The sequence below is a fragment of the Heterocephalus glaber genome, unplaced genomic scaffold, assembly GCF_053883595.1.
Source record: "Heterocephalus glaber isolate CG9 unplaced genomic scaffold, H.glaber_assembly_v1.0 deba00001060, whole genome shotgun sequence".
Taxonomy (NCBI): domain Eukaryota; kingdom Metazoa; phylum Chordata; class Mammalia; order Rodentia; family Bathyergidae; genus Heterocephalus; species Heterocephalus glaber.
In genome coordinates this window covers 397,371-538,095 of record NW_028258185.1, presented here as the reverse complement: position 1 = coordinate 538,095, position 140,725 = coordinate 397,371, and the positions used below count along the sequence as shown (strand labels likewise).

At 45.9% G+C, this 140,725-nt stretch overlaps 5 protein-coding genes across 17 annotated transcripts; 2 read left to right on the top strand and 3 right to left on the bottom strand.

Annotated features, from left to right (window-relative positions):
- Nucleotides 1-24,738: 24,738 nt before the first annotated feature.
- Cbx5 (chromobox 5) lies at nt 24,739-65,423 on the bottom strand. Of its 4 annotated transcripts, XM_087209703.1 has the most exons (6): nt 48,454-48,487; nt 48,216-48,316; nt 46,474-46,652; nt 39,580-39,766; nt 34,197-34,297; nt 24,739-32,136 (listed from the first exon to the last, which is right to left on the bottom strand). In XM_087209703.1, the coding sequence occupies exons 3-6, from the start codon at nt 46,608-46,610 to the stop codon at nt 31,986-31,988; spliced, it is 576 nt and encodes a 191-aa protein (XP_087065829.1). In that variant the 5' UTR covers nt 46,611-46,652; nt 48,216-48,316; nt 48,454-48,487; the 3' UTR covers nt 24,739-31,985. The 4 variants fall into 4 exon arrangements, with proteins under 4 accessions (XP_087065829.1, XP_004872844.1, XP_004872846.1 ...); XM_004872787.4 differs by lacking the exons at nt 48,216-48,316; nt 48,454-48,487 and adding an exon at nt 65,242-65,423; XM_004872789.4 differs by lacking the exon at nt 48,216-48,316 and having other exon boundaries at nt 48,454-48,578.
- Nucleotides 65,424-65,879: 456 nt separating this feature from the next.
- Nucleotides 65,880-72,602, top strand: Hnrnpa1 (heterogeneous nuclear ribonucleoprotein A1). Of its 4 annotated transcripts, XR_206385.4 has the most exons (12): nt 65,880-66,047; nt 66,567-66,683; nt 66,981-67,127; nt 67,273-67,483; nt 67,574-67,666; nt 67,751-67,843; nt 68,021-68,095; nt 68,300-68,458; nt 69,048-69,203; nt 69,496-69,560; nt 71,903-71,970; nt 72,460-72,602. XR_206385.4 is itself a non-coding variant. In XM_004872790.4 (11 exons), exons 1-10 carry the CDS (start codon nt 66,033-66,035, stop codon nt 69,549-69,551), a joined length of 1,122 nt encoding a protein of 373 aa, XP_004872847.1. In that variant the 5' UTR covers nt 65,880-66,032; the 3' UTR covers nt 69,552-69,560; nt 69,788-70,487. The 4 variants fall into 4 exon arrangements, 2 of the variants coding, with proteins under 2 accessions (XP_004872847.1, XP_004872848.1); XR_015450684.1 differs by lacking the exon at nt 68,300-68,458; XM_004872790.4 differs by lacking the exons at nt 71,903-71,970; nt 72,460-72,602 and adding an exon at nt 69,788-70,487.
- A 2,576-nt stretch (nt 72,603-75,178) lies between these two features.
- Nfe2 (nuclear factor, erythroid 2) lies at nt 75,179-83,917 on the bottom strand. 4 transcript variants are annotated; one of them, XM_004872793.2, is made up of 3 exons: nt 83,622-83,917; nt 78,658-78,826; nt 75,179-77,138 (listed from the first exon to the last, which is right to left on the bottom strand). In XM_004872793.2, exons 2-3 carry the CDS (start codon nt 78,769-78,771, stop codon nt 76,131-76,133), a joined length of 1,122 nt encoding a protein of 373 aa, XP_004872850.1. In that variant the 5' UTR covers nt 78,772-78,826; nt 83,622-83,917; the 3' UTR covers nt 75,179-76,130. The 4 variants fall into 4 exon arrangements, with proteins under 4 accessions (XP_004872850.1, XP_004872849.1, XP_087065827.1 ...); XM_004872792.4 differs by lacking the exon at nt 83,622-83,917 and adding an exon at nt 79,020-83,570; XM_087209701.1 differs by lacking the exon at nt 83,622-83,917 and having other exon boundaries at nt 78,658-83,569.
- Nucleotides 83,918-102,754: 18,837 nt separating this feature from the next.
- On the top strand, nt 102,755-126,041 carry Copz1 (coat protein complex I subunit zeta 1). Its single transcript, XM_004872794.4, has 9 exons — nt 102,755-102,851; nt 115,543-115,611; nt 117,591-117,672; nt 118,277-118,368; nt 120,000-120,055; nt 122,201-122,278; nt 122,424-122,475; nt 123,737-123,775; nt 124,508-126,041. Exons 1-9 carry the CDS (start codon nt 102,834-102,836, stop codon nt 124,553-124,555), a joined length of 534 nt encoding a protein of 177 aa, XP_004872851.1. The 5' UTR covers nt 102,755-102,833; the 3' UTR covers nt 124,556-126,041.
- On the bottom strand, nt 125,829-140,196 carry Gpr84 (G protein-coupled receptor 84). Of its 4 annotated transcripts, none has more exons than XR_002391672.2 (5): nt 138,495-140,196; nt 136,390-137,345; nt 129,616-129,731; nt 127,710-129,514; nt 125,829-126,782 (listed from the first exon to the last, which is right to left on the bottom strand). XR_002391672.2 is itself a non-coding variant. In XM_004872795.4 (2 exons), exon 2 carries the CDS (start codon nt 137,335-137,337, stop codon nt 136,147-136,149), a length of 1,191 nt encoding a protein of 396 aa, XP_004872852.1. In that variant the 5' UTR covers nt 137,338-137,345; nt 138,495-140,194; the 3' UTR covers nt 135,963-136,146. The 4 variants fall into 4 exon arrangements, 1 of the variants encoding a protein (XP_004872852.1); XR_015450683.1 differs by having other exon boundaries at nt 129,452-129,514; XR_015450682.1 differs by lacking the exon at nt 125,829-126,782 and having other exon boundaries at nt 127,514-127,893; nt 129,452-129,514.
- Nucleotides 140,197-140,725: the final 529 nt, after the last annotated feature.

Genomic DNA, 140,725 nt, shown 5'->3' with positions numbered 1-140,725 from the left:
GTGGGACCCATCTTCCTGCTCTGGGCCCTCTCACACAGGGTCTGCCCTGAAGCTCTCCTGCAGCAGAGAGCCGGACCCTTCAAAGTCACACCTGGCAGGCGGGAAACAGGTGGCAAAGAACAGAGATGGGGTGAGATGCCAGGCTTAGAGAGACAGCAAAAAGCACAGAAGATGGGGGAGAAGGAGGGAGAAACCAAGAGTCAGGATGCGGCCAACACAAGGAGGGTAACCTGCCTCCAGGTGCCTCTACATTCCTTTGAAGCACTTGCCCAAACATTCCCCAGTCTCACATGGGAGCCCCCAGCCCTCCCTTTGCCCAATAACCGGGCATAGGTTCTTAGGGTACTCAGGACCTTTCAGGGGTACAGAGCACCTGGTGCAGAGCTAGAAATCTGGGTTCTAGTTCTGTATCTACTGCAATGTGCTGTGTGACTTTGAAAGAGGACCCACACCCACCAGTACCTTAGTTTTTCTCAGCTATTATTAAAAATTGCAAGAGGGCTGGGGATTTAGCTCAGTGGTTTTGCCACCTGCCTTGCAAACGCAAGGGCCCGAGTTCGATCCCCAGTACCAAAAAAAAAAAAAATTATAAGAGCAGTCAGACCTGGCATCTGTAGTTCAGCTACTCAGGAGGCTGAGGCAGGAGGATCACTTAAACCCACAAGTAAGTGTCAGACTGGACAACATAGACCTAATCTCAGGAAAAAAAATAAAATTGGAGACTAGGTCTTTAAGATCATTTCCACCCCTCTACTCTGAGAGACCATGATTCCAAGTGCCTTTAGACCATCATCGAAAGCTGGAGGCAAAGCAGATGAAAAGAGGCAAAACTGACAGCCTGAACTCCTGTGACCTCTTACTTTGCGGAGGAGGATGGTGAGGCCCAGTAAAGCCCGATGCATGAAGGCTGGTAGGTGCTGTCGGTCCTTCATCCTCATTGTATGGGCCACATACCAAGTAGCTTACAGAAATGCAGCACCTCAAGCTCACTGAGACCTGGTGGGGGAGAACCTGCCTTGTAACAGGACTGCAAGGGACGTGAAGCTCCAGAGCAACACACAGGGAAGCCCAAGGACAGGGCTTTGACACACAGCCATGCAGAGCTTGGGAGCCTCTGAGCACTAGAGCCGCCGGAGGTGTCCATCCACTCATCTGCAAAGTGGGCGTAACAAATGCTGTCATGTAGATGAGAGCTGATAGCAAACAAGAAGTGTTTGTCCATAGTGAGCATCCCATCAGCAGGCAGAGGTGGGTATCAGGACTAAGACGGGCACCAATGTATGCCACACACCTTGTGTGGTTGGGACAGCCTGCTTACCTGCCACTGGGTGATCTCGGGAGACCCTTGACCTTTCTGTCGGTCCATTTCTCATGTGCAGCACTGGAGCAGTCAAAATGCCTCCCCTGTAGGGCAGTTGAAGGATTGGGTAATTAAATGATCTGATGCATGTGGCAATAATCAATGCACAAATGTTGGCCACGATTATAGTGATGAGAGTATAATATGATATTACAAGAGCTCCAATCCAGACACTTAATTCTAGAGGAGAAGGCACGTAGCCCCATCAGTGGGATCATGCAGAGGCCAGGGAAGGGCAGGGGAGCCAGTGAAGGGAGGACAGCAGGGCCACCTCTAGGAGCAGCCCCGGTGGTAGAGGGTCCTGCAGGCACTTGTTCTGAGGCCTGAGTCTGAATGGACAGCAGCACACACCCACTTCACTCTGCACCCAGAGCTCTGGCAATGCAGTAAGATCCTGAAAGCTCCACCACACACCCACCGTGCAAGCCCTGGCGCCCCAGCTTCCTTATCTGAAGATAAGGGGTCGGATCATTAGACAATTTCCAAGCCACCCAGGCCATAAGATGCTGATTTGGTGGTTTGGTACATTCGAAAACACAACTACCTGGTACATGTCACAGCATGGATAATGACAGGGCAGGACACTCCCTTTCACCTCTCCTTCCCACACACAGAGGCACGGGGGCCAGCCAGGGCGCCTGGGGATTAACGTGGCCCTGCTACAGACACACAAGCAGGGCGGGCTCTTCTCTTGCTGCCTTGGCCTGTTACCCTCAGGGCCAGGTGAGCGAACGTCGCCGGTGCATTTCAGTCCAGGCATCTGCTGCCCCCTGCTGGCCAAAGGAAGAATTGCTACCTGGCCTACGGAGGACCAGGCAGTCAGTCACCTCACTCAACTGCTTTCTTTCTGCGATCCCAGCGAAGGCCGAAAGAAGGAATTAGTAGAAGAAAGCTCTTCAACTGACCTGGATCCCTTGTATGAGCCAAGTCTTTGTAGACATCACTTCAACCAACCCTCTGTAATGACACTAGCCTGAGTCCCCATTCGTAGATGAGGGGAGCAAGGCAGAGAAGTCCCAGAGTTACACAGACAAGAGCTCAAATGGGGGCTGTATCCGCCCTTTGGGAAAGGGGCTGGGAGAGACCAAGTTGACATAGACACACAGCTAGAGCAACGTGACAGAAGTCTCTAGAACATAGGAGGGAGCCGGGGAGAAGAAGGGGGGGGGCCGGAGGGAGCAGCAGGATGGCTGGGAAGAGGGAGGGATGGGAGGCGGGCTCCCCTTTGACCCCAGGCCCCAAAGATGCTATCAGGCCAGACTGCCGCCGGAAAAATCCTTCCTGGACCCCTCCACATTCCAGCCTCTGCCCGGCTGGTTTTACAGCCTCTAGGTGCAGCCGGGACACTGTTTATGGCAGCGCCATTCTCCAGCCCTTGTCTCCAGGCCCCAAAGGCATCTGGCCAGGCTGAGGGGGGCTCCTGGGGGCAGGGGTCCCCCCCCACCCAGCTTCCCAGCCCCTCCTTTGAACCCTGCTGGGCACCGGAAGGAGGGGGCTGGGTGCCCCACATCAGGGCCCTTCCAGGCTCCTCACTGTGTCTGGGAGGGAAGAGCCAGACCCCCCAGGCAGGGGCCACTCTGTAAGACCTCTGAGTGCCACCTCTGCTGTTCCTGCTGTGTGACCTTGGGCACATGGCTTAACATGAATTAACCTTCCTCAGCCTTAGTGTGTCTTTCCCTAAAATCAAACTAATGGTTCCTGTGGTTATTTTGAGAATTTGACAGGTCAGATATAAAGTGCCTGTCTCAAATTGTAGCTGTTGTGCTTAGCGATTATAGTTTGTAAACAAAACAAAGAAGTAGAGATTCCCACCCCATTTAGTGGTCTAGAAATGTACTTCTGTCGCCAAGGCAGACCCCAAGGCTCAAGCTTCCTCTGTCCCATCTCTCAGCAGGGATTCCCCCCACCCCCACCCCCACCAAGCCCCTCGCCCTCCACGCCCGCCCGTCTGGGTTTGTTGTGTGTTTCCCTCTACTGGCACTGGGTAGAATTACATGCTCCTCTGCCCTATGCAGCTGGAGCTCCAAGGCTTGGGAAGGGGAGAGGAGAGGTCCTCACCACCTCCGCAAAGGTCTGATAAAACCACTAGGGAATCCGGAATCCATAAAAGAGCCATAAACAGTAGGACCCAGAGAGATTTGGAAGTAGTAGTCAGGGACTAGAATGCCTGCGTTCTATGGAAAAGCTTCAGCAGATGAAAGAGAGTGGAACCCGAGTGTGCTGGCACCGCCTATAATCCCAGAAAGGTGGGAAGCTGAGGCAGGAGGATTCCAAATTCAAAACCAGCCTGGGCAATTTAGCAACTTAGTGAGATCCTGTCTCTAAATAGAAAACGAAAGAGGGCTGAGATGAACCTCAGTAGCATCAAAGAAAAAATGCTAGTGGGCTGGGGCCAGGGATTTAGCTTAGTGCCTCTGCACCTGGCTTGCAAACACAAGGCCCTGAGTTCAATCCCTGGTACCAGAAAAAAAAACTTCATGGGGAAGAAAGCAAATGGGTGTGAGACAAAAAGAGCTTGAGGAAGGTGGGCAGGGATGAGTGCAGGGTCACGTTACTCAAGGAAGGGAGGCAGAAGAAGTGGAGGACACTTCCTTTCTGGGGACATCCTAGATTGAGAAAGACCGGGAGGAGGACATGGAGACAAAGGGATGTCTGTGACACCCCGGAGACAAACACATAGGAAAGGAGGCACAGGGACGGGGAGGGTACCCCATGGGGGCGTGGCTTGCCAAGTGTCTGCAGGTGGCTAGGCCTCCTGGGAGCTGCAGTTGGCTGCCTGCAGCATTCTCTGGGTAATGCTGGGAACCTGGGGAAGATTAGGTCCGAAGCAGGAATCCAGAGGCACCCTTGGAGCCTGGGCCCCTCCGCCAGCCACCTTCCTCTCACCCCAGTCCCTTGAGAAGCAGGGTGGGCCTTGGAGGCAGAGCTGGTCACAGGGCTGAGAGCACACCGTGCTGTCCAGCTATTCCTGTCCTCATCTTCTGCACTTCTCACCCATGCCCACCGGGTGCCTGGCCTACTCGGGGGCACTGGGGACTTCCTGAGAGAGTGGGGACTTTGCATGCTAGGCCTTTCTTCAAAGCCATTGGCAACAAGTCCTTGAACAATGTCAAGGGCTGCAGGGCTATGGTCTCCTCTCCCTGCACCCCCAGACCCTCCATTAGGTCTGTTCTTTCCCCCTCCACTCCCTTTCCCACCAACTGCCCAACTGCCCCTCCCCAAATCACCTCCATCCCTAGCCGACAAGAATTCCAAACAAGAGGCCAGTTCCAGGCCCCATGTTTATCTCATGACAGGCCTGTCATGTCAGAAGCTGCCCCTGCTTCTGACCCCCTGCCCTGCCCCAGAGCTCTGCTGAGCAGATACACTGAACAGGATGCCTGGTGGACAGGCCCTCTGGGCTGGGCTCTCAGCTCTGGAGCTTTCCTATTCTCATGGCCACCTGAGCCCAAGCAGGTGGGCTGGACACACACAGCCTCTTCCCTGGCTGACTCCTGAAACCCCTTCTTGGCACTCAGCAGCGACCTTCTCCCTTCCTCTGTGCAGGTTACCCTAGGCCTAGGAGTCAGGGCTGCCCACTGTGCTCAGCCCCTCTTCAGCCCAAGCTTCCGCAGGGCCAGGGTATCAGCCCCAAGCCCTCTCCCTCCCCAGTGCCCTGAGAGTGGAGTCCTGGGGAAGGGTCTGCAAAGAGGAGAGGAATAAACAGTGCCTGAGAGAGGAACAAGAGATTCAAAAATGAAACTGACCTCAAGCAGGTCATAAACAAAGCAGTACCTACTGTAAACAGAGTGAGATTTACCATAAACAGAAAGTAAAGTGGGCTCTGAGCAGGAGGGTCCAGGTGGTGAAGAGCAGTCAGGCCCCTCCCCATGTGAGCAGGCGGCTCAGGAGCACTGGCCCAAAGAGAGGGAAGCCTGGGGACAGGCACCCTGAGGGACAAGAGCTTGCTACTGTCCAACTTCCCACCCTCAGGGGTCTGAGTTGATGGACTCGCCCAACAGCAGGAGGGATGGTGGGCAGACTCGTAGAAGGACTTCCTGTGTCAAGGGCGTGTGTGTTCCGACACCACTTCACCATCTCTTTTTTATCCTCAAATCCCCGCCCTAAATCCCACCAGGCAGTGGGAAGCATCCAGAAAATCAACCAAGGAGAAAGACTCAGAAGCCAGAGTCCATTCCGGGTCCTGAAGGGGTGGCAGTGTGGCTAAGAGGGCACAGCAGGGCATCACCAGCCAGCTCAGTGAGACAAACAGGGACCCAGAGCTGGCAGGTGGAGAATCTCAAGGGAAGAGCCATTCCACCCTCCCCTCTTCTTACTCTCCTCACTGTGCTCTTCCCATCTGTCCTCTGCCTCGGCTACTTTTCCTTGCCTCTGGTGGCATCTACCCTTTCCCAAAGCATCAGTTTCAAAGACAAAAATGTAAGTCAATCCAGAACTGCTCTCATAAATCAAATGACCAGTCAAAGGGAGCTTGTGGAGACATCTGGCACACACAGGATGTGCCTGCGTCTCTTCCCTACCTGGTCCTGCTCTGGTCCTGCCCTGATACACACGGATACACTCCCAAGCCCAAGTCCTCTTCCTGCCTTCTTCCTCTGTGAGTGTCCCTGCCTCCACATCCTCCATCTGTCTCCACTCTGGAAGTCAGAGTGGGAATGGATGCAAGATGTGCTTGCAAAGGGGTCCAGGACCCTGTTTTCCTAATCGAGTTCATGGGTATGAAGGTGAGGGGAGAGATGGGGCTCATAAATCTTCCCAAATCTTCCAAGGACTAGGAGAAGGTGCAGATACTGGCAGACCTTTAGAGCCATGACCCACCTCCCCCACCTCGTAATTACTATTCATAGTGCACAGCTGGGTGATTAATGACCTGATTAATAATTACTCAGGCTAATAAAATAATTAATTAATTTGGCAAGCCATTACTTATCTGCTCATCCTCTGCCTGAAACTGGGCAACTAGGAGTTTGGGGGTCTTCCCTCCAGGCTCTTTTAGAAATGTGATCATTAAGGTGCAGAGGAAAGGGTGGGGTGGGGCTTCTCCATCCCGAGACCCTCCCAAGGTAGGAGAGAAAGGTCCTGAGGGGTGGTGTCTGAGGAAGCAGACTGGAAGCACAGGGACAAGCATCCTGACAACCTAAAGCCCAGGGAAAGAGCTGGCCAAGGAGGCTTTGGACCTGGGGGGCAGGGAGCAGAACTGTGAGCTCAGGGGCAGATGCATCTGAGCACCCAGGTTTGGGGAATTCTTGGATGTGCTCTCTCCAGCAAATGATTGATGACACCATTTTCAACAAATGATCTTTATCTCGCCTCTTGTCTCCCAAATTTATGATTTTGCCCCCAAGCCCCAGGCTCGACAAGTGAGGACTGGGTGAATCCTGGAGTAGGGTGGGCTAACCTGGGGTAGGGTCCAAGAATCAGTGGGAGGCCTTCGGGACACTGAAGTGGGAAGCAGCTTCCTGTTTCGGGGCTCTGTGGTAGATGTAGATTTGGCTCCCCAGAACCAGCCAGAGCGTCTGCAGCACCCTCTTCTCAGCAGGGAGGGGAACGAACAGCAATAAGAAAGAGGGGGCAGCTGCTTCCCAGGAGGAATGAGGCCCGCCCAGGAGCCAGTGAGACAAACAGCCCATCCAGTCAGGTATCTCTGTCACATTCGAGGCTGAAGGACAGACAGGAACCACGACTTCTCCACGTGTGGGGCCAACGTCCCATTGGTGCTTCAATGAGAGAACCTGTGTGGGACTCCCAGTAGGGACCAGAATGGATAAGCCTAGAGAGGCTAAGTTCTAAGGGGAAAGCACACTTGTAAATAGATAATGAGCAGGATAAATGCCATAAAAAATAGATGTGTACAGAAGTCCCTGACTTAGGAACATTTGAGTTTTGAACAAATCTCGGGAGTAGCTCTTGTATCTGCCAGATGTTGTCACAGCTGTGCTGCTGTGTGCTTATGGACAGGGTGACAATGCACAGGAGCGCAGTGCTCAATCCGAGCCAGGATGTCCGGAAGCAAGAGGAAAGAAGTGGTGATGTGGAAGAGACTGTTAGGAAGCACAGAGCAATATACACTATTTGTGTCAAAGGTGTACAACAATCACTTTGTCGGACTTAGGAATGAATCTGACTTATGAACATTCTCCTGGAATGGAACTCCTGTGTAAGTCAGAGACATACTATGCAAGGTTTATAGAGGCACAGAATCATCATTCTGGAGGTGGCAGAAAAAGAAAATCCCCAGAGAAGGCATTTGAAATGGGCCTTGAGTAGCTGGGCATGGTGATACACACCTGTAATCCCAGCACTCAGGAGGCTGAGGCAGGAGGATCACATCGAGTTCCAGGCCAGCCTGGGCTACCTAGTGAGTTGAGAGCCACCCTGAACTACAAAGTGAGACCCTGTCTCTAAATAAATAAATAAATAAATAAATAAATAAAAAGAAATGGGCTTTGAGGAATGAGTAGGAATTTGCCAAGTGAAGACCAAAAACCATTTGCAAAGAGCTGGGAGAATAGGCCAGGCCTAGAGAACTGTGATAGGAGGTGGAGGCAACCTGATGAGACAAAGGCTTGGGCTTGGCCAAAGCATAGGGGATCCAGAGGGCCTGCGTTGCAGTCTGCATCCTTTCTCGTAGACAGTGGGGAGCCACTGAAGGTTAAAGGGGGAGAGAGAGCTGCACTGGTGTGTTTTAGAAAGTCACTTCTGGTGAGTGGAGAGGAGAGATGGTAGGCACGGGGTCCAATGAGAAGCCTGAAACGTCCATCCCTGGCTGAGTCTGAAGGATTAACAGGCTGGGACCAGGCAGTGGCCAGGGAGCCAGGAGCAGACAGGTTGGATTTCAAGCCTCGGTGAGTGGACAGGGAGAACCCCAGTGTTGGGCTGCTGGGATTCTCCTCACCCCCACAGCCCAGTGCGGGTACAGAGGTGGACAGGAAATGTGGTACTGTGATCCACACCCACTACAAGGTGGGGAACAGGTCCCCTACGAAGATGAGGGGTGGGGGGCATTCAGACCCAGGCCTGGCTGCGGGGTCACACTTCTGGGTTCCGTCGAACTTCAGCCTGAGGGCCACCCGCAGAAAAACCTGGATAGGTGGAAACCCGCCCGCCCGTTTCATGCCCACAGAGGATGGGTTGCGAGGCTGTGCCTCCTGCGGCCAAGAGAGGGCGCGAGAGAGACGGCCCACAACCCGGGAACGCTGCAGCGCTGTGGCCTCGTGGGCCTGGGCGCCCTCTGCCGGACACCCGCCCGGCAGCCCGGACTCTCGGCTCGCGAAGTCGGGTCTCTGATTCTGGATTTCTGGGCACAGACTCGCTGAGCTGCACCCAGAGTTCTGGAGCGGGCTGTGGTCCCGCCCTGGAGAATCGGATCCTGTGCCTGGGGCAGCCCGCTGCAGGGAACCCGCGCCGCATGCCGAGGTCCGCTGTCTAGCATCTCTGGAAGTCGGCTCCCCAGGGAGCGGACCGCCCCCCACCTCAGCATGCGTGGCCCGGGCTCCCACGCTCACATTCACACCCGGCAAAACGCTGTCCCTTCCACGTCTCCACACAACCCTTCCCGGTCCAGGGAAGCGGACGGGGAGGAGGGTCTCCCACTGCACAGACGGGCAGGTGGAGGCTGCAAGACTGACACCCAGACCTCCACCCTAAGCTGCATTTGCTGTCCCCACTGTGCCAATCCAAGCGTGGCCCCTGCTCTCCGGGTCACCCAGGAACACCAGCCGGAGGAGTGACAGGACCCGAGCGGCCGGCCGGGAGAGCAGGGCAAAGTCCTCGCCAGGCCGCGGGCGGGGTCTCGGAGGCCGGCGGTCAGGGCTGGGACGTGGGGGGTCTCCGCAGAGGTCTGCGCCGCCCCGGGCTCTCCCCAGACTGCCGGCCGCGTCTGGGCGGGGCGGGGAGCGGGGCCACCCCAGCGGAGTCCCAGGCGGCGGCTTCCGTGGGGGCAGGGCCGAGACCTCACCTGCGCGTCTACCCCACCCCCGCCTCCCGGGACGGCTCCGGCTCCGGGGCCGGGGTTTCGGGTTACTCGTCCTCAGTCGCTAGCCCGTCAGGCCTCCTTCCATCCAGCTCCGATCCCTCGAGGAAGTCTTTCTTGGTGTCTAACCATCTTTCCTCTGTTGCAGCCCCAGCTAAACTCACAAGTTCTGTCCTCACAGGGGACTTGAGCAAGTCAACTTTCTGGTTTCACCCTCACGTCTCGTGTCTCCATCCCGACCCGGCTTCCCTTTACGGTCCGATCTTTCCTTCCCCCTCCTTTGCCAGGACAACCCGAGGCTGCTCTTTTGATCGTCTGTCCCTCCCTTCTAATTTTCCCAGTCACTTCACACCTCCCGGGCTGTATCATATCCAAGTTCCTCGCAGCTGGGGCCACAGACGGCCTCAGTTTCCCTAGTGGGGAGTTGGAGTTGAACCGCATTCTGTGGGCCTCTCCTCCTCTCGGGATCCAGCTGCACCGCATCCAGGTCACTTCTCGCTCCCCTCGCTCCGGACAGGACACCCCCACATTGTTTTGTTTTGTTCTGTTTTGTTGTTTTGAGACACGGCCTCGCTATGTAGTTTCAGGCTGGCCTTGAACTCACTATGTAGCCCAGTCTGGCCTAAAACTCGTGGGGATCCTCCTGCCTCAGCCTTCCGAGCGCTGGGATTACAGGCGTGTGCCACCAAGCCTAGCCTTACCTCACATCTTTTGAATCACCTCACAAACATATACTGAGCGCCTACTGTGCCCAGCCCGGGGGTTTCGCCCCAAATCCAGCCCTCCTGGCGGTCTAGGCTGAAGGACTGGCGGGTCTGGGCATCTTCGGGGTGAGAGCGGAAGGCAGCCGCGGCGGGGCGGGGTCGCCGGGCACCTGCGGGACTGGGCTCTTGGGGACCGCCGAGAGGGAACCGCGCCTGGCTCAGGGCTCCCCATTCCTAACGCAAGGAAGACCCCTTGTGGCCATTCTGGGAAGAGCAGGCGGGGAAGGAGAGTTCCGACGCGAGGTGACAGTCCCCAGCCCAGACTCTCGGTTCTTGACGAGGGTGGAGACGTATTTATTCCCTGGAGGGCTTAGGAGTTAGCTGGGCCCAGGAACCCTTCACCACATTCCCACAGCCTCAATACCCAACATCTGTGATTTCAAGAAGTCTCGCTAAACCACGAAGAAAAATTAAACAGCAAGTGTGATTGTGGTTAGACTGCAGAAGGACTTCTCAAGAATCGGACGTAAGGCAGAGGACAGATCGCAATGCAGTGATCAGAGAAGATGGTTTTAGACCCACTTCTTCCCTGACCTTGGGGAGAGGGCATCCTCTGAGACTGGGCGTGTGTGGGTTTGTCCTGACTTCCTCTGTCGCGCCTTCCCGCTCCTGGGGAAGGAAGAGGGCTAAACCAGCGGGGGGGGGGGGGTGTCAGGTATTCCCGGCGCCAGGGACCCCTCTCCGCCTGCACCTCTCTCAGGGCGGGGTCTCTGCTTGAGAGCCGGGTCACCAGGGGCAGGGAAGGCACCTGTGTTCGCCCCAAGACAGTCACGGTCCTGACGCCGACAAGAAAGACTCGTTTCCCCCACCCCGCCACTCCCACTCCCAGCCCCAGCCCCAAGTCCACCCCCAACCGGGTCTGAACTTTAGGGAGCCTGAGAGCGGTAGGGACGCAGTGCCCGCCCCCCCCACCTCAGCCTTTGCTGGCGCCTGAGCCCGAGCGGGGGCCGCATCATTTGCATATATTTGCATACCCAGCTGCGCACAGCTGGATTCGGCTTTGGGTCATAAATTTGTGGCGGGCGGCTGGGGCGAGCGGCCCGGCGCGGGGCGGGCGCTCTGTCTGCGCGCCGTCGCGGCTGTTCACGCCCCGGGTGCTGGCGGCTTCTCACGCCTTCCTGAGCAGCTGTGGCTGCCGTTCTGCCCCGACCCTCCTCCTCCCGTTCGCGCCACCTCCTGGGCTTCTGTCTGCCTGCACAGCCACAGGTCGAGCCTGAAACCCCAAGATCCCGGTTCCTCTGTCTCTCTTGGAGTCGACCCGGTCAAGGTCGCTTGAGTGTGTTCACCTTTCCCTGACCCTGTGGGCCGGAGGCTTCTGGTCGGATTTTCCTCCCGGGACTGGCGCGTGGACTCCCAGGTGGTAGTCACGCCTCCGGGGTTACCTTGCTAAAAAAGGGGATCTGATCAAGTTCTACTTAAAATTCCGTTCCCTGCCTCAGCTTGCAGAATAAAGCCCATATTGCTCACCCTCTCGCATCCTACTAGCATCCCCCTTTCTAGTTTTAGCTCCTGCATCCGGGCCAGCCTCGGCACCGAAGGGCCTCCAGTTAACACAACAGCTGCCAACTCCCTAAACTCCTGGCTGTTTCCCTCTGCCTGGCCTCCACCTGAACTTTGCTTCCACCAGGACAGACCTTCTGCTTTCTGTCTGCTTTACAAGCATCCCTTGAAAATGAGCACTTGGCCACTTTTTATGGCTGGGCAGACTTCCCTTATTCCCTTCCCTCTGGCGATTGGTAATCTATTAGTTACCACTGCCTAACATTTGATCATCAGATTATGAGCTCTCAATTAAGACCAGGACCATATCTGTTCTTTGCTATGTCACACTTCTAGGCAGGGAGCCTAGAGCTCAGAAGACACAGAAATACTGAACAAAGCGAAGTATGGTGGCACATGCCTGTAATCTCAGAACTTGGGAGGCTGAGGCAGGAGGATCGCTGCAAGTTTGAGGCTAGCCTGGGCTACATATCAAGACCCTGTCTCAGAAACACAAACAAACAAACAAAATACTGAATGAGTCATGGGACATGATGGTACATATCTGTAATCCCAACACTCTGGGAGGCTGAGGCAGGAAGATCTCAAATTTGAGCCCAGCCTGAGCAAGTTAGTGACTTGGTGAGACCAGGCTTCAAAATTTAAAAACAATTTTTTTCAAAGGGCTGGGAACACCAGGCATGGTGGTGCATACCTGCAATCCCAGCACTTGGGAGGCTGAGGCAGGAGGATCACCATGAGTTTGAGGCCAGCCTGGGCTACATAGTGAGTTCAAGGCCAGCCTGAACTATATATAGAGACCCTGTCTCAAAAAAATAAATCAAAGAGGCCAGAGATTTAGCTCAGTGGTTCCACCACCTGCCTCACAGGTGCAAGGACCGGAGTTCGATCTCCGGTTCCAAAAATACATAAAATAAATCAAAGGGCTTGGGACTTAGCTCAGTGTGAAGGTCCTGCGTTAAATACCCAGTACTGAAAAAAAAGAGGGAGAGAGAGGAGGAGGGGGTAGGAAGAAGAGGAGAAAAAGAAAAGAATGATGATGAATGAGGGAACCCCGATTCTTTCAAGAACCCAGAGTCTGATACATACAGAGATACTCAGGGCCCTGCTAGCCCCAAGCAGCATTTATGTAACATCTTCGGTCCCACAGGAAAGTCCCTCCCCAACACCTTCTGGGTCCTCAGGTATCTCTCCAAGCATCCCAAGGATTGAGGGGTACGCAACCTGAGGGACTGACAGGGGAAGGCTCTGCCGCAGAAGAGCCCGAGACCCAGAGTCAAGAGGCTTGGTTCAAACCCTGGCACTGCACGAACTTGGAAAAGTAACTTTCTCCAAAACTTTCTTCAGCTGTAACAAAGAGAGAATACTGGCTACTTAACAGGAACTTTATAAGGACTGTGTGAAAGAGTGCGTGAAATGCTTACTACATTTCCGAAGGTGCTGGATTCCTTGAGATTCCAGGCAGGGACCTGAGCTTCTCCAGAGAGGAGGGTCCTGCACTAACAGTGTGGGCAAGAGGCTCTGGAAATCTCACCGGGACGCTTGGTGCCATCCTGCATGCTGTTTCCACGCTGGCTACCAGGGGGCAGCACAAACCCCCCAATCGCCTCAGCCCGCCTAGCAGGGCTGGAGGCGAGGACCCTTCTGGGCCTTCCTCTGAAGACTGAATCCAGTTGCACGTCCCACTCCCGGCCTCCTGTCTCCGCCTGGGCTTTGTGCTCCTGGTCTGATTCTCAGAGGCATCCTAACCTAACCGCACAGTCGGACCTTCTAGTAACCCCCTGCACTCACAGCGGGCATGTGAGGTTTGCCAGTGGCACAGCCACAGCCTGTGGGAACAGAAACAATGAGGTTCTGGGGAAAACACGTGGGTCCAGGCCTGGCTCCACCAAGTGGCTGAGGCACCCTGGGCAGGTCCCAGCCTCCTTCTGGGCCATGAGGTGGAAATGCTAGTGCTGCACTGAGCCCTGAGCTTGTCTGCTCCAGCACTGTTCTCTCTGGTTCCACCAAGGTGCCTTCCGAGCTCTGCTCAGCCAAGAGCCTCCTGTGCCCACCGTGGAGGGAACAGAAAGGCCCTGCTCCCCCTCAAAGCCCTACAACGTATCTTTTCTAGATGGGACAACAGGCGGTTACCGTGTGTGTGTGTGTGTGTGTGTGTGTGTGTGTGTGTGTGTGTGGTGTGTCCATGACATCGCAGACGCTGAGCACCATTGGAATGCCCAGCCCATCACCTCCATCCCACAGACAGGAGGGCCAGGCGAAGGTGCCCCTGCGGAGACTACCTTTGCTCCATGATGCTGTGCCTGAGAGATACCCGGATGCAGTCCAGGCAGCCTTCCTTCCTGCAGTGCCTCGACCCTTTCTCCCTACTTCATCCTCCCCTCTTCCTTCTCTCTTTCCTTTTCTTTCTTTCTTTCTTTCGCCACCCCCACCCCCGTCCCGCCCCGCCCCCTGTACAGAGGATGGAACTCAGGACCTTGAGTTTGCCAGACAGGCGCGTTGCCACTGAACTACATCCCCTGTCCCTGGGTTTTTGGGGGGTTTTTTGGGTACCGGGGATCGAACCCCATCTTTGCGCTTGTGGGGCAGGCGGCAGAACCACTGAGCTAAATCCCTGGCCCCTTTGTTTTTGTTTTTTGAGACAGGGTCTCAAAATATAGTTCAGGCTGGCCTCTAATTCACAGTGATCCTCCTGCCTCAGCTTCCCAAGTGCTGGGATTACAGGTGTGCACCACCACGCCTGGCTTTACTGAGTTTCTTTTCCTCTCCTTTTATACACCAACCCTTTCTACTTCCATTTCCTCTCCTTTTTCTTCCAGTCTTTGTCGGTCTTATCCTGTCTCATCTTGTTCACTTTCTCACCCTCCTCACCTTCTAGAAATCCTACCCTCTCTCCATCCTAAATGCTTCCTCCCAGAAAAACCACCACTTGCTTTCCATCCTCTCTTCCTTCTCCCCTGTCCTCTGTCCCAACCCCTAGGCCTGAAAGCACCACAAGAGCCCAAGTGATTTATAAGTGATTTTGAGAGACCCCAAACTCAGAAGCCAGCACCTTCTGGTGCTTCAAGAAGCAAATGTGCAGCCTTATTACCAGGATCAGCCTCACTGATAAGGTATCAAGACCAAGACAGACCCATGGAGAAAGCAGGGGGCAGGCCTGGAGTGGTGGTGCACACCACAGCCTGGGAGCCTGAGGTGGGAGGATTGCAGGTTCAAGCCCAGCCTGGGCAACTTAGTGATTTAGTAAGACCCCTTCTCTAAGAAAAACTTCTTTTTTTTTTTGGATCGAACTCGGGTCCTTGCGCTTGGGCAGCAGGCGGCGAAACCACTGAGCTAAATCCCCGGCCCCCAAAGACATTTTTTGAAAGGCTATGGAAGGGCCGGGGATTTAGCTCAGTGGTTTCGCCACCTGCTGCGCAAGCTCAAGGACCAGAGTTTGATCCCTAGTACAAAAAAAAAGGCTGTGGATGTAGCTCAGTTCAAAGGTTCCTGGGTTCAATCCCCAGTATTGCAAAGATAAATAATAAAAAGAAAAAAAAGAGAGACGGGATTTAGCTCAGTGGTGCTGCCACCTGCCTCAAGGTCCTGAGTTCGATCCCTTGTACAAAAAAAAAAAGAGGACAAGGAGGAGGAGGAGGGGGAGGAGGAGGGGGAGGAGGAGGGGGAGGAGAGAAAAGAAAGCAGGGAGGACTGCAAAGATGGCTGAGAGGTGGTCAGCAGCTTGGCAGGGAAGGTCTTATATAACCACTGTTGATGTACTTGGCAGTCTGATGTGTGTTGGAGATGGAGACAAGACCAGCCTCCCCTATACCATAGCACATCATTCTCTAAAGTCTTTCATGCTCCTGTGCACTGACTGCTTCCAGAAAGCCCACAGTGACCAGTCCAGCACCAAATGAGTCTTCAACCAAGCGTGAGCTCCGGAAGACAGGGAAGGCCTGGAGTGCTAGCAGTGGAGCTCTGAAGACAAGTTTTGGGGTTTTTGGTGGTGGTAGTTACTGTCTTTGATGAGAGGGTGTGAGCAGCTGAGTTAATAATGGCAATCATGCTGGGCATTGTGATGCATGCCTATGATCCCAGCACTTGGGAGGCTGAGGCAGGAGAATCGTCACAAGTTCAAAGCCTGTGTGGGCTACATAGTGAGAACCTGTCTCAACTACCACCACCTCCTCAAAAAAGACGAGTTTATTCAGGATTATTATGAGCTCAAGGCCAGCCTGAGCTGCTCCTATCTCAAGATAGAAGACCCTATCCAAAAAAAATTTTTTTTTGGTACTGGGGATCGAACTCCGGACCTTGCACTTGCAAGGCAGGTGGCAGAACCACTGAGCTAAATCACCGGCCATAATATTAAATAAATAAATAAATAAATAAATAAATAAATACGCAATCCTTAAGTCTTGGGTGCACACTTTTGTGTATGTTCATGAGATCAAGCTCATTAATTGTGGGCTTTTTATTTGTGAGATGGATGATGGTCAGCCTCACGGTCCCCACGTGTTTCATTTTCACAAGAGCTCTCTGTACCACCATTCGTCAGCACCATCATTGTTATCACTATTAACTCAATGGTGGTTGGATCCCTTTGTGACTGGCATTATTTTATTTTCATTAATTAATTTATTTATTTTTAGTTTATTTGAGACAGGATCTCACTATGTAGTCCAGGCTTGGATTACAGGCGTGTGCCACACACTTGGGAGGCTGAGGCAGGAGGATCACTGTAAGTTTGGGGCGAGCCTGGGCTATGATGTAGTGAGATCCTGTCTCAAAAAAATGAAAGAGAGAGAGAGAGAAGAAAGAAAGAAAGAAAGAAAGAGAAAGAAAGAAAGAAAGAAGAAAAGAAGAGGAAGCAAGGAAGGGAGGAAGGAGATAGAGAAAGAGAGAGAGAAAGGGCCAATAGATACTGTATATGAAAAAATGGTCAACCCAGTCATTAGGGAAATGCACATTAAACCACAATGAGATCTCACCTCACTCCTGTCAGAGTAGCTATGATGAAAAGATGAAAGATAACAAGTGCTCACAAAGATATGGAGAAAACGGAGCCCCTGTACACTATGGGTAGGAATGTAAATTAATATAGTTATTACAGAAAACTGAATAACAGTGCCTCAAAAAGCTAAAATAAAAGTTGGGCATGCCTATAATCCCAGCATGCTGGGAGGCTGGGGCAGAAAGATTGAAAGTTTGAGCCCAGCATGAAAGTTTGAGCCCAGCATAGGCAATTTAGTGAGATCCTATCTCAAAATTTAAAAAAAGAAAAAAATTTTTTAGACAGGGTCTCACTATGTAGTCCAGGTTGGCCTTGAACTTATGGCAATCCTCCTGCCTCAGCCTCCTGAGTGCTGGGATTACAGGCATGTGCCACTATGCCCTGTGGGTCAAAATTTAAATTTTTAAGGGCCAGGATTTAGCTCAGTGGCACCATGCCTGCCTCGCAAGTTCAAGGTACTAAGTTTGATCCACGGTACCAAAAAAATTTTTTAATTTTATAAAGGGCTCAGCATGGAGGTCCTGGTTCACTCCCCAGAACTAAGGGAAAAAAGAATTCCTTTATGACCCAGCAATCTCATTTCTGGATATTAGTCCATTGATCGGGTTAGACCCCTCCTGACCCAGTCGTCTCTCTGGGCCCCACCTCTGAACACTGCTCCACTGGGGATCAAGCCCTCAGTACACGAGTCTCTGGAAGACACTCTGGAAGATACATATTCAAGCCATAACATAGCCAAGGAATTTGAAATAAGTATGTCACAGACTTACTGACATCAGCATTTTCATGTTTGTTGGAGCATTATTTACAATAGCCAAGTTATGGAATCAACCTAGTGTCCATGAATGAATGAACGGATAAAGAAAATGTGGCAGGGGACCAGGGATTTAGCTCAGTGACACTGTGCCTGCCTCAAAAGCACAAGGTTCTGGGTTCAATTCCCCAATCCCCAGTACCAAAAAAAAGAAAATGTGGTAGGGCCCTGCATGGTGGTGCACACCTGAATCTCAGGACTTGGGAGGGTCAGGCAGGAGAATCACTGAGTTCAAGGTCAGCTTGGGCTACATAGTAAGACCCTGTCTCAAAAAAACTGAAAAAGGCAAACATGGATGAAGCTGGGGATGTAGCTCAATGGTAGAGTGCTTGCCTAGCATGTCCAGGGCTCTGAGTTCCATCCCCAGTTACACACACACACACATACACACACACACACAAGCAGGAGAAGGAGAAGACCTCCCAGTGGGCAATTTAGTGACTTAGTGAGTCTTATCCCAAAAACAATAAATAAATTTAGAAGGCCTCAACTATAACCCAGTACAAAGTCCTTGGTTCAATCCCCAGTACCACTCTCTTCCCCCTAAAAGGAAATGTTATCATTTGCAACAACACAGGTGACTTTTGGCACAGAAATACAAAGATTGCATGGCATCATTTATATGGAAAATCTAAAACAACTGAACTCAGAGAAGTAGAGAGAGCAGCATGGGGGGATGGAGAATGGGGAGAGAGTAGTCAGAGGGTGCAGAGTTCTAGTTAGAAGGAATAAGTGGTAAGTATGAGGTGGTGATTTGTTAATCTCCTCAGTTTAACCATTTCATACTGTATATATATGGCAACACTTTGTACCCCATAAATATATATAATTATTTGTCAATAAAACCTTTTTAAAGAATACATAGTGCTATAGAATTGTTTTGAATGTTAAATGAAGAAAACCAAAACAGTAAACACATTATGTCAAAATGGAATTTGTCTCTCATCTGGATAAACTCTGATCAAATGTACAGATATAAAAATATATACTATATTAGCATGATAAGATTATGGCTTTTGCAGTTTTTCCTTTTACCAGTTTTTGTGTTCTGATTGCAATAAAATGATAAAATTAAAAACAAAACAAATACAAATGTGAAATTATGTGAAAGCATATTTAACATTTGAGCTGAACTCCCTCAGAAAACTGATAGCCAGAGAGGGGAATTAATTTAGCTGAGATTACACAGCCTGTGGAATGACAAAGTCAGGTGTGTCTGCATTTGTGTTTGTGTGATACTGGCTGGGGATTGAACCCAGGGCCTTTGCACTGAGCTACAACTTCAGTCCTTCAGTCCTTTTTTTTTCTTCTTTTTTTTTCTTTTTTTGGTGCCGGGGATCGAACTCTGGTCCTTGCACTTGCAAACCAGGAGGCAGAACCACTGAGCTAAATCCCCGGCCCCCCCCCTTTTTTTTGAGACAAGATTTCATTAAATTGCTAAATTACCCAGGCTGAGCTTGAATCTGCAATCCTCCTGCCTCAGCCTCCCACACGTATGTGCCACCATGCCTGTCTTCTTTTTGTTTTTTGGCTTTGTTTTGTTTTGTTGACAGAGTCTTGCTGTGTAGTTCAGGTTGGCTCCAAACTTGCAAATCCTCCTGCCTCAGCCCAAGTAGCTGAAATTATAGGCATGCGCCTCTACACCCAGCCCTGAACTTTTGTTTTTCATTTTTGGTGGAAAATCAATCCTAGGCCCTAGGATCTCAACATGTGCTCTACCCCAGTTCAGATCTGAATTCTTACCTAATGCTTTTGCCCTGTGTTTGGCCTGCTCTGGGCCAGTGTCCTGGCTACCCTGGCGGGGAGGTCACTTGTACGCTTGCTGTCTCCTAACCTCTCAATCCCCACTTTATCCGGCCACTCTGTGTGCCCCTGCCCTCCTGAGTACTCCTTACTCTTCCACTAGTGTGCTGTCCCTCAGGCTCTCCCTAGCCTCCTGATTTCCACCTCAAGAGACACATTGCCTGCAGCTTTCTGCTTTTGAATGGTGTGGCTGTCCTTGTGAAGATCTAAGAGCAATTTTTCCTTGGTTTCCATTAATGATGTCTTGGCCTGGAGGAGTTAAGAAGCTCACAGGCACTTTCTGAAGCACGAATCTGAGTGCTTTTCACTCATATTCATAAATGATGTGGGGATTACTTGCTGCCTCTAATTATCTAAACAACTGCTTCCTTTCCATAAAGTGACTCACACAGGATGTGTGGTACATGCTGTAATCTCAGCACTTGGGAGCCTGAGGCAGGAGGAACACTGAGTTCAGGATCAGCCTGGACTACATAGCGAGACCATTCCTCCCTCAGGGCCTCCCAAAAATGATTTCACATGAACTCAGTGGTATTTAATATATTAACTATATTTAAAGCACAAACAGGACCTAGGATTTAGCTCAGTGGCTCGGCACCTGCCTCACAAGCGAAAGGTCCTGGGTTCCATCCCCGGTACAAAAACAAAGCACAAACATATATTGAGATTAATATATCCCAACGCTTACACAGGCAGACCTACCATTTCCTTGTGGGGTGATGGGAGCAGTTTGCCCCATCTCTTTAGGTACCGGGGATCGAACTCGGGTCCTTGCGCTTGCACAGCAGCCGGTGAAACCACTGAGCTAAATCCCCGGCCTGCTCCATCTCTTTAGAAACAGCCACAGTTACTCAGTTCTGAGGAGGCAGCCTTACCTGCAGCCACCTGTACTGCCAACTCAACCTCCCTCCCTAAATGCTCTCCCCTCATTCTCTTCCTGGGAAGAAAGACTGGCAAAAGCATTGGGAGCCCAGGCCCTCCAACACTGCCCCCACTAGGGTGGAAACTGCAGTCATTCAGGATGCAGAAGGTCTTCCTTAAATAATCCAAATATTTTTCAGATTTCCAGAGAGGTGACAGAGTCCAGACTATTCCAACTCAAAACACTTGAGGGTAGATGCTAGGTTGATTCATTGCTCTTCAGAAGTGAGGTTCCAGCTGGGCATGGTGGTGTATGCCTGTACTTCCAGCATTCCGGAGGCTGAGGCGGGAGGATCAGTGATTTCCAGTCTTACAGAAACCCTCAGATGGCTCCAATCATCCCAAGACGCGAGGGTCTCACTATGTACTTCAGGCTGGACTTGAACTCACTGTGTAGCCCAGGCTGACCTCAAACTTGCAGCAATTCTCCTGCCTCAGCCTCCCAAGTGCTGGGATTATAGGTGTGCACCAGTATTCCTGGTGATTTCCTTTTTCTAGTGTGAGGGATAGAGCCCAGGGCTCTGTACATGCCAAGCATATGCTCTCTCCCATTGAGTTCCATCCCTGGTCCTGAAATTATTTTTTCAAAATTAAGAATCCCTAGGGGCGGGGATTTAGCTCAGTGGTTCCACCGCCTGCCTCGCAAGCTAAGGACCTGAGTTCAATCCCTGGTACCAAAAAAAAAAAAAGAATCCCTGTTAGCTAGGCATGGTGGTAAATGTCTGCAATCCCAAATACTGGGGGAGGGGGCTGAGGGAGGAGGACAGCAAGTTCAAGTCCCAGCTGGGCAACTAAGCAAGACATGTCTGAAAACAAAAAACCAAAAGGGTTGGAGATGTAGCTCAGTGCAAAAGTCCTACGTTCAACTCCAGCATCCTGGGGGGAAAAAGAACCTGTTTTATTTTTTATTTGTGCATTTAATGTGGTACCGGGGGTTGAATCCAGGGCCTTCCCACTGAGCTACATTCCCAGTTCTATCTATCTATCTATCTATCTATTTATTTATTTAGAGATAGGGTCTTGCTATGTAGTCCAGGCTGGCCTTGAACTCATGGAGCCCAAGCTGGTCTTGAACTGGCAATCCTCTTGCCTCAGCCTCCTGAATGATGGGTTTACAGGTGTGCACCCCCATGGCTGGCCTTTTATTTTTTATTTTTATTTTTGAGACAGGGTCCACTAAGTTGCTAAGTTGCCCAGGCTGGGCTGGAATTTATAATTTTCCTGTCTCAGTCTCCCAGAGTATGGGTATTACAAGCATGTGCCATTGCACCCCAGAAGAAGCCCTGTTTTACATACCACTGCTGAATCAGGAGGCTGAGGGTGAAGAGCTGCTCCAGTTCCCAAGAGAAGTACGGCCATTTCTCCTTCCCTACCGCTCCAAATGGAGGAACACACTCTATACTTCTCTTTCCCTCTCAGCCCCTTCCTTAGTCCCCCTTACCAATAGGAAAGTAAAAACCAGGAGAAGAAAAAAATAAAAGAGTAATTTAGAAAATACAATGAACAAGAGAAAAGGTCAGGGGAGGGAAGTGAAGTGAAGGGCAGAGACAGCTGGAGGAAAGCAAGAGGAAGAAGCAAGGTAGCTCTGGCCGCCCTGGACCCGGGACAACAGGGCCCCCAGCCTGCTCTTCTCAGGGTCTCCCAGGCAACTCCAGCCTCTGCACCTCCCAGCTCCCTCCGAAGACCTGAAGAGAGGTAAGGCAGGGATTACAGCAAAGGGGTATGTGACAGAGGACGCAGGGTCCCTGAGTGCTGGGCTCCCCTTGCTGCTGCCAGGAAGGGCTAAGACACCAAGAAGCAAGGATGATAGCATGTGTGCGGCCCTCCCATTCCTACATGGTTCATCCCCTCCCCTTGCTGCAGATCTCACCTGCTCTCTCCCCACCTCTGCAGATGGAGACGAACAGTCTTATAAGCTGCAGCAGCTGTGGCCAATACCTCAGCTCCCTTCTCCAGAGGACAGCAGCAGCAGGAAAGGGAAAGAAAAAGAAAGGGTACAATAATAATCCTAAACCTTTTCATCTCAGGAGCCCCCAAATTTAAATTTATCATTTGCTCCATTCTCAGCATCTCTTCCTCCCTCCCTGGCTCATAAGCAAATGATCAAACAGGGCTTTGCTGAGAGGAAGCACGGAGCCATTGAGCCGGCATCTTCTCCCAGACTGAATGGGGGGATTACATTATACAAAGAAAGGATGCACCTGTTTCCAGAGGTGGCATGGGGTAGAAAGTGCTCATAAAGAGTCCCAGATTGCTGCTGCAAGAAAGATGATAATTTGAAAGGGTTGAAATTAAAGGTCCAAATTGAGGTTGCTTATGGAATTTAAAGGGGATGCAAAGAACATGGAGCGGGGAGACCGGAAATGAGGGGGGAAAAAAGACAAAAGAACAAGAAAAATAGACACAATATAGTAGACAAAGGGGAGATACCATAAAAAATATAGCAGCACAAGTAAGACAGAAACACAGAGAAGGGAGCCAGCACCTGCAAAGCAAGATGTTACAGCTGGAGAGGGGTTAGGAAAAACAGGAGAGCAATAGGGAGCAGGGGGAAAGGCTGTGAGCCCCAGAGCTGAGAAGCAGATCTTTCCTTCATCTGTCTTCAGCCTGTCCATGACTACACAGGCTTTGCTCACACTCAGTTACTCCCCCAGCTCTGCCGGAAGATCCCCAGGGTCTGTGCGGCACACCCCACACCAGTTGACCCTCACATTCACCCGTCTCTCCTACTCCAAAACAGACATGAAGGCCACCCTCAAGGTCTGGCTAGCCCCTGGGTGCGCCTGTGGGCTGTGTTGCATGTAATCATCTCCTGCAGCCCAGAATAATGGGGCTCTTAAGGCCAGCTCATCCTTCCCTCCAAAGGCCAGAGGCTGCCCGGGGGCTGCTGACTCTCAACAGCGATTTAGAGCTGTGTGCTCGGCAATCCAAGAAAGCAGACCCCCACGCAGTGATCCTCCATTTTTCCCAGGCTGCCAGCGCTGCATCAATTTCACCGGCTCTGCAGCCCTTTAGCGAAAACAAAAGGAGGCAAAATGGCCCAGTTCTAGACTTCTCCAGTAGGCCGAGGCAGGGATCCTGGAAGACTTCTGAGTGATGATGAGCTCATCTGATGAGTGCCATGCCGGGCACAGACTCCCGCACAGGAGGGAGACAAACACCAAGACAGTCTTTTAGGGGTGGGAGTGTGGGTGTCAAAACCTTGAGCTGTGCTTTCCAAGGGCCTGAGGCAGAGACAAACTAGCATGACAGTGAGAGAACTAGAAATAATTGGAAAGGGAAGGGGCAAGCAGTCCCAGGCTTCAGAGGTAGGAAATAAATAATGTCCAGAAGGGTCTGGCTCTGAAGTGGACCAAATGGCTCTCTTGTCCCATGTTTATGGGGTCACGGGCCATTAAGCCAGCCAACCTACAGATGTCTTCATAAGACTTTACGAGATTAGACTGGGGAGACCCCATAACTCAGCAGCAAGAAAGGAAAACAAGAGGGAATTGCAGATAAGAGCTGGTACAAACAAGGACTCTGTTCTGGGAGCCACGTTTCTGGGGGAGGTGTCTGGGTTCTGGGATTTTCCCATCTCCCTCATGGCTCACTCTTCCGGAGATTTTTGGACCATCTCCAGTGGCCCTCAGGCCTGCACTGAATTCGTGTTATCCAACTAATTCTGGATTACCCAACATACTCTTCCCTTCCTAATCCACCTTGCAATTGGCTCTTGCCACTTTCTAGCCCAAGTTTGATACCAGGAATTGAACTCGGAGCCTCACGGTTGTCAGGCAGGTGCTGAGCCACTGAGCTACATACATCTGAGCTACATCTCTGGCCTCTCAGTTTCCTTAGGACTTGAGAAACAAATCAAAGACAAAAGTTACATTTACAAATGCACATGCACTCAGATTTTTAAACCTGATCTAGACTGTTTGATGCGATGTTTAAATTTTAAAGTCCAATGACTCAGGTTTTGTTACCCTGCAGCACCAGGGATTGAGCCCAAGGCCTCCACACTGAGCTACATCCCCAACCATTTTTTAAATTTTGAGACAGAGTGTTCCTAAGTCACTGAATTGCCCAAGATGGGCTTGAACTTGATTCTCTTGCCTCAGCCAGTGCTGGGATTACAGGCCTGCACCACCAGTGGGCTGACATGCACTGTAAGGGTGCATGAGCTCCTGAAACCTCTCTATTGTTCTGTGAACTGTCCAGAACAAGAGTATGGGAATCAGGAAAGCACACAAACTCAACCATTTCAGGGATTAGGGCAGAAAAAAGGACATATTCTCTTATTTTCCCCAGCTTGCACTACCCTGTGGCTATCTGTGAAGTCTGAGACTGGACGTCCAAAAAAACAAAAACCCTCTGAGGACAATGACCCTTAGAAAAAAGCCCATTCTCCAAGTCTTGTGGCTTTTTCAGGAAAGAGGATAGGATATTTGACTAAAGCTAACAATCCAGGACCCAAATTAAAAAGGGACATAAGGCCAGAGATGTAGCACAGTGGTGCTATGCCTGCCTGGCAGATGTAAGGTCCTGAGTTCAATTCTCGGTTCTGGGTGTGTGTGTGTGTGCGTGATGTAAGACTCAGCTCTTCAATCTACCAGTAGAGATCCGTATTTGAAAAGCAACCATTTATTAGAACCAATACAAGAGTATGAAAAGGGAGAAGAGAAGGGTGGAAGAGGGGGAGAGAATGAGGTCTGAATCAGATGTCAGTTGTGGAAACACATAAATGCCTACTTTTAAACATTTACATTTAAAAAGTGAACATACATATAGATCACTTATCCTTTAAAAATAATCAAAAGCAGACATGTTTGGCTGAAATAAGACCAAGAAACATAACCAAAACTCTCCCACAAACCAAAGTCCATAGAAAATTCAAGGTCTCGTTTTCATTTAGAAGTCTGGCTACAGAGTGTGACTTGTTTTGCTTCTCAGGATGATGCAGTGCCGGAAGAAACCCAGCCTCTTGAGAGTCTCTCAGATCCCATCCGGTGGGAAGTGGCAGCAAGGCCAGCAGGCCATGGTGAGTCAACTCCTGGCTACTTGGCAGGATGTCAGACTGTGCTCTCCATCCTCTAGGACTCCACAGAACCATCCGGTACCGCTGGTGCTGAGGGAACAGTGGGAGCAGAGTCCACAAAACACAGAGAACTGGAATGTGATCGCTAGGAGCCAGAACCTTGTGCTTTTTCATGGGTTATGAATCTAGGGCCAAGAGGGGGAAAGAAGAGCCCTATTGGGAAGAGGAGCAGTCTGAGCCCCTAAACTGAGATGGAAATAAGGCTCTTAAGCCCACACCTGGGCAGACAGAAGTAGTGTCCGAAGTTTTCTCAAATCAGAGGGAGAAAAGGTCAAGGCCAGGTTCAATCTGTGGACACTGAGAGATGACAGATACTAAATATAGTGAATCATATAAAGCCTTAAGGATCAATACACAATTGTGAGTGTTAAGAGTATTTCAGGAAAAAAAATTCTAATGTAGCTCTTTTGGCGGGGAATGAAGAGGTTGTTATTTTTATTGAACCACCTGGTTTCTATGAGAGCTTAGAAGCATGAAGGAATGCAGTGACCTAGCTGCCCTGGGATCAGTTTTGATACAAATCAAAACCAAGGGTTGCTTTGCTTCTGAGACAGTCTGAGTTGGCTCCAAATCCACAGGAAATGGGACCTTAGTTCCCAAACTGCAGAGAAGGATAAGCAGTAGCATCCCGGCCTCATGATTCCCTAGTCCAACACTCTTGGGTTTGAAATAGCCTCTTTTTGTGAATGTAGGACACAAAATACTAGTGCCTTCCTCCATAACATCCTAAGTTAAGTCTGCACTATTACAACTCCAACATTCACAAAAACACTGTCATCTGAACTAGCAGCTTTGATGAGGGGTGGGAGCACAGAATTTGCCGAAGTCACTAAGTAGTTCCAAACCTGGTGACAACTCAGTGAGTATTAAAACCTGTGTCAGGCTTGAATTTCGGCTCCAGGGGTCCTCCACAGAGGACCCTAAAGTATTCTTCAACTTTGATTTACAATGCCTCACAACACCCCTGTGAGGTAGGTCAGTATTATTACCCCCATTTGACAGATGGGGAACTGAGGCATTGAAGGAATGACTTGCCCAAGGTCAGGCATTATGAATCAGTTGAGCAGGTTGGCACACACAGTGAGCATCCACTCAATTCTTCTGCTGCTTCTCAGAGTATACTTCAGAGCAAAAGGAAGTTGGCAGGTACACTGTACTCTGCAAACCAGATGAACTCAATCAACCTACAAGACTAACTGAGGACCTATCACTTATCTAGCCTACAGTGAAGAACACTGGAGAAACCATCAGCTTCTGAAAACCATGTTAGTGGGTATTTTGAAAATAAAATTACATTTTAAACATTAAGCACATGGATTCTTTTGTAAAAAAAATTCTTTTCACTTCAGAGATAAAAGACTAAGTCACACCAATTTCTCAAAGTTTTGTACCGAGTAACCCAATTTCTTACACTAGAGAAGCAAGACCCCTCTTAAACAGGAAGAGTAAGAACTACTGCCTAGGGGCCAGGGATTTAGCTCAGTGGTGTGGGTTTCTGCCTCACAAGCAGAAGGTCCCGAGTTCAATCCCCAGTATCAAAAAAATCCCAAAAAACTACTGTCCAGTGGTGGGCTGTGGGAACCCTAGCACCCCACATGCCTCCTGTGTGGCACCTCTCCTCACCCCAAGAGCTACAGCATCTCCAAAACAGTTCAAGATTAAGGACATAAATGGTGATCTCTATAACTGTCCACACAGACTTTTACAATATTCTTTCCTCCTGCCAGAGGCAGAACAGTTAACACCAGAGGGGGCAAAAGAAAAACAAAAACATACCCAACAGTAACAAAACCAAACCAAAAAACCAGCTGATACCTTCTCTACCCACTTTGGTTTGACTGGATTCTGACAGAAATTATGTCCCTTACCCTAAAACTACAGGGATGAGGAGGGTTCCAAATCCACAGCCAACCCTGTTTTAGAATGAAATCCTAGAGCTACTGGAATCTGGAAAACACTGTTTTGAGCCTTAAGAGCTCTGAGACACAAGCAAACTGTCGCTTCAGCTGTGCTCAGAAAATTTCCAGCCAAAATACCCCTCCCTTCCTTTCATGGCCCTCACCGCAGCCAGTGTTAAGGAGACTCTACGAGCAACAGAAGCTCAAAGACACACAATACAAGGTTTACAAGGGACATCTTGTTCCAGGACTCATTCTAAGACCTATAAGCTTTTTCTCTTTTTTCACTGACAGGTGATCACACTGGACAAATCCAGGTGATGAGAAAGTTCAAGAATGATGTTTTTGGCAATGACATTTCAGGTTCTGTCTGTTTGGGATTCCTCCCCTCTAAAAAAAGCTCCTTAAAAATGTGATGAATAGACCACTTGGGCTTGGATCAACTGTTAGGGTCACACCTGCCAATGCCAGGGGACATCACACACTCACTCTCACACACACACACAAATAAAGAATGACAAGATAAAAAGTTCATTGCATTCAATTTGGCCTAATTTCTTGATAATAGTTTCCTATTATATTTTCCGATTAATACTGATGGCTCTTACCTAGGCTGTGATAATTAGGTTTTGATCTATTGTGACATTAATGATCACAATCAGTTGACTTTGAAATTGTCTTAATTAATGGCTCTTTCCTTGTCAGCTTTTGCCTCCAGTGCAGGATCCATTCCCTCTCCCACCACTTTGTTTTAACTCTTTCTTTTACTAACCTAAAGAAGACAAATAGTATTAAAGGATCACTTCTTTCCCAAAAAACTAGATTTTAAACTATTTTAAAACAGTTCTCTGACAGAGGAGCAATGTGAGATGTTAGGTGAAATGAGGACCAGGACAAAAGGCGAGAGAATGAAGTATCAATGAGCAGGAAAAAATTCCATCTAAAAAATAACCGTAGTCAAGCACAATGTTCAAGTGGCAATGACAGGCAGAAGTAACTTGAGAAAGACAAGATGAGGTAGATTAAAATCCAAGAAATTCAGCACAAACAAAAAGAAACTAGAATTGTTTTTATGAAGCTATCTAAAGAACTTCATACTTTAACCTCCACAATAGTGGGCTGAATTCTTGGGAATTCTGACTTCCAAAGCTAGCCAACACAATTATCCAGGCAGAACTAAATTCTTTTTCTTGAGATCACATGGGTCAGAATAAAGAACACTGTTGAGATCAGAGTGCTTTGTTTTTGTAGTACTGGGGAATAAACCCAGGGAATGCTAAGCTACATCCCCGCCTTTTTATTTAATTTTGATACAAGTCTCATTAAGTTATCCAGGCTAACCATGAACCTGCAACCCTTCTGCTTCACAGGCATGTGCTACTATACCATACAAAGTCAGACAATTTTCTTAACTGGGAGAGGCTTCACCCTATACCCACCTAGACTTATTGAGTCTGAGACTCCAGGGTAAGTGTATTTATGGGAAAGGTTTCCACCTGACACAAGTCCCTGCTGATAAAATTACTTTGTTTTGTGGTACTAGAGACTGAACCCAGTGCCTTCACAATGAGCTACATCCCCATCCCTTTTAAAAATTTTGAGACAAGGTCTTGCTAAGTTGCTCAGGCTGGGCTCAAACTTGCAATCCTCCTACCTCAGCCTCCCAGAGTGCTGGGATTACAGGCATGGGCCACTGCACCAACAGCAAGAAATTACCCTCTTTCAGTGCCTGAATGAACCTGTATTACCCAGAGATAAATACTCAGATATTAACAGATGTGCCAAGCCTTATTAACAAAGCGTTTGTTATTAGATTGTAATGATGGGAGAAAAAAAAACCAATGTAGCTCTCTCCAGGTTTAAAATGGGCACTTCCATCCAGGCTGACCTTCCCAGCAGTTGATCTTAACACATCTGCTCAGGATTAGAAGACTTACTAAATTGTCCTTGGTGCTCTCTGGGGAAAGCACTGCTGAACTCTGTAGAAAGGGTTATCATTTACTGCTCATTACTAGAAGAAATTCAGCATTGGAAAGATGTTTTAAAAGAGAATTAAGCACAGAAAAAAAACCTGTGATCACCTGAGACCTAGGTGTTTAAAAGTGCTTTGCCCATGGCTACTAACTCTTCAGAGGGGAGAAACTTCCATGAAAGTTTTCTGTTTGAGGCTACAAATTTCTAAGGGAAAGGACAGCTACTCAGCACTAACAAATGCTAGAGGAATAGGCAGGTATCTGGTTTCCTTTGTGGTGAGGTCCACTCCTGTAAAACCAGCTCCCATTAGCAAGGAGAGAACACAAGGTGTTTTGGTGACAACTCAGTGAAAAACCACGATTCTATAAACTGGAAAAAGGACAGAAAAAGATGAAGTGAAGAGTATTAAAGGAGTAATGAGTGGTAGATGATACTGTGGTTATTTAGGTAGAAGAAAATCAGAGTTTGATTACTGTCTTGAACATTAACTATAACCACGGTAACCATATGCTTCTGATTTCTCAAGATCAATCTTAGTATCAAATATTGCTCTTTTTTGTCCACATGCTAGGTGTTTGGTTTTAAAGACATGGTCACTGCAATTTACATGGCCACTACTACTGGGATACACAGGCTAGTGGGACTGACTGTCATTTTCTCCAGCTGCAAATCCAGAGGCTCAGATCACCTCCTCAGGAGCCCTGGCTTACCTTCCTCCTATTCTCATCTGCCCTACTGATATCCTTGGTTACTTGTATGATAAATCTGTTTTCTGACCATCCTTTTTTGTGGTGCCCACCAGAGTAAGTATAAGCAACTGTCAATTATCCAGCACTTGATCTAGTTTTTAATTCCCTCAGACAGCAATGGAATATGGAGATAGAAACTCCCATCCACATAAGGTATGGGTTATGAGCTCTCACCCAATCACATTACCATTCAGAAGGATTTTCTTAGGCTGACTCAAACCAAAAGCTTCATTGTTCCAGTCTGTCATGTCACTGCAGCAACAGCTGTCTCTTTAACTGTGCAGTGTAATTTTTGACATAATTGATAAAAGCTCACAGAATTCAATCAGCAGCTGAGCAGGGAAGTGATTTTAACAAATGCTACAAATGAGTATATGATTTGCATATTATTTGGCTCATCTGTGGACTGGATCAATCCATCCATGCCCCTCATTACTATGAATAACCTAGAAATGGTTGAATGCTTCTGGCCAGACAGCTGTGTATTTTAAAACTCAAAAGCAACTAACTACACAAACTACCTCAGTGGCTGGTGAACTTTAGAATTAAGGCTGCTTCAAGCATTTTTCTCATTCCCTCAGCTTTGGGACTGAGACAAAGATGCCAAAAACCCTGCCATTTCCTTCAGTAGACCCCTCAACTACAGGAAAGGATGAAGAGAAGCAGAGAATTTCTTAGCGGACAAAGGCAGAGAAGGATATGATCGCGAAAAAACAAAAACAAAACCAAAAAAACCTCTCAATACAATAGCAAAGCAGAGGAAATCAAAAGGGAAATATTTTGCTGAGTAGCGAGAAGTTGTACCAATATGCTAATGCCAGGACCTGCCACTTTCTCAGGTGATAATCTTCCATGGAAATTCATTTTGCAAATATAAAATACAACCAGGGCTGGGGATTTAGCTCAGTGGTTTCACCGCCTGCTGCGCAAGTGCAAGAACCCGAGTTCGATATCCGATACCAAAAAAAAAAAAAAAAAAAAAAGATACAACCAAAATTTCAAGAGTGGAAAAAGGGAAAAGGAACTCCTGGTGGCAAATCCAGGAGTGAAGCAAGCAGAAAACTTGTAACTGCTGAGTATTTAAAAGTGACTCTGTGGCCAATGGTTCCCCTCTAAGAACTCCCCACTGAAAATAATGGTGTGGAAGGGAAACTTGGATCCACTGAGAAGTAAGATCAGGTTTGAAGCCTCTTTGGTAACAAGAATGCTTTGGGAGGCCACAAAAGTTGGCAAGGTTGGAGGGTGCCTAGCACCTTGGCACAAGCAAGCACCAGGCAATCACTCACATCTACATAAATATATAGTCTAAATATGGGGGACGGAAGGAGAGAATACACACAATCTATGTGATAATGAAAAACAACTGTATCTGCCCCTACCCCATCATCCTGTACTACAGCTTAGGCTCTCCAGTTAATAATCTTGTCATTTCATGACAAACTGACACCATCATACAGAAGCAGAATCAGTGATTGCTAAGAACAAGGCCAAAGAGGCTAAAAGGAGTGTCCTGACAAATTCTGATGTAAAATTTCAAGTCCTCAAAAGGACAGAGTTATTCTGGGAAGAGGGGTGAAGATGACCAACAGAAGGTGGCCAAGAAGACCACACCGGGGACCCTGTATTCTCCTGGGGAGAGCTGAACAAGGTTGGGAAAGCCCAATAGGTAGACAGTTGCTACTGGCTTTTTAAAAGATGGGCAACATCCTTTCCAACCCAACATGTTAAAACAAAGGCCAGCTGGTCATCAACATGTTCTAAGAAATAAAGCAAGAAACAAAAATTCACCATCTTTGCTATAACATCCCCCAATCTAAAAGCAACCAACCCTGAAAAGATCAAGACTCTAAGGTAATTAAAAGTTAAAACTTATCTTTAGGTCACAGGGGAGCAGAAGAGATTAGGGCAAAGGAAAACTTTGTAGGAATTACACACAGTATGTAAATGCCTGGTCTTCACAGAGAGACACTTATCATGAATCAGACCATCAGTTATGTTACAAGAGAACCAATACCAACATTTCTCCTGTGGAGCACAGTGATAAGCACATTTTTATGGATGTGTTTAGGATAGAAGGGTGTGGGTAGAAGGGAGAGGAGGCAGGGAGGTGAATGTATTATGTACAAAGAGAAATGACAAAGACCACCCCCTCCTTTAGCTTTTTGCGGTTTCTTTCTCTTTGTTTTCCGCATCCTCAGGATATGCATGCCACGTCAGTCTCTCTTCATAAAATGCTATCACAATTTGCGGACATTTCACATTAGCTTCTTTTGCAAGAACCAGGTCAGCCTCATCCGTGTCTTTCCTAGAGAGAAACAATATGACACTTAAAAGGAGAAGAAATAAGAGTGAAAGAATCTGGGGGCCAGGGATTTAGCTCAGTGGCACCGCCCCTGCCTCCCAAGCGCAAGGTCCTAAGTTTGTTCCCCGGTACCCTCCCCCCCGCAAAAAAGAATCTGTCTAAATATAGGTTTGTATCATTATATGGACTTAGTTGACTTGATTTCCTCACCTTGATTTCAAGGTGAAAAGAACTCTAATGGAGGAAGGGTATGGTTGCACACACCTGTAATCCCAGCACTTGGGAGGATCACTAAGAGTTCAAGGCCAGCCTAAGCTACATACTGAGCTCAAGACCAGCCTGGACTACATAGCAAGAACCTGACTCAAAAAAGCAAAACAAAACAAAAACACTAATGGGGCTGGGGGTATAGCTCAGTGGTAGAGCACATGCTTAAAATGTGTGAGGCCCTAGATTAGATTCCAACCTCTACCCCCAAAAAACAGAAAAAAGAAAAGCCAGGAGTCGTGGCATATGCCTATAATGCCAGCACTCTGAAAGGCTAAGGCAGGAAGATTCCAAGATGGTGCCCAACCTGGGCAACTTAGTGAGACTAGGTCTCAAAATTTTTTTTTGGTACCAGGGATCAAGCTCAGGACCCTTGTGCTTTTGAGGCAGGCGGTGGAACTAGGTCTCAAATTTTAAAGAGGGAGAGGGAGGGAGGGAAGGGGGGGGAGAGAAGGAGGGAGAGGAGAAGGGAGAGGGAGAGGAAGGAGGGAGAGAGGGGAGGGGGGGAGGGGGGGAGGGAGGGAGGGAGGGAGGGGAGGGAGGGGAGAGAGGGGAGACAGGGGAGAGAGGGGAGGGAGGGGAGGGAGGGGAGGGAGGGGGGGAGGGAGGGGAGGGAGGGAACGAACACGCTAGAGCTCAGCATAAAGGCCGAGTTCAATTTCCACTTTAAAAGTCCAGTATTTTCAAGGAGATTTTTAAGTAAATGAATTAAATTTTGAGTGAAGATCATTTATCAGACAGATACAGATGCCTATAGTTGCCATTTAGATGCAAAACAGTAAAAAAAATGAAAAAGATAAATGACTATAAATATTCTACTTTCAAAATTTTTATTTATGTGAGTGTGTGAATGAACACAAACTTACATTTAACTCTACTACTAGAGTATGTATAAATCAATAAATTTAGTTTCTGGATCATGTAAGTGGAGACCTTTTTAAAAAATTTTTTTGGCAGTACTGGGAATTGAACCCAGGACCTTTGCACTGAGCTATATCTTTTTGTATTGCCAATATATTTTCCCTCCTTGGTACCAGAGATAGAACTCAGGACCTTGAGCTTGCCAGGCAGGCGTGGTGCTGAGCTACATCCCTGGCCCTCCACACCCTTTTTGTAGTATCAAATTTTGTTGTTGTTGTTGTTGTTTGGTACGGGGATCAAACTCAGGTCCCTGCCTTGCGCAGCAGGTGGCGAAACCACTGAGCTAAATCTCCGGCCCTGTAGTATCAAATTTTGAGACAAGGTCTTGGCAAGTCACTTAAATTGCCCAGACTGGGCTCAAACTCATCACCCTCCTGCCTCAACCATCCCCAGAGTGCCAGGATTACAGTCATGCAACACCATGCCCATTTCTTATGGCCTTTTAAATATTCATCACCTCTTTAGTCACAACTGTGAGTGAGAACAATGAAACAAATTTAAGCCAGGCATGGTGGTGCATGCCTGTAATCCCTGTACTGTGAAAGGCTGAGGTAAGAGGACCACAAATTCAAGCCCAGCCTGGGCAAATCAGCAACACTGTCTTAAAAAAAAAAAGGACTGAGGATGTAGATCAGTGCAAAGGGACACACACACACACACACACACATATATGGCTGGGATGTGGTGAGGCATTCCTGTAATCCCAGCACTCTGGGACACAGGCGGGAGGATTGTTCCAAGTCTGATGATTGGTTTAGGATCTTTGATACTCAACTCTCTTAGTTTGGGAATTGTTAAGTTTTGCCACCTACATGCCACACAAATTCAAGCCACTGACAAAGAAACAATTGTAAAGTATGGACAAATCTTCTCACCATTTCATCAGGAACATTAAATCACCACAGGAATCTGTTGCTCCGATAATCTTTTCTGGTTCCAGCCCTCTCTCAAAGCCCCGAGCAATATCATTGCTTTGCTATAAATAGAAGACAAAGAGAGGTTACAGTTTGGAGAAAAACAATCAGTTTTAGCTCAACAAAGCACAACCTGAATTAATATCACTTGATTCCATTTCTGTCACCAATTCAGAAAAATTCTTGGAACTCAGGAAATACTAACCAGGTGTAATGGCACTGGTGAGAGTATGCTTGTGATCCCAGCACTCTGGAAGGCTGATGAAGGAGGTATGCAAGTTTGAGCCCAGCATGGGCTACCTAGTAAGACCTTGTCTCAAAATAAAAGATAAAAAGGGATGGGGATGTAGCCAGTACAAAAAAAAAAAAAAGGAAGAAAAGTAAGGAAAAGAAGGAAAGAAAAGAAAAGGAAGGGAAAGGAAAAGAAAGGTCAGATAGATAATATTATGTTAGCCAGCAACAGTGAAGCCAAGAGACTTTTTTTATTTTTTGAGACAAGGTCTTGCTGTACAGTGCAGGCTGGCCTTGAACTTGCAGTGATCCTCCTGCCTTAGCCTCCCAAGTGCTGGGATTATGGGTGTGAATCACCATGCCTGGCCCCAAGAGATGTTTTTTGAAAGAAGATACAGTTGACATTTCTGGTATTCCCTTTAAGAGATTAAGAATGATCCCCCTAAGGGCTGGGGATTTAGCTCAGTGGTTCCGCTGCCTGCCTTGCAAGCACAAGGACCTGAGTTCGATCCCCAGTACAAAAAAAAAAAAAAAAAATCCCTGAAAGTCTTTAATATCTCAAGAGATATTCTGGAATCATCTAGGATTTCCTCTAATCTACTCACTCTGAATCACCTTAATATTCTAAGTTGAATACCCCTACATTGTAGCTTCTAAGATGATAAACAAGTCCATAATTACTCTAACAAAACTGTTTTTGGGCCCGGGACTTAGCTCAGTGGTTCCACCGCCTGCTGCTTTGCAAGAGCAAGGTCCAAAGTTCGATCCCCAGTACCAAAAAAACCCCCAACTTTTTTCATTTTATAAACTGCAAATATACTCTCAAACCTGATTTTTTTAGACTTTTAATTTACCTTAACAGTGACCAGTAATTTTAATTCTTTTCATAGTCACTTATATTATGAAAGAAAAGGCAAGAGTGATGTAGGGCCAATACTGAAAGACAGCAAATTTCAAAGATCAAAAATACCAATACCTATACACATACTTGGCTGGAGAAGAAATTCTGGTGCCTGCCTATCCCTTCCCAATGTGGATGAGGTGTTAACATCAGAAGGCAAAACTGAACTGTGATTACAAACTAGCCAGCTGGTAACTCATGAGAAGAGTGTTCAAACTTGCTCTGAATACAATCAATGCAATCTAGACAGGAAACACAAGGTCTGATCCAAGTGCGATGACACTGGTAAGAGCAAAAAAGTAAATTTTTATCCAAACCAGATAATTTTTTAAAAATATTTAATGGAGGATAATACTAGTTTACCCAGTAAGAGCACAGAAAAAAATTTAGGATGACTACTCAAATGAACAAACTCTCTGTTGTCTGATTTTCATAAGATCTCTTTGATCTGATATTTACATTACTTTCCTGAGAGATACAAAAGCATGCAGGGTCCAGGTTACCCCGAAGATACCAGAACCCACAATAGGAAGGAAATTCCATGCACGGATCAAGGGGAGATACTGACTTTTAAAAACATAGCCTCTTTTGGGGCCCCTTAAAGAGAAGAGGTTCCCAGATGTGCACACAGCTGCTCACAGCTGGAATGCTGGCGCATAGACTAAGTAGTAAATCATAGCTGGCAGCTGAAAACAGTTTGCCACATAGGGAGGGAAGGAGGGGAGAATGGAAGAAAAATGTCAAGCTGTTGAAAAGGAGCCGAGGCGAGGAAAATGCTAAAATCATCACACAGGCAGTAATCTTAAATCAGGCATAATGCCGACTAACAAATTTCTTCTGCAGTGGTCTAAAGAAACACAATCCCCTCCTGTACCTTTAAAACCTACAGTCACCTATCTTCCCAGCTGTCTACCTGCCAGCCACCAGTGCTGCTGAGAATGCTATCAGGGGCCCCAGATGAACAATGTGATATAAGGGACACATGGGGGTTTTTTCAAGGTCAGCAGCTTCAGAACCTGGACTAGGAATAAAACTCTCTACACTGACCAGTGGCACTAAGCCAGGTAATTAAGAATGCTCCCTTTTCAAATGACAGAAATGCTAGGTTAGGGATCTACATACTATCTGTCACAAATGCCTAGTTAGAAGTCTTAATGCTGTGTTGGCTTTGCTTTTAGCTACAAAATGAATCAAATGACAAAAGCCCAAATACAAAAGACTAATAAAAAAAACCAAAAGTGTGTGTGGGGAGGATCATATCCTAGCTCCTTAGAAAGCTTTCTCAAATCCTTTATCGTTACAATGTATCATAGTAATACAGACTTCACCAGAACAGGACAGTTTTAAAATAAGGTTGTAAACAAAACCAGAATTAATCAAGGAAAGAAGGAGACACACAAATTGTGGGTCCACTTTCTCTTCTATCCTCCACAGTCATTTCAGTTCATTTTGTTAAGCTACTTTCCCATTTCTTCCTCTATAGAAACCAGGAATCACCTGCGTAAGCCTTTATAAAACCCTGATGCCTGGGTCCAGCCTACAGAAATTCTTACTTAACTGATCAGGGGCACATCTTGGGCACTGGAGATTGTTTAAAGGAACCGCTCAATGATTCTAATGTGCAGTCAGGATTGAGAATTAATGTTTGAGCAAGATGAGTATCCAAGCAGAATGAAGATAAATAGGGGTTCTTGTGGCAGTGATGCTAGAAGATTCAGAAGTAGACTTATGCTTTTATTTTATTAAACTTTAAGTGTTTGATATATCCTTCACCACAAAAGTCTTCCTAACCTTGATAAATGGAGTGAAAGCCAGGGGGTGGAGTGTGTGTGTGTACACTCACAGATGGAAAACAAATAGATGAGAAAGAGAGGCAATAATAGTGACTATTAGGGGCAGGAGATTTAGCTCAGTGGTTCTGCCACCTGCCTCGAAAGTGCAAGGTCCTGAGTTTGATCCCCAGTACCAAAAATAAATAAATAAATAAATAAATAAATAAATAAATAAATAATAGTGCCTATGCTAGTTACTTCAGAGCTAAGATGAAAAGGATTAAAGCAACTGAATCAGACCAAAATTTCACAAATATACTTCCAGACTATACAATAAAAAGATTCAAAACGAAGATGAAAAAATTTAATTTTTTATTTGGAGTATGTGGACATAAGATCAAGAGAGAATATAAATATTACTGAACTGTGCACTTTAAAATGGTTAATTTTAGGGTTGGGGATTTAGCTCAGTGGCAAAGTGCCTGCCTGGCAAGTGTGAGGTCCTGAGTTTTATCCCAGGTACAAAAAAAAAAGGTTAATTTTAGCTGGGTATGGTGGTGTATGCCTATAATGCCAGCACTCACTAGGAAGAGGTAAGAGGATCCCTGTGAGTTCAAAGCCAGCCTGTGCTACATATCAAGACTTTAATTTCAAAAAATAATAAAGTAAAATAAAGGTTAATTTTAGCCAGGCATAGTAGGGCATGTCTGTAATCTTAGCATTCTGGCAGGCTGAGGCAGGAAGATCACAAGTTCAAGCCCACCCTGGACAACTAAATGAGACCTTATCTCAAAAAAATAAAATAAACTATTTTTAATTTAAAAAAATTTAAAAATCGGCCAGGTGTGGTGGTGCATGCCTCTAATCCCAGCATTCAAGAGGCTAAGGCAGGACTGATGCTAGTTCAAGGCCAGCCTAGGGTACACAGTGAATTGAAGACCAGCCTGGGCTGTACAGTGAGACCATCTCAAAAAAAAGAAAAAAAAGAAAAAATCAACTTAGGATGTAGCTCAGTGTGAAGCCCCAGTACCTCAAAAAACAAATAAAAATAATGTCGGGCATGGTGGTGCACACCTGTAATCCCACCACTCAGGAGGCTGAGACAGGAGGATTGCCATGAGTTCAAGGGCAGCCTGGGCTACATAGCGAGACCCTGTCTCAATAAATCAAAAAGAAAAAAGTTAACTTTATATTATGCAAATTTCACCTCAAATAAAAGTTCATACATACGGGGCCCAGGATTTAGCTCAGTGGTTCTGCTGCCTGCCTCGCAAGCGCAAGGACCCGAGTTCGATCCCCAGTACCAAAAAAAAAAGTACATACATACAATGAGCCAAATTAAACCTCTCCTCCTTTATAAAACATACATAAAGGATGGAAAATAAGTGCTATCACTGGAATAAATAAACAAAGTGGTGAACATTTCAAAACTTATTTCCAAGGGGCTGGGGATTTAGCTCAGTGGTTCCATCGCCTGCCTCCCAAGTGCAAGGACCCAAGTTCAATCCCCAGTACCAAAAAAAAAAAAGTCACTCATGACAAAATTATTTCCAGCTGGGCATAGTGGCACATACTTGTAATCCCAGCACTCAGGAGAGTGAAGGAGGAGGATCACTGTAAGTTCAAGGCCAGCTTGGGCTACATATTTCAAGGTTAACCTGAACTACATAGTGAGACCCCATCTCAAAAAACAAACCTAATTTCCATTCTTTAAAAAAATCACCCTGGCAAATGCAAGGTCCTGAGTTCAACTCCCAGTACTATAAAAAAAAAAATCACCAAAGATCATCCTTCAATAAAACAACTATTTACATTTTTGTGGGCCCTCGAGTTACAACCCAACCTGAACCCCCTTACTTATGAACACCTCAGGTTATGACCAGAATTTTAGTTTTAACTTATGAACAAAGTTTTGAGTTATGACCCAGATGCCAGCCAGTTGTGCTTCCAGATGGTCTCAGATACAGATTTAACCCTTAAAGAGTTCTGGAAGGAACATTACATCCTGTCCTGTGTGGAGTTAACTGAGAAATCCTGGGTCAATGTCTCTCTAAGGACACTGAGATCTGCCACTGAGAGACTTTGAAGGCTGTGTAGAGGAATCTGAGCCTTCAACTGACTAATTTGAGGTACAATCAGCCCTGAGAATGAACGGAGTTCATAAATCAAGGGTCCACTCTATTTATGGAGAAGACAGAATGGTTTAATGTTTTACAGATTTAATTTTGCCACTTTAATACGAATTCAATGACCACAAATTACACTTCTCACTCAACCAGAAGGGGGCGCCTCCACGTGCCTCCTTGGAAGCTCCTCTGTCGGGTAACTTACCTCCCCCCTTCTAGGTTCATCCTCACAAGAAAAGTAACTAAACTGTGCCCCTCTACCGGTGGGAGGTGGCAAAAAAAATAGCTTATTGGGAAAAGGGAAGGAAGCTTACCTCTCTCTTTTTTTTCGACTTGATATCATCAGCACTGTTCGAGAAATTGGATTTCCTCTTATTACTTTCTGACTTCTCCCTGGGTTTATTATTTTCACCCTCCTTCATCTTCTTATACTTTTTCATAAACTCAGAAATTAGTTCAGGGCAATCCAAGTTTTTCTCTGGTTCCCAAGTATTATGTTCCCTGAGCAAGAAGAATGGAAAGAAAAACATAAATAATGAGAGGGGGAAAAAAATCCAATGTCTTTTTTTTTTTTGGTACTGGGAATTGAACTCAGGACTTTCCACTTGTCAGGCAGGCATGGTACCACTGAACTACATCCCTGGGCCCTCCAATGTCTTATTGTAAATAGTACATGTAAGCCAAGCATGGTGGTGCACACCTGTAATCCCAGCACTTGGTGGGCTGAGGTAGGAAGATTGCTACAAGTTTGAGCCCAGCCTGGGCTACAGAGTTCAAGGCCAGCCTGAACTGAATAGCGAAACCTGTCTATATTAAAAAAAAGCATACGTAGACAAAATGGAGAGAAATCCTATGTTTAAAGGACATAATAAGGAGCTAGAGAATGTGAGAGCACTTACCTGGCATGTGTAAGACCCTGGATTTGATCCCTGGCACAGCAATCCAAACAATCAATAAATTAAAGCTATAGCAAATTTGATCTTAAAATTCTACTCAAGAGAAATGAAAAAACGTCTATATAAAGACTTGCACATGGTAATTTACAGGAACATTTCAATGGGCAAAACCAGAAAACAAATTCAAATGTCCATCAACCTGTGAATGAATGAAAAATCGAAATGTGGTATACCCATACAATGGGAATACTATTCAAGCACCAGAAAGAAACAAAATACTGAGCTGGGGATTTAGCTCAGTGGCGCTGCACCTGCCTTGCAAGTGCAGGGTCCTGAGTTCGATCCCTGGTATCACACACACAAAAAAGAGAAACAAAATACTAATAATTCAACTTGAAAGAACCTCAGAAACATTATATTAAGTGAATGAAAGCAGAAGGGAATACATACTTTCTGATTCCATTTATATAAAATGCCTATGCAAGACAAATTTAGACAGAAAGCAGATTAGTGGTCACCTGAAGCTGAAGGAGACCAAGGCTGAAAGTGAGTTGGGATTAACCACAAATAGCCACAGTGGAATGGGTATGTGTATATGTGTGTGTGTGTAAATCTTCTGAATCTCAGGTATGGTAATACTTCAGATAGTATTAGTTATACAACTGTAAATTTACAAAAATCATGGAAATACACAATTTCAATCAGTGAATTTTATAGTATATACTTTAATAAAGCTATTTTAATAACCAACTTTGGCTATTGTGGTGGTGCACGCCTGTAATCCCACCACTCAGGAGGCTGAGGCAGGCAGATTGCCCCAAGTTCAAGCCAGCCTGGGCTACATAGTGATATTGTATCTTAGAAAGAGAGGAAGAGAAAGAGAAAAAGAAGAGAGAGAGAGAGAGAAAGAGAGAGAGAGAGAGAGAGACTTTCCTTTATATCCCTATCTCTACAAAAACAATTATTACCCAGTAACTTTCCCCCAAACCCATAGATCAGAGGAAATTATGGTGCCAAAATCAAGAGGACTTGTCATGGTTGTGTACGCCTGCAATTCAAGTACTGGGAAGCTGACACCTGAGGATCTAGAGTTTGAGGATCGCCTGGACTACATAGTGACTCTGTCTCATAAAACAAAACGATCAAGAGGAGGACAGACACTCACACAAGAAACAGACCTGAGCGTGGGATACAATCTGCTGATTATAAGAAAGCCAGTCCTATGATAGAATTTTTCCTCCCATTTTGGTACTGCTGTGTCAACTTCAAACAATTTTCACTTGATAGGGCCAGGGATTTAGCTCAGTGGTGCCGCCAGCTGCCTCACAATTTTCACTGGATAGATAGCATGATATACTTTATCTTGTTTTGTTATTCTTTTTTTTTTTTTTTTTCCTGGTACCGGGGATTGAACTCCGGTCCTTGAGCTTGCACAGCAGGCAGCAAAACCACTGAGCTAAATCCCCAGCCCTAGCATGATATACTTTAAAAAGAGCCTGGGTTTTGAAGATCAAAGATCCTGTTGTATGACCTGTAAGTTATGCAGTCTTTAGGAAATAGCTTTGCTAATTTCCTCTGGAAACTGAAAATATTTCTAAAGGCTTTTATGAGGATTATGGAGAACATAAGAGGTAGAATATGGGCCGGGGATTTAGCTCAGTGGCACCTTGCCTGCCTCAAAAGCACAAGGTCCTGAGTTCAATCCCCAGTACCGCAAAAAAAAAAAAAAAAAAAAAAAGAGGTAGACTATGATCACTGCCTAGCACATACAGTAGCTCCCTCTTACCTATGCTTTCACATTCTGTGGTCAACTGTAGTCCAGAAGTATTAAGTGGAAAACTCCAGAAATAAACAACACATTTTATTTATTTATTTATTTTTGGTACCAGGGATCGAACTTGGGTCCTTGTGGCGGCGAAACCACTGAACTAAATCCCCGGCCCAAACAATACATTTTAAATACCACAATGTTCTGGGGCGGGGATTTAGCTCAATGGTTCTGCTGCCTGCTTCGCAAGTACAAGGTCCCCAGTTCGATCCCTGGTACCAAAAAAAAAAAAAAAAAAATCGCACACTGTTCTGGGTAACATGATGAGATCTTACACTTACTCTGTTCTGTCTAGGATGTGAATCATCTTTTTGTCCAAAATATCCACACACTATGAACCATTTAGTCTTTTAGTAGTTGTCTGTTAACAGACTGAAGGGCATGGGGTACCACAGTGCTGTGTTCCAGTAACACTTTCGTAGTAGCAGAACACTATACTATTATGCCTACATCATTCACCTTCATCTCATTGGACAGGCACTGCATCATCTCCTATCACCAAAAGAGTGAATACAATATAAAGGATATTTTAAGAGCAAGATCACATTCACGTAACTTTTATTATAGTATATTGTTCTTTTTTGAGCTGGGCATGGTGGTGCAGGCCTGTAATATCCACCCTTGGTGGGACTGGGGCAGGAGGATCACAAGTTCAAACAAAGCCAAGAATACATACCAAAAGTGTCTCAGAACCTATTTTGCTGTTGGTATTTCCCCCCCTTTTCGTTTCTTTTGCAGTACTAGAAATTGAACCCAGGTCCTTCACACTGAACTACATCCCCAGTTCTTTTTAAATTTTTTATCTTGAGACAAGGTCTTGCTAAGTTGCCCAGGTGGAACTCCTGACCTCAACCTCCCAGTGCTGAGATTATAGGCATGAGCCATCATGACTGGCTGGGTTCAGTACTATGTATGGTTTCTGGTGTCCACTGAAGGGCATCCACTGATACTTAGGTACTTTGATGTGGACAATGCTGGGTAGGTATGGGACAGCAAAATTTATTAGTCTTTTATGAAATTCTAGGCATTTATGACACTGGATAAATGATTTAACTGTATCTCAAATTTTATCATTTTTCTTTTCTCTCTATAGTACTGGGCATTGAACCCAGGACCTTCACACTGAGCTACATTCCCAGCCATTTTTATTTTTTCTTTTGTGATGGGGTCTTTGTAAGTCACTTAGTCGGCCAGGCGGGGCTTGAAGTTTCAATCCTTCTGCCTTAGCCTCCCAGTGCGCTGGGATTACTGGCTAGCATATGCCACCATACCCACCCGTCTTTCCCTTTTTTAATCTATAGTAAGGAGCTAGTACCTTAAAGACAGACATAGTTTTAAGGACCCTTTAAACACAGGAGTATTTCTAGTGGTGATTCAATGGACCTGATCCCCTCAAAATCTGTGGTACTATTTTAACTCCTATCTCATAGAATTCTTGGGTCTCTCAAACTCAAAGGTTCTCTTATCTAGTACAAGCTGTGCATGACACCACTCCTCTTAAATAATATAGAGGGCAGTCACGTGTGGTGGCACTTGCCTATAATCCTAGTACTTGGGAGGCTGAGGCAGGAGGATTGCTGTGAGTTCAAGGCCAGCCTAGGCCACAGAGTTCAAGGACACCCTGAACTACATACTGAGACCCTGTCTCAAAAACAAAACAAGACAAAAAATATAGAAGGCATTTTCTGACACTGTATTACCCACATTTAGTACTATGTGTGCTAGAAATGCTAAACACCTACAATGCATAAACTGTCTCATCTTAAATGCTCAGAGTACTCTAGTTGAGAATCCTTAATTCATGCAATAAAATAAGCTTCAGTATGTTCCAAAAGTTCCTGACTTTATCCAAAAGTATTGGCAAAAATGGGGCTGGAGATTTAGCTCAGTGGTTCCAGCACTTGCCTTGCAAGCGCAAGGTCCCAAGTTCGTCCCAAGTTCAAGGTCCCGAGTTGGAGCCCTGGTTCCAAAAAAAAAACTTCAAACAAAAATAAACTTTGGGCCAGGGATTTAGCTCAGTGGTGCCGCCTCCTGCCTCGCAAGTGCAAGGTCCCAAGTTCGATCCCCAGTACCAAAAAAAAAAAGTATTGGCAAAACATTTAAATTTTTATGCTAAGTGTGGTTACATAGTGAGTTTAAGGGCAGCCTGAACTACATAACAGGACCTTGTCCCCCCCCAAAAAATAGGGCCGGGGATTTAGCTCAGTGGTTTCGCCACCTGCTGCGCAAGCGCAAGGACCTAAGTTCGATCCCCAGTACCAAAAATAAAAATAAAAATAAAAATAAATAAAAAGATACAAAAATTATATTAAAGTGTTAGTTGTATAACTAGGTGGTTAGATAGGCCGGGAATTTAGTTCAGTGGTGCTGCCACCTGCCTCGCAAGCACAAGGTCCTGAGTTCAATCCCCGGTACCAAAAACAAAAAACAACTAGATGGTTAGGGATAGGGATGTAGCTCAGTGGTAAAGCATTTGTCTACTATGTATAAGGCCCTGGGTTCAATATTCACTACTGCCAAAAAAAGAAAAAAGGTCAGCTGTAATAGTGCATGACTGTAATCCCAGCAAACTGGAGGCTAAAATAGGAGGATTTCGGTGAGTTTGAGGCCAGCGTGGGCAACACAGTGAGACCTTGTCTCCAAAAAAAAAAAAAGAAATAGAACCAACAACAGCCAAAACAAAACAAAACAAAAAAAACAGGTGCTTACCACAAATTTTTTTCACTTCAGTTGTTTATTTTTTACAGTGATCCTGGTGATGGAACCCAGGAATCACTGAGCTACAATCTCACCCCTAATTTTTTTTTTTTTTTTGGTACTGGGGATAGAACTCAGGACCTTGTGCTTTCGAGGCAGGTGGTGGAACCACTGAGCTAAACCCCTGGCTAAACCTAATTTTTAAAAAAAATTTTGTGACTGGTCTTGCTAAGTCATCCAGGCTGACCTCAAATTTATGATCTTCCTGCCTTAGCCTCCCAAGTAGCTGGGATTCAAAGAATCCATCACACCTGGGCTCTGTGTTTGAAATTTTTACAAATAAAATGTTGGTCTGAGCCTTTTTACCAAGATGGCGCCGAAGGCAAAGAAGGAAGCTCACCTTCTGCTGTCCCAAGACACTGCGGCTCCAGCAGCAGCTGAAATACCCTCAGAAAAGCGCCCCCAGGAGAAACAAGCTTGACCACTATGCCATCATCAAGTTCCCCCTGACCACAGAGTCAGCCATGAAGACAGAGGACAACAACACACTCGTATTCATTGTGGATGTCAAGGCCAACAAGCACCAGATCAAACATCTATGACACTGATGTGGCCAAGGTCAATACCCTAATCAGGCCTGATGGACAGAAGAAGGCGCATGTTCGACTGGCTCCTGATTATGATGCTTTGGATGTTGCCAACAAAATTGGGATCATCTAAACTGAGTCCAGCTGGCTCATTCTAAATACACATTATTTTCACCATAAAAAAAAAAATGTTGGTCTGAGATTTAAATCCCTCATTAAGATGGGGACTTCATCTTGGAAAAATTCTAATATCCAATTTTGGAGAACCATGGGTTATAGAATTGACCATTCCGTCCTTTTTTTGTACAGGGTCCTGACCCCAGGGCCTTCACAATGAGCTACATTCCTAACCCCCCTCAACCTTTTTTTTGAGATAGAGTTTCACTGTGCAGTCCAGGCTGGCCTCAAACTCATAAAGATCTTCCTATGTCAGCCTCCCAGTGCTGGGATTACAGGTATGCACCACCACCCCTGGCCTCCAACCCTTTCTTAAACTACTGTGAGTGCCGGGTGTGGTAGCTCAGTGAGTAGTCCCTGCACTGGGGAGGCTGAGGCAGGAGGACTGCAGTGAGTTCAAGGCCAGCCTGAACTACACAGCATGACCCTGTCTCAAAAAAACAAAACAAAACAAAAAAACCCCTATTTATTTAAGAGAACATCTGAAAAAACAATTTAGAGACAGGGTTCTCACTAAATCACTAAATTGCCCAGGCTAGACTTGAACTCATGATTTTCCTGCCTCAGCCTCCCAAGTGCTGGTATTACAAGTGTGCACCACCATGCTCTGCTCATTTCTTAAATGTATACATTTTATCTAAATTGTATTTAAGAGTATTAACAAGTTTATATTTACATTGTGCTTGTGTCAGGCTCTGTACATCTACCCAACAACTTTGTTTAAATACTATTTCTTATCCGTATTTTGAGAAAATATGAAAGAAACTAGCTAAGCTTATCCAGCTGGTACTACAAGTGGTAGAGCAGTAACCTGGAGCGAGGCAGTCTGGCTCCCAGTTCTGTCCCCCCAACTACATCATTACAGTGGCTCTCAAAAGCCAAGTCACTAGCACATTAGGTCCACAAGGAGGAAGGCTGTATAGTTTGTTGAAGAGGGGAGAAAAGACAAAGTTGGGTGGCTCATGAGTAAGTAAACAGAGCATTTCTATCTTTATAGTCTTCTGGCCTAAAAAAATCACTTACTCGGAAAAGCCTTTCCACTTTAGCAGATACTCCACTTGCCCCTTCACCACACGCCTGTCTAACACTTTCTCCACAACATACTCCTCCTCATCCTCTGAAGAAGAACTGTCAGCTGTCCTCTTGGTTTTCTTTCCCATGTCGCACACCGTTCCACCTGAAGGACTAAGGCCACCGGATTCCTGCAAAGGGAAAGGACAAAATGGTTACAATCCAAGTCAGGATTAGACTGTCTTTTTGATGCGATGGAGGGGGGTGTGACACAAAGTTGCCAGATGCCCTTTTCCTGCCTCTTTAGTCCTTGTACAGACAATCCCCAAGAATTTAATTTTAAAAAATGAGTCAATCCTCACTTCCACAACTACAATTTTCTTTTCATTTAAAGAGATCAAAATTATTAGATGGCATAGTTGTTGAAATGCTCTATTTTCATATTCCAAAAGATAAGTGTTGTATGTGCCCTGGCTACTTTTGTGTTTGTAAACCAGAAACTCAGAGAGAAATGTGGTAAGCCTCTAGGAAAATTTACAAAGACAGAAGGAAAACCTTTCCCTCCTATGTGAACAAGGGTTTATAAAAATGAAAACAAAGCCAACAAAATGTAACTTTACTCTGAGCCTCTTGACTGGTCTCTTGGCAGGGCAAAAAAAAAAGGTCTCTAAGGGATCTTTCACCACGTTTTCAGTGACTCAGTACATTTCCCTCACACAAACTGAATCTGTCCACTTTAGAGCATCCATCAGCTCACAAAAGCAAAACTGACATCTCAAACACACTGAGTCTCCTTTTTAGCAAGCTCATTTGAGGATGGGAGGGAAGCAAGGGAGGAAAAAAAATTTTTAGTCCTGAAATTCAAAAATCAGTCACTGGATTATTCAGTAATTCCCAGGGCTCAACTAACCCAAATAGTTAAGGAGGTGCCTCTTCTCTTAACTGAAGCTGATTCTGAGCCAAAGGAAGAGGAGGAGGAAAAAAGTCTGGCTCCAGACTCAGCATCAACATGAAGCCTCCTCAAAGCACAGAGGAACCATTCATAGGCCCAAGAAAGCTGAAGCAAGGCTACACAAATGGAAATTGAGTTAAACTCAGAAATATGCACATCAGGGGGTGCAAAACAGAAAATTTAGTTTAGTTTTTTTAAAATTTCCACACTATTGTTCCCATAGTCATTTTTAAGAATGCGTCCTTCACCATGTTAAATGGTGCCTACAGTCTGAATTATAGAATACCAGGAACTGCTTTCTTAACTGAACTCCATTTTTATTTTGCTGTAATCTTTGAAGATGTTCTTCAACACTCTCTAAAATATTTTCATCTTGACCAGAAAAGTACTCGTAGGAGTAAAAGGGCCACTAATCTCAGAATTATGTTCAAGTATGCACAAAAAGTTGTATCTATCAATTCACTTCAAATCAGTACATTTTAAGAAATAATTACAAGAATATATTGTGAGAAACCTTATCTTCTGAACTTACCAGCAATAGCTATGGCCACCTAGAAAACTGCCTGTATCCATTATTGCCCCATAATAATGCTGTTTTCCTTAAAATACTTTATTTGGAAGGGGGAGGGTGTGGGACAATGTAGGTAGGGGGCTTTTAAAATAATCTTTCGATGAATTTATGAGACTGCTAAGCTTCAAGAAAACCTATCTGGATTTGTTTTATTTAAAATACTGCCTCCACCTCACCAGAGACAGGAAATGTCATATTCCAGAGAGAGTACCCGCCCCCACCCCCACTCACCTTGGAATTTCCGGGAGCTGAGCAGTTTAGGTCAGAGCGCTGGGGTTAAAACCAGCCCCATGTTAGATGCATGCAGTGAAGCATGGTGGCTACGGTCTCCCCTGCTTCACCAGGAAAAACAAAGATTTACATATGTGTTCTTCAGTTTGAGGGTAGGAAGAGGAAAATTTCCCTTTATACCTTCATGCAAAAGAAAGGCCCCAAAAGTAAATGAATTGGGGTTCCCTCTTTTACCTACCGGATCGCCCCAGTTCTTTCTTTCCCTCTGGGCTAACAGGAGGGGCCTCCCCTCCCAGGTCTGGGGCTTGGCGGGCTGGCAGCTCCCCCGCCCCCACCCAGCTGCCTGGGCGCCACTGCGCAGCTGTCCCACTCCGTTGCCATGGCAACTGGCAGCCGTACTAGAGGGGGAGAGGCGAATGGAAAAGTTAAAAGGCTTAACTTTCCTTTTCAGCGGAGACTGGGTGGCTAAGTTGGAAGGTACCTCCCTTGGCCTCAAAGCTAAGGCATTCAGATCTCCAGGGAATGGGTTCTTAGGTTTTAAATCAAAATTTATTCTAAAAGCACTGCAAATTAATCAATAGCATTTTAAGATCATCTAACAAGATTACAGCTCACTGGAAGGGGGAGGGGAAGACTAGGTCCTTCTACAGCAAGCTCCGTAGAGACCACCCCCCATCTAGCCCACTAGAAGCATTTTGGGCAGGGCCTTTTCTACCATCTGTCACTGTACAGTTAATTAAAATCGGTTGGGGGGAAATAACAAGAAAGGGGGAGGGGAAGTATTTTAAAGATACAATATAACTTTACCTACTTGGGAGGATTATTAGACACAGAACTAGAATCCAGAGACTTGAAACACTGACAAAAAATAAAGAAAAAGACATAAAACCCTTTCAACCGAAATTATAGGTGGGGAAAAAATTAATTCCTAAGTACAGTGGTTACAAAAAGGAAGAAAGGGCAGGCCAGCCACCATTATGACTGTTGAATTAAAGCTACTCATTAGCTGTTTTGGGGTTTTTGCAGTACCGGGGATCAAACTCAGGACCTTGCACTTGTGAGGCAGGGACAGCGCCAAAGAGCTAAATCCCTGGCTCATTAGTTGTTCTTGTAATGTTATAAAACTCATTTCTGGGATTTAGCTCAGTGGTTCTGCTGCCTTGCCTCACAAGCGCAGGGACCCAAGTTCGATCCCCGGTACAAAACAAAAACAAAAACAAACTGATTTCTTAGTAATTATTACCCATCTGATACGTTATTAATACAGAATTCACTTTATCAGTAATTCCTAATACTATACTTGAGGAAAGACTGGGATAAAGAAAAGAGACTAAATTCTATAAATTTTTCTTTCACCTGGCTCTAACACACACTTTACACAGCTCCAAAGCCCTACTCTGCTTTACAGTAGGGAACTTTCACTCTCTGGTGGTAGGGCCACAGGCTCACACACACTAAACATGTGCTCTCATTTCCAGCCCCAAAGGAATTTAGTCAGAAGCTGCTGCCCTAGGAAAGTAAGGAAAAGGGACAATCAAAAGCAAAGAATCCTACTTAAGGAAAACCAGAGAGTGGCCATTATTTTGGCTGTCAGAAGAAACAATAGGTTATAAGATCAAAGTAAACATTTTTTTTTTTGGTACCAGGGATTGAACTCGGGACCTTGCACTTACGAGGCAGGTGGTGGAACCACTGAGCTAAATAAATCCCCGGCCCCAAACTAAACATTTTTAATTGCAAGGGATTTCCTCAAATCTGAAAAGACTATCAAGAAACCTGAGTAAAAACTGCCTTTTCCAACTCTTAATTCTTAGCTTTTTTGTTCTCCTTACCACCTTTTCTTTTCTTTTTTGGAACTGGGGATCAAACTCAGGACCTTGTGCTTGCAAGGCAGGCAGTGGAACCACTGAGCTAAATAATCCCTGGCCCTTCTTACCTTTTCTTAACTCTATGTAATTAAGGAATAGGAAAACATAACCAAAGATATTAAAACAGAGCAGTGCTTGGTGGCACACACCTGTACTCCTAGCAAGGGGAGGCTGAGGCAGGAGGATTTCTTAAGAGTTCAAGAGCAGCAGCCTGGGCTACATAGTGACTTCAAGGACAGTCGGGGCCCTGTCTCAAAAAAAAAGTAAAAGGAAATTAAAAGAGTTCTGGTTCTGTGATTAACTTGCCATGTGTGGTCTTGAGTAAATAAATTCTAGATCTAACCCCAGCAACATTAATGCAAACCAAATAAATCCCACTCCCTACCTCCTAGGGAAAGAGTGAGTTTAAGAAGAAACCAAAGAGCGGGCCGGTGATTTAGCTCACTGGTTTTGCCGCCTGCTGCGCAAGCGCAAGGACCTGAGTTCGATCCCCAGTACCAAAAAAAAACACCCAAAAAAACCAAAGAGCTATTATGTCCCCCAAAGAGAATCTTTCATAGAACTATGTTAGGGCCAATACAACAGCAAGAAGAAATATGTGACCTTCCAGATTCCTAAACCAGTAAACCATGTCCATGCAGTACCTCCTGCAGCTTAACATGTTAGCAGATAAGAAAAAAAAGGAACAGTGACCTTTTTAAGGCTCTGGAAAACTAATAAACCTTCAAAAACCAGAGTAAGTTCTCTCAAAGGTAAAGTACTATACTCATTCAGAAAAGCACTGGAGATGCCAGAATTAAAGACCAATGATACCTGGTGTGGGGACGAGAGCCTGTAATCCCAGCACTCAGGAGGCTGAGAGCAGGAAGATTCCTTCAAGTTCGAGGCCAGCCTGGGCTATATAGTGAGTTCAAGGCCAGCCTGGACTGCATAGCGAGACTGTCTCAAAAGACCAAACCAAACAAAACACACACACACAGAAAAAAAACAAAAAGAGAAAGAAAAAGATTAATGCTAATTCTGTGAAGGGAATAAATGACAGGAAAAAAAAAATGACATCTGGAATCACATTTTTTTTTTTGGTACCGGGGATCGAACTTGGGACCTTTCACTTGCGTGGCAGGGGGCGAAACCACTGAGCTAAATCCCCGGTCCCTCTATAATAATATTTTGATAAAATGTTTAGAAAAAGAAAGGGGATTCAGGCTGGGGACAGAGCTCAACCATAGAGCCATTATAATACTTAGCATGTGTGAAAGTGAAGCCCTGTATTTGATTTCCCATACATGAAGGAAGGGAGGGAGGAAGGGAGGAGAAAAGAAAATTCAATCAGGAAAGGAACAAAATATTCTAGTGTTCACTCTTCCTTCTAAAATCAGAAAATAAGGGTTCAGATCACTCCATCCTTCTTATCCTTAAACTATATAAAGGGCACATGGGCTGAGGTCCCTCTCTCTTTGGGAAATGGGTTTTGTAACAGCCGACAAATCAAATTGGGCCTGATGCCAGGAGTCAGAGTCCAACCATAATATTCTTTAAAGAATGGCACGCAGTTGTCTTGTAAATCTCCCGGACAGTCACAGATCAGAAGCTGGCAAGGATGACGACATAGTTCTGATGGAATGTGTCTTATCTTAACCTTGAAGTTACAGATCTGCTCAGGAGCAGGAGTAAGAAATGAGAAATGCACCCAGACAGAGGAGGAGACATAATTCTCTTTTAGACAGTGCGACCCAATGTATTAGGGTCAAATGAAACACAAAGCCAGACGGACAATTTAAGGGCTAGAGCCTGGGCCAGATAAAGCATCATGCTGGTGGCTCACGCTGAGCCTGGGAGGGAGTGTGCCCATTTGAGAAATGAGACCCAAAGGCAGGATGACGGAGTGATTAAGGTAGAATCTCGATACCATGACAGAGGAAGAGGAGAGTGCAACCTTATCCTTGTGGAAATCTTCATGGAAAGCAGTGAGCAGCTTCTCAAGTTTCTAGAATCTTTCAAAGCAAGACAGTTCTTAGCCCTGTCTTGAATACAGACATAACTCTCTGGTAAAAGAATTAACCACCATAGATAGATAGATTTCAGCGACTAAAGCCCATGAAGACACAGCAAAGAGAAGCCCCAATAACTATGTTAATGGACAAGTGTGCTGGCGCATACCTGTGATCCCAGCATTCAGATTGCCGGGAGTTTGGGAATTCAAGGCTAGCCTGAACTACATAGTGAGACCTTGTCTCAAAAAACAAAAACAGTGCCAGGGATTTAGCTCAGTGGTTCTGGCGCCTGCCTGGAAAGCCCAAGGTCTCGAGTTCAATCCCCAGCACCACAAAAAAATAAATAAAAACTAAAAACAAAAACAAAAAGTCCATGAGCCAAGGCAAATTCCCTTCAGTCTTTTTTTTTTTTTTTTTTTTTAGTACTGGGGCTCGAACTCGGGACCTTGCACTTGGAAGGCAGGCACCAGAACCACTGAGCTAAATCCCTAGCCCCCCTTCAGTCTTGTGAAGGGGGGGGGTGCCTACAACAGGGATTTGGACAAAAATCAGTCTTAGAAAAACATTAAAGAACTTTGTGGTCAGGCACAGTTAGAACCCACATTCCAAACTGCTGACAGGGACTCTAACAGATGATTATTCCCCCCAAACAGAAAAGGGGTGAGGAAGTAAACCAGAAGAGGGGGGAAAGAATTTTATATATTATGAGGGTAAAAGAAAACATCTAAAAATTGTCAGTTCCCAGCAATTACAGAGGGTTTACACAAAAGCTAGGGAAATCCAGAAAATACATAAAATGCCTCCCCCTCACACACACCTCAAACTTGCAATCTTCCTGCCTCAGCCTCCTGAGTAGCCTAGATTACAAGGATGCACCACCACACCTAGTTAAACTTTTTATAGTTCAAAACAATGAAAACTGAGCCTGGCATGGTGGTGCCAGCCTGCAATCCCAGCACCTGGGAAACTGAGGCAGGAGGATCTTGAGTTCAAGGCCAGTTTGGGCTAACAAGTTAAAGGTCAGACTGGATTGAGTCCCTATCTGAAAAAAAAAATGATGATGAAAGCCAACTGATACATGGCTTCATTGAACTACTCCCAAATTATGTGGAGGTGTTAGGCCAATTGTTAAGATAAGTATGTAATCAATGGGATGTCTCTTCATTTTAGAGTTCCAATATAAATTCTATAAGCTAAGGGGCCAAAGAGCAGGGAAGGAAAAGGACATATGCAAAGCTCCCTGCACATGGATTGATTAAATATGCTGATGAGTGGCTTCAGTCGGTCCAGGCTTGAGAAATACCTATTTCTCTCCTAAAGTCCTAGGAGAAAGACAGTAGTTTAGGGGAAGATTAAGTTGCCAGCTACAGGACTATCTCCCAGGCATCTTCTATATTCAGCAAATAAAAGATGAAAGTCAACCAAATTTACAGAACCATTTTAATCTTCTCTATGTTCTTTGCTCTTTATGGGTACTAAAATACCACAGTCTCAGGTATGTAACACACACAGCATAAAACTAAAATATCATCTATAAAGATGTTTTGTTGCACTGAATTTATGATGACCAAAGTATTAGCCATGTGGCATTTTAACAAACCTTGCACAGGGATACACATTACAGCTGTCCCAGCTGTCTCAGGTTTTGTTAAATGGGCTGATAACTATCACTCCACCTTCACCAAAAGCCCATGAGCACCCAATTCAAGACGAGTTAAAAGCTTTTTAAATGTCTATTTAAGAGACTGGATTAGGAAAGAGTTGAGAAGGAAGATTAACTGTGGTCATTAACACCCCTACCATTAACAAGCCACATACAGACAACACAAACTTTATTAATAGAGAAGAGTGCCTAGAGAGGAAACACTCTCCCTTTGGCTAGCACAGCTGCAGTTCATGATCCTTTAAATATCAAGCTATGGAGCTAGGGTCCTCGATTCAATCCCCAGAACCACAAAAATAAATAAATGAATACATAAAATCAGTCTAAAGCACTACATCAACCAGCCTCTGGAGTACTGTCTGTTGATTATCTGAGCCTCTTGCTACAGTGAGCAAGGGAGCAACCCACATCTTATTATTTTAGATTAAAACATACATTCTAAGTAGAATATATATATATATATATATTTTTTTTTTTTAAACTTCATCTGTGGTACCTGGCCCATTTGTATATTTATTTTATTTTATTAACTTTTTTTTTGGTACCAGGGATCGAACTCGGGTCCTTGTGCTTGCGCAGCAGGCAGGAAAACCACTGAGCTAAATCCCTGGTCCTGTATATTTTAAAGACACAGTCTCTATGTAGTTCAAATTGGCCTTGAACTCACTATGTAGCCCCAGGTAGCCTTGAACTCCAGCTGATCCTCCTGCCTCAGCCTCCTGAGTGCTGGTACTACAGGCATGCACCATCACACCCAGCCACAAATCCTTATTATATTAAAATAATTTTATACAAGATTTTTCTGTTCCTTTTATTAAAATCTAATGAATTTCTCTCATGTCAGTCTTCTTGAAATTCAGTTAGGGCACACCTAAATCCAATCCCTGGGCAAGAAGTTAGATAGCCAACTGCTTCAAGATTTATGAGAAAGCAGATTTGTTTTGTTTTGTTTTTTGAGACAGCAACTTCCTTTGTAGTGCAAGCTGGCCTCAAACTCACAGCACTCCGCCTGCCTCAGCCTCCTGAGTTCGTGCACTACCATGCCCAGCTGGCTCACAGATTTTGGACATCAGCATTTTAAAGGTTACAAAGGCCCCTTTGGGTCATTTCAACATATCATTTAAGGAAGCCTGTGTATTAAATTGGACAATTTTAGTTTTCTCAATAGTTTTAGAGATGTAACAATTGAAAATAAAAACTGCCGGGGATTTAGCTCAGTGGTTTCACCGCCTGCTGCGCAAGCACAAGGACCCGAGTTCAATCCCCGACACCAAAATAAATAAATAAATACCAATAAAATAAAAAATAAGCAATGTAACAATAGCCATAAATATCTAAAAAATATCTCTTTAGCTACTGAAAAGATATTAGAATTTAAATCAACATACTAAAATCTGATTAATACATGCTGACAGGAAAGGAATTTTTATATAATTGGAGTAAGAACTATCCGAGACTGTAAAACTTTAGGGACTAAAAAGACCCTTCAACATATGGCATGATTTTGTGCTTTGCCATCACCTTGGTGTATTTGCAACACGACTTATATTGAGGTCACAGCCTACAATTTAAATAAATAAAATCAAGCCAGTATTGAATTTTTCCCATCTCATACAAGGGTATCCTTGGCAGCTCTCGGGCCATCTATTATGAGCCTGACCAATTTCACTGTGGCAATTTAAAAGCTGTGAAAAAAAACCCCAAAAAACAAAAAACCATAATGGGTGATGACAGGAGAAAACAAACCCACACCAGAAGTTACTGAACCTTGCAGGTCTCTTCAAGTGTCTCTACTGATGTTTTTAGTTACTATGCCACAATAGCATAAAAATGTGCTCTAGACTTCAGGTTTATTAATAGATGCAAAAAAGGCCACCATCAGATAAATGGCTAAAGGAATGGCCAATCTCAGACCACCCAGGTCTTCAACTGAGTGTTGTGACGTTACTCATGCCAAGTAAAATTTTTCTTTTTGTCCAATTTCCAGGTATATTCCCAATTCAAATCCTGTGCCAAAGGGATGATTAATATAGTCTTTCTGTTTCTTGCTCTAAAATTGGTTTGTTGGTTATATATTTATTAAGGGCCTAACAAGGGTCAAGCATTACATGTGCACTGAGTCTGCTCCAGTCTTCAATTTAAGGGCTGAAGATTTTAAATTGCTGTTGGGTTAAACTGGTGCTGGTCAGTACCTTCTCCAAAGGTTGTTACAAAAAGTCTATTTAGCCCAGGCATGATGGCACGAACCTGCATCCCAGAACTTGGAAGGCTGAAGCAGGAGGATCACTAGAATTTGAGACCAGCCTTGGGTACATGGTGAGACCCTGTCTCCAGAAACCAAGCCAAACCAAACCAAAGCTACTTAGTGGTAGGAGACATGGTTCAGCAGTAGAGTACTTGCCTAGCATGACCAAGTATCTAGGTTTAATTCCCTAGTGTACCAGATCAGGGGCAGGGAGCTACTTAAGGGGCAACTTGTTAACAGAGGAAAATTCAGATCTACAAATAAGAGATGTGGGTCCTACCTGAAAGATATCATTAAAAGATCAAATTGGAGGGCCAGGGATTTAGCTCAGTGGTTTTACCGCCTGCTGTGCAAGCACAAGGACCCAAGTTTGATCCCCAGTACCAAAAAAAAAGATCAAATTGGATAGATTATTTAACTTTAAGGGTATCAGTTATCAGTATCAGTTAGGTTGTGGGCAAAAAGAATAAAACATTTGGGACCTGAAATTTTGTGGGCTGCTTTTTAACCACAAATTTCATTTACTTAACAGATATATAAGGCTCAGTGAAATTCTGTTTTTTTATTTTATTTTGGAGACAAGGTCTCCCTATGCAGTTCAGGCTAGCCTTATACTCACTTTGTAGTCCAGGCTAGGCTTGAACTCATGGCAATCCTCCTGCCTCAGCCCCACCTGTGCTGGGATTATAGGTGTGTGCTCATGCCTGGCTCAGTTCTGTTTTTGAAGCTAGTTTTAGACATGGACTATAACTGCATACTTTTTCATATTTATTATCTTTTTTAATGTCTGTAAACTCAGTATTGAAATTCCTTCTCTTATTCCAAATATTGGTGGTTTTTCTATTTTTTCCCAATATATCAATTTTGCTGATCTCAAAGAACACTCATGGATTTTCTGTTTTTGTTTTGTAGTTCATTACTTTTACTTCTTTAATTTTTATTAACGTATTTGTAGTACATAATTATTACATTCATCATGGGGCACTGGTACATGTACATAACACATCTTAATTTTTATGTCCCATTCCCATCCCCACTCTCATTTTTATTCATTACTATTTCTTCTGTTTCCTTTGGATTTTTGTTTGAGAGGTGTCTCCCTATGTTGCCTAGGATGTCCTTGAACTCCTGGGCTCAAGTGCTCAGCCTCCTGAGTAGCTAGGAATACACGTTTTATATATATAGCTACTTGGATTTAATTTCCTTTTTCCTGTTTCTGAAGGTAGAAACTCCAAATCACTGACTTCAGACCCACATTTGTAGGTGAAGTGCTCTCTGCTATTTCCCCCAAGCACTGACTTAACTGCATCCCACAAGTTTTGATATGTCATGCTCTTTTCCATTCAGTTCAAAGAATATATATGTTCTTTGGTGGTGCTGGGATCAAATCAAGGCCTCATGAATACTAAGGATGCACTCTTTACCACTGAGCTACATCCTCAGTTTGAGTTCCTCTCTGATCTGTGGGTTACTTAGAAGTACACTGTAGTTTCCAAATATGTGGAGATTTTCCAGATGTTTTTATTTCTTTCAAATTCAATTGCACTATGGTAAGAAAATTTTTTTGGCATTCCTGGGAATTGAACTCAAGGCCAGTGTACTAAGCTACATTCCTAGCCCTTTTTTGAGACTGGGTCTTCTTAGGTCAATAAACTGCTCAGGTTGGGCTCAAACTTGAGATGAAACCTGCCTCAGTGTCTCTGAGAGCTGGGATTACAGGCATACACTACATTCTTTACATCATCAAATCTTTTTGAAGTTGACATGTGAGACCCAGGAGGTGGCCTAAATAAATACCCATTTGCACCTAAAAAGCATTTTAGCTGGGTTTTTTGTGGGGTTTTTTTTTTTTTTGGACAGGGTCTCAGAGTCTTACTATAGTTTAGGCTGGCCTTGAATATTCTGCTGCTGTTATGAGCTCTTCTACAAACATCAAAGTTAGCTGGGTATGGTGGTGCACTCCTATAATCCAGCACGGGGCGGGGGCGCTGAGGCAATTATTGCCATGAGTTCGAGGTCAGCCTGGGATACAGTGAGTTTAAAGCCAGGCTGAACTACATGAGACCCTGTCTCAAAAAAACCAATCAATCAAAGTATTGCCCTTTCTGGTTTTTTTCCTTTCATAAATATGCCTGCCAGTCGATGTTTCCCACAGAATATTGACATCTTTCATGTGTCTATGTGTGTGCGTGTGTGGATGTGTGTGTGTGCGTGTGAGTGTACCAGGGATTGAAGCCAGGGGCTGTGAAGCAATAGGGCTGTTCAAGTCCTCTATTTCCTTACTGATTTTTTTCTAGTGGTACTGGGGATCCAACCCAAGCCCTCACAAATGACAGGCAAGCATTCTACCATTCAGCTGTATCCCTGGCTCTCCTTAAAGATTCCCAAACCACACACACAGTACTGGGGACTCAACCCAGGGCCTTGCACATGCTAGTTCAACAATCTATAACTGAGCCATATCCTCACCCTTGTTTTTTTGACACAGGGTCTCACTAAATTGCCCAGGCTGGCCTTGAACTGAGGATCCTCAGTCTCCCAAGTAGCTGCAATCTACCACCACACTGATTTTTCTACTTGTTTTATCAGTCAGGTACTGAAATTCCCAAATATAAGACAGATGTCTATTATTTCATGCATGTATTGTGAAGCTTTTATTATTAGCTGTATAACAGGATTGTTATGCCCTCTTGGCAAAGTGATTCTTTTATTACCTAACCTGCCATTATTTGCCCTATCTTTTAGGTCATATAGAAAAAGAAAACACTTTGGAAAACATATAGGAAACAAATGGTAAACATTTGATAATAAGGAAGTTAAAAAATAACCAGTGAATTTTTAAAATTATCTGTAAGTCTTATCTATGAGCATCTCCAACTATTCATATAAATAAGGTTTGTCTGTTTTATCAGATCTTTACACATAATTTATTGTCATGAAATACTGAACAAATTAGCAGTATATCATCCTCCACATCCTCCTCTCTGTGGAGTCTTACTGATTTAGGACTCAGAAACAAGGTACACGGAGTTCCAGGATTTGCCTCAGAAACCAAACTTTAGATTTCCCACCCTGTTAGCTAACCTCTTCAGCACAGGGCATTTTATTCCAACATTATGCCTGCTGGCTCAGACATGAGCTTGCTTTATTCAAAGAAATGTAGATTACTATCAGAAAAATACTTAAATTCAGTTTGGTTCCTCTGCTCCATGGAAGAAATAAATGAGTCTTATAATACTTGATCTTGAAACAGCCCTTTCAGGTATATCATCTCCATCTCCTGCTTTCTAGTAGTATCCTTTCTAGCAATGAAGCACCATAGACAGGTATTCAGGAAATCTAAAGATTAAAAGTGTATAAGGAAAATGATTACTCTGTCCATGACCTAGTTTCAGGTAGAAAAATCTGCCCATGGCTAATTTTGATGAATTATTATTACTGATTAAGGAAATGCAGACTATACAGCCTTCAACCTCGGGAGGAAGAAGGTGAAAATGGCCCGGCTAGTCCATTACATTACATCCTATGCAAAGTGTTTTCTTTAAAAAGTGAACAATGTGTTTGTTGTCCTGTGTTCATACTCTGAGGATTGACAAACAGCCAGCAAGTTTGTCCTGTCTCTCAAGTCCTAGGCAAGAACATCACAAGACTGGGAATTTTCACTGGCCCAAAAGTTAGAATAAGTTAATTTGCATTTACTGTAATTATTGTTATAGAAAAAAACACTCCAAAATGACTTAGGACGCACTTCATAAGTTTTAGTCTCAAAAGCTATTAACTATTCCTGGGCATGGTGGCACATGTCTGTAAGCCCAACACGCATAAGGCTGAGGCAGGAGGACTGCCTCAAGTTCAAGGACAGCCTGACCTACATAATGAGCAAGACCTTGTCTCAAAATACCAACTTGCTCAAAAGAAAGTTGTTAACTATCCAACTCTTTCTACATCAAGATGAAGAAATTAGTTGGAACTGATAGTGGACACCTGTAATCTCAGCATACTGGGAGGCTGAGGCAGGAAGATCTCAAATTTGAAATCAGCCTGGGTAACTTGGCAAAACCACTTCAAACTTCTTTTTTTAAAAAAGGGCTGGGAGGGCCGGGGATTTAGCTCAGGGGTTCTACCACCTGCCTCACAAACTCAAGGACCTGAGTTCGATCCCTGGTAACCCCAGCCAAAAAAGGGCTGGGAGGGCCAGGGATTTAGCTCAGTGGTGCCTTACCTGTCTTGCAAGCCCAAGGTCCTGAGTTCGATCCCTGGTATGGGGGACGGGCTGGGGGGCTGGGGATATAGGTCAGTGTGAAGGCTTTGGTTTCAATCCCCAGTAACTGAAAGAAAAACAACTACAACAAAAAGAATGCTGACATCAGAAGCTGGAAGAGATTCTCCTTTGGAGCCTCCAAGGGGACTCAACACTTTGATTAGTCTTTTGGCCTCTAGAATGCTGAGATAAAATTGTGTTGTTTTATTTTTTCTCTTGAGACAGGGTCTCAGGCTGGCCTCTGGCCTTGAACTCATGGTGATCCTTCTTCTTCAACCCTAGCGCTGGGACAGGTGTGCACCAAGGCACCTGGATTTTTTCTTTTTGAGTCAGTCTTCACTATGTAGCTCAGGCTGGTTTTGAACCCAGTTTATCCTCCTGCCTCACTCTTCCAAATGCTGGGATTACAGGAGTGCACCACCATGGCCAACAATTCCTGTTTTTTTGTTTATTTTGTTTTATTGTCTTTTGAGACAGAGTATCACTTTGTAATTCAGGCTGGCCTTGAACTCACTTTATAGTCCAGGCTGGCCTCAAACTTGTGGTGATCCTCTTGCCTTAGCCTCCCAAGTGCTGGGATTACAGGCGTGGACCAATATACAGGCCTAATTCCTGTTGTTTTAAACTAGCAAGTCATCTGGGCAGGGTGGTACACACCTGTAACCTGCCACTCTGGAGGCTAAAGCAGGAGGATCCTGAATTTGAGGCCAGCCTAGGCTACATAGTGAGCTCAAGGCTGGCTTGAACTGTATAGGAGACCCTTTCTCAAAAATAAACAAAGAAGGTAGCAAATCTGTGGTAGGTTGCTATAAATTCAAGCCCTGCCTGGGCAACTCATTACTTAAGTGATATCCTAAGTTAAAATGGGAAATAAAAAGGACTGGGAATGAAGCTCAATGTGAAGACCTCGGGGGGCTGAAGCCTTCAGTTTCCAGGGCTGGGGGAAAAAAAAAAAATTAAAAGAGCTGGGATGTATGCAGCTCTGTGTTAAGGCCTTGGGTTTAATACTCAGTAGTAATTTAAAAGAAAAGAAAAAAACCCCTGGGAGTGAGGGGGTGCCTCAGTGGTTAAGAATGTGTCTTACTGTGGGCTGGGGATTTAGCTCAGTGGTACCTAGTCCGGAGTTTTATCCTCGGTACAGGGGTGGAGGTGGAGGGATGTGTTTTATATGCTTGAGACCTTGAGTTCAATCCCTAGCACACTCCAAAACAATTAGAAATTAGAAATACATAGTATCACTGACCCAAAAATAATTGTGCCTAAAACCTTTAATACCTCATGTCAAAGGGTAAAATTGAGGCAACTGAAGGAAATGATTTGACCAAAAATAAACTGGCAGACCTGAGAAGACACATTCAGAAAGGTCTAATATTTACATAGCTGCTAACAAGAACAGTGTAGGTTTTCCCACAAACACACTAGCTGGTTGAGCTCCTGGGCAGACTAAACATAGGCAGCAGTTGTCACTGTGGGTGTTCTGCCAGCACAAGTGTAAAGTTGTCATCAGAAATGAATATGTGGCTTCAAGTGGCTTACAGAAATCCAACAAATGTGTTTTGGACTCTGCATAAGCCAACTCTTCTCAGGATGACCTGGATTTTTCCCTATTAGTACAATGATCAGTTAAAATCATCCTCTATGAGCAAGAAAGAAAAATCAAAAGTTTATATCAGACAAGAGATGACTCCCCAGAGTTTAAGTTCACAAATAACAATGTACAAATAGTTACACTGGGTCAAGTGCTATCATACACCCTAATTTGTTTTTAAAATCAAAATCCAAGCCCCATATGGTGGTACACACATGTAATTCCAGCACTCTGGGAGGCTGAGACAAGAGGATCAAAAGTTTGAGCCCAGCCTGGGTGATTTAGACCTTGTCTCAAACTAAAAAAGGGCTAGGGATATAGCTTAGTGAGAAGGTCCTTGATTTAATCCTCAGTACCACAAACACATTTAAAAAAAATCAGTATCAACAGCATGGTTTAGGCCCAATTTCAAGTAAAGTGAATGAAAATAAAAAGACCAAGTAAAAAAACAAAAACAAGAATAGGTCTCCCAGGCAGTTATTAAACAATGATTGCAATAAAATATGGAAATCATGCTGTTACATAAAACACCTCATAGAAACAAGAGGGGCTGAGGATGTACGTCAGGGTCAGTGTGGTCGGCATGTACGAAGCCAAGGTGGGTTCAGTACTAAACACAAAAATTCACTACTCAGAAACCTCTGTACCCTGGATTCCAAACCTTTCCCTTTTTCTAAAGTACTGTCAAGAGTTGAGACATGCTGGCCATGGTGGCACGTGCCAGCAATCTCAGCATTTGGGAGACTGAACAATCACCACAAATTCGCAGGCAGCCTGGTGAATTCAAGGCCAGCCCACAAGACGGTCTCAAAAATTTTTTTTGAGATAATTTCACTAAATTGCTAAGTATCCCAAACTGGGCAAAGTTCACCTTCCTTAAAAACATGTGTCTTTTTTTGGTCCTGAGAATTGAACCCAGGGCCTTATGTATGCTAACCATGGGCTCCACCATTAAGCTACATCACCAACCCTATATGTTATTATTTTAGCATGCCAAACAAACACAAAATGTACTCAATTGCATGTCTAACTTTCAAGAAATGATAAACAACCTTACTGAAGTTTTGCTTTTATCCAAAGGGGCAATGATTCCATGTTTGGAGAGAAACATCAGTGACCCATTTACCAAAGACCACTCCCTAAACACTTCACCCATCTTTTCCTATTGGAACAGTCTGAAGATAATACACCCTAGCAATTGCCTAGCGTTTTGTTTTTGGAAGACAGGGTCTTGCTACGTCATTCAGGCTGACCTTGATGCAGCCCAGGGTGGCCTCAAACTTGTGGCGATCCTCTGCCACCAGAACACTGGGATTACAGGTGTGCCACCACACCCAGCACAAAAGGCATTTTAGACTGTATTTTTGGACATTATTGTGGCACATACCTATAATCCTATCTACTCAGGAGGCTAAAGCAGGAGAATCACAAAGGCCTACCCAGGCAATTTGGGGAGAAACCTGTCTCAAAATAAAAGGGGTGGGGATGTAGCTTAGTGGTAGAGTGCTCACCTAGCATGTGTAAGGCCCTGAGATCAACCCTTAGCACCAAATCACTCTCTGCAAAAAGATTTTTTCCCTCCTTCCTTTTTTTGCAGGGTGGGGTGGGAGTATTCCTTTCAAACCTAAATAAACCTAGCCCATTATCCTTATCCTTATATATCTTAATATCCTTAGCCCACCCATTATCATGTAAGTTTTTTTTTTTTCTGGTACCGAGGATTGAACTCAGGACCTTGTGCTTTCGAGGCAGGCCAGGGGCAGCACCACGGAGCTAAATCCCTGGCCCCAATCACATAAATTTTTAGAAGCTCAGCAACTGCATTATTGGCATACTTACAAATACGTTTATAACTATGTAGTTACAAAATATAGTTTTGTCCTTTTCAAGGATCAGTGAATGTGGAAATTTGTTCATTTTAAACTCTACTGAAATAAATTCTTTTGTACAATGGCAGAAAAGCCTCTAATCATAAGTGTACTTCAGATGTAGTTGACTTTATTACCACTTAAATATTTCCCCTAGGGTCGGGGATGTAATTCAGTGGCACCTCACCTGGGTAAGTGCAAGGTCCTGAGTTCAATTCCCAGTACCAGACAAGAACCCTAAAAATTTCCCCTTGCCCTCAATAAATCAGTAACAATAAAGTAATGCGATTCTAATACAGCCAAAACATAATAAAATTTTAGCTGGGCATTCTGGTGCATGCTGTAATCCCACCACTGGGGAGGCTGAGGCAGAATTATCTCGAGTTCAAGGCCAGCCTGAACTACATAGTGAGACCCTGTCTCAAAAAAACAAAACAAAACCAAAAACCCCCCAAATTATAGATTTTTCTGAATGATCCTAATAAGCATAGTGGCATTACCAACAGGAGATAGTCTACGTGTAAAATACACTTTGAAGGAAATCTAATCAAGAGGATGGTGATCCAGATGATGCATCCATCTTCTGTCCTGATACCCTAAAAATACCCTCCTTAAAGAGCTTCTTTTTAATCTAAAGTCAGATATTTTCAAGGGAACAACAGAGAGGGGGCTGAGAACATCTTTAATGGTGCAAAGAAAGCTATATTTATTGGAGGAAAAGTTCCTCAGGGAAAGAGGCCAAGATAAATGGAGAAATAGATAATGGAGAAAAGGAGTGGTGGTAAGTACACGATGACTGGAAACACAAAAACAAGTCTTTTAATTTTTTATTTAATTTTAATGACAAATTATCATCCCTGAAAAGATTTAAACATTAGAGACCCAACCTGCCGCGATCCCGGTGTGTCCCTAGGAGTACACACTTTTATGTGGAGCATTCCCGATCTTTTTCTGTGGGCCTACAAATACTTGTTCATGTAAATATGCATTCTAATGACGGAGATTTTTCTTGGACGCCTTCCATACAGTGTTTACCAACGAACCCTTTCGTCTAACACTGAATTCCTCCCTCAACAACTGCAAGTCTAAGATCCCCCTCTTTAGGAGCGGGGACAAACTCCGGATGTGGTCCACCTTCTTAACCGCCCGACTCCCGCGCTCCCCACTGGAGTCAAACCACTGCCTCTCGGAGAAGGCCGACCTACCGCGCGCTTCGTGCTCACTGGCTCAGTGAGACGCTGCTGAGGAGAAGAAAACCCGCCTCCCACATTCCGATGGCCCAAGGGCCGATCAGTCGGCAGCTCGAGGCAGACCCAATTGGCCTATACACTCGCCAGTCAAACTCTTCGGCTGCACAGCTCCAAAGAACCTGCAGGAATAAAACATCCCGCCCCCTGTTCTTCTATTGGTTGGCCCGACCCTTCGCTGTCCCTTCACTATCCCCCCCCACCCCGCGATCCATTCATTTCACACAATAACGGGCCCAACAGGGGCCGGTTGAAGATCTCCTATGTATAAGTAAGACTCTCTGCCACTTACCTGGGATCGAGAGTGATCACTCACACTAACGCCCGCCCTGTCGTGTGGTGAGGCTGCACCACAGGCCACTGCTGCCGCCGCCTTCTGCGCAACGCCAACCGCCCGCCAAAACGGATCCTTCCCTGCGCCTGCGCAACCAATCCTGGAACGGGACCCTTTCTCCGCCCATAACGCCTGCGCAAAACAGGGCACAACGCTCGCCGCCACGCAGGCGCCGTGGGTTCACCGCCCTCTCTCGCCCGCCATTTCACGTGTCCCAAGCGGCAGGCGGAACTTCTTAATACGCCTGCGTAAACTCGCCATTTTACTACACGTGCGCTCAATTGGTGGTCAAGGCAAAGAAAGTTTTGTCACAAACTCCTTTCCTAACGTATAGTATTAATCACCCTTTGCAAAGCGGGTTGAAGATAATATTTGCGCGTGGAGGATTAAAAAATCATTTAAATCCCTGGGCACATTCAAATATGAATGATTGGTAAGGTAGCCAATCAAACTGGGTAACACTATCATTCCTCAGGAACCAATGCACTCAAAGGGGCGGAGCCTTCGTAGACCGCCCAAACGGATGACGTCTAAGGGCGTACGCATATCAAGGACCAATAGTAGGGGTAAACGGTTTCAACTATCCAATGAGAGCTGGGCAGGGGCGGAGTCTACCAATGCCGTAAGCGCGGAGGCGGGATAAAAAGGCGAGATAGGAGGTAGGCTGCTGAGTACGTTCGGTAGCTCACTCCTTTTTGCTCGTGGACACCGCCGAGGAAGCATCTTTAGTTTCTCTTCCGACTGCCGTCATGTCTAAGTCAGAGGTAAGGAAGACGATTTTGCCAACTTTTCTTTCTCGCCTTTCCCGGAGTTCGGTAGGATGTAGCTTGGTTGCGTTGCACGCACCAGTGCTTTTTGCAGTTTCTTCGGCCGCAGCCGGGGCCTACTACCAAAGTTCAGGTCGCCATTTTGTCTTCGTCGTCGCCATGAGGCTGCTCCCGCCAACCGTTAATTATCTCTCGGGATAGTTGCTCGTGGCCACACTCCTGGGCATATACAGTCTGTTTTATACTTTGTTTTCTGGGCGAATATTTTAAAAGAGTTATTGCTGTGGTCCTGGCGACGCACTCTCCCGCCCTGGCCTTTTGTTGGCGCCTGCGACTGGAGTGGAGGAGGGACGCATGCGCTAGCGGCTGCCCAGCCCTCGACGGCACCACCGCTCCTAGAGGGAGAAGCACGTGTTTTGTTGTGGCCTGAACGAACAATGAGTGCTTCTTAGGTTGTTGCCTGCTTTTGCTTTTCAAAATGTTATCTCCATTAAATGCTCCTCTTCTCCACTGTAGTCTCCTAAGGAGCCCGAACAGCTGCGGAAGCTGTTCATCGGAGGGCTGAGCTTTGAAACAACAGATGAGAGTCTGAGAAGCCATTTTGAGCAATGGGGAACGCTTACGGACTGTGTGGTAAGAACTGGAAGGGACAAAAGGCCATATAACTAGCTGATTCCTGAGCTTATCTGGCTGTAGTTCTTGTCTGAATGTTTTATGACGGTAGTTCGTAGAATTATAGGAATAATTTGGCAAAGGAACTTGCTTTGTTATCCAGTATTCAAAGTTACTTCCTAAATCTGGTTGTGGGAAACTGAAAGGCGTTGTATACAGGCTTGGTATAAAGTTTCTTGTTGGCCACACTTGAAGTAGAAATAAATGACTCCCAACTTCCGGAGTCAGACCACGTGTTAATGAATTAACTGTTCTCAGGTAATGAGAGATCCAAACACCAAGCGCTCCAGGGGCTTTGGGTTTGTCACTTACGCCACTGTGGAAGAGGTGGATGCAGCCATGAACGCAAGGCCACACAAGGTGGATGGAAGAGTTGTGGAACCAAAGAGAGCTGTCTCAAGAGAAGTGAGCAATTATTTTTACCCTTTGTTTTTTCTTGGTGATGTGTTAATAGTGGTACCAGATTTCAAAGAGATCTAAACTTAAGTTATTTAAATGTGAGGGCAAGTTTTGCTCATCTAAATAACTTAAGCGGTTTTCATTCTGTTAGGATTCTCAAAGACCGGGTGCCCACTTAACTGTGAAGAAGATCTTCGTTGGTGGCATTAAAGAAGATACTGAAGAACATCACCTACGAGATTATTTTGAACAGTATGGAAAAATTGAAGTGATTGAAATCATGACTGACAGAGGCAGTGGGAAGAAGAGGGGCTTTGCTTTTGTAACCTTTGATGATCATGATTCTGTGGATAAGATTGTCAGTAAGTAGCAAGTCAGTAGCATTTACTAAGGACTGTAAAACAGTAAGTTGTTTAAACCCTAAGGCCTTGTTTCACTTTAAATTTTTTTAGTTCAGAAATACCATACTGTGAACGGCCACAACTGTGAAGTGAGGAAAGCCCTGTCGAAACAGGAGATGGCTAGTGCTTCATCTAGCCAAAGAGGTATGTTTTATGCTTAGTTAAACCTTAAGAGGTAAACTCGAGCTACTACAAACTATGTCTTAACGCTTGAACTTAACTTTTAAGGTCGAAGTGGTTCTGGAAATTTTGGTGGTGGCCGTGGAGGTGGTTTTGGTGGCAATGACAATTTCGGTCGGGGAGGAAACTTCAGTGGTCGAGGTAAGGTTTATGTAATAGTGATTTTGTATTTCATCTGTTCTTTTTGTAACTATTAGCCTACATTTTCAGAGTTACATTTTATCTAAGCTTCCTAAGCCAAATTTAGTTACATTTTTTTGAATTAGTCCATGCTGTCCAATTAATGTGTATCAAACCTAATTTAAAATTTCATTCTAGGTGGCTTTAGTGGCAGCCGTGGTGGAGGTGGATATGGTGGCAGTGGGGATGGCTACAATGGATTTGGTAATGATGGTAAGTTTTTAAGGGAATATGTAAGTAAAATTTTTTGGCAACCTGTACCTTTAGAGTAGGCTAGTAGAAACTAAAACCTAGTGCATGACAAGCTCACCTCAGCCCATAATACGCATGCTGTGAACAGGCCTTCAGCCATTACACTTGAACATATTTTTATTGTTAAATACTTTTGTCTTATTGAGAAGAATTGTATTCTTGTAGGTGGTTATGGAGGAGGCGGCCCTGGTTACTCTGGAGGAAGCAGAGGCTATGGAAGTGGTGGACAGGGTTATGGAAACCAGGGCAGTGGCTATGGCGGGAGTGGCAGCTATGACAGCTATAACAACGGAGGAGGCGGAGGCGGCTTTGGCGGTGGTAGTGGTAGGTATCCAGTGATCCAAGTATTTGGTGTGATAGCTAGATTAGCCTTTTAGAGTTTGTGACCTTACTGGAATTTGAAGCTCTTAAAGCGTTGTGTGGTACACTGCATGGTACATTACGAACAAGCTTGCTGTGCTACCTCCTGGCTTTAAGCTGGGGCCGCCTCACTCCCAAATAAATAAGTAGTTGGATAAGTGGATAGTGGTGTCTTGAATTTAAGTTAGATTAGCAGTACCGTGGCAGGATGTATCTAAACTTCTTTGGGACCTTAGGCACTTAGTTGATCTATATGCACAAAATTTGTTTACACTGGCCTGGAATACATAAAGGCCTTCAAGACTGGAGAGTGCTTGTAAGTGTCACTAAGGAAAACTCAAAAGTGTATCATGGTGAGTTCGGTTGATTTTTCTTAATGCTGCATTATTCATGAGTGCCTTATGCAGAGAATGAAGTACAAAGAATTTGGAGCACCAGTTTGGGAGAAAGGAAGGCAGCTAATGTGACCTCTTTCATTCTGAACACTAAGCACAGTTGGGAACCATCAATCATCTTCTCCAAGTAACAGATAAAGGACTTTTTCCATTCCTAGGAAGCAGTTTTGGAGGTGGTGGAGGCTACAATGATTTTGGCAATTACAACAATCAGTCTTCAAATTTTGGACCCATGAAGGGAGGAAACTTTGGCGGCAGAAGCTCTGGGCCCTATGGTGGTGGAGGCCAATACTTTGCCAAACCACGAAATCAAGGTATACTATATAGTAGGAAATAATGGCAGAGGGCTGAGTAGAGCGGGTACTAGCAAGAAATCTGTTAGCTCATCAAATTGGTATGTGTGGATAGTAAAATCCTGCTATTTAAAGTCATCAAACTTTTGTGATTTGCAATCAAATTAAGAAATCCATTTGACTGATAACCTTTAGTCAGTTTAGGCAAGAGTTATTTTGAATAGCCAGGTTCATGAATATGAACTTGGGATTGTCTTAAATTTAAAATCATTTCTGTTAGTACTTCTAAAGCCTAAAAGAGATTTTATTTCAGGTGGCTATGGCGGTTCCAGCAGCAGCAGTAGCTATGGCAGTGGCAGAAGGTTTTAATACTGCCAGGTAACCAACCCCTTTTTTTGTGTTGACTTAAATTTTCATAATTGCTGATAAACCCAGTAACCCTAATGTAGCTGAGCAGTGTGACATAGTTAACATTATAATTGCAGTAAAATTGTGGATATTAATGTTCAGATCAGCAAAATTTGTGGGAAACAACTTGCTGTTGGATTATAGCCTTGAGTCTTAATATGTTTAGATTAACAACTTTATTCCATATTGTTCAACAGGAAACAAAGCTTAGCAGGAGAGGAGAGCCAGAGAAGTGACAGGGAAGCTACAGGTTACAACAGATTTGTGAACTCAGCCAAGCACAGTGGTGGCAGGGCCTAGCTGCTACAAAGAAGACATGTTTTAGACAATACTCGTGTATGGGCAAAAAAACTCGAGGACTGTATTTGTGACTAATTGTATAACAGGTTATTTTAGTTTCTGTTCTGTGGAAAGTGTAAAGCATTCCAACAAGGGGTTTTAATGTAGACTTTTTTTTTTGCACCCATGCTGTTGATTGCTAAATGTAATAGTCTGATCATGACGCTGAATAAATGTGTCTTTTTTTTAAATGTGCTGTGTAAAGTTAGTCTACTCTGAAGCCATCTTGGTAAACATCCCCAACAGTGTGAAGTTAGAATTCCTTCAGGGTGATACCAGGTTCCATTTAAAAGTTTCTTCACAATTGCTTGGGTAATGAAGCCATTGTCTTCAGAAACCTTGGTGTAGTTGAACTGACAGTTACTATTGTGACCTGTGAATTTGACCATTAAAAAGGTCACCCAAGCAAGCAGAGTCAGTTATTTGGTTATAAAAATGATTGTTGGCACACCCTATACAATATCTAAATTGAATAATGGTACCAGATAAAATGATAGATGGGATTGAAGCTATGTATCATCCATTATTATGTGTAATCAATAAACGATTTCTCTTGAATGGAATGACAACTGTATGGATTTGGGACTGGCAGAGATTTGTACTTTTTTCCCTACCCATTGCTCCTGACAAATGTTGAATGCTTCTATCACAATACAAGTTCAAAGCTCTGCCAGAGAATAGCAACCAGCTGCTGGCTAAAGCTGCCCCATAAATCTAGATTAGAAATTTTGCAAAGGTTTTTTTTTTTTTTTTTTTTTAAGTTACAAGTACCAGTAAGAATTTTAACAAATAGGTTTACATTAAAGGAAAACTGCAGTTTTGTTGGGTCGTGGGTGGGTGGGTCTGAAGGTCGACCAATTATTTGGAGATTAAAGCTATAGAAATAATCATTTTCTGCCTAATTTCATCTTTGCTGCAGTTTTCCTTTAAACATGGCACAAGGTCACACAATCATCTTAAAAGTGTTAATTGTATGGAAATCCCAAACTATTCCAACCATTGTTATTTGTATAGTTTCTTTTGAGCCTTCCCTTTGGTACTCTCAACTTTGGTGCCATTGTATTTATTAGTAGCATAGATTATTGTTTTTCATTAGGACTGTATCCATCCGATGGGTGTGTTACTTGGAAGTCTGGGGAGGAGGGTTGGGGAAAGTGGGGGGGGAGGTGGTGGGGGGTGGGAAAGCATGGACGTTAGATCCTTGATACTGGCTGAGTTTGCAATAGCAGGTGGAACCTTAACTATTGAGGGAGTTTGCAGATACCTCAGGATTCGTGACAATGCCTTTAAAGATCCAGGAGATGTTCAGCTACTAGGAACTGCTAGCAAGTATAGCGCGAATGGCTCCGAGCTCAGACACTCTGCAGCTGAGAGTAGACACTTATGGTATGTGGAGTACAGATAAGCCAGGGGCAGGCCACAGCACTCCATGAAAGCTAGGAGAGTGAAGTTTCAGTGACCATCGCAAGGAAGGAGGCAGACAAGAGTAAGGCACACCTGACTCTTAGGACTAGCAGTAAGAACCAGGAGGAAAGGTTTTATTGCTATGCTGGTAGGTAAGAACAGATTTTACTCATGTCCATTTAGTTAACATAAAAATCCAGTTTTCTATTGCATTTTCCTTAATAATATTGAGCCAAAATTAGTCCAGTTAAGCTGAACTTGGTTTTTCTGGAGAATGTTTAAATTGATGCCCTACTATTATTGTTGGCTCCCAAATGAAGTAAATAAGCACATTAATTCTATTCTGAAGATAATAAGCACATTAATTCTATTCTGAAGATAATATTGCCCATTAGTTTTATCCTTTGACCCATTTCATTAAAACAGTGGCTCAAAGTAATGCATTAGAACCCTTTCCCCAAAATGGTGGGAGGAGGGTGGGCCATTAATGGGAGGGAGGGGGGTTGTAGCTTCAAGATGGGCCTTGGTCTCAGAAAAGAGCCAGTTCTAAAGATTGTTTACTTTTCTAGGGGAGGAATCTGCTACAAGCTTATCAGCTGTTAATTTTCTTTTAAACTTCCAAGTTCATAGCTAAAAGGTAAGTTTTCATAAATGACCAAGAGTGCTTTTTGTATTCTCAAACTAAAAAGAATGACAGGCCATGCCCTGTTGTAACCAAAAGATCTCATCTAGTCCAGTTGTAATCACCAAAATGTTTTAAAGCAGCTAGTTAGGCTGAGGTGCCACCAACCACTTTACCACTAACCTACATTGCTCACGCTTTGAGACAGTGTTGCTCAATTGCCCAGGCCTGCCCTCAAACTTGTGATCCTCCAGCTATAAAGGGCAATTTTGGATTTTTTTAAGACAAGGTTTTGCTGTGGTCTAGGCTGGCTTTGAACTTAATTGCTCCTGCCTCTGCCCTTCCCTAGTGCTAGGATTACAGGTGTGTACTGCCACACCTCAAAAAAGAGGTCGCTCACGTATAAAAAGCAATCTGGTGTTCTCAGTAATGGTAGATGCAGTTGTAGAGCCCTGTGACTTTCCTTATGTTAAAATACTTGATGAGCTCTTTCTCTTTTTGCAGGGGACATCCTTGTGAGGACAACCTTTGTCTGAGCCACTACTTCATTCTCACTGCCATGCAGTTGGTTTTAGCTGTTCTGCAGCTCTGATTAATCATTCAATTTTGTGAATGGATTTTTAAATAAACTACTTTAATTCAGCTTATTTTCCTTGTCTCCTTTTATTTAGGGTATGGCATTCATCCCATTTCAGATGTGGGAGTAGGAAGGAAATGTGTCAGTGATGTTTATTTTTGTCTGGTAAGCTACAATTTTTAAAAAGCAAAGCCCCACTCTTGTTAAGTTTCATGTTGGACATGGCATTAAGTAGGTGGACACTATTTAAAGCTAGATGTTTTAGAGACCTAAGACAGCATAAATGTTTAAAACCATGGCCTGGGATTTAGCTCAGTGGCGCTGCCACCTATCTTGCAAGTGCGAAGTCCCATGTTTGATCCCCAGTACCAAAAAAAAAAAGACCACCAAATATGCAGGAGTCTTAGTTACTCCCTCTGCCATACTAGAGATTGAACCCCAGGGCTTTCACACTGATACCTTCAGCCCTTTTTACTTTGAGATAGGTGTCAGGCCTGACTTAAGTGAGTCCTTCACAGACCCAACAGGACAACAAACGGTGCTTTTAGGAAACAGCAGTTTCTCAGTATATAGGGCAAATGGACTCAAACGTATACAACCCCTGGGCACTGAGTAGTCCAATAATTGTGTACACACCTGAGCAGATTGTCCTTGAGCATCCAAGTGAAATATTTCATTCACCCCAGATTCCTTAGCCCCTTCAAAACCTATATAAGCCTAATTGCCTTCCCTGTTGGGTGCTAATATCTCAGTGTTACCCATCCACTCGTGGATGAAATCTCCCAGCTAGCTGCTGTCTCCCAATGTCAGCCCATCCACACACAGATATGAGGTGACTTCCCAGCCAGCTGCTAGAATCTCTGATTTTAGTTCCTGTCCACTGGAATAAGCTTTCAAAAGCCTGTTTTGACAAGTGGATTCTATAACAATAGGGTGTTGCTAAGTTGTCTAGGTTGGGCTCAAATTTACCATCCTGCTTCAGGGCCCCCAGAGTACTGGGATTGTAGGTGACCACTACTGTAGCCTGCATCAACCTGAAATTTTCAGAGCAATACAGAAGCAGTAACTTACCTGGTAGCAAATGCTCAGGTTTCTCATTAGTTCACCTATCCAGCCTAAGTTTTGAATCTTAAGTAGGGATGGGTATGGTGGACCTGCCTGTAACCCTAGCACTCAGGAAGCTGAACACAGGATTACTGTGAGTTTTGAGGCCAGCCTGAACTGAACTATGTAGGGATAAGGTAAATTGTAGGGAAAAGCTTGCCTTCACTTCATTCTGAAATACTCAACATAGGGGCCTAAGGTATCTTAGATATTTGAAAAGAATGACATGGTTTTCCTTATGAGATGATTTTGAATTCACTATGGAGCCTAGGCTTGCCTGGAACTCATCTTGGTTTCTCACTTTATTCGTAACTTGAATTTGCTAGAAGAGGGTTCTTATTTTGGATACCATTGGAAGCATAGGACAGCTCACTAGCTAAACAGTTCGATAAATATTTCTATTTCCATTCTTCCTATTATAATCCATGTACTTTGCTGTACTGTATGTTTATACAAGGTTGAAAAGTAAATTTTGTATTTTCTACATAAGCAAGTAGATTCAAGGAAGATAACCTTGTCCAAGTTCCTGCACCCACTGGATCTCAACTCCAAAAACCACTGTGTACCCCATAGTACAGTATTCTCCATTTTAGTGTGGTTTCTGTGACCACAGCATTTTCTCTCCTGTTCACTGTATCATCAAACTTGGAACTTAACTAGGTAAAATGTCTGGATTTGCCAGTTACTACCTTTTTTATGAACTTGGATAGAATAGAAAAATCCTTGGTGTTCCTTAGGCAAAATACAATCAAACTTGCAGACAGCCCAAGACCCTGCCCTTTACAGTTTGAAACATAAGAATACTGTCAATCTTTTGAGGGAATTTAGAAGTGGACAAGTTGTCTGGAGTATATTCAAATCTGTTAGGAACAGGGAGATTCAAATTGCTTTCTTGCCTTAAATCTGGGCTAGAACTGTATTTTCCAGAACGTGTGGGGATGAACATTTTATATTCCCTTGTATCTCGAATCACTTGTCTGCTTTAGGGTCCCAACATCTCTGGTGTTTAGATCAGAACTGGAAGTAAGGTTTTCCTCTTGAAGCTTGTAAAATAGTAGGACAGAGGGGAAAACAAAAAACCTCCAAAGAGGTTAGATGTGTGATTTAGTGACTGGAAAGACTGAGAACCACTTACCTCCACCGAGAGTGCATGCTGTGTCAGGGAGGCCTGATTGGATTTTTTTTTTTCTTGGTGAGCTTGTCTCCCTATGTACTTCAGGCTGGCCTTGAACTCACAGTGATCCTCCTGCCTCAGCCTCCCAAGTACTGGTATTACAGGTTTGTGCCACCACAACCAGTTGTTTGACTGGATTTCAATGTGGCTAAAGAATCTGAAATTTCACTAGGTGTGGTATCGCATGCCTATAATCCCAGCACTTGGGAGGCTGAGGCAGGAGGATCCCTGTCAGTTTAAAGTCAGCCTGAGCTACACATTGAGAACCTGTCTCCAAAAAAAAAATCTGAAATTTAGTCAACTGTATTGTTACAAGGGAGAGAGAAAAGTATTGGGTAGTGTTTATCTACCATAACCAAAGAGAAAGGTTCACAGGAATGCATATTTTATTCCACTGTGCAGCATATTTTACCAAAGGCTTGAGTGAAATACTTTGAAATTTCAGTGTCTAATTAAACTCTCCTTCCACTTGAGAATAGCCCAGCCTTCTGAGAAAGTTCTGCCACATCAGGAGCCAGGCTGAGTAAGGAGGAAAATAACAAAAATAGGCCAATGGGTATTCTAGGTTGTGTTTTGCTTTGTTGTTCCAAGATTTGAGAAAGAAGAGACATAAACTTCAGGGATCTTACGTTGAGGATCTAGCCAGCCTTGAGAGCTCTCCCAGCTTTAGGAATAGGGAGCCACTGAGGCAGGAAAATTGCAAGTTTGAGGCCAACCTCGACTACCTAGTGAGTCCAAGACCCTCCCCACCCCCAACAAGCAGTGATCTGACGAATGTTCAGCTTCATCACCTCCCTCAAGAAAGAAGGCACTTGGGCTGGGGATTTAGCTCAGTGGTTTCGCCGCCTGGTGTGCAAGCACAAGGACCCAAGTTCGATCCCCGATACCAAAAAAAAAAGAAGGCACTTGGGGCTTGGTGGCGCATGCCTGTAATCCCAGCACTCAGGAGGCTGAGGCAGGAGGACCACCATGAGTTTGAGGCCAACCTGGGCTACACAGTTCAATGCCAGCCTGAATTACATAGGGAGACCTTGTCTCAAAAACCAAAAAAAAAACCAATAAAAAGCTATTTCTGTAAGAGCTCTTTATAGACCAAAGCCTAGACAAGTGGAAGAGGTTGGGCTGGGAAGCTAAGTCCCTCCCCAGCCTCCAGGCAAGCCTCAGAGAACAGACCTTGGAACTTCCAAATGCTGGGCTTCCCTTTGTTGTCCTCTTGGTCTAGACAACTTAGCACCTTTTAGGTCTCAGAGCTGGGGAGAACCTTTATCTGAAGGGAATAAGGGAAATACATCCCCAGCATGTCTCCCCCACTCTGGGTGCTCAGTCTGTGGCCTCCATTTTGACACCCCGGGGCACCAGGAAGATGGCCCCGTCCGCGGCCTGTTGCAGTGCATACTCTTCTGGGGAGTAGCTGTTGCCTGCCTCATCCCGAAGGTGCTGGAAAATGTCATGGTACAGCTCCGCCAGTTGTTGGCGCATGACCTCCAGGGTACGGTCAGCCTCCCCTCGAGCCCTAAGAAGCCGCTCCCTTTCATTGCCCAGCCGTTCCAACTCCCGCTCCAGTTGTACGATGGTCTCCAGCTTTCTCTTGCGACAGTTCTGGGCGGCCACCTTGTTCTTGCCCCGCCGTCGGATGTCCCGAACTAGCGCCAGCTGGCTCTCCGTCAACGGGTACCGTGCCAACAGCTCATTAAAGTCATCTACCGGCAAGTTGACAATCTTCTCCGTTGGGAAGGGGATCTTCATGGCCAGTGCCCGCCGCTCATCCCGACTGCCCACCTCCCCCCGTGCAGCAGGCTTAGGTCGTACAGGGCCTGTGGAGGGCTCTAAGGCCATGGAGGGCTCAGCAGAAGGCAAGGCATAGTTGGGGTGGGCTAAGGAGCTGGGCATGAGTGAGTAAGCGTACTCCACTGGGTACATCTCTACATACTCGCTCTGCTGCCGACCGGCCTCTGTCCCCTCCAGCTCAAGAGATTCGGCATCACTGTAGTTGAGGGATAATCCTGAATCGGATTCTGGGTCCTCTTGGGTCTTGGGTGGCCCCGCTGGCAGCCCAATGTCCAAAATGGCTAAGGGGTCTGGGAGGGGCTCATTGAGCAGGCCAGAGAGGGTCAGTGGCTTGGTGACTGGTATGACCATGTTGCTGTAGGAGTATGGGGGATCTGGTACATGGGGTGCAGATGCTGGGAGCTCATAAGGTGGTGGAGGAAGGGGGAAGCCCGAGTCTGGGTGCACTGAGCAGGGGCAGTAGGAGAGAGATGGTGGAGGTCCAGGGTATGGGGCTGAGGCTTGGGTCTCAAATGATGGCTCACTTGGAGCATTTAGACCCTGTAAGGAAAGATACAAAGAATGTGGAGACAGGCTGAGAAAGAGAAACCAATAAACCAGGTACCATGGTGCACGCCTATAATCCTAGGTGTAATTTAGGAGCCTGAGGTGGGAAGACTGTAAATTCCAGGTTGAGCAACATATCAGGGAGAGACACTGGAACTCTCTCAGGATCAAGTGAGGTCCTTCTGAAAGACCCAGCGAAATGAAATGGTAACAAGAGAGTGGAAAGTTGTCAAAAATCACTGGAAGGGCCGGGGATTTAGCTCAGTGGTTCAGACGCATGGCTGGAAAGTGCAAGGTCCCGAGTTCAATCCTCAGTACCAGGAAAAAAAAAAAAAAAATCCCTGGAAGCACGGGTGTGGTGGTGCACGCCTATGATCCCAGCACTTGGTAGGCTGAGGCAGGATGACCCACCTCATGAGTTTGAGGCCAGCCTGGGCTCCATAGTTCAGTGGTCTGAACTGCATACCAAGACCCTGATTTAAAAAAAAAAAAATAGAGAAGACCACTTAACACTGGAAGTTACAGAATCTCCTCAGAAGAAGCTCTGAGTAGAAATGACTCCTTTAATTCTTTCAGGAAAATAAGTCCATGTTCTCCAAGATGACCCCTTAGCATCCTTTCCTGCATTGGTTACCTAGGGTCAAAAGGTCAAGTTCATAGGCCGGGGATTTAGCTCAGTGGTTCTGGTGCCTGCCTTGCAAGTGCAAGGACCCGAGTTTGATCCCCGTACCAAAAAAAGGAAAAAAAAGGTCAAGTTCACAGCCTGGCCATGCCCTGGGTGCCCAGAAGAGGGAGCTATTGTTCGGAAAGGAGGGCTTGGGGCAAATCCTGAGGGCGCCAGGCCTAGGGGCAGGGGAGGGCTGGGAGTGAACAAGCACCTTGGGGAGGCAGCCCAAGCTCTGCTCTCTCCTTTCGGTCCCTGCCCAGGTGCAGTGAGGAAAGAACATGCTGGAAACAAGGCCCCCAACCCACATCAGGGACCCACCCTGCTCCAGTGCAGAGAGGGACAAAGGCATCATTGTTAAGCCAACAGACACCCCTTTGTCCAACCTGCAGGAGGAGAGGACCCCAGCATAGTCTGACTCTCCTTCCTGAGGCCCCTGAACTACTCTTTCTCTGCTACCTGGGAGAAAGGGGACCAGTTGCTAAGGGCTGGGGAGAAAATGAGTGAAGATGAGCAGGGCTGGGGGAGAGGGAGGTCAGAACAGAAGAGGGTGAGAGACGGAGGAGAGAGCAGGAGGGGAGTAGAGAGAGGTAGAGGCCTGAGCAGAGGGCCTGCTGCAAGAAGCCTACACCCCAATCAGATCTCTCCCTCCCCACCACTCCTATCTCCTGCTCTCCCACTCTCCATTTTCTCCAGGTTCCTCAGGGTTTTCATCCACATTTCCCACATACTCCAGCGCTTCTTCTCCAGGGTCTGCAACACTTCTTGCCCTGAGCCCTTTTCCTCCCCACTCCTGCCTCCCTCAGGCCAGACTCCCTGCTTCTCTCCCTTCTCCCCAGCCCTGCTCACCTGCAGCTCAGTGATGGACATGATCTCTTGCCAAGTCAGTTCCATCTCGCCCACCTCCAGCAAGGGCAGCTGAGTTACCCTGTTCCTGCTCTGCTGAGGAGGACAGGGGGGCATCCTACTGGGCCAGGGTCTGGTCCAGGTTTTCCCAAAGACCAAAGGGCCCAGCAACCTGTGCAGAAGGGAGAAAGGTATTAGAGCTGCTCCTGCTAGATTTGGCATACGTCCTGCCTCTGTGGAGGGGTCCCCCCCAGCTCCTCCCCTACTCATGCTGGACTTGTCAGCCACCCCGTTCACCTGGCAAGTTCTTCTCTGTGGTGTGGACAGCCATTGTCACTTCCTTTGGGAACACCATAGGTTTTTACCTTTTTTTCCAATAAGATGCCTTCTTTCTCCCCTACTTCTTGCTCCCCCAAACTGTAGTCATGGTCAGAGACAGAGTCAGATCTTCCAGTGTTTTTTGGTTGCTTTGTTCTTTCATTTTGTGAGGAAACATCAAGAGTATTCCCTGCTTTCCTCCCGTGTCCTCAGTTTTAGGGTCTCAACCTTCTTTCTTCAAGATGAGACTAAGTGCTTGGGGATCCCCAAGGAGTGTGTTGTGGGAAGTAAGCAGACAGCCCCTCCCCTTCTTGAAGATATGGCCCAGGCCTGGCTGCTGATAGCAGCCCTGCCATCCTGACCCTGGGCTTCCCTGCCTGGGCCAGACAGATAAGAGTTTTATCAGCTTCAGGCAGCAGAGGCAAAGGAGGATTGGGCTCCAGAGACACTGAACCTCTACCCTGTGTCCCAACAGGGGCATCTTGGCCATACCCCACCCCACCCAGGGGCATCTCTTGTCTTCCAAGATAACATAACAACCATAGCAAAGACTTAGTTCATAAGCACTTGTCAAGAGCTATGCCAGTAAGATTGATTTTCACAAAGATCCTGGAAGGTCCATTCAGAAATTGAGACCCAAGCTACCAGGAAAAGAAAGTAAGAAAAAAAGAATCCCAAGCTGGTAAATGGCATGATGAGGCCTGTAACCTAACTTCACTCCCCTGCAGCACCTTCCAGGTACCTTCCCATCACACTGCTGGGTCTCCACACTCAGAGCCAGTACTGTCCATCCTCCTCAGTCTGTCTGTACTACGGAGTCTCAGTCCCTTTTTTCCTGGGCAGTACCTCTCTTTAGACCCCTGAATCCATACTCCCCTCCAGCCCCTCTTCTCTTCTTTTGGCCTCATGTCTAGTGGCAGCTCTGCCGCAAAGCAGCAGTCTGATGTTGGGCAATTCATCTCACTGCTCTGGGCCTGTTTCCTCCTTTGTAAAACCAGAGAGTTGGACTACTTGAACTTGGAAGTCCCTTTCTGCTTGAGCAGTTTAGAGTTCTTAGCAAACTCTTCCCCATGCATTGATCATTTCCTCTGTTGATCCCTCTCCTAGTGCTACCTCTCTACTCCCTGACACTCATCTCTGCATTTGTTCTTGTCTGCTGCAAAAGAGTCCAAGTAGAATTTGGCAGGAGCCTCCTAATGTCTTAGGGTCAAAAACTGCACACACCCTACATGCCACCACCACAACCAATTAAAAAAAAAATGGGAGAAGACTGGGGATTTAGCTCAGTGGGTCTGGCGCCTGCCTCGAAAGTGCAAAGTTCAGAGTTCGATCCCCAGTACCAAAAAAAAAGAATGGGAGGGCCAGGGATTTAGCTCAGTGGTTTCACTGCCTGCTTTGCAAGCTCAAGGACCCAAGTTCGATCCCTGGTACCAAAATAAAAAATAATAATAATAAGAATGGGAGGCAGGCTAGGGGTGAAGAAAACTTATAGAAGGACAGAGAATAGGACTGAATGATCTCAGATTGCATGACTTTAGACCACCCACCAGAAACAGGGCCCATTGCAGCTGTACAATATGGAATCCACTCTTGGAATTATCACAAAATTAGCAGGAACTACAATTTATCCTTTTGAAAGAGGATCTCCTGTGCCGCTTGCTCCACCCCTTTGTTACACTGCCATCTCCAGCGCTGAGTTGGTGTAGGCACAAGCCCTTGGCCAGTGGGCAGAGTGGGTGGGGTGTTTATGTCTGTCCATTTCAACACCGGAACCCCACCATCCCCACCCAGGTTTGGTGGAAATTGCCCAAAAGCAAAGTGAATGGAGAAGGGGTTTGGGGGCAGGGACCACAACTCTTGCCTCATAGTTCTTCACTCACCCCACCCCTCTTTTGTCTCTCCTATCCTCCTGGATCTGACTCTAAGCTGCAGCACAAAGATCCTGCCCTAGGAGGCAGAAGACCAAGTTCTTTGGCCTTCAAAATACTACATAACCTTGGGCAAAGGCCTTTCCATTCAGCCTCTTCTATTAAATGGAGGACTAGAGAACCTTGATGCTGCGGAGGTCTCAGATTGCATCTGGCTCAGGGAGTCACAACTTTACTGTGCACCACACTCACCTGGGATGTGTATGAAAACAGATTCCTGAAAGCCACACCCCAGTCTTACTGAACTGAATTCATAGAGTAGGTACCCAGGAACCAGCATTTTAATAAGTACCCTGGTGACTCTGATGCAACTGGCCAATCTCACCTTGAAAACCACTAAACTAGTCCATCTGTATGCACTTACAGAGGAGAACACAAAGCCAGATGGAGATCAAGGAATGCTCTCTAAACTTGTTTTTGTGGGTTTTTTTTTTTTTTTTTTTTGGTACCAGGGATCGAACTCAGGTCCTTGCACTTGTGCAGCAGGCGGCGAAACCACTGAGCTAAATCCCCGGCCCTCTCTAAGCTTCTTCAGGCTTTCGACCCTTGAGCCAGGGAAGGCTGGGCTCCAGCCTGTCTGAGCCTAGCTATCAGCCCTTTCTCATGAAGGGCTGGAGCTCAGTCTCCCCCTCTCCCAGGGACAGGAAAGTGAGAAGGTGGGAGGGGAGCAGGGGAAGGCTAGGGGAGAGGGAGTTGAGGAGAACCTCTGGACCAGCCCCACCAGCTCTCTGGTGCAGCAGCAAGTTTGCAGAAGGCCAAGGAGGGTGTGGGAAGGCTGTTTTTCTGGACACCCAGGTGGTAAATGGTGGTGGTCCACACAAGGCACGGGTTCCCTTGTGTCTCAGGAGCCTGCCTTGCAGAAAACTGGTGAGCTGGTACCCAGTGGGATAGGCCAGGGGAGAGTGTACTCAGAATTGATCAAACAGAATACCACAGGGGTCCAGAAACTGGGGAGAGGCTGGGAAAGTGTGAACAAGCAGCTCCCAATGTACAGTTTAGTCTGCATTTTAAGGTCACACAACAACCTTGTTTCATGGGGTTGGCTCTTCCTTCTCCTTCTCTTATTCCTTGGCATTATGGATCAGTTAGAACCGGTGCCATCTGCAGGAACTAAAATACATTCTCCTCAGCAGGGCATGGTGGTGCAGGCCTGTAACCCTAGCATTCAGGAGGCTGAGGCAGGAGGATTGCTGAGCGTTCAAAGCCAGCTTGGGCTACATAGTGAGTTCAAGGCCAATCTAAACTACGCGGCAAGACTCTGTCCCAAGAACTAAAAATGAAACAAACAAACAAAAAAAGGGGGCTGGGGGCTTAGCTCAGTGGTTCCACCACCTGCCTCGAAAGCACAAGGTCCGGAGTTCAATCTCCGTACCAAAACAAACAAACAAAACCTCTTCCTCCTCACTCACATTCTGATGTCTTAGAAAGCTGTTTTATTTGTTTTTATTTTGTTTTGTTTTTCGGTGCTGGGAATCAAACCCAGGGCATGCTAGATGCTAAGCAAGCACTCTACCACTGAGCTAGACCCCTAGACCCCCGGAAGGATTTTATCACAATCCCTAAGTATTTACAGAATGACACAGAGCTTTGTGCTTAGGGATACAGAATCACTGGTGAGGGAATTTAGGGAGAGGAAGACATTTGGCCTCTACCATTGTGCCAGGGCTCTTGGCAAAGGGGAACCATAGGGAGGAGGCCTGCCTCAGGGTCCTATTTTGAGGCTTATTAGACTACCCCACCTCTCCAGGTGTCAGTATAGACACTGGAAGGATGGGGAGGGATCAGTAAAATTTGGGGTATAGACTGGCAAGTAAGCAACCCAATTAGAAAGATCAGGGAGAACTCTCAAAGTGGGAGAGGCTTACAGAGGTGACAGAGAGATACCCAAAATGAAGGAAAAAAGAGATTTGAGCAGAGCAATATCAGTCCTATGGGTGCATCCATGACTGATGCTTGTGTGAGAACAAGGGAGCAGGGGACAAGTTTCTTCGATCCTGTCCTTTTCCCTAGACCCCAAACCATAGTCCTTTGGGATCAGTGACTTGAGACTCCCAGGCCCAGCAGATCTGATAGCTCCTCTCTTCTCTTCCAGTGCATCCCAGCCTCCCAGCACCTAGCAGCCACCAGCCCCAACAGGAAAGATACTCCTGTTGGTAGGGAAGCCTTGTTCTCCCTTCCCGTTCCAGTGAGCTCTACCACCCCCAGGGCCCACAGAAGAAAAGGGGCAACAGGGATGCAAGAACCCCCGACCTAACCACTTCATCCTTCTGTAGCAACACTTCTCAGACTCCAGATTGCCCAAGTCTCCAATTCCTGTTTCCCCCAAGTCGTCCCAGCTGGCTGGACGAGGCAACAGAATGGAATGGAGCAGGAGAAAGGGTGGTTGGGAGTCTGTTGGCTCCTCCGGGGCAGCCCTCCGTCTGGGCTGGAAGCTTCTTCCTGGCCTTCCCCAGACCTTCAGGGGTCCTCAGGGTACCACGATGCTGTTCGCATCCACATCCCCCCACCCCAAGGATCCCAGAACACCCAAGAAGCCATTTAAGTATTCTCCCAGAGGATTTCCCAAAGATGTCAAATTCCTGAACCAGAGACACTTTGGAAAGGTTTGCTACAAACACTGTGAAAGTTGGTTATTTCTCCCCTCCACCTCCTCAGCCTGTCCCTTGGGTCCCATCCAGACCACCCTCCCCCCACCCCCACCCCCACCCCACTTTCAGGCACCTGTGGCAGAGTCCAAGCAAGGTGCGGAGAGAGATGAGGCTCCCGGTGTCGTCTCTGGGGAGGCTGGGTCAGAGCTGGTACCTCCGGGCCAGGGATCCTGCTACCTCTGAGGAGCCGCGCGGGCCGAGCCCCGCCCCCGGACCATTGCTGGGTGCTGAGCGTGGCCGCTCCTCTCCGGCTGAGCGCAGGAGACCCAAGCAGGCGCACCGGCCCTCGCTCTGAGCCTTCGGCCTCAGTTCGCAGTTCTTCCTGCTACCCTCCCCTTTCCCTGTGGCCCTCCTCCTCCTGCCCCTTCTGGCCAAGAGAGGAAACTTGAACCCGGTGTGGTTTCTGCCCGCGCCCCGCCCCTGCCTTACTCCGGGCCAGCCAGGGCGCACAGGGCTCCAGGCTGCTCCCAGCCCTCTCAGCCCGGAGTCCAGCCAGCTCTGCGACTCTCCCATGCATAGGATGAATTCCAAACCCATGGTCCCCTCGAGATGACCTCTAGACCTTATACAGCTTGTAGCCTCCTTCTCTGCTCCCGTGGCTATTTTAGGAACAGGGAAACTGAGTCATTAGCAAGGTGGCTGGCAGGAAGTTAAGGACCTGGTGTTGGGCTTCCCAGGTGTCTAAGTAGGTAGGCATTCAGGAGGCACCTGGACCCTGGGGACAGGCTAAAGGAGCTATTTTGGGGAGGAGGAGCCATGCACTGCTTTGATGAGTCCTTTCACCTAGCGCTCTCCCCTCCCCCTCAGCCTCTGATGTTCTAAGACAAAGGCTTCTTTCTTGGCCAGGTGTTTTTCCCCTCCTTGTCCGTGTGTGAGGGGAATTGGGTGAGTGGGTGCCCAGAAGGGAGATTATTCACCTCCCTTAAAGGGGACCCTTGGTGTCCTCCTTTCTTCTAGGTAAAGCACCCCAGCCACATGGCAGTCATGTACCCTGGACAAGCCAGATGCAAGTGCAAGACTCAGGTTAGCCATCACAGCAGTCCGAATCTGGCCAGTGCTTACCCAGAAGCATCTCACTCATCACCTTTCCTCAAAGTGAGAGGACCCAAACTCAGGCCAAAGATCACTCTAGAGGCTATGAGGAAAGCACCTTCCTTCTTTCCTCCCTCTCAGTTTTTAGTAGCTTTCAGCTCTAAGAAAAGCCCTTCACATGTCTACCTTCAACTCTTCTACTTTCCTTCTCATGATGTTCGTGTTAAATTGAAAACATCTAAAGACTGGAAAAGCCAGGTGTGGTGGCACCTCTAATCCCAGTAATCGGATCATCATGAGTTCAAGGCTAGCCTGGGCCACATAGTGAGTTCAAGGCCAGCCTAAACTACATAGCAAGACCCTGTTTCAAAAAGCCAAAGAAAAAAAGACTGGGGAAGCAGACAGATGTCACCCCAGGGTAGGGCTGGCCTTCAGCCAGCATGTTCTGATGGGATTGTGCTCATAGTTAAAATATTGGAAAATATTCTGTCCTAGTTGATAAACAGCAGTGGCTGTGAGCTCTCCAGGTGTTTCTTCATCACATCACCCTACCTTGGCCACCCCACTTCTCCCCTGTGAGCCCTCAAACCCAGCAACACAACCATGCACGTAAAGAGGCTGTTTTGATACCACAAGGAGCCTCCCGTGTAGGCTTGCTTGTACTGAGATTAATCAATGCCCATGCCAAACCCATGGGTGAATACTTTGAATTCCAACTCTATCCCAGGAGATCAGGACTATACATGCATGATTTATGTAGGACAGAAAGTGATCCAATGAGTTCACTGTGTATTACATGTAGGCTCAGAATCTCTCTTTTTTTTTTTTTTTTTTTTTTGGTACCGGGGATTGAACCCGGGTCCTTTCGCTTGCAGGGCAGGCGGCAGAGAACCTCTTTTTTTTTTTTTTTTTAGAGAATCTCTTAAGACTTGGTTGTGAATCTGTGTCACACACATGGACCTTCAGATACAGTTCTCTCGCTTACATACACATTCGGGCCCCTCAGAGGGGATGAACAGTGGTGAGTCACACTGGTGGCTGATTATATAATGATATCAGGTTACAGGTAGTCCACAAACATTTATTGAATGAGCACACTAGTTCAGGATGCTATATGGTGTTGCAGACACAAGTATAGATAATGAATGTCTTATCATTCATTCATTCAAGAAAGTTATTGAGAGTCTTACAGTCCAGAAACACAAAGATGAATAAAACATGGTTCATGCCCTCACTCACAGGGTCGTCTGGAATTATGTTAAGGTCTACGTCAAGTGTTGTGCAGTGGAAGAGGAAATAAATTCTACCTGGTGAAATTCAGAGAAGGAATCACAGTGAAAGTGACAGTTGAGCTGGGCTGTGACAAAAGAGAAGGGGAAGCATATTTTGAGCAAATGGTGGGTTTAATAGAGGATGGAATAGGGTAATCAGTAGTAGAAGACAAGCATTAGGGGCTGCTGGGCTGTACATAGCTCAGGAGGACAGCATTTGCCTGGTATGTGTGCAATCCTCCATTTCACCCTCAGCACACAAAAGAGAAAAAGAAAAATATATAAGCCTGGATTTCTCAGTACAAGGGACTGAACCCAGGGCCTTCACGCTGAGTACATCACCAGCCCTTTTTATTTATGTTTAGACAAGGTCTAAATTGCTAAATTGCCTAGGCTGGGCCTAAATTTGTGATCCACCTGCCTCCTCCCAGAGTGCTGGGATTACAGGTGCTCACCACCACTTCTGGCTAAGCCTAGAAAATTTGACTGGAGTGGGATTGTACAATTTATTGAAAATAAAGCTAAGGAGAGTAGTCTGTCCAGTAAGCAATGGTATTCACAGTATTTGAAGTCCCTTAGTACCTATCTGTGGGGACAGATGTGGTCATATAGGGTGAGCTAAGTAAACAGACAGCCTTCATGTAGACAACTGGCTAGCTGAGGTGTCTCCCACCTTGCCTCATACCCCTCCTGTAGAAAGACGTCTTAGCTGGTTCCCAGGCTCTGTCTTGTCTACAGAACACCCCTTCCAGCCCTCAGTCCCCCAAAGCCCAGAGTTGATCCCCTCCCACCTTAAGTCTCCTTCACTTGATCTACACTGTGTAGGGCATTAGCTGAGTTGCACCCTGAATGGGTTGGGTAGTGCCTGTGACTTGGCAAACCAGTGATGCCTATGATTTTCCTACCCCCCAAATTCTCCCACTTCAACAAAGGTAGCCAAGACAGAAACAGAAAAATGTAGCCGCATAGCTATACTATCCTCTCATTCTTGACCTGTGTCACTCACCTACCCCCAGATGGCTAACTTGTTGTCACTCCTGGCCAAGCCACCCCCACCCTCACCCCCACAACGTGTGTGCACACCACCAGCAGCACCAGGTCAAGCCACAGCAATGTTGCCAAACACCCCACTGGGTTATGCAACCAACTTCCGGAGATGACAAGGGCGGGGTGGGTAGAGGTGGAACCAGGGGAGGGTCATGGGTCCCAGAGGGAGCTGGCTGCCTTGCCTGTTGCCTACTGGTGTGACCGCAGTGGCCCCAGGGGGCGGGGATAGCACTGGCCCTTTATCAGTGCCCCACAGGGTTGCACCCGCCCCCCCCTGGCTTCCTCTCTCAACAGACGGAAAGGGGAGGCAGCCACAGGGGGCCAGGGAGGGCTGGGCGTTATCCTGGGCACCAGAGCCAGGCAGTTGCCAGGTGGGGGAGGTGCTGGAGGAGGTCTGGACCAGGGAAGAGCGACCCCTTCCTAAAGCAAGGGCGGAGTGGAAGGAGCTGAGGCCCAGAGGGCAAAGCCCGATCTCCTGAGTCAACCACTCATTTGTCCTTGTGTTCCAGTTTGGGTAAAGATAGGACTTTTTTTGACTTTTTATTTATTTATTTCTTAATTCAAATAAATATCCTTTATTAAAGAAAAAAAGGAATATTGTTAAGCACCAAAACCGTAAGTTAGTACATTGCATGTGCAATAAGAGAAAGGTGATTGCAATACTTGGTGTACAAGTACTTAACTCCAAAGTCATGAGTTTAAAAAACATGAAATACAAAGTAATACAATAATTACAACGCAGAAAATTTGTGCTAATGAGCAAAGCAACAGTCAAAACAATTATTGTAGATGGTCCTAGTATTGCTATAAATGCTTGCTTAGTGTTTTCTTTGTACTTTTAATACTTTAGAATGGTAACTGAGCCTATTTCTTGTAAATCTGCAGAAGATGCATTTACAATCCACTGTGCACACTAAAGCCATCCATAAAGCCAAGTACAATGTGGTAGTGTTTTTGTTTCTACTTTTATAATATTGCACAAAACTAGTAAATTGTGGATCAGTTTGCCAGCATAATTTTCATGTACCCAGAATGGCTAGGTGATTTTTTTATTTTTTGAGACAGGGTCTCACTCTGTAGTTCAAGCTGGCCTTGAACTCACTATGGAGTCCAGGCTCCTTGAACTCGCAATGATCCTCCTGCCTCAGCCTCCAGAGTGCCGGGATTACAGGCTTGTGGCACCACAGCCAGCAGGACAGGATTTTTTGGGGGGGAGGGGGGAGCTGGTGCACAGAGTGTATGTCATCTATCTATTTTAGTATTTTTTATTAGTACATTTATAGTACATAATGATTACATTCATTGTGGGGAATTGGTACATATAGATGATGTAGATCTTAATTCTTTTTTAAATCCCCTTCTTTCTCCATCCCCCAGGATAGGATTTTTTTAAAAGTCTGTAAGAAGTGAGTATGGTGGCACATGCCTGTGATCCCAGCACTTGATAGGCTGAGGCAGGAGGATTACCATGAGTATGAGGTCAGGCTGGGCACATAGTAGGTTCAAGGCCAGCTTTAGCTTCATAGAGACCTTATCTCAAAAAAAAAGTCTTCTTTCTTTTTGGTTTTTTGAGATGGGGTCTCCCTATGTAGTCCAGGCTGGCCTTGAATTCCTGGTGTTCCTCCTGCCTGAGCCTCCTGAGTGCTGGGATTATAAGTGTGTACCACTATACCCCTCAATAAGAATTCTTAGACAATTGACTCAGGAGAGCCAGGGATTTAGCTCAGTGGTTCTGCCACTGCCTGCCTCGAAAGCGCAAGGTCCAGAGCTCAATCCCTGGTATCAAAAAAAAATGACTCAGGAGGTGAGAGGAGACTGAGCTCCACATTCAGGCCAGAAGAGGTTAGGTTTTGTTTGTTTTTGTTGTTGTTGTTGTTGTTATTGGGGATTGAACTTGGATCCTTGCACTTTTGAGGCAGGTGGTGCAACCACTGAGGTAAATCCCCAGCCCCTATTTGTTTTTTTATTTATTTATATTTATTTATTTATTTTGTTTGTTTAACAAAATGTTTATTGGTACATTTTAGATATATATAATGATAACACTCACAATAGGGAATTTGCACTTGTACATGATATATCCTGCCTCTTCTTTTTTTCCCATTCCTCCCCCACCCCTCGACAGAGGTTGTGGTTTTTAAGGAAGTTGGGTGGAACTGAGGTTCCTTAGACTCTGGCATCTAAGAGTTATGTGCTGCTCAAATTGCCTGGCACATTGGCCAGGCATGGTAGTACACATCTGCAATCCCAGAACTCTGGAGGCTGAGGCAGGAGGATTGCTATGACTTTGAGGCCAGCCTGAACTACAAAGGGAGACCTTGTCTAAAAAACCCCAAAAAAACAAGCCTGGCACTGATGCCAAATGGGTGAAGGCTGGGAGCTGAGTCTAGACTATCCCAGAAGAAATAGCACCTCGAGTTTAACCCTAAATCTAGAGAGAGAAGTAGGAGCTAGGCATGGTGGTGTATGCCTGTAATCCCAGCACTCTGGGAGGTTGAAGCAGAAGGATCTCAGGTTCTAGCTCAGCAACTGAGCAAGACCTTTTCTCAAAATAAAAAGGGCTGGGGCAGGGGATTTAGCTCAATTGTTCTGCCCACCTGCCTCAAAAGCAAAAGGTCCCAAGTTCGATCCCTGGTGCCAAAAAATAATAATAAATAAAAATAAAAAGGGCTGTAGATATACCTCAGTGTGAAGACCCTGGGTTCAATCTCCAATACTGAGAGAGAGAGAGAGAGAGAGAGAGAGAGAGAGAGAGAGAGAGAGAGAGAAACATGTGCTTTGGGGTGTGGCATCTATGAGCTGTGTAGCCTTGAGCAACCCAGCCCTTCTGAGCTTTATCCCTCACCTGAAAAATGGAGATAATGATGGTTATATTTATTTAGTGGAGGTGTTGGAGAGGTCAATGAGATCAGTATTAAAGTGAATATGGGGCTTGGGATTTAACGAAATGGTAGAGAACTTGCCCAACGTTCTTGAGGTCTGGTTTCAATCTCCAATGCTGCAAAATAAAATAGAATAGTTGGGCTGGGGATTTAGCTCAGTGGTTTAGCCACTTGCTGTGCAAGTGCAAGGACCCAAGTTCGATCCCCAGCACCAAAAAAAAAAAAAAACAAAAACAAAAAATAGAATAGTTAATCTGTTACAATTAGGAGTTGAATCGGCCAGATGTGGTGCCAAATGGCTATAATCCTAGCACTCAGGAAGCTGAGGCATGAGGATTGCCATGAGTTTGAGGCCAGCCTGGACTATATGAATTCAACACCAGCCTGAATTAGAGTAAGACCCTGTCTCAAAAAGGAGATAAAATCTTTTCCTACACCGATGTCTTCAAGGGTTCTATCTAACCTCTGTTCCAACTGATTCAGAGTTTCTATTTTAATATTTAGATCTTTAATCCATTTTGATTTTAGTTTAGTGCATGGTGATAGATATAGGTCTAGTTTTAATCTGTGGCAAGTTGAAGCCCAATTTTTCCAGCACCATTTATTAAAGAGGCTATCTTTCCTCCAGTGAGGGTGTTTGGCTCCTTTATCGAAGATGAGATGGCTGAGTGTGTCTGGCATTGTTTCTGCATCTTCTAATCTGTTCCACTGGTCCTCAGGTCTGTTTCTTTGCCAGTACCATGCTGTTTTTATCACAGTAGCTTTGTAGTATAGTTGCAGGTTGGGGATTGTGATACCCCCTGCCATGTCTCTGTTACCTAGAAATGTCAGTTGCCCATGAACTAGCACAAACAATCAACAAGTGGGATCTCTTCTTATTAAAAGGCTTCTGCACAGCAAGAGAAACCACCAGCAGTGTGAAGAGACAAGCCACAATGTGGGAAAAAATCTTCACCTGCTCTTCCTCAGACAAAGATCTACTATCTTGAATCTATAAAGAATTTAAAAAGATCAGACCTCCCAAATTTAAAGACCCAATCCGAAAATGGGCAGCTGAAATGAACAGACATTTCTCAGACAAAGAAGTAGAAATAGCAAATAAATACATGAAAAAATGCTCAACATCACTGGTCATTCGAGAGATGCAAATGAAAACAACGCTGAGATTCCACTTCACTCCAGAAAGGATGGCTACTATCATGAAATCAACCAATAACAAATGCTGGTGGGGCTGTGGGGAAAGAGGAACCCTGCTCCACTGCTGGTGGGAGTGTAGACTGGTGCAAGCACTGTGGAAATCAGTATGGAGATACCTCAAAGAACTAGGACTGGAAGTCCCATTTGACCCTGCTATTCCACTGCTGGGTATCTTCCCTAAAGAATTAAAAGAATCATACCATAGTGATATATGTGCACCCATGTTCATAGCAGCACAGTTTGTGGTAGCTAAAACTTGGAAACAGCCCAAATGCCCATCAACTGGAGACTGGATAAAGAAAATGTGGTTTTTTTTATAAAATGGAGTACTACTCAGCCATCAAAAATGAGAAATTAGAGACATTTATAGCTAAGTGGATGCACATTGAGGCGATACTCTTAAGGGAAATAAATAGGACACACATGTATAAATACCGAATAGTTGCTCTGGTGTGAGAAACTGAAAATGTAAATAAGGACTAAATGTATAATAGGTCATGTGAAATAGGAAGAAAAGGGGCAAAGAGGAAGGAAGTGGGAGGGCTAGGGGAAAGGATAGAAGGGAATGGGATTAATATGAGAAAATGGAAAAATAGGAACAAAATCTTTGTAAATAGGGAGGAATGGAGGGGTTGAAGGGAGGGCTGGGCAAGGGTGAAAAATAAGAACCAAGAGAGACTATGTAAAGGTGCAAATTTCCAATGATGAATGGCATTATATTGTATACCTAAAATGTACCATTGATTAAAATGAATAATTGATAATGCAAAATAGGAAGAAAAGGTCCAAAGGGGTTGGGGTAGTGGGAGGGGCAGGGGAAAGGAAAGAAGGGAAAGGAAGAATGATGAGAAATGGAAAAAATGGAAATAAAGTCTTTGTAAATAGGAAAGGGTGGAGGGGGTGAAGGGAGGGCTAGGAATGGGGAAAAAATAAGAACCAAGATGCATTATGTAAAGGTACAATTCCCAATGAGAAATGTAATTGTGTTGTATACCTACAATGTACCAATAAAAGAATTTAATAAAGTGCAAAAAAAAAAAGGAGATAAATATCCCTAGAGATCAGAGTCCTCTGGGTTTAAGGCACTGAGAACACCCTACCTGGAGGCCAAACTGGTGGAGAAATGCTCAAGACAAGGCTGAAGCAGCAAGCAGCCTGATATAGAAGGGAGTGGGAACGAGACTGCACCTCGTGGGCGACTGGACTTTCAGGAACTGGCCTTCAGACCACAGCTCTTCATCCCAGCACTCCTGGGCGGGGCTAGGGCTGGCCACACAGTGGGCACAGTGCCAGGCTAATGGGCTTCACTTACCTTCCAGGAACCCCAAAACCCCTTCCCCACCCCACTGTTGCAATCCTCAGCAGTGGGCAGGGCCACCTAGGAAGTCCTATCCCAGATGAGGATGGAAGGCCTGATGCCTGCTCTTTACCCCTGTGCACAGCATCCTGCTCAGTCCAGCCTCCCTCCTTTGTCCCTGTTGCTCTTCTCTACCCAGAATGCCCTATCTGCCCTTCCACCAGTCTGAGCAGAAGAGACCTGTGGGTTTCAGTCTCAGCTCAACACTTAGCGATGGGGATTTGGGCCAATTTTTTAACCTCTCTGAGTCTCAGTTTCTCCTTGGTAAATAGAGAGAACAAGCTGCCGTCACAGGATGTGTGGGATGAGGTGAGGCAATGTGCACATGATGTACGTTCCGGAAAGCACATCAGTGTTGCTTTCCTTCTGGTTGCTTCTCCAAGGCTCAGTTCAATCAGGACCTAGTGCCACAACACTTTTGGCTACTTCAGCTTGTGTATATCTTCCTCATCTTTAACTCTGTTTGTGGTTAATCTCATTTAAATTTTATTTATTTATTTATTTATTTATTTATTTTTGGTACCGGGCATCGAACTCGGGTCTTTGCGCTTACGAAGCAGGCGACGAAACCACTGAGTTAAATCCCCGGCCCTATTTTTTCTTTTTTTGAAACAGGGTCTCGCTGTGTAGCCCAGTCTGTCTTTGAACTTGAGGCATCCTGCTTCAGCTTCCCAAGTGCTGGGATTACAGGTGTGTGCCCCCACGCCCAGCTAAATATTTTCTAATTGAACCATATTATTTTGTGTTTTACTGTATCATCCTAAAACAATGATAATATAAACTGTATTGTACAAAACTTGTCCCAGGCACCATACTATAATAGTAAAAGCATAAATTTCAGAGTAAAGACCTTGTCACAAAAATTCTAGGACTTGAGCCAGAGTTTTAGCTCAGTGGTTCTGGCACCTGTTTCGAAAGCGAAAGATCCCGAGTTTAATCCCTGGTACCAAAAAAAAAAAAATCCAGGACTCTGCTGAGACAGCAGAATTGCAAGTTCAACCCCAGCCTGGGCAATTTAGTAAGTCCTGTTTCAAAATTTAAAAAGGGCTGGGGATGAAGCTCAGCAATAGAGTAGCCCTGAGTTTGATCCCCAGTACTATAAACAAGAACAAAAACAAGAGACGTGGGTGTGGTGGCACATGCCTGTGATCCTAGTACTCAGAGGCTGAGGCAGGAGGATCACTATGAGTTTGAGGCCAGCCTGGGCTATATAATGAGTTCAGTGTCAGCCTGAAGTACAAAGTAAGGCCTTGTCTCAAAAAACAAAAAACAGGGGCTGGGTATTTAGCTCAGTGGCACTGAACCTGTCTTGCAAGTGCCAAGTCCTGAGTTCGATCTCTGGTACAAAACAAAACAATAACAAGAAAACAGCGTGAAAAGATGCCTGTACTCAAACTGTGGATCTGACATTTACTTTGAGATCTTTGGCAAATTCTTTAATATCTATGAACTTAATTTTACTCACCTGTAATTTGGAGATAATAACAATACTTATCTTTTAAAAAAAAAAATTTTTGTTTTTGAGACAGGATCTTGTTATGTAACTCAAACTGGCCTCAAACTCATGGTGATCCTCCTGCCTCAGCCTGAGTGCTGGGATTACAGGGATGCACGACATGCCCAGCTCTTAACTATACTTATTTTACATATCCTTGACAAAAGTAAATGAATTTAAAAATGAGTACATGTAATTAATACTTGGGATATTAAATGGTACATACTGTATATGAAAAAAGAGCAGGGCTTGGGTCAGTATTACTAAATTTTAAAGTAAATATTAAATATATTAGGGCTGGGAATTTAGCACAGTGGTACCACAACTGCCTCACAAACGAAAGGTACTGAGTTCCATCCCCAGTACCAAAATATATATATATAAAATATATTAAATTGTTATCAAATTATTGCTAACTAATAGATAAACTCTTTCTGGGGAGGATTATAGTTTATGGGTGTTGTTGTTTGGTTGATTTTCTTGGTTTCTCTGAGGCAGGGTGTTGCTATGTAGCCCAAGCTGGCCTAGAACTCATGGCTGTCCTCCTGCCTTTCTGCCTCCCAAGTGCTAGGATTACAGACTTGCACCACAACGAGCAGTAGGTTTTTTATATATACCCCAAGAATGTCTAGTTCTGAGTATAATGTATATAGTCATTCATTCAACAAATATTTATAGAGTATTACTAAATTGCTAAATTCAGAAGATACCAAGATAACTCAGAGCCAGTGGTGCACAACTGTAATGCCAGTACTCTGGGAGGCTGAGGCAGGAGGATTGCCAAATTGCCAAATTTGAGTTTAATCTGGGCAATTTAGGGAGACCCTATCTCAAAATTTTAAAAAAGGCTGGAAATATAGCTCAGTGTGAAGGCCCTGGATTCTGCTCCCCATACCCACCCCCTTCAAAAAAACCCAGATACCCTGCCTTTGCGCAATTGCAGTCTAATGCAACAGACACATGTGTTTAAAAAAAAAACAAACCCAAAGACTGGAAGCTAGGCATGGTGGCACAGGCTTGTAATCCCAGTGCTTGGAAGGCTGAGGTAGGAGGATAGCTATGAGTTCAAGGCCAGCCTGGACTGCATAGTGAGACCCTGTCCTCCCCACAAAAAAATAAAGAAATAAAGCCAACTGGATATGGTCAGTGACTTGCAAACCCATAAATTATTTGAGGACAAAGAAAAAGGAGAAACTAACTGCCTTAGAGAAGCTCCAGGTGGAAGGTCATTTTTCAGTTAGTCTTAAAGGAGAAAAGAATCTGATTTTTCTAGGGAGAAAATGGGGTTCATCATTCCAAGCGTTGGGGTGCATAGAGGTTTGATTAAATACAGTGTGTGAGAGCCCCAGCATTGTAACAGAGGTTTGGGTGGACAGGAAATTTCCAGTGTCCTGGGCTAGTACGGTACATAATAGAGGCCAGGGCTCAAGATCCACCTCCTGGAAGGAGTCTCATTGCTGTTGAATTCTCAGGGGTGGAGGCAGTACTCAGAGGTAGAGCCTGCTTGGCACATGCTGGGTCCTGGACTCAGTCTCCAGCACTCTGCCTTTGTTGCTCTCAAAAAAGTTCTCAGGGGCCGGGGATTTAGCTTAGTGGTTTCACCGCCTGCTCTGAAAGCACAAGGACCCGAGTTCGATCCCCGGCACCAAAAAAAGAAAAAGTTCTCAGTACTTTGGGCACATTGGGCTGATCTCCCTTGGGACAGAGGGACTTCCGGTCTCATTAGTGGTCATTTTGGCCAGAACTACCAAGGAGAGAGAGTACTAAGGTTCTCTTAATGATGGAGTGCCTGGGCCCTTTATTTCTCCAAGTCTCACGCACAGCACATTGAGACCTTGGATAAAAGGTCATCTAATTTGCCCCAGCGTGTCTGGACCCTTCCCAGATTTTCTTGTATTTAAAGATTTTCCCTAGAGCCAGGAGTGGTGGCCCATGCCTGTAATCCCAGTACTCCGGAGGCTGAGGCAGGAGAATCACCACAAGTTTGAGACCAGCCTGGGCTACATAGTGAGTTCAAGGCCAGCCTGGAACAAATAGCAAGATCCTGTCTCGAAAACACAAAAACCAAAAAACAAACAAACAAAAAAAGAAGTAAATTTATGTCCCTAAAACTCAACCCTCCAAAGTAATTCTTTATTTCCCCAGTAAATTTTCTTTTCTACTCTGTGCAGACTGTCCCATACCTTCTCTTGTCTAAAATCTCCACCACTATCTCCACTTACCTCTTATTTATTTTTGCAGTTCTGGGAATCGAACCCAGAGGGGCTCTATCACTGCCACTCCCCTGCATCCCTACCTCCCTTTCTGAGACACAGGTCTCCCTCAGTTGCCTAACCCTGCTCAGTCTCCTGAATAGCTGGGACTGAGTCACCTCCCCTGGCCAACTCCCTATAGCAGAAGAAAGTGCCTTGAATTTCATTGATAAAATAGATGCAATCAGATGAGACTGTCTTACTTTTCCTGTCAAATCCATGGGCCTAACTGCACTGATTCTCACAAGCATGGCCTTCCACTGTGTTAGGATGGAAGATGCATCCCTGTCCTCGGGTTGGCCCCTCAGCTCTTTGAAGAGATGAAAAAACTATTTGAGTGAGTGAACAGCAAACCTGACTTCTGCCGCAGGGACGCTGCTCTATACCCTCACTGTCTGTAGCTCAGTCCTGAGGCAGGGTGACAGAGTAATCCAGAGACTGGGTCAGATTTCAAGTTGGCCATCCAGAGTTCATCTAGGGGTCTAGGGTGTCCCTCAGTGGCAGAGTGTTTGATCAGCATGCACAAGGCCCTGGCTTTGCGGCCCTCACTGAGGGAAAACAGAACACCAGGCCGCACTTCCAACCCACCCCTTTGAATGAAAGCAGTAGCAGTTATGTAACCCAAGGAATCTTCCTGTTTTTTATTTTTTTTTGGTACCTGGGATCAAACTTGGGATCGAATTTGGGATCGAATTTGGGATCTTGCGCTTGCTAGGCATGTGGTAGTATCACTGAGCTAAATCCCCAGCCCAGGAAACTTCCTTTTTATGTTTTGTTTGTTTTTGGTACCAGGGATCGAATTTTGCAAGGCAGGCGCTGGAACCACTGAGCTAAATCCCCGGCCCAAATCTTCCTCTTTATGATGTTTTGGTTTGTTTTTTGAGACAAAGTCTTGCAATGTAGCCCAGGCTGGCCTGGAACTCACGGCAATTCTCCTGCCTCAGCCTCCCAAATGCTGGTATTACAGGCATTTGACACCACGCCCAGTCCCCAGGGCTGGAGTTAGAGTGTGCAGAGCCTAATCTAGGTGGGCTGTGCAATCCTAGGCAATTTGAGTTACTTTTCTCAGTCTTCAACTCCACTCTAGAATGGAAAATTTAAAAAACAAAAACTCTTCTGGGGCTGTGGATGTAGCTCAGTACTTGTCTAGCATGCACAAGGCCCTGAGTTCATTCCCCAGTACTACAAAAACAAAACAAACAAACAAACAGCCCCCCCCCCCCCCCCCCCCGCACCTCTCAGGTCTCTCTGGGCACATGAAATAAAGCTCCTTCCACTCTTAGGTTGATATTAGTGACAGGAGTTTTTGTTGTTGTTGTTGTTTTTAATTTTATTAGTCCATGTTTGTAGCACATACTGATTACATTCATTATGGGGAGTTGGTACATGTCCATAACACAATTTAATTCAGTGACAAGAGTTGCTAATTTGTTTGTTTGTTTGTTTTTGAGACAGAGTCTTGCTATGTAGCCCAGACTGGCCTTGAATTCACTAGGTAGCCTAAACTGGCCTTGAACTGGAGGTGATCATCCTGCCTCAGCCTGAGTGCTGGGATTACAGGCATGCACAACCATGCCTGGCTTGCTGATTTGTTTTCTAATTTAATCCAGGCCTTAGTTTGAGTTCCAGAGGTTCAATTCTGGTCAATTAATTTCTCTTGGAAAAAGTGACTTATGTTGATCAAACTTAAATGGTTGATTTACATATCTCTCTATAAAATATACAGTGCCCTAGACAGCTCTATTGGCTGATCAAAAAAGTTGAGTACTTTGGAAGGCAAATATGATAATCAGAAGCTTAGTGAACAAATAGAATTGGTGCTGGGTGTGGTGGCGCATGCCTGTGATCTCAGCACTCAGGAGGCTGAGGCAGATGGATCATCATGAGTTCCAGGCCAGCCTGAACTACATAGCAAGACTTTGTCTCAAAAAAACCCTAAAAGGGCCGGGGATTTAGCTCAGTGGTTCCATCAGCCTGCCTTACAAATCCAAGGTCCCAAGTTGGATCCCCAGTACCAAAAACAAAACAAAACAAAGAATTAGTTGGATAATTTTCACGACTAATAGAACTGCATCCATCTCCATTATAAAGATATAAGACATTCATTCATGTTGGCCAAACAAGATATCTTCTTCCCTAAATGTCACTGAAGAAAATACCAACGAATTTTGGGGGGTAGTTGGGGAGAGGATTCTTTACACTACCTCCTCGCTCCCCTTTCTATGAAGACAAGGTACAATTTAATTGATTGGGTTTCAGCTCTAGGCAAATTAATATAATTGATTCTGTTTATATCCCCTTCAGCCATGTTATTATAATTGATTGGGTTAGAGTTTGATTGTGTTAGTGCTCCGGCCATTTCACTTTAAGTGATTAGCTTGCTACAGCTTTAGGTATGTTGATAGAATTATGCTTTCCTGAAACCACGTCAGATAACTCACTGCTTCCAAAAATTGCTGATCTAATCCATTACACATTGGCTTTTCCTAATTTCACCTGTCATGCACAATATTTTGGTGCATTTTCCTTTCCTTTCCCTTCTCTTCTTTTCCTTTCCATTTTCTTTCTTTCTGCCCCCTCTCCCCCAGTACTGGGAATGGAACCCAGGGCCTTCAAACTGTGCTAAATCTTTTGGGACATTTTCTTTTTTTTTCTTTCTTTTTTTTGGTATTTTGGGGGTTTTTTGAGTCAGGGTCTACTATGTAGTTCAGGTTGGCCTTGAACTCACTTTGTAGCCAGGCTGGCCTCAAAATCAAGGCGATCCTCCTGTCTCAGCCTCCCAAGTGCTGGGATTACAGGCATGTGCCACCACACCTGACTTTTGGGGCATTTTCTAACTCTTCTTGTTTGTGTTCCCTATGCACTGAAGAACCGCAAAGGCACCTGTGCATGGTGGTACGTGCCTATAACTGAGGAAAGCTGAAGCGGGAGGATCACAAGTTTGAGTTCCATCAGGCCAATTTAGATCCTATCTCAAAAAAAAAAAAAAAAGGAAAGAACTGCAGTGCCAGCCTTGGTGATCTGTCTTTCATTTCTCTTCACACACAGCTGTCAAGTTAGTAGTCTTAAAATTGCTCCCATACAGCCTATAGAAGAGGAGAAAATGCTTAAAACTCATGTATCTGATAAAGGCCTAGTATCCAGTATACATTAAAAAGCAACAACTAAAGACAATCTAACCTAAAAATGGGCCAAGGACTTGAATAGACATTTTTCCCAGGAAGGTATGCAAATGAGCAACCACATGAAAAGATGGTAAAATCATTAGTCATTTGGGAAATGCAAATAGAAACCACAATGAGATACCACTTCATATCCACTGGATGGTGTTTAAAAAAAACAAAAACATACCGGGCATGGTCGTGCACACCTGTAATCCCAGCACTTGGGAAGCTGAGGCAGGAGGATTGCTGTGAGTTCAAGGACAGACTGAACTACACAGTGACACCCTGTCTGAAGAAAATCCAAAAAGAAGAAGCCAAACACAAAAGATCACATATTGTATGCTTCCATTTATTTGAAATGGCCACAGAGAGAGAAAGCACATTGGTAACTGCCTGAACTGGGTTGATGCAGAAGAAGGAGGGGAGGGACTGCTTTATGGATACACAGTTTTTTTGTTTGTTTGTTTGTTTGTTTTTTGGTACGGGGGATCGAACTGGGGTCCTTGAGCTTGAGCAGCAGGAGGCGAAACCACTGAGCTAAATTCCTGGCCTGGTACACAGTTTTCTTTATGGGTAATGAAAATATTTTGAAACTAGAGAGAGATAGTGGTTGTGGTTAGTTTTTACATGCATTTCACCTCAATGTAAAAAATTATTTCTCGGGCCAGGGATTTAGCTCAGTGGTTTCACTGCCTGCTGCACAAGCGCAAGGACCCAGAGTTCGATCCCTGGTACCAAAAACAAAAAATTATTTCTCTAATTTCATGCATGTTCTCAAAAGTGTTTAATGGTATTCAATTATATATAATAAATAACAATAGTAGACTAACAGTTTACACATATTATCTTACTTTATCTTCACTTTGGTAATGATTTTTTTTTTGGTACTGGGGATCGAACTCGGGACCTTGTGCTTGTGAGGCAGACAGCAGAACCACTGAGCTAAATCCCCAGCCCCATGATTTTTTTTCTTCCTTTTTTTCTGCCTTTTTCTTTTTCTTTGTGGTATCAAGGATTGAATCTAGGTCCTTGTGCATGCTGGGCAAGTGTTCTAGAGCTGAACTACAACTCTAGCTGGGTTTTTTTTGTTGGTGGTTTTTTGGTACTGGGGATCAAACTCGGGTCCCTCCGCTTTTGAGGCAGGTGGCAGAACCACTGAACTAAATCCCTGGCCTTTAGCTTTAAAAAAAAAAAAATTATATCGAGCTGGGTGTGGTGGTGCATGCCTGTAATCCCAGCACTTGGGAGGCTGAGGGAGGAGGATTGCCCTGAGTTCGAGGCCAGCTTGGGCTATACAAGTGAGTTCAAGTCCAGTCTGAACTACATAGCGAGACCCTTCGCTCCGAAAATTATCAGTTACTCCACAGAAAAGGAGTCAGTTACCCTGCATACCAATCACATCCCATTTTTCCTGCTGGGAGTCCTGGTAGAACATGTAGCTCTATTGGCGTAGGGTCTTCAGGCAGGACTGGCATGCAAGAGACTGTACTGCAAACCCAGAGCTATTGTGGGTAAGATCAAAGTTTTGGAGCCGAGGATTTAGCTCAGTGGTTCTGGCGCCTGCCTCTCAAGCGCAAGGTCCTGAGTTCGATCCCCGGTACCAAAAAAAAAAAAAGCATAATTACATTCTGCTCCAGGTAGATGAGCATGAGACAGATCATAGTTTTGGAACCAGATTTCTGCACTCAAATATATGGCTGCCAATTGATAGTCATATAGTTTTAAATAAATTATTTAACTGGTCCAGGTTTGTTTGTTGTGTTTTTTTTGAGACAAGATCTCATTATGTAGTTCACCTGACCTTGAACTCACTATGGTAGCCCAGGCTGGCCACAAATTCGCAGTGATCCTCCAGGCTCAGGCCCCCAAGTGCTGGGATTACAGGTGTGCGCCACCAGGCCCAGCTACCGGTCCAATTTCTGTAAACAGTGTGTAATAACCATCTACTTCATAAATTTTGTTTTGTTTTGAGACAGGGTCTCGTCTTGTAGCTCAGGCTGGGCTTGAACTCACTGTGATTCTCCTGCTTCACCGTCCTTTGTGGTGAGATTACAAGTGCACGCTCCCACGCCCGGCTTTGCTGTTTGTTTTTTAACAGATAGGGATCTTGCTATGTTGCCTATTGTTGGACCATCAACCAACCCACCACCCTCCACCCCACCCTGTAGCTGGGTCTACAGGGTGGGGTGGCATGCGCCACCATGCTCAGCTTCTCTATTAATTCTATACACTACTAGAGAACTCCAAGTGTAGAGGAAAGCCAAACTTCATAAAAAAAAAAAATGAAAAGAAAAGAAAAAAAAGAAAAACCTCCTCCCTATTGTGAAATCCCAGCATTCAGTAAACTTCTCCCTTTTTTTTATGTTTTGTTTTTTCATTTTGCAACATTTTGTCCTTGCAGGAAAACCACAGGTTCTACTACTCCCTATACCGGCAGAACACACCTATTCTAGTCTCTTGTTTTGTTTTTTTTGGTACCAGGGATCGAACTTGGGACCTTGTGCTTGCCAGGCAGGCTCCGGAACCACTGAGCTAAATCCCTGGCCCTATTCTAGTCTCTTTAGCCCTTTCCCTTCATATACTCTTTTCTCTGGTCTCCAAAGCTCTAACATTCTGTTTCACCGTGAGCCAAGGGAAAAATACCTTCAGAGGCCCAGGGGTTTAGCTCAGTGGCGCCGCGCTTGCCTGCAAGCTCAAGGTCCTGAGTTGGATCGGTACCAGGAAAACAAAACACAACAAAAACAAACCTTCAGAAACTCACTGGAGTTTATTAAGGTGGGGCACACCTGTAATCCCAGCCCTCGGGAGGCTGAGATAGGAGGATAGGAGGATCCGGATCTGGCAAGTTCGATGCCATCCCGGACTACAGAGTGAGACCCTGTCACAAACAAACAAACTCACTGGTTTCCTACCCATCCCTGAGTCCAGCAAAACCTAGAAATACACTATGGGGAGCTTGTTCATGTGACAACCAACTCCTGGAGGTCTTGGGTTGTTTAACGCGCTGCGCATCTCTTGGCTCTAACTCCACTGTCTTACATTTTCTGTTAGAATGCTGGAGTGACCTGAGGATGTCTGACAGCAGAGCTAGCTGTTTGCCACAGCAGCCGCCGGTATCAGGAGGACCTAGCGGGGGCGCTGGGAATAGGGATTAGGTAGGATTAGGTAGGATTTCGTCCAGAAAAACCAAAGGCTAAGGAGACATAGCGCCCCCTAAAGGGAGTGCGCCTTAAAGCCACTAAACCAGGCCATTGCTTTCACGTGCCTTCCGCCCTACCAATTGAAAATTAACAAGAGCGTCCTCTGTTCTCCATGGAAACAGTCCCGCCCCACTGAGGCTCTGGTCCCATTCAGTCGTGAGGTTTAGCACTTTATTGAGTGTGTAAACCGACAATCAAATGCCTGTGCCACCTGGGTGGACACTTTGCTTCCGCTAAGCAAGGTAGTACACTAATTGGTCAGTACAGCAATGGCTGACTTGTCATTATCCAATGATCCTTATATTGGGCGGGGTCTAATGAGGACTCAGGACCAATCAGCGGTGGCGTTGCTTTTGCGGCTCCACGTCTGCACCAGCTGCGGGGCAAGATGGAGGCGGTGATTTTGGTAGGAGCTGGAGGGGTAGTGGAGGTGCTGCGGTGCACAGAGGGGCTGGGAATCAGGGTTCAGACAACTGGGAGGGGGAGAAAGGGGAGTTCCGGGTAATCCTCGGGAACCGAAGGCTCAACGGGCCAGTAGAATCAGTGTGTGGCCTAGTGCGGGACCCAAAGCCGTGGTTTAGATTAGGAAGCGCTGCCGGACCGAGGCAGTCAGAGTTGAGGGGAACAAAAGCTGTCCCTAGGAACCTTAGGGTCCTAAGTGCACGGGATCGGGTTCCTTCAGGGTCCCCCTGGTTCTTAGCATTAGGGATGGTATCCTGATTTGGATTTCTCCAAACATCCATACTCCAAATTGTAAAAAAAAAACAAACCAGAATACAGATGTTTGTCATCATAGACTTCTTACTTTAGTTTCAGAATTTGGTTTTTCATTGATAATTCCCTGTCAGTCTCCTTCAAAAAACTATTTTCTCTCCTGGTTTCCTGGTCATGTCTTATATAGGTCTGTCGTAGAGAATAAGCATTCCATCAAAGTTCTGGAATACCTGATAGAATTATTACGAATTGTGGAATATTTTCCACACTCGTGGTTCTCTTCTTTTCTGTTAGACTTTGGGAATTCTTACTATAGGATCAATGATGCTGATGTCCCCCTCTCTAGTTAGATGAGAACGTGGTGACTAATAGGGTGTATTAGCTTTCTTGTCCATATGGTCCTCTTCTGCTTGTTCATATAAAAGTACTTATTACCTCCTCTTTTGTTTTGAGACAGGGACTCACTGTGTAGTTTGGGCTGAACTTGAACTTGCTATGTAGCCTAGGTTGGCCTTGAACTTGCAGGGATACTCCTGCCTCAGCCTTCCAAGTGCTGAGATTATAGGTGTGCACCACCTTGCCCGGCATTACTTCTTTAGAACTGGACCAGAATATTTCTTTCAAAAGTGCCCTGTTTAGTTTTTTGAAAGGCAGTGTGTGTGTGCGTGTGTGTGTGTGTGTGTGTGTGTCTGTCTGTCTGTCTGTCTGTAAATGGATGAATTAACTTACAGCCTCCTTTCTTACCTTGAACTTTAGGCCTTTTTTTTTTTTTTGGTGTTGGTGTTGGTGGTGTTACAGAGTGAACCCAGAGCCTTTGCACTGAGTTACATCCCCAACCCTTTGAGATAGTCTTGCTAAGTTGCCCAGGCTGGGCTGTAACTTGGAATCCTCTTAATTCAGCCTCACAGAGTGCTAGGATTACAGGCATGAACGACCACTCCTGGCTCTTGGCCTCTTTCCACAGAAGCTTTTTTGTCTTTTATTTTCCTTCAGATTTCATACATGTACACATTCAGATACTCATTGGTAAAAGGAAAGAATAGGTTTTGATTTCTTTTTTTCAAAATATTCAAGAAATTGGGATGTTGGTGGCGAACACCAGTGATCCCAGCACTCCGGAGGCTGAGGCAGGAGGATCACCAGGAGTTCAAGGCCAGCCTGGACTACATAGTGAACCCTGCCTCAAAAAAACAAAAAGGGCTGGGGATTTAGCTCAGTGGTTTCGCCGCCTGCTGCACAAGCACAAGGATCCAAGTTCGATCCCCAGTACCAAAAAAAAAGTAAAAAACCAAAAAAATCAGAGAATTCTTTCTCATCATGTGGGTTGATCAACCATAAGTAAAAAGCTTCAAATCTGAGTAGTTTTAAATATTTTCTATACCAAACAATTTACAAGTTTTGTCTTTTGGGGGTTTTTTTCCCCCTAGTGTGGAAAGAGCTCTATTTCCAGACCTTTTTTTATTTTTTATTTTGAGGTAGGGTCTAAATTGCCCAGACTGGCCTTGAACTCAGGCTTGTCTGAATCTTCCTAACTCAGCCTTCCAAGTAGCTGGGATTACAGGTTTGTGACACTGTACCCTACTATGAGTATTCTTTCTGGGCTTTGTTTTTGTTTTTGAGACAGGGTCTGGCTATATAGTTCAGGCTGGCTTTAAACTCACTATGTAGCCCAGGCTGGTCTCAAACTCTCACTGATCCTCCTTCCTCAGAGTGCTGGGATTACAGGTGTGGGCCAGCATGCTTGGCTTTTTTTTCACTTTTTATTTTTAGAGTCTTTCTAAGTCACTGAGTTACCTAGGCTGGACTTGAACTTGAACTCCTTTTGCCTCAGCCTCCCAGGGTGCTGTGCTACCATGCCTGGCCAACAGATTTTTTTTTCTCTCTTTAATTTCATTTAGATCCCCCAATTAAGAATGCTTGTAAAGGGCCAGGGATTTAGTCCAGTGGTTCTGATGCCTGCCTTGAAAGCGCAAGGTCCCAAGTTCGATCCCCGATACCAAAAAAGAATGCACTGCACGTATCTTTCCCACCATTTCAGCCTTTCTTGGTTGGACTTCTGTGAGAGCATGAAGCCCCGCTGTCCTAACAGTATTCACTGTGTAGAATGGATCAGCTCTTTGTGGCATTAGCCTGTGCCAGCCTTCGAAGAAAATGAATATTTAAAAATTCTATATTCAGTGGTTGAGGTGAGGAACCTTAGTTGAGAATCCGATGATCTTTCCTAAGTCTTTATTCCTCCTCTCACTGTCCTCACACACTGGCCCACTGAACTCACTGCTGCTGTTCCTCATTCCCTCAGCCTCCGAATTCATCTGCTCAGCATCATCTCCTGGTTCTTAAGCTTTCAGTCTTCATTATGAGAAGAACAAGGAATCCTTGGACCTCACCTTAGATCTCTAACTGAGCTAAAGACTTTACTGTACTTGAATCTTACTTAACAAGCCACTCCTTAGGGAGTGCAGACTCCTCCAGTTCTTTTAAGTTTCCTTCTTTTGGATTTCTGTTTGCTGGTTTGTCTGGAATTTGGGAAATCTAATGAAGGGCAGTGTTGCAAGAAGGGATCAAGAGGAAACACCAGTCAAAACTGGCTTTAGGGCCGGGGATTTAGCTCAGTGGTTCCTCCGCCTGCCTCGAAAGCAGAAGGACCCGAGTTTGATCCCCGGTACCAAAAAAAAAAAACCAACAAAAAACAAAACAAACAAACAAAAAACTGGCTTTAATAGGGGATTTTTGGTTTTGGCAGTAGTGGGGATCGAATCTAGGGAGAGCTCAGCTCCAGCTCCAGCTGTAGCCCTTTCTATTTTATTTTGAGACAGAATCTTGCTAAATTGCCCAGGATCCTCCTGCCTCAGCTTCCTACGAGGGATTATCCCACTAGGATTATAGGGCTGTGCCACCATGTTCAGTGGGATATTTTGTCTAATTGTTTTTTGGGGGGTTTTTTGGTACCAGGGATTTTACTCTTTGTGCTTGCAGGGCAGACAGCGGTGTCTAATTGTTTTTTGAGACATTCTCACTACGTAGTTCAGGGTGGACTTGAACTCCTTGGGATCTTCCTGCCTCCCAAGTAGTGCTGGGATTAAGCAGGGATTGTACCAATGACCACCATGCTGGTTCAGTGGGAATTTTTAAATAACAATAGGTTCCCTTCATTTAGGTACTTTTTCTTTTTTGGAAAGAGGTTCTCACTATAAAGTTCAGGCTGGCCTAGAATTTACTGTAAAGCCCAGGCTGGCCTTGAACTCTCAGTAATCTTCCTGCCTCAGCTTTCCAAGTGTGGGGATCATATTTCTTTCTTGAATTAAGTAATTCAGCCTTTAATTTTAAGCAGATTTTTCTACTCTTTCTCAATTCTCCTTGCAGTCTCTAAGGCAAGAGGCCCTTTATTCCCCTAATGCTTAATAACACTAGTGCTCTCAGGTTGTGTCTTTGGACTCAGCTCCCTTTCTCCTGCTGTTTCTCCCTTTTTAAACTGTGAATGAATTTCTGCAGGTCACCATTCTCTGTTAATAACCTATGGGCTCTTAAAGATGATTCCTTACTCTTCCTTTCTCCTCTACTGATTTCTCCCCTCAAAGCAGAATTACTCTAGCAGTTTAGATTCTTAAATCTTTCTTTGTACGTAGTTTTCATTTTTCCTAGTCCTCTGGATTCCTTCTCTCTCTCTCTTTCTCTTTTTCTTTCTTTTTCTGGACTCACTTTCTGAGGAGCACTTTTCCAGAGCTTCACAGTCTAGCTTTCTATTTCTGTTCTTTCTCTCTAATAATGTGTCATCCTGAAACAATGACAGAATCCCAGTTTCCAAGCTTCATTCAAAAATCACGCCATCCAAAGTGTAGGAAGAGGCCGCATTTGTGGCTGGAGGAGGGAACTAGGCTGAATACGTCAGTGACTCTTAAAGGCTGATATTGCTCCACGGCCTTTGCTTCCTGAATCATCTTAATGGGGCTTTTGTTAAATTCCTTTGGCACTAACAGTAGAGGTGCTTGGCCCGAGTGCCCCCCCCCTTTGGTCAAAGGTATCAATTACATTAAGCCCCCAAGCACTCCCATCTCACTCCTGGCAGTCCCCTGTGCCCCTCTCCCAGCTGCGTCCTTGCCGGTGCCTGGCCCCTGCATTTCGTTAGGAGAAACAATCTCGCTGCACTGTGGAGATATATTTCTCAGCCAGGGCTCCAGCAGTGCCAGCGCTGCTCCCGGTGAGGTCTCTGGCAGCCATAAAAATTTTTATTGTGATTATGTTGGTGTCGGGGTGTCCATCTGGGTTATTGCACACCTAGTTTAATTGATTGAAGTTTAATTTATTGACACTTCAAATTAAATGATCAGAATAAACTGTGCTGTTACTCTGGCCGGCTTGTTTTAATGGTTGATTGCTGGAAGCAGACCTTGGCTTGAACTAAAACCCCCAAAGAGCAATTGACGCTGCTTCTAACTCTCCCCATGTCTTGCCCTCCAAGAAGACCTCGTTATAGATTTCCGACGTATTTATATATATTTTTTCCCTCTCCTTCACAGTGGTGGGAAAGAGTTGGTCCCTGGCAAGGTATAAATTATATCAGAGGTCTAGGGGAGCTGTCACTTGGTCAAAAGAGGAGGAGGGGGCTCCTATGTGAAGAAAACTAGACCCTTGAGAAACCCGTCCTCCCTGGGTGGCAGAAGATGAATGCAGTTATCCAGATATTTGAGGGAACCTAGGGGCAGGGTTAGGGTCTTTTTCATCTAGATACTCGTGCTGTTTCTTATGTTACTCCACTGACATGACTTGGTTAGAGTCGGGATGTCAACAAGAAAACTAGTGGGAAAGGGGACTAGAGGAGACAAATAAAATATAGGACAGGAGTGAGGCAGGGAGCCCGAGCCTGCAGTCGTAGCTGCTCGGGAAGTTGAGGCAGGAGGATTCCAAATTTGAGGCCAGCCTGAGCAAAATAATAGCAAGACCCCCATCTCAGACAAAGAAAAAAAAAATATGGTGGAACAAGAAAAAAGAACCAGTACCTGTCTGCCTGGGCATGGTGTCACATGCCTGTCCCAGCACTCGGGAGGCCAAAGCTGGAGGATCACTGCAAGTTTGAGTTCAGCCTGGGCTACATAGTGAGTTCAAGGCCAGCCTGAACTACATAAGGAGACCCTGTCTTAAAAAAAAAAAAGACTCAGCACCTGCCTCCCTACTTACACTGAAGTAATTAGGGAGAGCAAAGGCAGAGTAGAATGCCCACTGGGCAGCTAACAAAGATGGTCAGGAGATTGAGTCCGTGCATATTATGAGATGCCTTGCTGGCGAGAGCCTTCTCTCAGTTTGTCTCCTTAATTTCTGGGCAGCATGTTTTTCTGTCACATCAATTTATTAGAGGATCTCCCCTGTTAGATGCCCCAGCTGTGTCACCTCTGCTGGTGTTTGACCACCCCTAGCTCTTCAGGAAGTCCTTTCTGTTGTGTAACATCCACTGCAGATGAACCACGTCTCCCTCCTTTTCCCTCCTTGCTGTTGTTGTGAAGTCTCCATCCACAGCGAGTAGGTCCAGGTAGCTCTGCTAACCAGTTTTATCTAACTCCTTTCCTATTGTGTAGTTTTTAGGAGGAGACTGAAACCAGAGAGGAGAGCGATTTGGCCCCAAGCTGACTGGGGATGGCTTTTCAGAGTCCATCTTTTTGTTTTCAGAAGCAGTTGGGCAGGGGGCATAAATCATGATATGAATTATGACCAAGGATCTATGGAGTGTATCTAGCCCTGTTTGATTTTTTTTCTTTTGGTGAGTTGTATTTAAGTGAGGGCTTCTTAATTTCCAAACTGGGATGGCAGGAAGTTCTTCCATTACTCTCAGGCCTCAGGTGTGGAACACAGTCTGATTTCAGCCTTTTCAAAAGTTTGTCTTTTCAGCAGTGCTGCATCCACCCTCATTTCTGTGAATCATTTGCTTCCATGACAGTTGAAGAATTAGGGACTATGTCACTTCTGGGCAGAAAATTCTCTAGTGTACTGACTTGGAGTTTTAAGAAAGGACCTGGTAGACGTGGTGACGCACGCCTGTGATCTCAGCACTTGGGAGCTGAGGCAGGAGGATTGCATGAGTTTGAGGCCATGAACTGCATAGAGAGACCCTGTCTCAACAAATACATAAATAAATATATGAAAATGAAGGGCTTGAAGCTGGGCATGGTGGCACACATCCATAACCTATAATATCAGCACTGTGGGAGGCTGAGGTAGGAGGATCGAAAGTTCAAGCCCAGCCTGGGTGACTTAATGGCTCAGTGAGACCCTGTTTCAAAATAAAAAAGGGCGGAGGGCAGGCATGATGGCAGACACACCTGTAATTTCAGTACCTGCGAAGCTGAGGCAGGAGGACCTCCATGAGTTTGAGGCCAACCTGGGCTACATGGTGAGATCAAGGCCAATGTGGACTACATAGTGAGACCCTATCTCAAAATTTTAAAAAAAGGGCTGGGATATAGCTTAGTGCAGAAGCCTTGGGTTCAATTCCTAGTACGGGGTGTGTGTGTGTGGGGGGGTAGGAACAGAGACTGAATTCTTGAGGAGCTTGAGGCTTGCTCAGCTTTATCCTGCCCATCTCAGTCATCACATTCAGCTGGGGAAGGAATGGGTGTGGTGCTAACCTTTACTCCCCCTGCTGGCTGTGTTCATTTTCTCAGCTATATGTATTAATTTGTAAAGGCCACACATATTTATTGAAGTCATTAATTTGCATGAGGCAAAGAAGGGCTAATTGATAAAAGAATTACTCATTTCCCCATTTTTCCTCCCCCTCCACGTTATCTTCAGAGAGAAACTGATTTTATTCAACTCAAGTCTGTGAACTCCTTGAAATCATAATAATTTGTGAATGTGTATTTTGCTGGACACAGCTCCAGAGATTTCATCAGCTTATCAAAGAGGTCTGCTGTAACTCAAAAAAGATATTAACCTTCACTGATCTAGGTCAGACTTCTCCTTTCTCCCAGAGAAAGCTGAGACTCAGAGAAAGGGAGAGTTGGAGTTAATGGTTTATCAAGAATATAAAACCAAGGATTGAGGGGGTTCAGAGGCATCTCCTGATGGCAGAATGATTGGTGACTGCACTTTCAACATTGTGTATCTGAAGGACCTGAAGCTGGGCATAGTGGCACACGCCCATAACCGGTAATCCCAGCACCGTGGGAAGCTGAGGCAGGAGGATCGAAAGTTCAAGCCCAGCCTGGGTAACTTGGCTCAGTGAAACCCTGTCTCAGAATAAAAAAGGGCAGGGGCCGGGTGTGGTCACACACGCATTCAAGATCCCAGCACCTGGAAGGCTGGATTTTGCTGGACTCAGCTCCTGCTTTGGGTAGGAAGATTCTTTTCTAGGCGTCTCCACCTGCCATTACTTCTCCCTAAGACATATGTTCAGTTTCCTCTCTCTGACCAAGATTTGGTCTCATGTCACCTGGGTGATCTGTCACACCTGTGGCTCCTGTTCTTTCCTGAGCTGTGCTTTTTTCTTTTCAGTGCTGACAGTCAAACTCGGCCTTGTGCATGCTTGGATGCACTCTTATCCTGAGCCTCCCCTCCAGTCCCTGAGCTGTGCTTCTTGCATCTGCTCATCCTTGATAAAGCCACTTAGCTGGGTTTTTTTTTCATCTGAAGCCCATAGCTTATGGCTAGCAAATTGGAATCCTCAGCCCCAGAGAAGCTTTTAATTAAAAAAAAAAAATTGGCAGAATCAGGAAACACAATACCTGCTTAGCAGTGCAGAGCTGGGAGAGGTATCTAGGAGTTTCTCCTTTTAGTGTTGTGGGGCAGGGGCAACTGAGAGTTGGCCCTAGGGCCTCACACATGCTAGGGAAGTGCTCTACAACTCACTGTAGTTCCCATCCCTTGTTGTCTGATTAATTTTATTTTGAAACAAGATCTTTTGCTAAATTGACCAGGCCGACCTTGAACTCGGGACCCTCCTGCCTTAGCCTCCTGAAAAACTGGGATTACAAGTGTGCGACATCATGGTTGGCACCTCCTAGTTTTTACTGTCTTGGTTTTACTTTATAAATAGGATTGAAAGAAGAGCATCTTGTTGTAGTTTCTAATTGTCAAGACCTATTGCTAAACCAAGATGCTCCTCAATCGGATTTTTATTTGTGTTCTTTCAGCTCTGTGGATAACACCTTCTAATTCTATAAAGGCTTCTTGGTTTTTTCCCCCCAAAGAATAAAATAGTTATAGCCCCCAAATACTCTGTTTACCTGCTCTAAACACTATTCAGTATTTTGTAGAACACTGCAATCTTATCCCAGAGTTGTCTCATAAATGTATTGTAAACAGACTTAATTTTGTTTGTTTGTTTGTTTTTGAGACCCTATCTCTATAAGTTTCACTTAAAAGATACACAAATAGAGGGCCGGGGATTTAGCTCAGTGGTTTTGCTGCCTGCTGCACAAGCGCAAGGACCTAAGTTCGATCCCTGGTACCCCCCCCCCCCAAAAGATACACAAATAGAAAGCTTTCATCCAGAGCTGCCTTTTTATTTTTGCTGACTATAATCTGAGGCAGCTGCAGGTCATCCAGAAGCCCCACAGGGGGCAGCACTAGAAATGGCTCTCCACTGGTCCTCTTCTGCAAGGGAGGAGCCCTGGGAGATGATGTTTTTCACCAGGCTTCACAGACCCCTGATTGAGATCAGACTTTTGTAGCAGTCTAGATGCTTGTTTGGTGGTGTCTTAGCCATCCTGAGGAGTGCATTCTAGTTTTCTTGATAATAAAACATACATGAAATTTTGTCCAAGCTGTACCTCCTCCTACAAGCCAGCCTGCCCATACCTCATGTCCAGGTGCCCTTAGCATTTGAGGTGAAGTTCTGTTATACACTTAGGCTGTGGCTCTCTGAAAGTCAGTGCATCACAGAACTTTGTCTCGAAAGCTTTCTCGCAGCTACCCATTTGGGAAGTGGGAGGGAAGAATAGACCTTTTAAATCTTTTGAATATGGCCCTAAGCTTGTAGGGTCTTTCTTAATAATCAACCTGTAATGTGTTACAAGGTCAAGCTAGTCCATTGTCCAGGAAGCCTATTTCCTAATTTTTTTGTGCTGGGGATCGAACTTAGGATCTTGCATTTGCAAGGCAGGCAGCGGAACCACTGAGCTAAATCCCCAGCCTCTAAGGAAGCCTATTTCTCAGTAGCTGGGAGTTATTTATAAACTTGCCCTTTGCAAAAACTTAAAATGAAATTACATTACCAGAGTAATGGCTTCTGGGGCTTTAAACTGGCTGCTTTTATAGCATGAGGGGCACTCCAGGCTCTCCCCACTCCCAAGAGGAAAAGCCCCAGACTGAAGTGGACCCAGCTGCAGTCAGAAGGTGGCAGGAGAAGGAGAGGAGAAGCTGTTGGCTGCAGTGGTAGCAGAGTGGGGCATTTAGCTCATGCCTAGTTGTTCTCCTTAGGAAGTGTGAAGAGGCCAGCCTTTGCTGTAATACCATCTTTGCTTTTCCACAGCTCAGAGACATCAATTCTGGTCTTTCTCCTTGCCTCCCTCAGCCTGTCTTTTTTCCTACCCAGGAAGACCAGTGCTCTGGGTTTTTGTTGTTGTTTCCCAGTATTGGGAATTGAACCCAGGGACTTTGCACTGAGCTATATCTCCAGTCTAGCCCTTTTTTAAAAAAAAAAACATTTGAGGCAGCTCTCCCGGCCTTGTTGCCCAAGTTGGACTGGAAGTTATGGTCCTCCTGCCTCAGCCTCCCAAAGTGCTGGGATTACATGCATGGACCACCACACTTGGCTTTTGTTTCTTTTCATCTTCTAGGAAGCCAATGACAAGAGCCAGGAGCAGAATCCAGAGATGTTTCTTTTTTGTCTGCACGGCTGTTAGGCACACATACCATCTTGGTCACTAGAACATTGGCTCCCCCAGTTGGTTGGTAGCCATTAGAGCTTTTCTTTTCTTTTCTTTTTTTTTTGCAGTACCAGGGATCGAACTCAGGACCTTGTACTTGCAAGGCAGGCAACAGCGCCACTGAGCTAAGTCCCTGGCCCAGCTTTTCTTTTCTTTAGGTTCCTGTTCTTTCTAGGGATGCCAGACTGGCTGGAAAAACTGGTCACTGTTGCCAGATCCAGATTAAACCAGTGGGGTATTCCCTAAGGTTGCTGTGAATGTGGGTAGAGGGACAAAACCAAGGATTTCCAGGGAGAAGGTAGTAGAAAAAATTATTTCTTCTAAATTTCCATTCATTTGGATCTTTTTTCCTCCTTTAAGGAAACTCACTCCTGTTGGTGTCTCCCCTTTAATAAATTGAGACCCGAGTTGCTGTAAAACTGAGCCGGCTTTATGGGAAGATCTTTATTTTAAGAATTCTTTTTATTAGTACATGTTTTGCAGTACATTCATAATGATCACATGTATCGTGGGGAGTTGGTTCGTGTACAGAACACATCTTAATTCTTTTTATATAGGACAATCTTTCTGTGAGGAACTAGGAATTAGGAAGTCTGTTTCTGTTTATGAACTTTTGGACTAGATTCTAGAGGACTTTCCTCTGCTTGACAACAGAGTTCCTTATTTGGAGAGGGGAGTTCTTTCTGCCCTGTTTATTCAGAGTGCAGTGTATACAGGGTGCCCACTCTGAGGGATGTATTGGAGGAGAGGTATGGTTGGTAGAAATATCATCCAAAATGGTCACATTAGAAAGTCTACTTAGGTGTGGAAATCTAATGATTACAGGTCCCCTAAATACTTACTACATCAAGAGATTTTACCTTATTCTCATACTTCTTATTTTCTTGATTATTGAACATATATTGAGAGTTTAGTATGTGTCAGACATTGTTCTGGACACTCGAGTTATATCAGTGTGCAAAACACAAAAATTGCTGCCCCCAAGAATCCAAGTGGGGAAAGCTTATGTTCTTCATTGCCCTGTCAAAAGACTGAGTTCTCTTTATTCCCATTCTTAATCCCCATTCCCCCCTCCTGAGTTAGGATCCATTTTTCCATTTACCTTCTGAAGTCTCATGGGCCAGTTTACCTTTGTACATCCTGGCAATGATTCTTTCCTCTTCACCCTGGGATCTTTGTTAAACACGTTCTAGGAAGAATATCTTTGGCTCCTTTGAGGACTATGAGTTTCCTAAGTAAGGCCAGGAGCAAGGTAGCTGAGCGACAGTCTTGTCTTACAGCACAGGCGACGCCATGGTGAGTAGTGATGATTATAAAGTCAAGGAATGTGAAGTGGCAGACACCTTCCACCCATAAATCACTATCCCCATCTTTTTTTTTTTTAATTTAAATTTTCTGAGACAAGGTCTTGCTCTATATAGTTCAGGCTGGCCTTCAACTCACTGTGCAGCCCAGGCTGGCCTCGAACTTGCAGCATTCCTCCTGCCTCAGCCTCCTGAGTGCTGGGATTACAGGTATGCACCACCACACCCAGGCCCCTGTCTTATTTTCCCTTTCATAGTTATCTGGTTCCCTAGAAGCAAACCAGAATAGAGGAGGGGGAGCAACAGGCCACTGCTATTTTTGCAAAGTCATATGTTTACAGTTGAGAAGGGAATTAATTATAACTATTCCTTTATGTGTAGCTGTGATTCCTTTACAGTAGCCAGTATCTTCAGTTTGAGTTCTTTTTTTTTTTTTGGCTAGGGATTGAACCCAGGGCTTTGGACATGCTAAGTATCCACTGTAACCCTGAGCTATATCCCCACCCCTCAGAAAAAGCCCCTCCTGATTACTATCTCCATGACCCAGAGTGTTTCTCAAATCTTCTCATGATCTGGTCCTACCAGTTTAAGTGGTAGTGATTAGGGCATAGTGGAGGAATTATGCTTCATAGCAGTTTGGGGATGATGTCTTTCTTTCTGGGCTGCACTGAGTAGTGGTGCGTGTGTCCATGTGCTTGCAAACACTCATTTCCTTCTGCTCACTGTGTGGCTGGTGTAGGGAAGCTTTGCTTTATGGCTCTGCATTGCTACTGCATTGGGACTGCAGAAACTTCCAAGTATGCTGAAGCATTCACCCCTGTTTTCAGATGGCCTTGTGCAGTGCCTATTAATCTGGTCACACCCCATACCCACCTGTGCATGGGAAATCAGGGATGGAGGATAATTTGGAAAATAACTATAACAAATATTTGGAAATAACAGTTTGACCTACCTTGATTAAGCCCTCTGTGAGTCAGAGACAGTGTTTCTCTGGTACTGCTTTGGAGTCCTTTGTTGAAATGTTCCCTCCCTCAGTGCAGTTCACTTACTAGTTGATCATTCTCAGTGGGCAATGTCCAAATATGACTGTGTTGGGGTAGGGAAATACAGAAGCACCTCCAACCCCTTGTAACCCCAGTGGGTCTAGGGGAAGAAGGTATCTGGCTTATCTGTGGCTGGGGGCACCTTCAGAACTAAAGATTCATTCCTGTCTCCTCAGGAACCCTCCCTGTATACTGTCAAAGCCATCCTGATTCTGGACAATGATGGAGATCGACTTTTTGCCAAGGTGAGAGTCCCTTTCAGATTTGTTTAGGAGCAGAACAAAAACATTCTAAGGTTTGAATTTTATTTTATTTTTTAGAAAGCTGTCTTTTTGTTTTTTCCCATGCTGGGGATTGAACCCAGGACTGTGTGCATGGTAGACAAGTGCTGTACCACTGAGCTACACCCCTGCCTCTAAGGTCTGACTTTTAAAACTGGGCCTATTAACTCATACTCTTCAATAGTATAATTTAGAAAATTCTTCCATCTTTTCTTTCTTTATGGTGACCTGCCACTGAACTAATCCCCAGCCCAAGGATTCTTCTGTATTATCTAAGCGACTCCAGAGAAAACTTGTGTGTCTTTTCCCATGCTAGAGATTGAACCCTAGGCCGTCACTGACATACCCCCAGCCCTTACTTACTTACTTATTTTGATAGCAAAGTTTTACATTTATTAAAGGCAGGGGAAAACAAAAAACAAAAAACAGGCTTTGCAGAGCAAGTCTGGGCCAAGTAAAAGTAGGAGAAAAAAAGTACACCGTAAAGCATGAGGGTGGGCGGCTGTGAAGAGACATGATAGCCTTTCTTTCTCTCGTTCTCTCTCTTTCTTATTTTGGTTTTCTTGAGACCAAGGTCTCACCATTCAGTCCAGGCTGGTCTTAAACTCACTATGTAGCCCAGGCTGGCCTGGAACTTGTGGCAATCCTCCTGCCTCAGCCTCCTCAAGTGCTGGGACTACAGATATGCGCCACCACACTGGGCTTTACGTTTCCTTTTTTATTTTTGGTACCTGGGATCGAACTCAGGACCTTACACTTGGGAGGCAGCTGGCAGCACCACTGAGCTAAATCCCCAGCCCTAGATTTTCTTTTATCCCTTAGCTCCACTGTTTTCCTACTTGACACCCTCAGTCTTTGACCTCCTTTGTTGCCTGCATCAGAGGAGGGAACAACTTTGGAACCTTAGTTCCTGAACAAAGCAGTATGTAGACATTAGGAGCACCCTGCTGGTGTCCCTCATTCTTGTCCCTTTCCCTCTTTTGTTATCCTGGGTTCTCTCAGGAAATTTCCTACAATTCCAGGATTCTAGCCCTGTGTTTCTAATTGCTGCTGGGTGCAGTGTTTGTAACTTTGGATCTACTGAGAGAGAGAAAGGACACCCCTGTTCTCCTTCCATCTTCTCCCCCTCCTGTAGAAATTTCTTCTGTCCCTGGTGTATTAACTCCGGGCGAGCGCAGCATAAATCAATCAGCAGGTAGAGATTAGTTTAGAATTCACCAGCTGTTCCTTCCTGTAATTGGATGTAACTATGCAGGACACCTTTTGAAACAGTTATCCAGTTACTAAATGCCAGAGCTGTCATAGGTCTTCAGCTGACTGGGACGGATTAGCCCCTAAAGAGCAGAACGATTTAGCAGCCTGCATCTCCGCCCCCTTGCTGGGGAGAGCTTGGGAGTGGGCTCAGAGATGTACTAGGCTGCCCTTGCTTCAAGCTTTCAGCTTGTAGAAAAAGCTGAGATAGGGAGGACCCCAAGACCGGGCTTGCCTTGCTTTGGAGGAGTTTTTCAGTCTTTCCCTGTTTCTCAGCTTCATACCTGAGGCATCGGCTGAGGTATATTCTGTGCTTCTAGTGCTGGTTATTTCCTCTGGAATTGCTGCCTGCCATGGGCAGCTCCTATGCAGCAGTTGTGGGGAACCATTGGTGTTAGGAGAGCTCTCCTAGGATGCAGGCAGGAGCAGAGCTCATCTCCTCGGAGGGCTTTGATAGAATCAGAAATGTGAGGTGGGGTTGCTTATCCCAGGGTCCTTTATGTATTTTTAAAAATTTGATTACTCATTGCCCATTCCCTGCCTCTGCAGTCCTTCCTCCTCCATATCAGTGTTTCTTGCTTGCTTCATGCCTCGAAGGAGAGAAATCAAGATCCCAGGGCAAAACATAGTCACTAATCATTCTGGGTTCCCTGCTGTAATGACCCAACCCTGTCTCCTTTCCCTCTGACCAGTACTATGACGACACCTACCCCAGTGTCAAGGAGCAGAAGGCCTTTGAGAAGAACATTTTCAACAAGACCCATCGGACTGACAGTAGGTCGTTTTCCTTTCACGACTCCCTGTGCTTGGGGGAAACATAGTAGGTAGGGGGTGGCAGCCAGACTGCAGAAAAAGGATAACATGACTCTGCCTCCTTTTTCTTTTTTTCCTCCTCCCTTCATATAATAAACTCTTCAGAAATGTAATGGGGAGGTGAGTGTACCTCACGTGGGAATACCGTGCTAGAAGGTTGGCTGTTAGCTACCTGTCTAGTCCCTGGATTTATGAGCCTCACTTGACAAATTTAACTGCAGCTCTGCTTATTGTACCGCATCCATTAGGGCAGGTAAATGGAAGTCTGTAAAGGTGACCGCTCTGCATTTTCACCTCCGAAGGATCGACTAGTATCCTGTCTCATATACAAGAAGGGAAATATGTGTACCGGGTAGGGATGAGGGAGGGAGGGCTAGAGAAGACACATTTATACTCCCCCAAGTTTATGCTTCCCTTCTCCTACTATCCAAAAAATACATCAACTTTGGTCTTTGGAGGTCATTACAGCCCCAAGAAGCTGGAGGCCAGGAGTTCATGGTAACTCCTTCTATTTTACTTCCTCACTTCCTCATCAGGTTGTTCATTGTTTCCTGCCCCCTTGCAGGTGAAATTGCTCTCTTGGAAGGGCTGACAGTGGTGTATAAAAGCAGTATTGATCTCTATTTCTATGTGATCGGCAGCTCCAGTGAAAATGAGGTGAGAATCCCTACCCCTCTTTGCTGTCTGATTCTGCTTCCTCAGCCACAGGCAGGACACAGCCACCAGTTTGAGTCTTAAGAGAACCACATCTCTCTGGCTTCTGACTAACAAAGGGCTAACAAAGTGGTCAGAGATCCCACTAGGTTCACAAGCATGGCCCTGCAAATGCATCAGCCCAGAAAGAAAGTTTTCTCAGATTTTTTTTTTTAATCTGTATGTAGAAGAATCAATGTTTCATGTGTGTGTGTGTGTTTCTGTGTGTGTGTGACTGGGGATTGATGCCAAGGCCTGTGCACTGAGCTCCATCCCCTACCTTTTTAAAAATATTATTTTGAGGGGCCAGGGATTTGGCTCAGTGGTTCCTCCACTTGCCTTGCAAGTGCAAGGTCCCAAGTTTGATCCCCGGTACCAAAAAATAAAAATATTATTTTGAGACAGGGTTTCTAAGTTGCCTAGTCTAGGCAGTCTTCCTGCCTCAGCCTCCCAGAACATAGGATTATAAGTGCATCACCACACTTGCTTGCATATTGTTTTTTTTTTTTTTTGGTACCAGGGATTGAACTCAGGTCCTTGTTTTGCATATTGTTTTTTAAGATGGATTTCTGAGGTGTGGTCAAGGGAGGGGGCGGGATACTGGCTCCTGCTATGAAGGGCCCATACTTGACTGGGTTTGGGGCAGTTAGCAGACACACTGGTTCATACTGAAGCTGTACAGATGATTGGGTCACTTGATAAGTCATACGGTATGAATGGGACTGTGGGTGTAGTCCTGACTTGCTTCCCGTAGGTGAGGAAAACTATCTCAAGTAGTAGCAACTTCTGTGAGAGCAGATAGGTAAAAATAAGCCTCCAGTAATTTTCAGCAAAAGTAAAAGTTTGAAAGAACCACATTCTACTGAGCTGTTATTATTGCTGTGAGTGCTTTACAATTAGTACATTGTTACTTGAGCCTTGCAGCACTTCTATGAGTTGTAGGCATTAGTACCATTGTTTACTGAGAAGGAAACCAAACCATGAGGAACCATATAAAATTACTTGTATTTGGCCATTGTTAAATCACACAAGTGTCAGTTTCATGTAGTTTAATCTAGTACTATAACTCTCTCAGGGTCACACATGTAGAAATGGGTTAGCTGGGATCCAAGCCCAGCTCTGTCTGACTAAAAGGCCCATTGCTCAGGCGGTGACAGGGTAGTGTAGTGGTAAACCTCATATTGAGCATTTTCCAGGTCCTGGCTTCAATCCCCACCAGCCCCCCCCCCCCCCAAGAAGGAAAAAGGCCATTTCTTTCCACTATTTCTGGTGCCTTCCTCTGCCCTTACATAGTTAACGATTGCTTTTTCTACCTATGACATCAGATGACACACACAGAGTTGGAAAGACCCATAGAGGTCTATGACAGAAAAGTTCTGTTAGAACTTCTGGTCAAAAGAAACCTCAAATTGTGGGATCACGTAGCAGAATTCACTTCTGTGAGAAACTACAGGTCTTCTTCCTGTTTTGCTCTCATTTCCACCGTATGTTTTTGGTCCTGTAATGTATTTTTATGCTTAATGAAATGGACAGTTTTGCTTTTGGGTAGCAGTTTTCAGAGCCTTGAACCTTCTACTTCCTCTGTCTCCCAACAGCTTATGCTTATGGCTGTTCTGAACTGCCTCTTTGACTCCTTGAGCCAGATGCTAAGGTGAGAAGCAAATCTGTTTGTTTGTTTTGAGACACAATCTCACAGTGTATCCCAGGGTGGCCTCCAACTCATGATCTTCCTGCCTCAGCCTCAAATGTTATGATTACAGGCATGCACCACCATGCCAAGCTGAGCAGCCATTCTTTTTTTTTTTTTTGGTACCGGGAATTGAACTTGGGTCCTTGTGCTTGCGCACCAGGCGGTGAAACCACTGAGCTACATCCCCAGCCGCAAGCCATTCTTGATCTTGGTTTGGAGAGAAAGTATTTTTCTGGCCCTCACTATATTCTTCAGGTCCAGAGATTTGTGGGGGATTGGCAGAGACTTGAGAAAGTTGATTAGTTTAAGTAGTTGGGCTTACTGTTTCATTGTAATTTACACTGAGGAGGAAGACTGGATGGGGAGCATGTCCTTCCTGAGGAATAATTCTACTACTTAGGAAGGGGATCTTCCTATTGATCCCCAGTAGCTCTCTCAGAGATGAGTCCCTTCCAGGTGGTTCCTTGGGCTCCATTCTTTGCAGTGGGGAAAGTGCAGTAAGGCAGTGTCCCAGATGAAACATCTCTACCTTGGGAATGGAGGCAACACTCCAGTTTTCCACTCCGGGCCCTTAGTTTTTCCCCCTGTACAGCAGGAAGAATGTACCATTTAGCCTCTTCTCCCTCTCCACCTCCCAACTAGCACTGTTTTTCCACATACAAAGGCAGAAGAGATATAAGATACTTTTTGTTTTGTTTTGTTTTTTGGTACCAGGGATCGAACTCAGGTCCTTGCGCTTGCAGGGCAGGCTGCAGAACCACTGAGCTAAATCCCCGATCCTAAGATACTTTTCCTGAAAACATCCAGGGCTCTCAACATCATTCCCCAGGTAGCTCCCATGTGAGCCCAGTACAGACAGCCATCCCAAGCAGAACAGCAGGCGCTCTCAGCCCCACAAAATCAGCAGGGCTAATGGCTCAGGTTTCCTCAGGAAGGGGATGATTTATTTCTTAGCCAGATGAATGAATAGACTTCATTTCGGGTAATCTAGTGAAAGAGTCAAACTGACGGATGTGACAGGCCACATGCACCAACCACCGGATCTGTGGCTGGTGGCTGCAGGCCCTGACTGTTATTCCCCTTGCTAGGCTTCTTTTCAGGCCCTGAGCAGAGTTGGTGAGGGAGGGGAAGGAGGGAAAGCAGAGAGAGGCTTAGGAGGTTTGTCAGCACTTGCGTGCAGACAGGGTTTGTGTTCAACCTCTCCTCACCTCCCACACCACCAGATTGAGCTTTAGCTCTGTTTATTTCCTTTTTCCCACCCACTCTTGTCTGTTTATAAGCAGTGCCATGCACAACATTGTGGCAGTAGGAAAGAAATGATAGGAAATAATAGCTCTAGATAATCAGCCTGTGAATAATCAGATATTATTTGTAGGGAACAGGGAAAGGGGACGTTACTAGAACCTCTGGAGTGAGTCCTAGTCTCCTGTGAGCCACGGAAGCACAAGGCGAATTAACTTACTACACAGGAAAGGTAGAAAAAATGAAGCTTGGAGAAGAACCTGAGCTTTGGGCCTGATCAGTGCTGCTCTGGGCAGCAAAGACAAAAGGCCCCTCCCCCCCAGCTTGCGCACCTTTTATTCAGTACCTTTTATTCAGTACTTCGGGAAAAACCGTGTAACAGATGAGTGGGAAGTGGCAGAATTCCTAGATCTATAAGGAACTATGCAGATGAAGATTTGGTTCCTCCCAGGATGTCTACCACAGGTGTGGTCTTGCCCTGGAGCATCACAGCATCTCCAATCCTTGAGGTCTCAGTTGTGACCGGAGGCCAAAATGGAATTATGTCATGAAATGCCATAGCTGGCCTGTAGGCAGGAGAATGAGGCCTAATCAAATAATTTTTCCGTAAAATTATGTAGCATTGCTCCTGACAGTTATTGACTGTGCTTTTAAAATTCTCCTTCCTGACATTCCTGATCCTTACTCAGCAGACAAGAATAGGAAGAGGTTTATAGTAGATGAACTAAAAAGTTCTTCACCTATTCACTTCTCTGTCAGGTTGGTAGAAACATTTATTGGTCTGGTTTAGAGTCCCATGTCCAGATAATGTCCTAGGATTTGTTTCACACACAGGCTGATTTTTCTCTTCTTTTGGGGTCTTAGGAAAAATGTAGAAAAGCGAGCTCTGCTGGAGAACATGGAGGGGCTTTTCTTGGCTGTGGATGAAATCGTAGATGGAGGGTGAGTCTCTGACCTGCCTGAATCTGGGCTGGAAAGGTAGGGGTGACTGCTCTGTCATAGGTCAAGTGGACTGAGTGGCTATAAGTCTATCTTCATAATGAGTTGGTCCTTCAGGACAGAGTGAATGATGATCTCTTCTTTGTAGGGTGATCCTGGAGAGTGATCCCCAGCAAGTGGTACACCGAGTGGCATTAAGGGTAAGCAGGAATGCATTTTCCCTGAATCCTCCTCTCTACAAACACCCCCCAGAGTCATACCTGCTGAATGTGTCTAAGGGGCAGGGCTAATGGAATACATCCAACTTTCTCTTTCTCTTCCCATCTTTGTCCCAAAGAAGCCAAGCAGAAGGAACTTAGTTCTGTCCCTAACATGGTGCCTAACATCTCACAGTTTTTGCACAAAGTGGACACTTACTGTATGCATATTGAGTGAATGATGAAATAAAATAAAACTTTCATATTCAGGGTTCTGAAACTAAAGAAACTTGAGGTTGGCCTATTCTCTCTTTGAGGGTGGATCCAATTATCTGAGATAGAGGAGTATCCTTTTCTTTTTTTTTTTGGTACTGGGATCGAACTTGGGTCCTTGCACTTGCACAGCAGGTGGTGAAACCACTGAGCTAAATCCCCGGCCAGGAGTGTCTTTCATATCTTTTAACAGGATAATCTCCATTAGGAAGTGCCTATTGTTCAGAACTTTAATCCTCCTGGGTGCTAGTGATCTCAGAAAGGGGCCTCAGAGTTAACTACAGAAGGATCCAATTTTGTTGGGTAGATCATGGGGTTCAGGCAGAGCCCACCTGCAAATTGTGGGGCTCAAGAGATGTCTGAGCAACACAAATCTCCCTGTTCACAGAATGTCCCAGCTCTGACCTCCACAGAGTGAAGGCTGACAGTGCTGGGTAATGGCAAATCTTCTCCCTTAACTGCCGTGAGCTCCATTTGCATAGTTTAATCTTCTCCTCTAACATATGTCTCTATGTGGCAAGAGAGAGGGTCCCCCCACTGACTCCCCCCTTTCCCTTCTCAGGCTGCTGTTGCAGCAGTTTATTTCTTCAAATTAACATGCTGTCGTTACCCATCAGGCCTTGCGGGATCCATTAAACTACCCCTAGCTCCCCCTCATCCTTTCCCCAGTGATATTGATATTCAGGAAAGGTCTCCCCTGACTAGGGAATCAGGTCTCCCACCCCTGAGTTGAGGGAGTTGAGGATCAGATAACCTGCTGATTACTTGGAATGGAATAAATCTTTTAGGAAGTCCTCCTGCCTTAAAATGTAGCAGGGATGAAATGGCCCTTTTGTGTTCACAGTCCCTTTGGCCAAGTAAAATTGTAGCTATACTGGTTCCTACAAGGGACTGAAAAGTTTAGGGCATCTGCTCTTTCCTTCAGTTTAAAGGACCAGCTTTTCTTCTCCACTACCAGACACCAGTCTAAATGCTTGTCTCCGTGCCACAGGGTGAAGACGTCCCCCTCACTGAGCAGACTGTGTCTCAGGTATGACTTTCTCTTCTGCCTCGGACAGGGTCAGTAAAGAGTCTGGAATGGTAGTCCATCCCAACCTGCCAGGTCAGAATGAAATCAGAGACAGCTGTCCTCCTTGGTCCCCTCGTGTTCCAGGGGCTCTGGCCCATAGCCCAGTACCCCTCACCCCCACTTCCAGCTCCTCAGTTGTCTGAGAGCAGTGGCCGTCAGCCTTGCTCTGTACCCTTCAAACCCTCCCTGCCTGATGCCTCATCCAGTGATTTATTCCCCAGCAGAGGCTTGCCTTAAGCAGATGGTCTGTGTGTATGTGCGTGCATGCGCCTGTGCACATACTCTTATTATTCAAATGAGGGCTAGGCTGGAAATGCGTATTCCAGAATGTGCAGCTTTGCAGGTCATCCTGCTATCTTGACTGCAGATAAACTGTCTACCTGATTCAGGGGGCCAGTGCTTTTACCCACTTGAAATCCTCCCCAAGAAATCTATCTGGATATATAACTAACGCCCTCTTTTTAACCTATTGACTATATCTCTTTGCAGTCCCCCAGTGGATTTGAATTTGGGGTGAATTTCCCACTGACAACCCTCTTAGGGCCTTAGAAAGCTTCCTCCTATTCCTCAACCGTTGGGGATTTTCTATTCCCCGTTCTTCTAAGGACAGGGAAGGCAAGTGAGGGAAGAGAGAACCCTGCTCCCACCCTGTCCCTCAGCAGTACTCCTTCAGTGCTGCCCTTGTCTCTGCAGGTGCTGCAGTCAGCCAAAGAACAGATCAAGTGGTCACTCCTTCGGTGAAGACTCCCCTGTGCCTGGCTCCTGTTCCCTCACAAATCCGCATGTCTGCTGTGACCTCTCATCCAGGCCCCCAGCTGATGCTCTCAGGGTCATCTCGGGATTACAAGGATCCTTAAATCTCCATCCTGTCTGGGGTGGCCCCCTGCCCCCAACACACTTCCCTTCCCTTCTCACTCTTTCTGCTGGGAGGAAAGCTCCTAGCAGATTTAGATACTGGTCAGGGAAACGCCCTCTTCCTTCCTACACTGGATTATGCTCCATGCTCACCTACCCCCATATCTTATCCTCAGCTTCTTTGCCCTTTGCTGTAGCCACACTCCAGATCAAGGCAGGAGAAAGAATGTGCTGAGTGTTTTCCACCCTTTACCTTTACACAGCCGTCATCCCAACAGCCCATATGTCCAGCAGAGAGGGGTGGGAGGTTCTGGGTTCTGTAGATGAGTAGGGGTGGGGACGGGCACTTGCTGGCCTCTGCATCTCTCCTTTCTTCTTGGTGCCTGTCTTCTGCTTTGGAAAGAGAATCAAGGAACAGCTTATAGGAAGGGGATGGAGTGGCAGAAACAGTGATTTAAACGTAGGATAGGGCTTTTAAAACTCATTCTGTACCCGAATCCCGGGATACAACTTCAGAACTGCTGTGGTCTGTGAGTGGTTGTTCTGAGTGTCTGTCTCTTGGTCCGATGTCTTAGCTCTCCACCTTTACTACCTGTGGGATTGTTCCTTGCTTTGTCCTCACTGGGCCCTGGAGCAGAGCCAGTCACTGGAACTAAAACTCCATTCTCATCTTGGGAAGAAGAGTTTCTGCTCAGAACTGGAGAAGAAGGGGGCTGATGCCTTGGACCTTGAGGCTCAGTCCCTCACCTCCTGGAGTGCATTTGTTCCTCTGCCTTGGGTCTCACTTGGCTGCTTTACCCTATCCTCTCTGCCTCAACCTTAGATAAAAAAGCAGTAGATGTGGGCTCTTCCTTTCTCTAGGAGGCTGAGAGAGGTGCCTTTCCTTTGGGACCTGGATTTCCCCAGGAGGACAGACAGTGGAACATCTACTTTCAAGTCTAATCTTTCCCCTTGACTCAAAACTTTCTCCCTACAAAAATGTCTTAGAGGGCCGGGGATTTAGCTCAGTGTTTCCGGCGCCTGCCTTGCAAGTGCAAGGTCCCGAGGTCGATCCCCAGTACCAAAAAGAAAAAAAAGTTTTAGAAAACCCTTCCCATGGGCTGGGGATTTAGCTCAGTGGTTTCGCCACCTGCTGCGCAAGTGCAAGGACCTGAGTTCGATCCCCGGTACCAAAAAAAAAAAAAGAAAAAAGAAAACCCTTCCCAGGACCTTACATTCTGCCCTTTCCACTAACTGCCAGTTCTTCAGCACTGAAGTGGGGCAGACAATGGGATATTTGAGGAGGGACCTTCATGTAAAAGATGTACAGAATTAGGAGTTGGCCCACCTTCCTATACTGCTCTGTGCAGAGGAATAAAACATTTTTGCCAAACTGCCTTTGTGTGATGTTTCTGTACCTCTCTTTTTGGCAGCTACTCCTATTCCTTCAGCCCCCACCCCCATCTTATAATATTACTTGCTACCTCTGAGACTCTCCAGCAACCCCCCCCCCATGCCTAATTTACGGGGCTGTTTGCCTCCTTGGCATCTCTCAGTCCCCTCGCCTGGATATTGGCGCCAGGGTGGGGTGGGGATGGTATTTTTCTCAGTGGGAGTCTCAGGGAACTGAGTTCTCCCACCACCACCCCCAAAGCCAGCTGCCTGCACCCGCCTCAGCCATTAGTAACCCGGAGACGCGCACCTGCGTGGGGGCTCTCCTCCAGCCCCTCTCCCTTCCTGCACCTCCCACTCCTGCTCTGAAACGGCGCTGAGCGGGTTATTTATCGGAGCCAGCACTGCTCCAGAAGGTCAGGACGGTGGTGTAAATAACCTCTTCTCGCCATTTCCACGTCTCTCCAGAGCCTGCTCCCCTCCCCCTCCTCCACCTTTATTCGCACAAATGAATGTGGCTGGGCTGGCGCAGAGCCTGGCCCTGCATCTTAATGGGGCGGTGAGCTCACAAGATGGATTTAGCTGGGGTTTTTATGGTTGCCGCGGCGACAGGAGAATGCTTTGGTTTTCTTTCCCTCTTCCTCTGCAGGATTTTGAGGGGGTAGCGCGAGAAGTCCTCCTCCACTGCAATTTGAAGGGTCTCCTCAGTCACCTCTACTGCTCATGAAATGAGCCTGCAATTCTTGAATTAAGCAAGAGAGATGGAATTAATAGCTCAGATAGGGAAGGATGAAAGAAGGAAGGTAAAGGAATGGGGAGACTCAGCATCAGGACGTGCAGGCTGCAGTTGTCTAGACTGGCTGCTCCTCTGTGGAAACCTGGCTTTAGGCTCAGCAACTGTGGGACACCTGGGCCCAGGAGCCCACTTAGCGGGTGGAAAAGAAAGATGTATGGGTGTACCAGCCCTGCCTGCAGTCCTGCATTGAAAGTTTGAGTACAGGGGGCAGGAGAAGGGCCAGGATCACTTCTGTCTTTGCCCGTTGTAGCTGAGAAAAAGCAGTACCCAATCTTAGCACCCTAACTTCCCTTCTCATCACCCCGCATGGGGAGGGGGCAGTGCTAGAGTTGGGGGCTGGTGATCAGCGGTGGTGTGGAGAGTGGAGTTCTATCTAGCTCTCTAATTTGGAATTCTCGGAACTTCAGTTTCTTCTGCCTTCTGTTTCCCACTAGGAATAGAACTTTGGTGCCCTGACCTACCCAGTCCTCTGGCCAGCAATATTCTTTTTTACTAAGAGCAAACCCATCCTCAGCACCAACTGGAGCAGAGATGGGAAGCAGGATCTGAGGATCTCCCTCCCCTGTCTGGTTGTGGGGCTCTGAATTTCTGTTTGTGAGCTTTTCCCTCTACCCCAGGGACCCTCAGAGGCCCCTCCTCCCCTCTCCCCCTTCTTCCCCTTTGGCTGGGAAAGCGACTACAGCCTGAGCAGTGCCAGACACCTGCCTGCCAGATGTGGTGATTCCCTATTCTCTCCAACACCCCCCCGCCCCCAGCACTGAGCTCAGGCCGAGGGAGCCCCCCACAGGGTGATTTACTGCCACAGCCTCTCCTCCTCAAGTGCCCCGTTAGGCTCCTCTCCCTCCTGGTGCCCAGGCCCCCTTTTTTCCCCACCGTGTCCTGCAGCCGCCTTCCTGGTACAGCCTCTTCCATTCCCACTGCAGGGTGCTGGGCTGGGAACGGGTGGGGCTGGGTGATCGGCCTCTGTTGCACCCATGGGGCAGTACATCAGCAAAAGGGTTGAGGACAGTGGCAGCTAGAGCTGATGTCATTCTCAGAAGAAAAGGAAGACAGGAGGCTGTGGAAGAGGTTAACGAGGAGGGGACCAACACTTTAAGATTGTCTGCAAAGGAGAAAGAGGCCTCTGAGAACCTCTAGATAGCCAAGAGTCCAGGATCGTGGCTGCCTGGCAGACAGTGCATTTTTGTTTCTCAAACTGGGTTTCCAGACCTTGTCTCTGGATCTGTTTCTCAAATGGCTCAGTGGATGCCCTTTAGGCCCTTCCCTTCAGGTCATCCTAAAACACACTCTTAGTGGGAACATTTTTTTTTTTTTTTGGTACGGGGGATCGAACTCGGGACCTTTTGCTTGTGAGGCAGGCGTCGGCACCACTGAGCTAAATCCCTGGCCCCTTAGTGGGAACATTAAATCCTTGCCCTTCTCTCTAGTGTTTTCCCTCCTGTGTCTTTTCTATCAATCTCTCCCTTTCCCTCTCTTCCCTTACTTATGTTATGCTTTGCTCTCTGGTCCACCTCCTGGCCTCCCCCTCCTCTGCTTCAATACCATAGCAAAACAGTATGATCCTTAAGACCTCCCACCAAAGCAGGGACTCATTCCAAGGAGCTGCTTTTCTCTCCCACCCCTTGCAACCTAACTGCTAAATTTTAGGACTCCACTGGGCCAGAACTGGGTTCAGTTCCTGGTGGGACTGAGGTAGGGGCAATGGCTGGAGTGAAGAGGGCAGAGGCAGGAGAGATGGAATCCAAGAAGTGGAAAGGAGGGGTATAAGATGGAACTAGAAACACAATGGGAGAGAAAAAACAACTAAGACAAAGGCAGAGGCTGAGAGTTAGCAGGAAGCTAAAATAAACTGAGAGAAAGAGAAACTGACAGAAAGGCTGGGAGCAGAGAAAAAGAATGGAGAGGTGGAGACAGGAAAGTCACAGCAGAGAAGGCTGCTGGGGAGGGGCCAGGCTAAGGGCAGGCTTGCTCTCCTGGGCTCCCTCATGCTGGCAGGCTGTGTGTGTGCGTGTGGTGTGTTTAGGCACATGTGCACATGGCACATGTATGTGATAGGGTCCCAGGTGGTGGTGATAGAGATGATTCCTACAATATTATTCTCCTATTTCTTCTAGGAGTGCCCCCCACCACCCCACCCCGCGCCAGGCACCTCAAACCAACCTCCCCACCCCTCCCCCCAGCCTCAGAATTCCTGATGCTGGAGGAAGCGTTCTGAGGTACTTCTACTTCTTCTCAGGAATCCTGACTTTCTCAGTTGGAATGCAGGCCTGCTGGAATGTCCAAGATCCATAGAATCAAGAGGCCTATCCCCTCACTGGCCACCCCCAAGCCTGCCCACCAGCTGCTCCAGTCCCTCTTCTACTCCCACTCCCCTTGTAACTTCCCCTCCTCCACAGTGACCCCTCCCCCAGCCTCTGACCCCAGCCTGCCTGGGGCCTGGATCAGAGGGGAGACAAAGACAGGATTTATCACCAGCATAGAGAAGCAGCCAGGGACCAGAGCTGTGGGCAGTGGCTGACCTCCCTGCAATGGGAGGGAATACTAGGCCAGAGGTTGCAAGAGGCTGGAAGTCTGGGGTCCTGTGGATCCTGCTCCCAAAACCAAACTCTTCCTACCTCAGCCTTGCTCTCTCCTTGTTTGTGAAGACTCTGAAAACAGTGAATAGGATGACTTTTAGCCTATGAAAGAAAACCGGAAGGAAGGAAGAAATGAAGTCCATGTTTTGAAGACAGTCTCACTATTCAGTTCAAGCTGGCCTTGAACTCACTATGTTGCCCACCTTGGCCTCCAACTCCTGGTGATCCTCCTGCCTCAGCCTCCCGAGTGCTGGGATTACAGATGTTCACCACCACACCTGGCTGAGGTCCATGTCTTCAGGTTATTCTCTTATGGATGCTGAGGAGAAATCAGGCACCGGTCAATTCAGCTCTAATACTGCAACGAATGGGATACACATGGACTGCTCTCCAATATGGAGAGGGTCTTCTCAAGAGCAGGTCCAGATTACCAATAAGGAGGGAAATAAGGGTCCTGAAAATGAAGAAAGAATTGGCCAAAGGTTGCTAGCTCTAGCCCCTCTGAAAAAAACCTTCCTCCCGGAGATCCCCAACTCCTTCCTAACAAATAAGGAGCAGCTGAGCCCTGCCTTTACAGTAAATACACTATTGGCCTGAAATTGTCTCTACTCAGCAGACAGGGTGTGTGCTGGAGGAGAGGGAATGGTGTGATCCAGGAATTTCCAAGAAACCCAACTATATCTTTTGTGGATGGCTCCCACAGCTTCCCTTGCTACCTACCCCTGGAGCGTCGCCCCCATCCTGCAGCCCCTCCAAAATCTCATTGTGTCAGAGGCCTCCATACACTCAATTCTGAGGTTCCCGCCTTTCCAACCCCTGACACCAAACATCCTACTTCCAGCCTTCATCCTGCCAGCCTACGTGAGAAGTGGGCAGAAGGAAGAGGAAGTGAGGCAACTGGGTGCTTCCAAACTACAATCTCACCACAATCCTCCTAACCCATTTCCATCCAAGTCTAGTGAGGAAGGGCTGGGGTTGGAGCTCAGTGGTGCCATGCTTGCCTGGCAAGTGCAAGTTCTTGAGTTCGATCCCTGGTACCGGAAAAACAAAACAAAAATGTGTGCTGGCTTTGGCAGCACATATACTAAAACTGGTGAGGAAAACTTCTAGTGGTCTCCTCTCAAGCTTCTCTGCAAGCTGAAACCATTCGCTCAATTTCTGAAGAAAAGCCAAAAGTTGGAAATGTTAGTAGTAAGGGGTTATAGATTGGGTGGACAGACTGAGGAGGACAAAAGAATTGGGGAGATAGTTGCTGGGTAAGGAAGAAACAGGAAAAGGGAAAAGAGAGCCTCTCTTTTTTCATTACTCCCCCTTCCCCCAATTGAGGCAGATTTACAGCCTTGGTGGGGGGGCGGTAAGCATAAGGAAGACAGATCTGCAGTTCTGCCCTCTGAGTGTCTGGGTACTTAGCTTTAACTCCCCCATTAGCATCAATCCCCATCTTGCTGCTCATCTGTCTTCTGACATCAGCTCCTTCCCCTCTCTGTAGCCCAGGCTTTCTGACCCTAAGTGCCTCTTAAAGGGCCAGTCTAGACCCTTTTCTCTCTCCCTCCTCCCACTTCAGGCAACAGTCTAGTGTGTGCATGCATGTGTACTGTAGCCATCCTCGCTAAAGCCAGAGTAGAGAGGACATGGTAGGGGTGGGGACTCTTCTCCAGCTCTCTGTTCTCCTTAGACTTCCTTTATATTGTGACCCCCATCTTTGTTCACTACCTACTCAGGCCCAGGACAAGTGCTATGGCTGGGTGAGGGGTTACAGGAGCTGAGAGCAAAGGGATGTGGATCCACAAGCAGATCTTTTCTCCCTCCCTAACTTCCTGGAGGCCCAGAGCAAGGGGTGTCAAGAAGTACTGGCTGTTATGGACAGGTTGAGGTCTGAGGCTCCTAGGAGATGCCTTGAGCCACACATTCTTAGCCTCCTTTCCTAGGGATCTACGCTGTTGGCTGTGAGCAGTGGGAGATTTCAAATTGTCCTCTCTGTATGAGGGAGGAGACAGGCCAGAAAAACCTGGCTCTGAATTTCCTGGCTCCTCTTCCCTACTCCTCAAAAACTGAGCTTAGGGGGCAAAGGGGAAGTAGGCTTCTTCCACTCTGCGGATACTGCAACTGCACTCCAGGGCCTCTGAGAATGCCAGGTTGCTTGGGAAGTTCCTCACCTAGCCGCCTTCAGGCCTTTCTGCTGCAGAGCCCTGCAGGCCTCAGAGGGGCTCTCCAGGATCCTCAAAACCCTTTCCTGATAACTGAAACCCATTCTCCACCCCCAGTGCTCCTCCTCTTGCTCTGGATGAAAGAGAAAGGGTGGGTGGGAGCATTGGGAAAGTGGCCAGGTTAAAAATCGGAGCCCCCGGTTGTACCCCGCAATGACCTCTTATTTATCACCTTCAAATCTCGCTCTCAAAGAAGCATAAATATTCCTAATTCCTGAAGGCCAATCTTGAACTCATAAATTTCACTGCGGAGGTGAGGGAGGGAGGAGTGCGGTACAGGACAAGAGGAGGCTACTGCAGCCCGGAAGAAGCAGGACATTTCCGGGGGGGGGTGCCTCAGGAGGACGGAGAGGAGCCTTTTCTCTCAGTATTTCCTCTGGGGATTGGTCTTTTCTCACTGTACCCTCCTCCCGCGAAACAAAATTAAATAAAAACCAAAATCCGACCTCAGTTCTGGGCTTTCCCATCAGTTCTCTACTGTTCTCCCTCCCTCTTTTCTTGGCTATTACCTTTCAGCTGTCCTTTCCCGCCTCTTTTCCCTCCCTTCCTCCTCTTTTGCACCTTCGCTCCTCTAAAAATTTGCCTTTTAGAGTCATTGTCGGAACAGGAAATTTCCGTCTTACTCGGCCTGGACAACAAAGTCTGACAAGTGCCTCTCAGTACCTCTCTCCCCACTGCAGCCCGCTCGCCCCTTAAACGCGACCTTTCTCAGCCCGGGCCCCTTCCTCTCCCCAGGCCTCTTCTGTCCCCTAGTCTTCCCTTCCTCGGAGCCTTCCTCTTTGTGTAGCTCTTTTGCCCCCTCAGTTTCCCCTTCGCTCTCCCCCTCTTCGGCCTCCTCTCCTCTCCCTAGCCGACCCTGCCGCACCCTCAGACCCCTGCCTCCCCGCGGATGGCGGAGGGGAAGGAGGGGGTGCGGAGCAGGTAAAGAGCGCGCGGCTGCTCAGGGGAGGGGGACGGAAGGGGAGGCGGTGGCGAGGGGAGGGGAGGGGAGGGGCGTCTTCCCTGGGTAGCTGCGCCCCCCCTCCCGGCCGCCGCCGAGCCATAAATCAGGGTCAAGGCGGTTCGGCCAATGGTAGAGAGACTCGTAAATCAGTCTGTCAAGCTCAGCCAATGAGAGGCGGCGCTAAATCAAGTCCTGTCAGCGATCGACCAATGAAAGGCCCTGGGCTGACCATAAATCTGCCTGTAAGAGACAGCAAAAGAGAGAGAGTGTGCAAACGAGCAAGAGCCGCGGGGGCGGGGGACTGGGAGGGGGACCCGACGGGGGCTGGGGACGGGAGAGGCGTAGAGAGGCGCGGGATGGGGAGGGAGACACGAGCTCGAGAGAAAAAGGGTGATAGTGGAGGTACAGGAGATGAAGACAGCCTCCGGGAGAGACGGACAGATGGAGAGAGACAAAGAGAAGCCGCGCGAGATAGCGTCAGGAAGTCAGCGATAGAGCTCGGCTCGGGCGGTAGACGGACGAGATAAAGAGAGACAGACACTGACTCACGTTCGGGAGCACACAGGGCCCCGGGCGTGCATGCTGCCCCAGCGCCACACCACCCGCAAGACCTTGAAGAAAGCCTTGCTTTCCTTCATTTCTTTGCCTGCACTCAGTCCTTTTTCAAAGGGGGGTGAGGGCGGGGCCGTGGAGAAAGAAAGGTTGCTTTCTTGCTATTGTCTGTCTTCTGTAGCCTCAGACTCCAGGGTTTCTTCCTGTGTCCCCTGAGTAGTTTTATCTCCTGGAAATGTCACCTGAGTCTATTTTTTTTTTTTTTTTTTGGTACTGGGGATTGAACTCGGGATCTTGCGCTTGTGAGGCAGGTGGTGGAACCACTGAGCAAAATCCCCAGCCCACCTGAGTCATTTTTTTCAGTGACAGATAATTGGGAAGTCCTTCTTGAGGTCTAACTTCAGTCTTTATTGCTGCACCATTCTACTCTGAGAAAGCTTTTGAATTGCCTTCAAGGAATATGAAAAGTGAACCCTTTTACAACCCTTCCTAGAGGTGTCAGCTTTCAGAATTTTAGAAGGTCTAAATTAAGGACTGCTAGGGATTGCCTGGTCACTGGATCCTAATTTTAGTAAGGCAGCTGTCCTATAGTGGTTAGCCATGTGTGCTGGTAACTGAGGTTAAACTCCCCTCAAATCACGGCCATACAGTTTACTATTCCTTTTGACCTGGGGCAAATGAACCTATTTGTGCTTCAATTTTCTCATCTGTAAGAAAGATTATAATTGATACTTCATGGAAGTGTTAGGAGGATCACACAAAACCATATATTTGCAGGATTAAGAATTGCACTAAGCTTGTGGGAATAGTACACCCTACCATCCCCTTGCCCCTTCATACAGATCATAAAACCTGCTGGGTGTGGTGATACACGCTTGTAATCCCAGCACTCTGGAGGCTGGGGCTTTGAGGCCAGCCTGGGCTACATAGTGAGTTCAAGGCCAGCCTGCACTACATAGCCAGACCCTGTTTTACCCCACCAAAAATAAATAAATAGAAAGAAAAAGAGGGGCTGGGGATTTAGCTCAGTGGTTCTGCCGCCTGCCTCGAAAGCACAAGTTCCCTAGTTCGATCCCTGGTTCAAAAAAAAAAAGAAAGAAAGAAAAAGAAAAAAAAGATCATGAAACCTGAGGCCCAGAGTGGTCCAGAGATAAGCTCCAGTTCATGACAGGCTAATTCTCCGAGTGGATTGGCTGAAACCCTGCTCTACACACTTCAAAGCTGATGATTTTATCTGTGGGAGGAGGACACCTAGAAACTGGTGTTCCAGGTTAGGAGGCAGCATTCCTGGCCTTTGAGAGTGTGTTGCATGTGAAGGTATCAATCTGTCCACTTTGGCTCTGGTTCTTTCTGCCCTTGTTTGGAATCTCTCTAGACTTTGTTCTCTCAATCATCAATTTGAGGGTAGGAAGGATTCAACTCACAGCCAGAGCATTCATTGTCAGGATGGCTCTCACATTCCATCCCCAGGGCCCACCCTGCTCCCTGACACACCTACCACAGATAATGAATATTTCATGAAAAATAAAAGTCCCATTCTTCACTTTTCTCCCTGAGCTTTAGAGGAAAGGGAAGGTGCAGATCCCTGGGTCTCCAACCCCCAGGTCAGGGCAGGGAAGTCCTCTAGACTTGCAGTCTTGCTGGCACTTCCTGTCCTCAACCAGGAAGCCAGAAAGGAAATGCAGAGAACCAGCGTCACCTGGTGGCCACAGGTGCTTTCTAGCAGAGCATTGAGTGTTCCTACAGTGACCTGACATTGGTTATGCTGGAGGGAAAGGAACGGAATGCTTTCCTCCAGCCTGGCCCTTGAGGCTTCTAACCAGAGTCTGCTCTACTTTCATAAGCAAGAGTGGGGTGCTGGGGGGAGGGAATTGGACCAGGTGAATTAGCCTCAAAGGGCGAGACCCTGCCAGGGCAGTTGGAACCCGTGTCTGTCTTTGATTCAGCTAAACTGAGTAATCTGAATTCCGTTTCCCTAGAGCAAGGGGCCCTCATCCACAACCAGCCCTTTTGCACAGGACAAGGGCTAGGGGCTGGACTGACTGGAGTGGGTGTCAAAGCTGGATTACCAATTTTTTTTTTCTTTTTTTTGGTACTGGGGATCAAACTTGGGTCCTTGGGCTTGCAGGGCAGGCAGTGGAACCTCTGAGCTAAATCCCCAGCCCCACCAAATTTTTTTGCAGTGAACAAACTTGTTTGCAGGACTGGGGATTCTGACAACAGTATTTAGGTCAGGTGCCACTTGTGAGAAGTTAAACAAAAAGGCCAGCTAACTGCTTACTTTGTTTTTGCGGTACTGGGGATTGAACCCAGGGCCTTCTCACTGAGCTACATCCCCCGCCCTTTTTAATTATTTTTTTTTTTTGGTACTGGGGATCAAACGCGGGACCTTACACTTGCAAGGCAGGCAACAGAACCACTGAGCTAAATCCCTGGCCCCCTTTTTTAATTTTTATTTTGAAACAGAGTCTTGCTAAATTGCCCAGGCTGGGCTCAAATTTATGGTCGTCCTGCCTCCACCTCCCAGAGTGCTGGGATTGTAGGTATGTGCCACCATGCCTGGCTACCTCACATATTTTATAATCCGGAAATCTTTCAGCTGATGGCTGTGGCCCTGGCCAGTTGGTCTCTACCCTTGCCCTGACCTAGGTTCCCCCAAATCCTCAGCTATTAGGTTCCAGCCCCAATCCCCTGGCCTATTTCCTTTTTTCCTCCGGGACCACACCTGAATATTAAAAGCAGGTAATTTATTTATTAATAAGTGACAGTACTCCTTGGGTGGGCTATAGCTGAAATATTGATCAGAGGATGGAGAAAGTTCATTTGGGGGATGGAGAGGTTGTCTGTGAAAATGTTCACTGGTCTCACTTTTTTTTTTTTTTTTGGTACCAAGGATTGAACTCAGATCCTTGCGCCTGCGCAGCAGGCAGCGAAACCACTGAGCTAAATCCCCGGCCCACTGGTCTCACTTTTACCAACTGTCCTTTGGTTCTGGAGAAGACAGTCCTAGATTCTGCTAATGGGACACAGTTCTAATGGAGCCTACGGAAACTCTGAGGTCCTCGCTTTAAGATGGATCCATATGCTTGGCGGAATTGGCGGTTCATGGCTGCATAGAGCACAGGGTTAATGCAACCATTAAGCCAGGTGAGGTTGGCAGCGAGCATGTGAACAACCCGGGGAGCCCGGACCTTGGCATCCAGAATGTTGAGCAACAAGAAGGGGATATAGCTCAGAGCAAAGCAGAGGAACACAGCAAAACACATTCGGGTCACCTTCCCAAATTCGGATGGAGAGTCCTGAGCTCTCCGGGCTCCTTTAGTTGGCTGGGACTTGGCAGGTCCTTCTGGAGGGCTTTTCTCTGCTGTGTGCTTAGGCACCTTGGTGTTGCCCTGCTCCCTCATTTCTGAGGAGTCCTCTTCCAGGGTCTGAGTAGTGGCAGCACTGACTGGCTCAGAGGAAATCCCGTCACTGGGCCCTCTTGATGCTGGCCTGCTGTCCAGTTCCTTGAAATGACCAGGCATGGCCTCATCTGTCCCTGCCACATGGTTGGAGCGGATGCTTGCCTGCTGCAGCTTATACTGGTCCAGGGCTTTTGCTGCTCGCTTCACCTGGCGATGGATGAGGCAATAGAAGACGCCAACGCTGCTGAGCCCCAGGACAAAGTAGATGCCCATGAGGATGGTAGAATAAGGCCGGCCTTTCAAGCGGTCAAAGCTGCAGGTGCAGACTACAGGTACCAAGACATAAACAGGCCAGAGGGGGGCAAAGCTGGCCACACCCACAACCCAGGTGCCCACCAGTGCCAGCACTATCCCCTTGGCACTGAAAATTTGGGGAAAGAGCTTAGGATGGGCAATGAGGAGGTAGCGACCCAGTGCAATGAGGCAGAGGGTGAGGATGGAGACAGAGTTGAAAGTGAAAAGGAGAAGTCCAAATACCCTGCAGAAAGTGGCACCAGTGCGCCAGTGCAGGTGGAGGTAGGTGTCCACAGAGAAGGGCTGGAGAAAGGTGCAATAGAGCAGATCAGCCAGTGTGAGGTTGGCAATGAGCAGGTTGAAGCGGGTGCGAAGCCTGGGCTGGATGGCCAAGGCCAGCAGGGTGAGCACATTACCCACGGTGCCTGTCACAGCCACCACCACCCCCCAGCCAACGGCAACGTAGCGATAGCTCAGTACAGACTCGTGGTGGCAGGAGAAGGTGCTGTTGGAGGTGTTCCACATGATGGAGGCTGAAGAGACAGGGAGGGGAAGAGGAAGAGGAAATCAGAACCTGGACTTCAGCTTTGATCTCGTGAGCAGCTGTGGGTCTCTGGGTGTCTGGAGCAATGCTACATAATTTTTTTTTTTTTTTTTTTTGGTACTGGGGATCGAACTTGGGGCCTTGCGCTTCGAGGCAGGCGGCGGAACCACTGAGTTAAATCCCCAGCCCTAATGCTACATAGTTTTAGGGAAAAATTATTTATTTTTTTATTTTTAAATTTTTTTTTAGGGAAAAATTATTTGATTAGGCCTAGTTCTCCTGCCTACAGGCCAGCTATGGTATTTTGAGACATAATTCCATTTTGGCCTCTGGTCACAACTGAGACCTCAAGGATCCGAGATGCTGTGATGCTCCAGGGCAAGACCACACCTGTGGGAGACATCCTGGGAGCGACCAAATCTTCACCTGCATAGTTCCTCATTGATCTAGGAATTCTGCTACTCCCATTATCTGTTACATCTGTTTCTCCGGATGTACTGAATAAAAGGTGCAGCAAGCTAGGGGCCTTTTGTCTTTGCTGCCCAGAGCAGCACTGATCAGGCCCAAAGCTCAGCTTCTTCTTCAAGTCTCATTTTTTCCTACCTTTCCTGTGTAGTAAGTTAATTCGCCTCGTGCTGCCGTAGCTCGCAGGAGACTAGGACTCACTGCAGAGGTTCTAGTAACATCCCCTTTCCCTGTTCCCTACATCTGGGCACCTGAATTGCTCCTGGAGGACCTCAGTTCACCAACCTCCCAAACCGCCCTCAGACCTCTTCATCTCAAGGCTCCCAACTCTCTTTGTAGGGTCTCTTAGTCCTTTCCTATTCTCAAAGAGTTCCTCAAATTCCTATCAAAATATCTCTTATCTAAATATGCCTTAAGTCTCTGTCTTCCTCAAACACTAGGCCTCTTCAGTATCCATCCGGATAGTCTCAATAAACCTAGCATCTCCAACTTTTCTAATTCCTTTGCCATTTCCAGTGACTCCTGGAAGTCCCCTTTTTGTATTCAGGGTGCTGCTACAGTTTCCCCTGTTCCTTTCTATTATACATGCATACAGGCCTTGGGTTTTCTGTTTGTTACCACCTGCATGACGAGGAGACCAGGGAAGTAGTATAGCCACCACCAAGGTACTCACCGTAGTCTGTCTCTGGTCTCTCTCCAGTGCGAGAAGTCCAACTCACCCGAAGAGCAGTCCTTTCTAGTGGGCAGTCAGACTTCACGCAGGAAGTAGTCTGGTCTCATATCTTCTATTACACTAGACTAAAAGAATAAGAAACTCCATGGTTACCCAACCACGGCCACTTCCTTCTCCTTCTCTTCCTTCCTTCCTACTCCTTTTTCGTTGACTAGTGAGATCTGGACTTCTCTATTGAAATTCCCCCACTTCTTACTCCAGAGTTGTCTCACTCCTTTTTCCTTCCCAAGACCCAAGCTCTGTTTCTTTCCCCAATTTTTGTGGTGGGACACCTATAAGATCATTGCTGAGGATTGTTGAGACATAGAGACAGCCTCAGATCATCTGGGCCACTTCTCAAGGGACTGAAAGATAAAACCGGGTTCAGGAGCAGCTTGAGGCACCCTAGAAGCCTTGAAATTGTTTTAGATTTTTTTTTTTGGTACCGGGGATTGAACTCGGGTCCTCGTGCTTGCGCAACAGGTGGTGAAACCACTGAGCTAAATCCCCTGTCCTCCTTGTTTTGTTTTAGGGTAGCCCTACCCTTCTTCTCTCCAGGGTTTGCAGATTGCTTAAGTCAGAGGGTGTCACGTGACATTCTAGCACATCTGAGGAACAAAAAAAAAGAAAAACCGAGAGATGGGAAATGAGGCATCAGTTCATTTTCTACAGGGTCTCAGGGTCCTATTCATTCATTCACCCATCATTCATTCATCTGTTCTCCCCACAAATCTCCTCAGAGTGCCTACTACACACCAGATTCTAAATTAGACAATGGGGGTATTAGAAGGTCTGATACAAGGCCTGTACACCGTCTAGTGGGGAAGACAAGTATGTAAGTACGTAAATGCTTAATTGGTCCCTTAAAGTAGGAAGACCAACCCTGGCTTGCCACCTCTTTTTTTCTGTATTTGTGAGACAGAGCCATGCTGTGTCGCCCAAGCTGGCCTCCAACTCCCAGACTCAAATGATCCACCTGCCTCGACCTCCTGAGTAGCTGAGACTAGTGTGTAGTACCCTGCTTAGCTATTTTTTCCATTTTGAAATGGTTACATACCAGGCAATCTAAAAAAAAAAAGTGTAGGGATGTGGTTTAGTATGAAAGCCTTGGGTTCAATCCCCCAAACCACCAGAAACAAAAAAAAAGAAAGAAAAGAGTGAGTTACACATTTTAGAGCTGGCATGGTGGTACATTCTTGTCATCCCAGAACTCTGGGAGGAACTCAGCTTGAGCAATTTAGCGACTTAGTGAAAACTTGTCTCAAAATAAAAAAATAAAAAGTGTGAAGGACCTGGTTTCAATCCCCAGGACCAAAAAACAAAACACACAAAAAACTGTGCCTGGTGGTGCACACCTGTAATCCTGGCTGAGGAAGGAGGACCACCGAGAGTTCAAGGCCAGCCTGGGCTCTGGGCTACATACATAGTGAGACACTGTCTCAATCTGCCCCTGAAAAAAAAAAAAAAAAAGAAAATGTTTACACATTTTGGGCTGGAAGTGTAGTTCAATTCTCTGTGGTAGAATACTTGCCTAGGATACAGGAGACCATGAATTTGATCCCCAGCACCACAAAGAAAAAATAGGTTATATTTTACTTCAAACTCAGGACCTTGTGATTGTGAGGTGGGCAAACCACCTCTGAGCTAAATCCCCAGCCCTAGGTTACATTAATTAATTAATTAATTAATTATCCCTAGGTTACATTTTATTTATTTATTTATTTATTTATTTGTGGTACTGGGGATTCAACTCAGGACCTTGTGCTTGACAGGCAGGTCTGATGCAACTGAGCTACATTCCCAGCCCCCTAGGTTACATTTTAAATGGTTATGTAAGTACCTATGTAATATCTTGAATTTTTTTTTTTTTTTGGTACTGGGGATTGAACTCAGGACCTTGCAATTGCGAGGCAGGTGGTGGAACCACTGAGCTAAATCCCTGGCCCAATATCCTGAATTTTGCTCCTCTATCACACAGTTTAAAATATTTACTATCAGGGGCTGGCGATTTAGCTCAGTGGTTCCACCACCTGCCTCGCAATTGCAAGGTCCTGAGTTTGATCCCTGGTACCAAAAAAAAAAAAATTTACTATCAGGCCCTCTAAGAAAAAAATGTGCTTACCAGTGTGGTAGTGCATGCCTGTAATCCCAGCATTTAGGGGGCTGAGGCAGGAGGATCCCTGAAAGTTCAA

Coding starts and splice junctions, on each gene's coding strand:
- Cbx5 (XM_004872787.4), bottom strand. CDS start 46,610: ATGGGAAAGAAAACCAAGAGGACAGCTGACAGTTCTTCTTCAGAGGAT. Junction 39,767..46,473: donor AAGTGGAAAGGCTTTTCCGA/GTAAGTGATTTT, acceptor CTTCTTGCTCAG/GGAACATAATACTTGGGAAC. Junction 34,298..39,579: donor AGTCGAAAAAAAAGAGAGAG/GTAAGCTTCCTT, acceptor TTCTATTTATAG/CAAAGCAATGATATTGCTCG.
- Hnrnpa1 (XM_004872790.4), top strand. Junction 66,684..66,980: donor GAACGCTTACGGACTGTGTG/GTAAGAACTGGA, acceptor AACTGTTCTCAG/GTAATGAGAGATCCAAACAC. Junction 67,484..67,573: donor TTCTGTGGATAAGATTGTCA/GTAAGTAGCAAG, acceptor AAATTTTTTTAG/TTCAGAAATACCATACTGTG.
- Nfe2 (XM_087209701.1), bottom strand. CDS start 78,924: ATGAGTAGGGGAGGAGCTGGGGGGGACCCCTCCACAGAGGCAGGACGT. Junction 77,139..78,657: donor TGTCCATCACTGAGCTGCAG/GTGAGCAGGGCT, acceptor CTTTCCTTACAG/GGTCTAAATGCTCCAAGTGA.
- Copz1 (XM_004872794.4), top strand. Junction 115,612..117,590: donor GAGATCGACTTTTTGCCAAG/GTGAGAGTCCCT, acceptor CCCTCTGACCAG/TACTATGACGACACCTACCC. Junction 122,279..122,423: donor GATGAAATCGTAGATGGAGG/GTGAGTCTCTGA, acceptor TCTTCTTTGTAG/GGTGATCCTGGAGAGTGATC.
- Gpr84 (XM_004872795.4), bottom strand. CDS start 137,337: ATGTGGAACACCTCCAACAGCACCTTCTCCTGCCACCACGAGTCTGTA.